Source organism: Pieris brassicae, chromosome 1 (genome assembly GCF_905147105.1).
Source record: "Pieris brassicae chromosome 1, ilPieBrab1.1, whole genome shotgun sequence".
Classification (NCBI taxonomy): domain Eukaryota; kingdom Metazoa; phylum Arthropoda; class Insecta; order Lepidoptera; family Pieridae; genus Pieris; species Pieris brassicae.
This window is the reverse complement of record NC_059665.1, coordinates 13,858,040-14,002,218: the sequence shown is the minus strand read 5'-3', so window position 1 is coordinate 14,002,218 and position 144,179 is coordinate 13,858,040. Positions and strand designations below refer to the sequence as shown.

General features: G+C 34.2%; 10 protein-coding genes and 1 non-coding gene across 14 annotated transcripts in view; 6 read left to right on the top strand and 5 right to left on the bottom strand.

The window, feature by feature from the left end:
* LOC123711249 (alpha-N-acetylgalactosaminidase) overlaps positions 1–8,889 on the bottom strand; it is a 44,553-nt gene extending 35,664 nt beyond the window's left edge. Inside the window, exon 1 of the mRNA XM_045663746.1 lies at positions 8,770–8,889. The gene's annotated coding sequence lies outside the window, so the exon portion shown is untranslated. The remainder of the gene's footprint in view (positions 1–8,769) is intronic.
* A 3,086-nt stretch (positions 8,890–11,975) lies between these two features.
* Positions 11,976–12,049, bottom strand: Trnan-guu. Its single transcript has one exon. It is a non-coding gene; the product is annotated as a tRNA-Asn (tRNA).
* A 15,465-nt stretch (positions 12,050–27,514) lies between these two features.
* Positions 27,515–58,662, top strand: LOC123711843. Its single transcript, XM_045664680.1, has 8 exons — positions 27,515–27,679; positions 31,036–31,166; positions 47,046–47,246; positions 48,592–48,695; positions 49,521–49,724; positions 49,890–49,972; positions 50,047–52,043; positions 52,234–58,662. Exons 3-8 carry the CDS (start codon positions 47,063–47,065, stop codon positions 54,102–54,104), a joined length of 4,443 nt encoding a protein of 1,480 aa, XP_045520636.1. The 5' UTR covers positions 27,515–27,679; positions 31,036–31,166; positions 47,046–47,062; the 3' UTR covers positions 54,105–58,662.
* Positions 58,663–60,888: 2,226 nt separating this feature from the next.
* On the bottom strand, positions 60,889–71,907 carry LOC123711072 (DNA topoisomerase 3-beta-1). Of its 2 annotated transcripts, XM_045663487.1 has the most exons (16): positions 71,801–71,907; positions 71,615–71,723; positions 71,256–71,545; positions 70,756–70,975; positions 69,973–70,219; positions 69,515–69,632; positions 69,328–69,410; positions 68,851–68,987; positions 67,361–67,548; positions 66,994–67,110; positions 66,257–66,412; positions 64,472–64,726; positions 64,198–64,385; positions 63,430–63,579; positions 62,026–62,206; positions 60,889–61,643 (listed from the first exon to the last, which is right to left on the bottom strand). In XM_045663487.1, the coding sequence occupies exons 2-16, from the start codon at positions 71,703–71,705 to the stop codon at positions 61,515–61,517; spliced, it is 2,550 nt and encodes an 849-aa protein (XP_045519443.1). In that variant the 5' UTR covers positions 71,706–71,723; positions 71,801–71,907; the 3' UTR covers positions 60,889–61,514. The 2 variants fall into 2 exon arrangements, with proteins under 2 accessions (XP_045519443.1, XP_045519435.1); XM_045663479.1 differs by having other exon boundaries at positions 71,615–71,907.
* Positions 71,908–72,053: 146 nt separating this feature from the next.
* LOC123710136 (NEDD4 family-interacting protein 1) lies at positions 72,054–78,569 on the top strand. Its single transcript, XM_045661865.1, has 6 exons — positions 72,054–72,249; positions 72,348–72,450; positions 72,989–73,125; positions 73,420–73,543; positions 74,777–74,962; positions 75,647–78,569. Exons 1-6 carry the CDS (start codon positions 72,247–72,249, stop codon positions 75,748–75,750), a joined length of 657 nt encoding a protein of 218 aa, XP_045517821.1. The 5' UTR covers positions 72,054–72,246; the 3' UTR covers positions 75,751–78,569.
* A 2,941-nt stretch (positions 78,570–81,510) lies between these two features.
* On the top strand, positions 81,511–115,189 carry LOC123710191 (multidrug resistance protein homolog 49-like). 3 transcript variants are annotated; one of them, XM_045661966.1, is made up of 24 exons: positions 81,511–81,699; positions 91,594–91,773; positions 93,592–93,637; positions 94,389–94,582; positions 95,661–95,805; positions 97,264–97,364; positions 97,933–98,104; positions 99,150–99,274; positions 99,857–100,046; positions 100,748–100,969; positions 101,973–102,214; positions 102,755–102,842; positions 103,362–103,570; positions 103,853–104,022; positions 104,395–104,657; positions 105,167–105,318; positions 106,035–106,149; positions 106,522–106,771; positions 108,260–108,455; positions 109,594–109,756; positions 110,500–110,694; positions 111,521–111,730; positions 112,519–112,665; positions 113,703–115,189. In XM_045661966.1, exons 2-24 carry the CDS (start codon positions 91,610–91,612, stop codon positions 113,934–113,936), a joined length of 3,993 nt encoding a protein of 1,330 aa, XP_045517922.1. In that variant the 5' UTR covers positions 81,511–81,699; positions 91,594–91,609; the 3' UTR covers positions 113,937–115,189. The 3 variants fall into 3 exon arrangements, with proteins under 3 accessions (XP_045517922.1, XP_045517913.1, XP_045517906.1); XM_045661957.1 differs by having other exon boundaries at positions 104,374–104,657; XM_045661950.1 differs by having other exon boundaries at positions 104,371–104,657.
* A 1,982-nt stretch (positions 115,190–117,171) lies between these two features.
* Positions 117,172–123,548, bottom strand: LOC123711223 (probable pyruvate dehydrogenase E1 component subunit alpha, mitochondrial). Its single transcript, XM_045663712.1, has 8 exons — positions 123,329–123,548; positions 123,162–123,236; positions 122,683–122,851; positions 121,841–122,064; positions 121,365–121,536; positions 120,302–120,451; positions 119,507–119,682; positions 117,172–118,271 (listed from the first exon to the last, which is right to left on the bottom strand). Exons 1-8 carry the CDS (start codon positions 123,380–123,382, stop codon positions 118,092–118,094), a joined length of 1,200 nt encoding a protein of 399 aa, XP_045519668.1. The 5' UTR covers positions 123,383–123,548; the 3' UTR covers positions 117,172–118,091.
* Positions 123,549–123,851: 303 nt separating this feature from the next.
* Positions 123,852–126,793, top strand: LOC123710560 (AN1-type zinc finger protein 2A-like). Its single transcript, XM_045662540.1, has 6 exons — positions 123,852–124,097; positions 124,217–124,259; positions 124,733–124,919; positions 125,150–125,304; positions 125,773–125,872; positions 126,107–126,793. Exons 1-6 carry the CDS (start codon positions 124,043–124,045, stop codon positions 126,224–126,226), a joined length of 660 nt encoding a protein of 219 aa, XP_045518496.1. The 5' UTR covers positions 123,852–124,042; the 3' UTR covers positions 126,227–126,793.
* Positions 126,794–126,887: 94 nt separating this feature from the next.
* On the bottom strand, positions 126,888–131,837 carry LOC123710554 (malate synthase-like). Its single transcript, XM_045662528.1, has 7 exons — positions 131,365–131,837; positions 130,951–131,209; positions 130,406–130,733; positions 129,660–129,834; positions 129,042–129,150; positions 128,483–128,737; positions 126,888–127,769 (listed from the first exon to the last, which is right to left on the bottom strand). The coding sequence occupies exons 1-7, from the start codon at positions 131,613–131,615 to the stop codon at positions 127,518–127,520; spliced, it is 1,629 nt and encodes a 542-aa protein (XP_045518484.1). The 5' UTR covers positions 131,616–131,837; the 3' UTR covers positions 126,888–127,517.
* A 473-nt stretch (positions 131,838–132,310) lies between these two features.
* On the top strand, positions 132,311–142,128 carry LOC123720761. The gene is made up of 3 exons (XM_045677519.1): positions 132,311–132,962; positions 141,345–141,788; positions 142,121–142,128. Exons 1-3 carry the CDS (start codon positions 132,404–132,406, stop codon positions 142,126–142,128), a joined length of 1,011 nt encoding a protein of 336 aa, XP_045533475.1. The 5' UTR covers positions 132,311–132,403.
* Positions 142,086–143,711, top strand: LOC123707502 (telomere length and silencing protein 1 homolog). Its single transcript, XM_045657598.1, has 2 exons — positions 142,086–142,618; positions 142,851–143,711. Exons 1-2 carry the CDS (start codon positions 142,198–142,200, stop codon positions 143,342–143,344), a joined length of 915 nt encoding a protein of 304 aa, XP_045513554.1. The 5' UTR covers positions 142,086–142,197; the 3' UTR covers positions 143,345–143,711.
* Positions 143,712–144,179: the final 468 nt, after the last annotated feature.

Sequence of the window (144,179 nt, the reverse complement as noted above, 5' to 3'; positions counted from 1 at the left end):
AGTTCTTCACAGCAATTTGTGGGTCATTAAAAAACAAAACAAAGGCCAAAATACGTTCGAGCCAGCGTCCGATAGAAAGAAGTATTTTCGGATTTCAATTACGCGACGAACATAAAAGTGAATGTATCCGCAGAAAAACTAAAATAATTGCTGGTGAGCAATATACAACTTAGATGTAGGGTAGGGCACGTAGCTCGTTATACAGATGACAGATGATCTAAAGCAGTACCCGAATGGACAGGAAGGAAGATCAATAGAGCAATGGGCTGGACGGGTCAAAAATTGGATGACAATAAAATAGGATGGGAGGAGATTGATGATGATTAGAGGAGGCCTTCTCCGGGACCGGGTTGAATTATAGTAGATTTTTTTATTCATAGCTTTGTTAAATGTATGTCAATAAGATGTGAATGAATGATTATTATTGTTATTATTATTTTATTGCCCTAATATAACGGGAGTCAATGACATTCCGAATGCAGAATCAATAATTTTAGAATTCGGTTAAAAAGCGAGACAATAAAAATCAACGCCTTTTCCCAGACAGTTTTATTCAATTCAAGTTCGAAAGGTCACCTAAGAATTTTCCGCGTTAAGTAGAGAAAGTTATTTTAGTAAGAAAGTCATTTCGTTTAAAAACTAGTTTTTTCTCTCGAGTATATAGAATGTTATTTATTCGATTATGGTATCGGAAGTGCAATTCTTCAAGAGTTATTAATGAATGTACCGCATTACGGCCTTTGCCTTTCATGGCCTTTTCGTATGCTGTTTTTTCCCTAATCTCCCCTACATATAAAAAACACTTGCTGGATTTATATCTTATTCGTGATCATTTGTTTTTTTAATAGGTAAATAAGTGATCGGCTTTGACACACGCCTCTGAATTTTTTAATTCTAAGGGCGCCTACAAATTTGCCGCAACTCACTATTGTCGTTAAGTTTGAGAATTGCATTGTAGTACATATTTCCACGATATACTCTGACGAAGAAACACTGTTCTTAGTGTTACTATTAACACGAAAAATTATTCATTTTGTTGGCCCAAAAGGAGAATTGTGATGGCAAGTAATGAAAATATAAAATAATTGTGTTAAAATATACTTATTTTCTTCACTTGCGGCTTTGTTCGTGAAATTCTGAATAAGTTTATTGCATATTTCTTCCCATGCATTTTCTTTTCAATTTTATTACTATTCTTGTCGGACCTCAAATCCCATATCGCTGGACTATAAATTCTTCAACCTGATTTTCGTTCATGTTCATGTTAGAAGTCTCTTGTACAAAATAATACATGCGCGCAGCACTAGTACAGCGCGGGTATAGCGCTGCAACCGCGTTGCATATTTACGTAAATTTACAAATTTTTGCCGCCGCACGGCACGTGGCAAGTTTGAAGACGCCCTAAGGCATGCTGATTTTCTTCACCGTACGAGCAAGTTTTAAATGCCTTAACCTAAAACCTCAAGAATGAAAGCCGCATGCTAAAGCCATTAGGACAATACTGCTCAAGATCTATAATAATAAATATCTTGACTTAGTTTCATAACTTATAATGAATGACTCAGAAATCCTCTCGTTAAGTTCACACAGATGGCTGAGCGTAGGTGATGGTATGGGCGTTATAAATGTAATTATAGCAATAATAATTAACACTTTGAACTATGATAAAGCTTCTAACGAATCGTTGTTGTAAGATAAAAGAATTCATCAATTGTGGTACAAACGAATTGTAATACGATTTGCAATTTTGATTCTTATTGGTTTGTGTTTTGGATTAATTTTGCTTGACTTTCATTGTTTGTATATGCCCCATAAAAGTAATGTGCAAGGTCGCACATTAATCAAATTGGTAATAACATTTTGTTCAATTTTGATATGCGTTATGGTGATGGCTAGTTTTTAACTTCGGAAGCAAAAGATGCAAAGAGCGGTACGGAAATATTTTATGAATTATAATAATTTTCACGTGAAATAATTTGTACACGTTTTTTTATCAGGACCTTATACGAGTATATTGTTGTCATAAAATACCACGCCCTTGTACTGAATTGTAATAATTACGAAATAGATTATCTGATATACAATGGACTGAGATAACATTAATATGCATAAACATGCCTCAGTAATTATTAAGAAATTTTTATTTTCCATTACTTATCATTTTTTTGACAAAATGCTTGTTTATTTAATACGAGACTGGTAAATATATTTATTCATTATTATTTTATGAATAATACTAAGAAAGTTTTGCCCTGGTGGAATTTGTGTATTTTGGGGAGTTTTTTGTGTTTTAATTTCTCTTCAATAATTATATTATAGTAAATTTTCATAACTCGTAGCATACTATTGATGTTGTAACCGTGTAATAATCGTTACGATCGTTTGAAACCTTAAAGTTTATCGAGTTAATATAGCACGGCCGGTGGACCTCATTGTATTAAAAGCAGTTTTAGCATAATGACGCGCGCGTCTTATTCCAGATTTTTTATTTCAAATTCACGCACGATGTAGTAAAACGTGAGGAAATTGGCATGTCTTAATCCCTAAAAACGAAGGCATGTGTCGTGTCAGGCAAAGCAGGTAGATCAACTACTTGTCCATGACGAAATAAGTGCAGAAAAGGGTAGCGCCACTTTATCACTATCTAAAAAAAAATAAAAAAGTTTACGTGTACAAGTGTATACACATAAGAAGTGTAACTTCTTTATGACCTTATTTTTCGAAAAATCTACTGTATGCAACTTTATTGAAATTGGTTAAATAAAGTTAAATTAGATAAAGTTTAACAAATTTTATTATCACAGACATGAATACAAATAATACAATTATTTCATTTTACCTTATTACTACTAAGATTATTACAGAATTTCGTTAATTGTAATATAATTATTACCGTTATTATTCATTGTTAACGTTATTATATATTTTTGTTATTAATGGTTTTGAATCTGTTCGAATAAACCGTGGTAGGGACAAGAAAACGTGAAACGGAAAAATGTGACCCGTAACCGAAAAATGTGACAGTAAATTTTTTTCAACGCCGATATATTTATCGGTTCACTTCAAAAATATACAAAGAAAAATAATAATAATAGCAATACAAAATATTTGTTATCTAGTGATAAGCAGTAATACACACTGTAACGGGATACCTAATACATAATCAATATGTTATAAGAAAAATCGTTAACAGAAACAAATTACTCATCCATTAAACCAATCAATTTTCTCCAGTTAATACAAATAACATTGTAGTCGGTATTCTGCGTCAATGACTTCAATTAGTTTTTATTGATATAAGTTACAATTGTATTTTTAAATTAGCTTTTTTACATAGTTAGCTAGTTAGGTATAAATTAATTCTAAGTTTCTGTTTAGACCAAAACAGTTACGGGTTAATTCAAATGTTACGTTACGGTTTAAAAGCTACCAATCTCAATCATTAGAAGAACTAACTTCCTGGTAAGTGATGTTTGAACCGTACCAGGAGTAGCAGGAAAAGTTCAGTTGTAATATTAATACCATCGACTTGACTGTCCAAAACTTGCGCTCACACTTCTCTCACTCGCAGTGTGTATAAAGATGGCCGATTAGCCGATTAGAATGTTTAAAAAAATAAATCAATGGCTCTACAACCTTTTTAGATCTGGGCCTCAGATTTCTGTATTTGTTTCATGATCATTTGTAAATTGAATATTCTGTGCCTGACGCACGCCGTCGACTTTTTGGAGTTTCTTTCTATGTCCGCATTTAACAATCACTCGAACGGTGAAGGAAAACATCGTGGGGAAACCAGCTTGGCCAGGACATTGACGACGTGTGTTGGGCACAAGAGGCTTATCGCTTTCTTGACATTATATTGACAGAAATCTTAGGCCAAGACTTAAAAATCTTTAAACTGTTTTTTTTATATATTGAAAGAAGTTACCATTTCAAAGAACTACAAATATGAAACTATAACAGCCTTTATGTCACAAGTACGGTATACTTTTGTATCATTAATGAGAACTCGTTCGTACTAGGTCAAAAACATTATGTAATCAGTTACATAGATACTATATATTGCTACATATCTAATAACTCTGAGTGTAAAGCTTTTTAATAATTTTCAGATTTCTTGTAAATTTAACACAAATTATTCCGTTGTTTGGTGATGTTACCTATTATTGTGGTTACGCTGAGGTTCATAATATTTGACACTCAAAACTAAAACTCAAACTCAAAAATAATTTTATGAATATACTACGTTAAGACAACTATATGGAAAGGACCAAGTAGAAGAAGGAGAAGAGGGCGCCTCAAAAAAAGGTGGACAGAAGAAATAGAAGCGGTAACAGGAAGCGAACGGAGAAAGAAAGACATGTACAGAGTCAGTTGGAAAAAGATGGAGGAGGCCTTTACCTGCGAAGGGGTTCAGATCGACGGTACTGAATTTAGCTAAGATATAGGATATATAGGTTTCCTAGATAAATTAAATAATGTGTATAATGTAAAAAATCTAAGCTATCTTTTTGTCACGATTGGAAATTAAACGGGCTTTATATACTAAATAAACAAGTACACTTATGAACGTCAACAGAAAAGACGTTAAATTGATTGATTCTAAATTTACTACCACCAGTTCGCAAGTCAAGGGCGTTGAGCGGGCAAGAAACTCTCCGCCACTCTTTTTAATCGCCAAGTTTTTAGTCATAAGAATTGTTTGAACTGGAGCAAATCAATCTCAAGGATTAGAATTAAATATTCGTCAAATTTATAAACAGATTGATTTATTTATTCAGTGGTAGTTCTCTCAATAAACTATACATATGACCTTCACCGACTACTCTTAGGCGCTTCATATTACACTTCATATTAAGCGCTTGTAGGGCTTGTTTTTTTTAAATTATTAACAATTAATCTTTAAAGTATCTTACAGTCATAGATTGTTTGGATATATATATATAATACAGAAACGTATACCAAAATCATAAAATATGAACATTTTGAAATAACATAAATTATTGAATGAAACGATATGAAAGAAGACCTCTACAAGGAAAACGTTAAAAAACGAGCTCGCTTTGTATGCAGGGCGTGTTCCATTTTTGAATATTTACTTGTTACCTTCGCCTTGGTTTCAATGTTTTTAAAGAAAGTTGTCATGTTTGGGTTGCTTTATGCGAATGTAAAACCGGTTATAGTAAGGTAATACACAAATATCACAATACACCAACAGGGTCTTAAGCTAATCTGATTCTGTGATAAGCTATGCTGTAACTATTAAGCTTCGTAGATCCCAAATTAGGGCTATAACTGTTTTGTTTTTCCATATGTGATATATGACAGTTGACAATCGGCCTGAGCGATCGTATGTCTGCATTGAATCAAATAAACAAGACATATCCACGGAATAGTTAGTAATATATATAAAAAAGATATAATACTTCCTATATGTAGTTTAGTTTTCATTGATTTTAATTTATTATCAATTTAATATAAAATGTTTAAAATGGACGAATTAAGGTAATTTCCTTATTTTTATTATCGAAATATATTAATTTAATAGGTGTTATTGAATTTTAGGTCGTACTTGCTACGTTAAAATATATTAATTCATATCAATTTCTTCAAAATTGTTTATTATTTGTGTGTTAATAAATATATATATATACTATTGTCTCTCGACGATCTATACAGCTTCGAGTGCGTGTTCTTATTCGCATCGTGGTTACTATTAACTTTGAAGACGAAGTTATGTAAAATAACACTTAGGTCTTACTGTGATTTGGAGCTTGAGACTGGCATGGTATCCCGGGATGGGCTATCCGATGTGTTCGAGCACAGAACGCAGCTGGAAAAATTCTGTCATAGAACTGTCAAATATGAAAAGTACAAGAGGTAACGCGGGTGCGGCCGGTCAACGAGCTCCAAATCGCCCATAAAAATCATGAAGATATTTCCGGAGTAGTTCCCGCCCTGGCCCGTTAAGCCAACCAGACCTAACTAAGTTTAAGCGAAAAAAGTCCCTCTTTAAGAAAGGGGAGATTTCACACTCCCCTGCAGCCTAATTTCTCGGCTACAGATCTGCCTGACAGGCTAATACGTAGGCGTCCTATGTATTAAACAAAAACACAACCTTAAATACTTTTTGCTGTAAGAAAAACACTCGAAAATAAACACAAATCAATTGGGGGCTAATTATATTTAACATTACGCTAACAATATTATTTTTATTATAAAAGCTAAATATAAAGTTTCTTCATTTTTAATTGCCTTAACATACATATACTTAAAGTAAGATTATATACCTGTATCCTACACAATAACCACACATTTCCGCTTGTCCAGTTCCGCAACATGCGAGAAAGTTGAAAAATATTACGAAAACAAATAGCGTTGCACACATTCCTTGTTTTCAATCAATCGACTGTTTGACCGTATCACGAAAACCGCAATGTATGCATACGTACCAGTTGTAATTTTGCCATTACTCAATCAGTTTCGCAAAGATACTAATTTCACGTGTTTATTAGCAGGTTTTCTAAAATGTTTCTTTTGATATTATAGCGATTTATGTTTAATTAATTTCAGATATTAATTTCAATATCATTCCATATGTATGTCACGAATTGTGACTTACATATGGACTTATGAGTTCATTTTGTAAATAGTATGGCTTCTGCCCGTTTTTTTCTCCCCTCCTTCGCCAGAAGCATCATTTAACAACGGACGAGCCATTGTCCGTTGTTATATGATACCGCATGGACACTCTTTTTATCATTTTATAGAACAGCGGGCAAACGGGCAGTAGTCTACCTAATTGTAAATGATATATTTACATTCACAGATGGCTCGCAATTTGCTGATATGTTAAGAATCGGTACGCTCTTTTATTCAAGGATCCTCAGTCAAATTTGATCAATATCTTTAATCATTCAATGAAGTCAAAAAAACACGGGACATTCATTTGTTTTATAATTAAATTCATTATCCGTTTGCTCTGCGGAAAATGAAAAACGGCTCAAATATTATTTCCAATAAAGATTTTGTTCCCTTTGGAGACTCTTGGGATTTGTAGTTCTATAGGCGATAATTAAAGATTTAAGTTGACCGAGACAGTACCGGTGTCCCCAAAGCTGAAGCTTTCCTCGCTCATAAGTTAGCAATACATCGAGGAATTACTGTTAGCGTTAAAGATTAAACTTTTAAAATTTGTTTTAAATTTTTAATTATAAATAATTATTTAGATTAAGAGTATTGTAAATACTGAATGATAAACTAATAAAAACATAAATACCTTTGGAATATTTTGTAAATAAATTGTGATTGCGGGCTGGGAATATAAATATGATAGTAATTTACATATAGAGCAGTATTGCGTTATGTAACCTTGATATAAATACGCAAAGTATGTAGATAATTTAGTAACAAGCTGCAAATATTTGTACATAACATGTTCAATTATGTAAATGTAATTCTATTTTTGAACCACAAACATAGGAACAAGTTTTTAAATAAGTATTCAAAAATAGTAACAAAAATAACCGAAAACATTGCAAAAACACAAATAATAATTAAATTATTTGAATTAAAAATCTATTTATCTCTTTTTGCCTCCATTACTGAAGGCCTGTCTTGAAAAGCCCTAACAGTCCGACTTGTTGCCATTGTCTCAATTTTTAGACCCAAAAGGCGATCGACTTCGACTTCTCCTGCCATCACTAGCTTGTCGAGACTATACGGTAATAAGGCCGAAGCTAAGCCTTACTATGTAACTGAATCAATTTCAAAAATATTGTGGAATATATACGCGTTTAGAAACTGCAAGTTTTCTTACGTTGCGTACGTAAAAGTTTAAAAATAATTTAATTGTTTCATGGTTTAAAATATGTGTAGTAAAGGAATTCTAAATTTAAATTTTAAATAAAGGGATTTATAAGGAAACTCCAACTGGAGTAATTTAGAAAACTATTTAACTGTTAGAATACTTTACCCTGAGTAACACAATTTCCAATAAATTTAAAAAAATCATAAAGTCGTGGGGCATGCTGCAAGAACTATATACTATTTGATCTAAACATCCAATATACTGCCTGTATGCCAGATTAATACATTATTTAACTAAATAAACTAATATTATTCAACTACTTTTGAGTTTATAAGTAAAACTGTTGTTATCACAAATCGATGTCATTTTAAGAATCTTATTGCTCCATAAGGAATTAAACATTGAAAAATTTCATTATGTATAAATGTTTTAATTACACGCACACACGTTTGACAATGAAACTCCTAAACGACTGGACCTTTTGATAAAATTTTTGTCTGTGGATTCGAGCATGGTTCAATTTTTTTTAATTTTGAAACTTTTGTATTTAAAACCTGTGTATACGTCTATTTAACGATGTTGAGCCAGTAGAAACACTAGTAATTTTCATAATATATCTACATGCAATATATATATATATATAAATAACCCATATATATCATTTAATATTCATTGGGTTAGTAAAACGCATTTCACCATTTAAAAATGTAAACGAAGTATTACGATTAGGTAACATGCGCGCGCGTTGTCGTTGAAATCTTTCCTAGCGATGTAAAAATCACATAATCACCGGGTTTTTTACTTCATATGTATGTAATTAATTTTTAAAATTTACTTCTAGGACTTTTTTATAGTAATTTTAATTATAAATTCGGTGTGTAATCTACTTTAAATATAATTATTTGCAATTACTTTATACGCTATGGAAAGTTTTTTTGTTTTATTTTTTTTAAACTTACCGTAAGGGTGACGATTATGAAAATCCTTTCTAACACCGCTCACTCACTTTGAAAATGGAACTTAATATTTTAAATATGGTGGGCGCGTTGGTCGCGGGCAGTCGCGTTCCCTCCGAAACGTCGACTGACAGTCCGTGGTAACTGCTTGCAAGAGTGGTCATTCTTCGCGCATCGCTCAATATTACCAAGAATTTTCCACGTCGAAATCATATACTTGTTCCTTTTCATTGCTTGTTTAATATTTAACAAAGATTTTTCGAATTGATTAAACACGCAATGTATAAAAGATTTTATTGAACACGTTAATCCTGTTATATATTAACAATGTAAATACAAAAGGTTTTATATTAACGATAGGATCATATTTTATAGTTTAAATACATTTTTCATTAAATTTGCATTTTATCGCATTTATCTATAGAGGAAATACACAAACAAAAAGGGTCTTCAGAAAAACAAGTTGTCTTTAAAAGCAACGTTTTGCATATAATTACGTATGCTTATAACGTAAATTTTATGACCATCGTTAAGTTTCCTGATTGTCAAATCTCCAATTAGAAGTAGACTTTTTACTGGTTTTTAAATAATTCCTTTAGAAGCAATTTTGTTATAAGGTCCATGTTTAAAATTTTTTTTTAAAGATAAATATTATTTGTAGACAATTTGCAAACTTAACAAAATAATCAGCCGAGTCGTTCCAGTAATAATTTGTATTATAAAAACATTTATTTCAGTGTTATTTTTTAAAAATATAATTTATACATACAAAAATGAATCGCAAAATTTATTGTTAAGGAAAACTCGAAGACGGCTGGACCAATTTAAGTAACTTTATTCATTCCTTGAACTCTGAGTAAGGTTAAAAGTATTAAGAATTTTTTTTATAATAAGTTAGGTTTTTATTCCCAAAAAGCGGATCTCTATGTGCCATATGTTGGTCGGTTGGTTTGCCATTGTAATTAATAATGCAAGCAAAAAAATATGTTTTATAAGATGATAGTTGATGGTAAAATTATTTATTGGACGTATCAAGAAATAACAGAAAATAAACAATGTCAGTCTGCCATTTTAAAATTGTGACGGTAGTACCAATGTCAGACGCCGGCTAAGAAAAGTATGTGGCACGTACCTTTTGTTGCTAAGGTTTTAATGTAATGTAATTTATCTTTTTTCACCACAGCGTAAAAATAATGACAGAAAGCTAACTAACTGCACTTTAGTTTAAGATATTTTTTTTTAACAGATAAAAACAGTACTTTTATATTATCTTTGGCTTCAATAACCAGGGACACGATGAGTGTTTTATATTTTTATCAATTTTTTTAAAGATTATTATTTTAATTTCTAAAAGATCTTCACTAGATCGCATATGGCAACTTTTATAAATAAAAATTATACGTCGCATTGTAAACCTTTAAAATTTAACTCTAACCATTTAAGTAAAAGATTTTACGTACTCAGTGACGCTACAACTTTGATTAGCCTTAGATGTCGTATATGTTTCGTCATCATTCTTCTCTAATAGACAAGTAGATGATCAGCAGTCTGTGGCACAAGTTATCGACTTTTTTCGTCATAATCTGGCTTTAAATCATAGATTATTAATATAAAGAAAATTATGTTTTCATGCAAACAGAATAATTCGTAAATATCGTATTCATTGTTCCGGTCAATACTCTTCCTATTGAAGACAAATATGGTTTTATATAATTATGTACGTTTTTGAAGAGTTCCTGCTTGGTGATGTACAAGGACCAATGTCATTGACCTTTCACTTTGAGTTGTGTGTTGACTCAATATTGTAAAACTAAAAAATAATATTTAAGGCAGGTACACCATTTCTGACTTACGTTTTTTATTGCTCAAGATTGAACTTAACGGGCGTTAAGGACTATACACATACTATTAGATTGACAAAATAACGCTTAGGTCAGGAATAGATATACCTAATCTAAAATTGCAATAAAAGACGCATTTTAGACGGCGTGTAAAAATGCGTGCTTAGGAACGTAAGACTATCTATAATCATTTACGTCGATGTAACTATTTATTGTGGGAGATTGTTGATTTTAACATTTTTTTATAGAAAAGGGGGCAAACGGGCAGGAGGCTCACCTGGTGTGAAGTGATACCGCCCAAGGACACTCTCAATGCCAGAGGGCTCGCGAGTGCGTTGCCGGCCTTTTAACTAACTTGAAAGAGAAACGTGGAAATGCCCACCAGGTAAGAAAGAGGCTGCCTTATTGCACGGTGGGTTGACGAGCTTGATTAACTTGGTGGGGAAGATTGGCACATTTTCCTGGATGGAGCCGAGCCCTGAAAAAAATATAATATAAAAAAATAACAGATAAATAATAAAAATAGGATCTTTTGTAAATAGTATTGTTAAGAAATAAATATGGCTTAATTATTTTAATAATAAATAAAAGTTGAAACAAGAAAACACCTTTTAACCGGATTGAAGCTATGTATTATTATTATAAACTTATAATTATTTACATATTTTTAAACTTTTTTTCCGACGTTTCGAACGCTGTAAAGCACGGTTAAAGGGTGTTTTCTTTCAATGTGTAAAAGCTATGTTAACAAAAGACAAGTTGAAACAAATTTAATGATGCAGAGTTTCCCGGGTACTATCTACCAGGCGCCAACTTAAATCTTTAATTAGCGCCTGTACACTTGAACCCCAAGGCCCAAGACCATTATTAGTTGCAAAATAATGAAATGTTTATAAATAATTTTAGAAAAGTAAACTTATTTGATAAATTTTTAAATAAATATTTTTTCCATTTTAGTCTAGTCAAGAAGGTTATTGTCCGTTTCTCAGAAACCCGATCAATAAATCTGTGGATGTAATTAATGAACGCCGCGATAAATAACATATTAATGTGATAATAAAATCCGTTATCTCGACTAATAATAGATGTTGTCATGATAACGGTATTTGAATTATCATTTTGTTAAGTTATCGACCCCTATAGACTTGTTTAAATGATAAATATTTAGAAAAGTTTACTAGCAAGTTTTGTAATGGCATTTTAATATTCCTTACTAAAAAGTGTGATGAACACGTGAAAAGTTATTTTTTTTGTTTAAATGTCTCGATGTCATAAAAAATTTAATGAAATCTTTTAATATTTATTATAAAATATCTAAATTTTATTTGGATTAAATAGAAAACTAGATAAAAAAGAATAAAAAGATATCGCCCCCGGGTGGGCTCGAACCACCAACCTTTCGGTTAACAGCCGAACGCGCTAGCCAATTGCGCCACGGAGGCAGATGAGCAACTAATGAAAATTTTACTCCATATTGTATTATGGTTATATTAAATTCTTAATTATAATATTTGTTAATTAAGTTATACCAAAAAATTATTTAAGTAAATAAGTATAAACTTAAAAATATGTGTTTTAACAGTGCCACTCTTAAACCCGTAAACTGTAGTATATATAAATTGATAGATTTTAATATAGATAGGTAAAGAACGATTCCGATAGTCGTTTAACGAAATACTCATAGAAGTATTTCCAAACCAATTCGCCTTAGGGTCCTTCAAGAAAAGAGCTTATCAGTTCTTAAAAGGCCGGCAACGCACTCGCGAGCCCTCTGACATTGGGTCCATGGCCTGTGTATCACTTACATGAGATGAGCCTCCTACCCGTTTGCCCTCTGTACTATAAAAGGTGGGTTTTTGTATAATTAAATAAATGTGTTATTATGTAAACACCTTTAGAACAAAACAGCTGTTAAATGCGCTTTTGTTTTTAACTCCCTTATAAATAGAAACACCTGTCTTAATACAATATATTATTTATTCATCTTTATGCACTTAGCCTGGCCATAAATATTAGGTTCTTATATATGAAATTGGCGTATTTCGTACTGGCCACTTTAATCACGATGTTCTCCTCTTTGGTAAGGAATTCCAAATTCAAATTTGTACAGCTATAATTTACTCATGTATTTGTGCTTCGATGACCGTCATTCCTTGTTTTTTTCTGTTTGCGTCACTCATTTTACAAAATGGAAAACTTAAAGTATCGCATTATTTACGAGTACGAGTTCCGCCGTGGCACTAGTGCTGCGGAAACGACTCGAAGGGTGAATGATGTGTATGGCGGTCATGTTGCAAAAGAAAACACAGTTCGTTTTTGGTTCCAACGTTTTCGTTCTGGAAATTTCGACCGGCAGAACAAGCCCCGTGGACGGCCTGAGACCCAAGTTGATAATGAAGTATTGAAGGATATTGTGGAAGCGGATCCATCGCAAACCACGTCCAAGTTAGCTGCAGGCTGCGGTGTTAGTGATAAAACTGTTTTAATTCACTTGAAGCAAATTGGGAAGATTAAAAAGCTTGAAAGGTGAAACTGAAGCAAACCGGCAAACGCGCGTCGGCTGCTGCGTTACATTACTGAACCGGCACAATAATGAAGGTATTTTAAACCGAATCATTACCTGTGATGAAAAATGGATTCTTTACGATAATCGGAAGCGCTCAGCGCAATGGTTGGGTCCTGGCCAGCCAGCCAAATCCTGCCCCAAGCGAAAATTAACCCCAAAAAAGTTACTTCTAAGCGTTTGGTGGACTAGCGCCGGTATTGTTCATTGCAGTTATCTCAAATCTGGCCAGACTATTACAGCTGATGTCTATTGTTAGCAATTGCAAACCATGATGGAAAAGCTAGCGGCTAAACAACCTAGGCTGGTCAATCGCTCCACGCCAACGCTAGACCACACACTGCACAACAGACGGCTACCAAATTAGAAGAGCTTCAATTGGAATGTCTAAGACATCCTCCGTACTCCCCGGACCTTGCTCCAACAGATTACCATTTTTTTTCGAAATTTGGACAACTTCTTGCAAGGGAAAAATTTAATTCTGATGGGGCAGTCCAAATCGCCTTCACAGATTTTATTGATTCCCGTCCGACTGGTTTTTTTTAGTAAAGGGATCAATGAACTACCTATGAGATGGCAAAAGTGCATAGAAAACAATGGTTCATACTTTGATTAATTAAATATATTATATTTAAAAATATTCGACTTTTTGTTCCTCCCATACAAAACGCCAATTTCATATGTAAGGACCTAATATATATACATACTGTTACAATTGAAAATTTACAAAATATAACATTTGAATTTAGAGTCTGTCATTTTATATCATTGTTCATTGGATTTTCTCATTTTGGCGCCAATACATTGTACAATATTCTGCGACATTCAATTGGAGAGTGGTGATAAACAGAACCGAATCGCTGCGATTTCATTACACAAAGTAGGTATGGAGCCAAATGCAATTTTTAAAACTCTCCATACGCATGGTATTAGTAAAATGATCGTGTTCCGGGCAATTAATAGGTACAACGAGACCTCCTCTGTTTGTGACAGAAAAAGATTTGACCTTCCACGGAGTGTTCGTACGAAAAAGGTTGTCAAAGCAGTTAAGGAAAAAATTCGAAGAAATCCTGTCCGAAGGCAAAAGATTTTATCTCGGGAGATGTAGATAAAACCTAACACCATGTCGCGTATTTTAAAAGATGACTTAGGACTTGTAACCATTAAGAGACGTAGTAGTCTTTTATTTATTGGTAATTTAAAAAAGGGAGGTCACAGAAAAGTTTTGTTTACAGATCAGATTTTTTTTACTATTGCGCACCATTAACATTAATAAAATGACCGTATTTATGCACGAAGTTCTAAGAAAGCTATCCAATTAGTCGGCACTATGCGACGTCAGAGATGGTTTGGTGGGGTGCTATGAAGCAGTGACTAAGCCATACTTTTGTGAAAAAGGTATCAAAACATCGGCACAAACCTATCAAGATAACATTCTTGAGGTAGTGAAGCCCCTTAACAACTCCATTTTCAAAAACAAAAAATGGTCCTTCCAGCAAGACTCGGCACTAAGTCATAAAGCTCGGTTTGCGGAGTCTTGGTTGGAAACGCATGTTTCGGACTTCATCAGAGCTGAAGACTAGCCGACGTCTAGTCCCAATCTTAATTCGCTCGATTATGATTTATGGTCACTTTTAAAGAGTATGGCTTGCTCTAAACGACATGAAAATTTGGAGTCACTAAAACAGTCCGTATGATTGGCAATGAAGGGTTTTTCCATGGAAAGAGTGCGTGCTTCTATTGATAACTGGCCTCAACATTTAAAGGACTGTATTGCAGCCAATAGAGACCACTTAGAATAAACTATTATTTTTATGTATTCAACTAACACAATGTAAAAGTAACAAATGTTATTTATACTTTGTTTCAGTATTTATGACTAGACTAGGTATAATTCTACTGAACGTGTGTATGTCACTGATCTTAAACAGCTGGACTATGAAAATGGCGACGTTAATCAAAGTCCCTTGAATTAAAAGCTGTAAACACAAATTCGTAAAATAATTTGGGGCCAGAAGGCCTCCACTCTTTTGTTATCCCGAGGCCTCCTGACCTCTCCATCCGGCCAAATTACAAACACAAAGTAGAAGATATTTACGAGCTGACCTGGCGAACTTCGTATCCCTTAACAGTGAATGAAAGTGTTTAATGCTGAACTTAATACAATAAATGCAAAATAAATGTTAATTTCACTACTTTATTATGATAATATAAAAAGAAATCGTTGTACATTTAAGAAGCTTGATATATTTTCCTTAGTTTACACAAAATTTTTGAACTCACGCGTAGATATTTAACAACCAATGTCAATTCTATTTCATTACTGACATTTATAAAATTTAAAATACATCATTACCCGAGTATTGCGGATATATCCTGTCGACTTAATTTTTTTTTAAATGCGTTCTTTTATTTGAGGGGAGAGATTACCGTATCTGTAAATAACGCGATATTTAATGTTCTCCCTTGTATAAATAGAGAGCCGCAGACGTAATAAAACTGGAAAATTAAATGAATTATGGTTTTCGAAATGCATGTGTAGTTGAAGAATTGAATTTGGAATTTAATAGCTAGTACGACATAGCGTGAATTTCATATGTAAAGACCAAATATTAATAATAAGAAAAATAAAAAATCAATGGCGCTACAACCTTTCTAGGTCTGGGTCTCAGATTTCTGTATCTGTTTCATGATCGTTTGTAAATTAAATAGGCAAATAGGTGATCAGCCTTCTGTGCACGCCGTCGACTTTTTGGGTCTAAGGCAAGTCGGTTTTTCTCACAATGTTTTCCTTGCGCACATAGAAAGAAAATCCATTGGTGCACAGCCGGGGCTCGAACCTATGACATCTATGTCGTCACAAATATTCAGTTCAAGAAAAATATATGATATACATTTTCCTATAACAAAAATATACCTGTTGTTAACAATTTCCAAATAAGCAAAAACAAATTTATGAGACACGCCCTAAATGTTCTAACCTTTCAACGTGTCCTTCACCTTTAATCAAAAGTGGGTCACGATTTGCACAATCACTTCCTTTTGAACTATGGAAATTTAATTATTAATCCATGGCTATACTTGTCCGGCCCTACGATTGCAACGTAAAAACAGCCTTAAGGCTTTCCATTTAGGACTATTCAAAATAAGAAAATTTTCAATTCAAGGTTTGAATTCAAGGTTTCTTTCTGAAATTAACGAGAATTAATAAGATTTTGATATAGACTTCCAAGTCGAGACTTTAATAATAAAAATATATAATAACGATAACAATGATAGTAATAATTCTATTACAATTAATGAAATTCTATAATAGATAAGGACCCTAAGTGGAATTGGTTCGGAAATACTTCAGTGGGTAGCTGTTTCCACATAGTGGTGGTGCACGGCTGAAAGTGAAAAATGCTTTTATGGAATTTTACAAGTCACACTCTAAATCGGTCGGTAGCTCATGTCTGAGCGTCATGGTCTCCAAGGAAACTTTTGGAGCGGACAATCTGTTTTCACCAGTGTGTATCCAGCGCCTTTATAACAGTGTATAGTTTTGAGGACGATAAATCTTTCAGTTGATCGGTCCATCTGGTTGGTGTACGGCTACGTGATTTCCCTTCTGTGTTACCAACCACGATCAGTTTCTCCAAGAGCAAGAGAATATACAAAATATACCTTAATGAACCTTATTCATTAAAAGATTTTGAGTCAGATATATTAGTTGACGATGGGAACATTGCTTTTGAATACCGACTATTGTTATATATCATTTCGTAATATTGTTGATTGATACTGATTCTTTTGTGATGATTTGGGACTGACCTACATTGTAAAATATGCAAGAAAAAATTGCCACAAATAGGGATGCAAATGTACAAATACTATGAAATAAACTTAATGCGCATTGCTCTAAAGACCTATATAGATATATACATATATGCGAGGGAATCAGATAATTTTAAGATCGAGTCAGTGACCGTTGATTTTTATTTTTGTTTTGGTTAATCATTGAGATTCCTTCTATTACTTTATTTTAATAAATTAAGAATCTTAATTTGTTTTGCATCGATATTTTTTGTTGAATTAATTGTTTCATAGATTGGACTCATTAGGTTTTAAACTTTTATGAATGAGACATGAGGTCTTTTCGAGTGGCTGTGTGGGAGTGGGTATCCGGAAGCTATATCCAGGATGCTCCCTTCCCTCGGTGAAATAATATGCGCTGGTTTGGCTATCGCGTGTAAGTATAATAAAAAAAGGAATCCAATAATCGATAAGACTAAAACTAGCACTTACTATCAACTGTGGCGTATCTCACTCCAAACACTGGATCCTTCAATGACGAATCAAAAAATATATTTAATGCGCACGCGACAGCGGTTAAAATTTAACTCCATTGCGCCATTACGCCGGGAGACCACCTCCCATCTCCGGTTCGTGTGTAAAAGTCAAATCGACAATTGTCATCCTTCTTTGATTGACACCGATTTAGCGCGAACAATGATGTAATATTAAAGTGACCTATTTACTTGGTTTTATAAAATGAAATAAGCCTTTACTTAGTCTATTCTTTTATATTTACTATTATTACTTAGCTTGTATCTTGACAATGTCATTTTCCAAATGTCACCATGTGGATCTGTCTTACCACACAATACACGCACACATTTTTTTAATCCGGTTTTGGAGGGCAATTTTTGTTTTCAAAATTTATTTTCTATTTAAAGATCTATACGATTTTCAAAGCTGGATATTTACTAGAGATACGTATATATGCCCCTATATATAAAACGAAAAATGAAAAGCGTAAATAAATATTATAACGAACAATCAGAAATCATTATACAACTGATCCAATTAACGATATAATTTAATCACTCGATCAAACAAATTGCTTTATGGGAATTCTTTATAAGGTACAAAACAATTTCCTATTGTTATACGAATTGAAAAAAACTATTGTTCCTAGTAAAACTAAATTGGAGTTACCTACTCTTATAACTCCCTGGTACCTTAGGACGTGCGGAACTAGAGCTGTCAGATCAAATCTTTTACTGGCCAAAATTTTGTTTTCCCAGCGTGGGTGTCTTATTAATATGGAATAATGAGTTTATCCACGATAAATAGGTATCCACGGCTGGATACCTATTTTAGTAAATATGTAATAGATATGTAGGAACCGCTTCCTCCTTATTTGACCTTTTGCAGTTTGCAACTCATGCTCTACGGAATTTAGCCTTTGGGACCTTTACCTAAAGTACAAAAAACAAGACAAAGTATATCTATACTGATATATATATTTTTGATATATGGAAATGTATACGAACATTCTCAATATACATATAAATGTGTGTATAGTCCTATTGTACGTGTGTATGTCACTAAACTCTTCTTAAACGGCTGAAGCAATTTGAATGAATTTTGTGGTATGCGTTTGGGTGGCGCCTTGGATGGTTTAGATGGTCACAAATCAGTCCAGCAGATGGCGCTGTAGCAAGCTATATATATATCTTGCTACAGCGCCATACATATATATAATATTATATAAATCTTCTGTGCAAGAGTTCGTAATTAAACCAATAAATGGCTAGACATATTGTGATGTAATTATTTTGTGTGTTCAAGTGATGTCGAGAATGATTTACATTATTAGATGTTTTTGTATGAAGGACGTGTGGAAGGATCGGTTAGTTAATATTAGGTCCTTGCATATGAAATTGGCGTTTTGTATGGGAGGAACAAAAAGTCGAATATTTTTAAATATAATATATTTAATTAATCACAGTATGAACCATTTTTTTCTATGCACTTTTGCCATCTCATAGGTAGTTCATTGATCCCTTTACTAAAATAAAAAGTCGGACGGCAATCAATAAAATCTGTGAAGGCGATTTGGACTGCCCGCCCCATCAGAGTTGAATTTTTTCCCTTGCAAAAAGTTGCCCAAATTTCGAAAAAAAAATGGTAATCTGTTGGAGCAAGGTCCGGGGAGTACGGAGGATGTCTTAGACATTCCAATTGAAGCTCTTCTAATTTGGTAGCCGTCTGTTGTGCAGTGTGTGGTCTAGCGTTGTCGTGAAGTAGCAGTGTCGTGGAGCGATTGACCAGCCTAGGTTGTTTAGCCGCTAGCTTTTCCATCATGGTTTGCAATTGCTGACAATAGACATCAGCCGTAATAGTCTGGCTAGATTTGAGAAAACTGCAATGAACAATACCGGCACTAGTCCACGAAACGCTTACAAGTAACTTTTTTGGGATTAATTTTCGCTTGGGGCAGGATTTGGCTGGCTGGCCAGGATCCAACCATTGCGCTAAGCGCTTCCAATTATCGTAAAGAATCCTTTTTTCATCACAGGTAATGATTAGGTTTAAAATACCTTCATTATTGTGCCGGTTCAGTAATGTAACGCAGCAGTCGACGCGCATTTGCCGGTTTGCTTCAGTTTCACCTTTCAAGCTTTTTAATATTCCCAATTTGGTTCAAGTGAATTAAAACAGTTTTATCACTAACACCGCAGCCTGCAGCTAACTTGGACGTGGTTTGCGATGGATCCGCTTCCACAATAGCCTTCAATACTTCATTATCAGCTTGGGTCTCAGGCCGTCCACGGGGCTTGTTCTGTAGGTCGAAATTACCAGAACGAAAACGTTGGAACCAAAAACGAACTGTGTTTTCTTTTGCAACATGACCGCCATACACATCATTCCTCCTTCGAGTCGTTTCCGCAGCACTAGTGCCACGGCGGACCTTGTACTCATAAATAATGCGATACTTTAAGTTTTCCATTTTGTAAAATGAGTGACGCAAACAGAAAAAAACAAATGAATGACGATCATCGAAGCACAAATACATGAGTAAATAGCTGTACAAATTTGAATTTGAAATTCCTTACCAAAGCGGAGGTATTTGAGCTCAAAGTGGCCTGTACGACAAAACGCCAATTTCATATGTAAGGACCTAACATTATAAAGAGATTTGTTGAACGTTAAAAATAAATAAACTATTTACTGAGATCATATTTAATTCCAAAATATTTCAGAAATAAAACCGTTTAGGATTTAATAATAGGTATGAAGCTAGAAGTTATATCTCACCGCCCACAACCTACCTTAAACCTCTGGTAATAAAATCTATGTAAAAACATTACGGTATTAATATATTTGGTATTATAATGAGAATTAATTTTTTTTAAATTATAAAGAAATGTTATAAAATATAGTAATCATTAGGCTGTGAATTCTAGAAATTTGGGGTCAAACACCTCTCAAATATCCTGAGAAAAGGATGAAATTAAACTAGTTTCGTAAATGTTTTGAGAAGGCGCAATTAAGTTCTATGACCTCATAAATATTTTAAATGTCAAGAAACAAGGATGTTCATCATATAATTATTAGGTTCTATTTGTTACATGTTGGCAGATTGTTTTTCTATAAGAATACAATATTTTCTCAATATAAACCTTTCTCTAGAATCAACCTTAACAACACGGAAAACAAAAAGAAATCTAAAATCATTATTGCGTATAAAGGATGCGGCCCAGTTGGAACTCCGCAACACTTGGCCTCTTCCCCGTGTAATAAATAAAAAAATTGTGAGTGTACTAGTGTACATACGTAAGAAGTGAAACTTCTTTATGACCTTATTTTTCGAAATATTATCTACTATACTATATAACTTTACGGAAATTGGTTAAATAAAGTTTAACAAAAGGCTTTTATTATCATAGACATGAATACAAATAATACAATTATTTCATTTTCCCTTATTACTACTGAGTTATAACAGAATTTCATTAATTGTAATAGAATTAGTACTTTCACTGTTGACGTTATTATACATTTTTATTATTACTGGCTTCGAATCTGTTCGAATCAACCGTGGTAGGGAGAAGAAAAAGATGGCACGTACCGGAAAAATTTGACGGAAATTTATCCCAACGCCAATAAAAAAGTTCCACTTCAATAAAATTAAAATAAAAAAGCCATTTTATTTCTTACAAAAGAACAAAATAATCTTAAACCTTTTTTTTAAAGTTAATTACAATACATAAACACTAATTTACAATATTTTAAACACTTTTGCTAATGTATAGTCATACTTTTTGCAGAACAGCATCTGTTTAATGAGGTTTAAGTTTCTGTTTAGTTTTAGTTATAGTTATTGGTGTTTTTTTTATATTTTGTGGATTTTCATTTGGTAGCTTTGTATGTTCAAATATATTTGATGTGCAGTGTATGTGTGGTTGTTTTTTCTGCTATAATTTTATGCATAGACGTTTAAGAATAAATAGAAAAAACCCTATAAATTAATCAATAGAATCTAGAGTAACCTGGGCTATCTGACATGCTGCTCGAGTGCAGTTGGTGCAAACCATGGGTGCCCATGGTTTTAGTAGGTTGCCGGACTATGAGGGAGGTGTACACTATCTTTTTTTTAAATATCAGAGGGATTCAATCGGGAGACCACAGTTCGCTAGTTCGCAAAATAAATTGCCTAGTGATGCAGACCGAGCGATTACAGCCATGGTGATGCGGAGGAAATTTGGAGCTAATACGTCATGTACGGTCTGGAATAGAATTGTCATATATGTTACTAAGATGAGCACAAGTGGTGACGCCGGGGCACGCCGTTCAGTTCTAGTTGCCCATAAATAATATTTGTATATTTCCTAGTCAAAGCTAGGAGACTAGACAGTCTCTCGTAGTTAAAGTTCTTGGCCACGGATTCCGACCGCACGGATGGAAGTTTAATAGTTCTTAATTTAAAAAAAAACTATTCCTTCCGTATGTCAAAACATTGGATTTGACATAGTCACTTCGCGCTAAGTCTTGATTCGGAATCTTACCCTAATAATGCGTTCAAACTCCTGTTCTATATTATGCGCAATAAGCTCCTGCATATTTTCATATATATAAGACCAATCACGTGCTTATTAAAAATAATGGTTAGCCATTGGAAAAAAATTCAGACCTTTACAGCACATACAGAACATTTGCAAATGAAGTTTTATTTGTGTGAGTAATATACCTTTTAAAGGAGCGCGAACTAAAATGTAAGGACACATAAACTTAAATTTCGGATAGTTTAGTTAAATATTTGATCATTTATTTGTTTAGATTTAGACACTAAAGAGAATAGAACTAAATATTTTGGGGCAGCAAGCTTCCTTTTTGACGCCATTAATCTTCTTGATATTGAAATTTCCGTGTTTTAAATGATATAGAAAGATTACAAAGGAAATAGATATAAATCATAATACTTTATTATCAAATAGTTTATAATGCAGTTATTTTAGAAAGCGCCATCTAGCGAAAAGTAGAAAACCTATATACAAGTTTAATTTTTAACACTTATTTGTTATCACGCTATCTAACGTCAACAAATTTGTTACATCGAAAACTCTGTCTATTTGTATTAAAATAACCTTGTAGTAATAGATGGCGCTGTTTTTAAAAATGTTAATGAACTTACTATATACAATAATAGTAGAGACAAAATTAATACGTAGAAAACTGTTTGTAAAGTATATTTTTGTAAGCGTTTATCAAATAACAATATATTAATTATGTAACCTATATTGTCTTTAACATTAATAATTTATTCCAAATATTTATTTGACTTTTAAAATTCTATCAATTATTTATTTGTTATCTATTATTGTCATTGTATAACTAAACATGTTATATTCACTTAAGTCATATACAAATTACATATACATTTTTGAAATTTAACTTTAGACTTCAAATTGTAACTTCATATAGTAAAAGATAACACGTAGGAACTAAATTTATGGCTTTTCTCTGAGCTCATTAAAAACAAACATTTGCTTTTCAAAAATAGAACATCCTTAATACCCTGACGTAACAATATAAGAACCGATACTTTCCATCTAAGCTTTCCTTTACTGTTTCCCAGTAATTTCGACTACGCGCCTTTTCCTCATCTCCTGATTGGCGGAAGTTACGTGACGTCATCGCGCCCACGCGGTGTCTATGACGCAACCCGATCGATATTATATCCGTCTCTTTCATACGTATGAAGAAGGCAATAGGTCTCGCTCTCGTAACAGCATTTCCAAATTCAAAAATCGTAGGCGTCCTCGTGCGTAGAGACGAAACGTTTGTCAATGTTGAATGTAGTCTGGCCCAGGATTTTATGTTTGTTTACAAACTATTCCTTACCTTTAAGGGATTTAAACAATACAATAATTACTTGATCACATTACAAAACACGTATGTTGCTATTAAAATTATCAGTATTATTTTTTATCTCTTGTTTTTTGTGTATAGGACCACCTCTGTCGTAAGCTCTAGCGACATCTCCGGCCCACCTCCATTCTGTGTATGAAAATTCAAATACCTAAGTGATAAGGGTGACACGAGCAGTGTTGGCCTAGTGGCTTCAGCATGCGACTCTCGTCCCTGAGGTCGTAGGTTCGATCCCCGGCTGTTCACCAATAGACTTTCTTTCTATGTGCACATTTTAACATTGGCTCAAACGGTGAAGGAAAACATCGTGAGGAAACTGGCTTGCCTTAGATCCAAAAAGTCGACGGCGTGCGTCAGGCACAGAAAGCCGATCACCTACTTGCCTATTAGTTTAACAAATGATCATGGAACTGAGACAGAAAACTGAGGCCCAGACCTCAAAAGGTTGTAGCAGCATTGATTTATTATTAAGTGAGAAGTGTTTAAAGAGATTTAACATATATTTTTTAATATCATCCATAAATTTTTACCTATTTACCAAAAAGCGTTATTAGCACTATAACAAAGATTGTTATAGTGCTACTTACAAGGTAGTAAATATAATATGTATGTAAATTATCGTTCTGGGACAGTTCTGTGAAATTCAGACAGCCCTAGTCGTCACAACACCCACTTATTTTCAAATGACTAAGCAATAAATGTGATTCTGACAATTTAGTTCGTAAAGCTTTTTTCTAGAAATAATATTAAACTTCTGAGTAGAACAGAGACGAAAATATTTACAAAGCAAGTACAAAATTAAAGTATTTTTGTAACTCTCTCCACCGTCCGTGTTTTGATGTTTAAGAAAAATAGATAGTAGCGAAGATGAGAGACAAATGGAAAAATTCTGAAACCTTCACTTTGGTTTGGTTTCGGTTAGTAAAAATAGGCTTTTATTATTATTATAAAGTATGGAAATGTGACCTTCAGCAGCAGTATTGAATCTATACTTGGCAATAAAAACTTTTGGCTCCTGTATTTACTCAAAGGAACATAACTTATATAATATCACTTCAGGGTTATCATATTTATTGCTATATTACTAACATTTAGTTGTATATTCTTGTCATGTATTCATCTGTCTCGTTTCATCACAGCACATACACTAATTAACAGAAAAGCTTTTGTGAAAGCTATATCAACAACCTGATCCACTCCCAAAAGTTAATTATTCCCTAAGGTATTTTTGCTGTGTCTTTACCGTACTCTCCATGTAACCGAGAGGTTAAACTATACAAATGGCGCTACAACCTTTGGGGTCTAGGGCTCTGCCTGATTTCTGCATCTCTTTCATAAGTAGGTGATCAAACTTCTGTGCCTAACACACCATTGACATCTAATACCGGTTTCCTTACGATGATTTCCTATGCCATACGAGCGAGTGTAAAATACGCACAGACCCCGAAACAGCATTGGTGCACAGACGACCCTAGGAATGAGGTACGATGAAACCACTTGGCTAACACTGCTCCTTAAGAGGTTCGACTACCAGCTTTATGCCAAATTCCATAGGAGCCGTTCAAGTATTACGTAAGCACTATATAACAAAGCAGAACCAGTAATATGAGTTCTCAGACACAATACAGCTTTATATATGTCTCTCATATCCTTCTACAACATCCCAAGAACAAAATAGTTTTATTAAATTTCCTTTAAACCAATTAATTCATAAATTATACGTACAGCTAAATCGATTTTTAACATAAATCTTAATAATTCCTCGCCTGATCATTTATTTATTGTAAGAAATACCTCGCAAGAATTACCTTATATCGAGCGATTTCTTCCAGGAACGCAATGTTAGGATTTATTTTAATTAAATAAGGTGAGCACGAGAAAGAAAGAACGTACCATTTGTTAAAAGACTGGCAACGCACTTGCCTTGTTCCAGGGTCTATGGACAGCGCTATCACTTAACATCAGCTGAGTCCGCTGCCCGTTTGTTACATAAAAAAACAAGATATTCAATTAGACTTAAACATAAAGATTGGACAGAACAAACAAATTATAACATATTTTGACAACTGCCAAAAAAGGTCACATGAAAAAGGTTATATCAATGAAATTGGTTTTCTAAATTCGTGATATGCCCTGAGCACTGCGTCTGATCTAAGTCTAGCCAGGTCGGCGCCAGCGCGTCCATTCTGGGCTTTTCGGTGACATTGCAAGTATTGACCAAATATATCAAGGGTAATTCATGAATAGAATAGTGGGACATTGGGCAGACATTTTAGTCTCTGGTTTATCAATTCCAAATAGGTAAAAGTTATTTTCAATCCCTTTTTGCTGCTGGGTCTGAACGGTTTGTTTGACAAAGCTGTTTAAGCTTCAACCCTAAGTTTCGAATCTTAAAGTGTATATTAGATTTTTCTGTGTCGCAAAAGCTCGCGGAGTGAAGGGAAAATTTCTCGTGTTCGCTCAAAAATAATCGCCGTAACAAAAGTCTAAACATCAACTGGTTTATAATGATGATAAAACATACTCCTGCGGCCTATTATATTTTCATAGATATCTAGTTTCACTGTAACTGTTATAGAGAGAAGACAACCACAGTCTATCTATAATATAAAAGATAAAGGTTTATAATTTAAATTATTAGCTAAACTAAAAAAATCTAAAGTTTATAAGATCATAATAGAACATTTATCATTGATTTCACGAATTATATTTTTACTACAAGTACAACATGGCAGGCAAAATGGTTTGTTTATTATTTTTATCCCACGAGATTGTTGAATAAAAAATACGGTGCAATATGGTCTAAAGACTCTGGCTTCGCCGCAATAATAATTTACACCATTGACAATTAACACATCACCGTTGCCATGGTAAAAAAATAATGGCGAATGTATGTAAATAGATTCCTTTCGTAATCGATATCGATTTGACCAATAAAAATTTAAAGATTATCTATAAAACACGTGGGAACTAAGCCTGCTTTATCGTCATTCCTCGTAAACAACTATTTCGAGCGCCATTGATAAATTGCGTCACTTGTTTTCTTATTTGTTTTATAAATATAGCAAAGGTTATCTTATACGGGCGTCAGCGTATTTTTTTAAAATAAAAACCTTTAAATGTTATAAACATTACCATTATAACATATGTTTAATTCTTTTAGAGACAATAACGAGAGTCCTACGGAAGCTTAAAGAATGTATTGTTGAATGATGTTAACAAAAAATATTTTAAATTACTACAGTAATGTTAATGGGATTTGGCTTTCGATTTTTTATAATTTCTATAGATGAGTACAATCACAAATTTCATCACTGGGCATCGAGGCAGATTACGATTTTCCACCTATATCAAAAGACCAGCAACAGACCTGCGAGTCTTCCGGCAGTGTCCATGAGCAGCATTATCAATTAACAGCCTCCAGCCAGTTTACCCATTATACTAATTTTAGCAGAATTTTCCTGAATCTTTTCACCGTACGAGCAAGTGTTACTTAAGCACATACTAAGAAAATTCTTTTAGAGTCCAAAAACATGGTCTTAACGGTAATAAATATTTAAACATTGAGTGTCAAATTCTTCGAACACAACGTCGTCTTTCAGGGACTACATCAGTCGTATACATTGATTTGAACAAACTACTTCTTCCCAAAACATATACAAACTTTGTACTTATGTTTATTCATATTTTGTTCCAAATTCAAAGATTAGCATAAAAATAGAAAAATAAATGTCTATGTTGTAAACAAACACATCGCAATAACAACACACAATTTTGACAACACATCGCAATAATGATGCTTTGATTGCTCTATTATAATTAGCGGAGGTCTAATCCGCAGTCGTAGCCCGCAGCACGCTACGTAGCAGTTAAAAATAGACAGTTGATGTCATCCTTATACGAAGCCTTTGCGTTAATTTTAGAAATACCTCGTAGTTTACAGCTTTCTACCTCTCCGACTCACTATCTCTATAGCGTTAGGTACAGTATTTGAAAGAAAACGTATGGAAGTTTTAAAGGAAGCCTACTTGACGGTACATACATGCGCGTAGGTGTTTTGGCGGGTAGTCAGTTCGCATGCGCGGTCTAAGCCGTCCGCAGTCCTGCCACCATTCTTTAGTTGCACACTAACAATTGCCGCGGGAAGACGTGTCGAATTCTAACGAGTTCCACTAATAGTTCTACCAGATAATTGTGATTTTAACATTGAATTTGGAGTTATTAAGAGTGTTAACAGCTTAAGAAGGCGGTAAAGTAGTTGTACATGCTGAAATTTGTTGGGGAAAGTGACCAGGAGAGGCTTGAAACGGTAAACAAATAGGAAATGTGCTGTAGCGATTTTTGTGAATGAATTTAAGATGGTGGACGATGCGCGATTGTGGAGGCAGCGTCATGCTCTTGTTTTATGGCCTTATGTTGAATATAGTTTTGATTACAAGGAGGTTTAGTATCAAAACAGAACACCTGATTACTGATATTTAAAAATTAACCGTGATTAAATGGTGTCTAGTCTATTCTAGTCCGACACTACTTCAATTGATAAAATTCTATTCATATAACGTTGCAGTTACAGCTTATCTTATCATAATTTTACCGTCCAAATATTCAGCCTATATAAAGCTGCTTGCATTATTAAACAAATTGTATAGGTGGGTAGTGATTTGATATACAATTTCTATCGCCTGTGGCGTGCTTTGTCAAGCATCATATTTTTATAATTTGTATCTAAATTATTATAAAATCTTTACAGTTTAAAAATGAAACTATGATGATAAATGTTTAGGCTAGATTCGTCAATATTACGCCAGATATGAAGGTTTACATTGGAAGAATTTGGGTATGTGTTCGTTCGTGATACGTACGCGTGTGTGCGTGCGATCGAAATGAATGAATGGAAATGACGTGGTTTGCGGCTGTTTGATAACTGTATGAACTTTATCTTATACCTGTGTACTTAAGAATCTCTAAGAAGCATTTTAAGAGAATTAGATTTTGTAACAGTACTATTTTAATTTTATTTTTATATGATATAGTATGCAACATATAAATAAATCCGTGGCGCTACATACTTTTTCGGCCTGGGCCTCAGATTTCTGTAGGTATATGTTTCATCATCATGTGGCATTCTACTAGGCAAGTAGATAATCAGCCTCTTGTGTCTGACACACGCCGTCGACTTCTAAGGTAGACCATTTTCTTTACGATGTTTTCTTCTCCGTTTGAGCGAATGTTAATTGCGCACATAAAATAATGTTCATTGGTGCACGGCCGGGTATCGAACCTACGACCTTATGAATGAGAGCTGCACGCTGTAGCCACTAGGCCAATACTGCTCACATTACTGCATAATTTAGTGTGATATATAAGTTTATTTTCATTGAAAAAGTAAAGTTTTTTATTCTTAGTTTTGCATTAACCAAAATCATCAGACAGAACAGGCAAGGAAGAAGATAATTTAGCCAGTAATACAGTTGATAAAACAGGTAGTTACCTGTTTTTTTTAGTATACTTGGTACACGAAGTTCAACACACACCTTTACGAGTATATAAGAAAAGCTTTTACTATTTTAACTAAAAGTTTCTTTCGTCTCTTTCTTTTAAAATGACACGAGACACGTTTCCTTAAGGAAAATCTGTGCAATTGTTTTTTTTAACAATTGACTGGATTATGTAGTTACATAAATAAAAAAATCAATCAGCCTTCTGTACTTGACGCACGCCGTCGACTTTTTGAGTCTGAGGCGAGCCGGTTTCCTCGTGATGTTTTCCTTCATCGTTCGAGCTTACGTTAAGTGCGCACAGGAAGAAAATCCATTGATGCACAGGGGAACGAACCTACGACCTCAGGGATAAGCATCGCACACTGGAGCCACTAAACCAACCCTGCTCTACTACACAAACTGTTCATTTAACACAATTTCTCGGTTATTATGTGTGTAAATAAACAATAATACAAATTTTAAGTTTCAAAGAAGGAAATATGTTTATACTTAGAACCAAATGCCTAACACGACGTATTTCATGGTTTTCCAGCCTCGGGCAAGTACAGAGATGATAAAATAATATTATACCGATAATTCAACTAATCTCAATTAAATTTAATTGAGGTTTTAGTAGTGTGTAGTGTTGAGTAATTTAAGTCATTTTTTTCCTTTTGTACTATTTTGTTTTAACTTAACGTGCCCACGTGTAAGTGTGGTCGTAGTGTGGACTAAATTTCCGCACTTTGACGGCCATTTGGTCCGTTGTGCGTAAAGTCCTTGCTAATTCAGCCAGCCTAGCTCCTTCCAGAAGCTCATAGGTTTCTGCGTATTTCGTAGGCTTCACGGAGGGACCTCACTGCTCTGAGGATGTCTAGTCGTTGGAAAGCCAACGCATTCTAGCAGTACGTAAGTTACTGTCTGTCGTGCCTATGAAAAACAGATGTTTATTAAGGAAACAGTGCTCTGTAATTGTCCCATCCATTATTTTTAGATTAGTTCTGTTAAGGCTGAGAATTCGCTAGGTCACTAGCGGATTGACTGCTGTCAGTTCCATTTTGGACTCATTTTGAGAAGGGCAAGGGATGAAGCGGGTATGGACCAGCCGAATCATTGCCGAGAGGTTCACCGTATCCATTTATGCCTGTTTGACAGAGTTATTGCCTCCTATGCGTCGTCTTTTTGTTTTATAACTCTATCAGCACTTTAAATATAAATGTTCTAATTAAAAATGTCATGTTGCAATATGCTTTGGATTAGATGGTTCGCCGTTGCAAATCTTTATCCATTTAATCTACATTCTTTATGAAGCCCTTAAATCTCATTTGTACAATGTATGTATGTAATGATGTTTACTCTATACATGTAACGTTAGGATGTTTGAAAGTTTACGTTGAGTTTTAGATTAAAATAACACGAGAAGGAACTGCTACAACTGTTTGAATGTTCATTTAACTATATTTTATATTATGTTCTATCGTAAAGGTAGCGTTAGGTAATTCAGATATATAACTTAGTATGACATTCTCATGTTATGTTATTGGATTTGATAATCGTGATACCTTGACTTTGCTGACCTTTTTTATAGAAAAGTGAACCAAATCTAACTCTCTCATCGCAAACGCGTTACCGTTTTTTTTTATTTAATTGGTACACTCTTCTCTTAAACGACTCTAAGTTGAATTGGTTTAAAAGTATTATGTATAAACACTTTCTCTTTATCCTACCGACGTGTATTGACAGTGAACTGGTATGGATGTTAAGCGAAGTGACTGCAGCCCATGGATACACATTTCTAAAAGGCTCGCAAGTGCATTGCCAGGCTTTTAAGAATGGAACAGAGAAAGCTGATACGCTCTTCTCTTGAAAGACCCTAAGTTGAATTTGTTCGGAAATACTTCAGTAGGCAGCTGGTTCCAACAAAACCAAGAAAGCTTCCTTCTCAGAATCTCGAAACCTTCATCGCCGTGTCAGCCGGTTGACCTCCACTGCTGGATATCTATATGATGCAGCTCCCCATAAATTTCCACTACGGCAATACGAATCCTTAAATATCCAAAATTGGACTGAAGTAGGTTGCGATAGCAAAATAAAGAAGAGAACCAGAAGATACTGATAAGATAACTAACGATGCTTACTTCCTCTAACACAAGCACTAACTAAAGTTAAACTTTTTTCTTTACAGAGCCGAGTGTTATGCCTCAAGTGTCGTAAATCAGCGATCTAAGCCAATGCAAGCCAGTAGCCGTCATTGCACGCGTCATACACTATGACTGGATCGATACAACATCGAAACGACCTCAGAATATGATAAAGGTATGTTAGAATTTTTAACAAGGCACAATTGAGCTCGGGCCAGTAAGAGAAGTTGTGAGAAAGAGAGGTGGAAAATTCGCGTGACCAGCGAGATTCACTCAGTATTCTGAGCGGGCTATAAGGGACTTCCTTGTTTGATTATTTTTCTTTTTTTTTATTATTATATTATTTTGTTGTAAGTAATCTCATTGCTACACTTATCTATATTATAAAAGAGAACAACAGAGACAATATAAAAAGCATACAGTTTAGAAAAAAAGAAAACTGAAATTAAACATAAAAATTCATATTTTAAAGAGAAAACTAAATTGTTACTATTGCAAAATAAAGTCAGTGTCCCGCGTCTTAAAATATATCCACACACCCTCTTTGGTAAGGTGGAAAACTAAGTTTTTTATTTATTTACTAGCGGACCGGACAAACTTTGTCCTGTCTTAACTATGAATATTGATTTCGAATTAGTATAATTAACTAAAAATGCTTTTTGATATACAACATTCTTTGTTTGTTTTACTGACGCGTATATCAATAGTTTTGGTTGTATTCTGACATGGGAACAGGCGACATTTAAGATTATTTTATTTGTATTTTATCAATATAATAACTCCTATTGAAGCATTTCTTTTAAACGATATTCATTTCTCATGATAACCACCATAATGGTGGTTAAGAATTCTTAAATTTTCCAATTTAACCACGCTTTTTTCTTAATTTTTTCAAAAAGAATTAGGGAAATCGGTCCAGCCATTGACGCGTGGTGGCGTGACCAAGGGAAATAGGGATTAATTTATACATAAATATATATGGATAGCCGCAACACATAATAAAATAAAATAAATATACAAATTAGGAGCAATATGATGATAGGCGTGGACGGCATACATAATGCTTATTTACAAGTTTACAAAGATAAACATGACAAAATGACCTTAAATTATAAAATATAGCAAAATAAAAATCCTTATTTAACCTTATTCAAAACAAATATTGTTTCGCCCTAATTTCAGCCCAGAATCTGTTTGTCAACACTGTGTTGTACGAAGACACTAACGACAAATTTATGTCTTCGTGAGCTTGTAACATCTTGAACCGTAATAATAATATAGCCATAGCCAGTTATTCCATTCTATAAAAAAAACAAATCAAATGGGTATTAGTTTTGTTATTTTACAATACATTAGTGGTTGTTATATCCCCTTTTGCTTGCTTAATTTATTTCTCTATTAGGAATTCTTTAATCACAGTTAACTGGATGATTTCAAAATAAAATCTAATGAACATCACAGTCCTATAAACATATATTGTTCAACAATATTACAAATGTCAATGAAAAATTATTGTAATAATCCTAACATCGACAATGTCAGACAAAATTTCAATAATAAACTTGACAATTGACATAAGTGACAGATGGTTTTCATAAACAAAAAGTCCATAAACGCTGTGTCTTTATTACTAATGATTTGTAATGTTTATTTGTAAAATTATTCATTTTAATTCTCTTATATTGGAAGATTCTAGAAAAAAGACTTAATGTTGCACAAACTATGTATAATATTTAATCGCAATTGGGTCGTGGAGATCCGGGCGCGAAGCCAATTCTGTCAACGGCACGCCCGCCAAATTTGTTTCTTACCACTTGTAACTTTACCAAATCGCCAAACTCCGACCGCTTGAATTATTATTTTTTGTTGAACATGTTCCAATTTCGAATTTTATTGTTACTTCGAGATTTGGAATTAGGCTAGGATAACTACATTTCTTAGTAGTTGTATATACAAAACTTCATTCGTACTGATGACTTTGTTATGAAATGATGGAATTGAAATAATTATAACACTCGTTATACCACAAAATCATAGAGAATATATTTTAGAAATAAAAACACACACACCACACACACCAATAGTAAGAGTGAATATAGTACTGCTAGATCTCAGTAGGTATAAAGGTAAAAAAGGTTGTTAAATCAAAAATTCTGAATGTATTGCTTATTTCTGAAACTAGACCAGAAATTTTTTCTTGTTTCATTTTTATATTAGGCCAATTAAAAATGTATGCATGAATGGTACAAGTTTTAATGCCGAAACATTAACACTTGTACAACCCGCTGCTGGTTCTGGGTGTAAAAGCAATTGCGAATTTATGCTGACTTATCGCTTTCGAGCGATCTCTTACAGACAACCAATGAGATAAAAAAATTAGATAAGGTAAGCAAGAAGTACAAAAAAAAACATAAGACATATTTTTGTATTATATTTAGACAAAACTAATGGAATTAAACAAAGCAATTAAAACAGATGTAATCAGTGCTGAGGATATTATTAAATATTATTTTGTATTCGTGACATCATTAGTTAATGAAATCATAAGTCACTATATAAAAAATGTCAGTGAAAATTATTTGTAATAATCTTAAACTCTACTTATTATTGTCTATCGCTTACATAAAATGGTTTTTTAATTATTAAACAATGACAGTATTGAAGAATTTTATCTTTTTTAATTTAATTTACAGAATAATATAATGTAATCATGACATAATTCACGTGAAAACTTCAGTGGTTTTTATTAATATAACAATAATATGTCTTGTTGGTAGCGCGACAAATGCGTATAAAAATTTGTTTCATGAACACTAACTATGCAAAAAACACAGTTTTGTATCGCGCAGCCTTTGAGTTTTTTTTAAGAGTATTAAGAATATCCATAGCGCAAAATTACCTGCATCATGAGCATACCCTTTATATATAATAAACCTTCACGTCAAATTAGGTATTACTTAGTTACATGTATTGAATAATTTTATTGTTTTTTTCCCTTTTGTAAATGTTATTATTATGTATTCCATCTTTGGATATATTTTTAGTGAAATTATTTGTTTTTATAGATACATTTTGTTAGCGTTACGAAATAAATAAATAAAATATATCTTCAACTTATAAATGTTTACTGTACGATTAAGCCGCTAACAGCTAATTAAATAGACAGTGTATATTACACTAACTGGGTTCTGTAAATACCGGAATGTCATGAAAATGTAGTGAATTTCGGTTATTTTAGATACAAATATCGCTTGGAACTGCCTATTTATTGACCGCTATTTTACGTGCACAGCTGCGGCCAATATACATAATTATTTTATGTTACACCTATTATACAGATACTAGATTTTGCCCGCAGTTTCGCTTGCGTTTTCCTGTGTTTTGGCAAAAAAAAATTCGACAACTTCAAAAATATTCAATCTATTGATAAAACCATAATAAATTATACTTTATTATTTCTCTTCGGTAGTTTTTGGGTTTGTCGCGTTCTTACAGATAGGCATATGCGTTTAGAAAACTTCATGTAATAAATGTATCGCGCGAGCTTTACGAGGACTTCTGAAATTTTAAAGGTTAAATTTTTCATTTAAATTCCTAATGAAAGTGTTCCAACATATAATACCTACAAATACAAAATTCCTACATAATATCCAAAACGGAATATATATTTAAACACATATATAAAACATAATAAACAATTATATTAAATGCTTCAAAGAAAACACAAAATAAAAGTAATTTTAGATAACCTGATCTAAAATTACTTTTACAATAATCACAATTACTTGTATTGACGAAAGGAATAAGACAGGGACAAAGATCAGCACCTGCGCATCGCGACAGTGAAAAAATATGAGAAATGGCGCAAAATTGAAAAAAAATATTTTAAATAATCTACGAATCGATCATATGATATGTGATGAAAATATGTAAAAAAAATTATAAGGCCGTGATCCTATAAATTTACCCATTTGTCCTTTGTATAAGATGTTTATTATTGGACTATAATACACCAGTGTTGGTAATATAACAAAAATGGTGATTCAGCAATATGAAACCACATGACGGCTCGCGTCCCGCACAGGCTCTAGCAACATTTTTGGTTTGAGCCATCTCGTGTTAATATTTGCATTAACAATAATGCTTATTAATTAAATATAAATTACTCAATTAAATTACGGTTAAATATAAAAGTTTAGATTCTAGTAGGATGTTTCCTAAGGTATTAATAACCACCTCGTTGTAGTAGGTAATGTTAAAAAAAATTGGTAATAGAGTTTTAAAATCTGTGGAAAGTTCAAGGTCTCAGTAATATACAAGCTTTGTAACAGTGACATGCACACAGAGCATCTAAAAAGTAATTTGGTCTAGTCTGAAATTTCGCGAATCACTTTTCCCAAGACATTCAAAGACTTTGCGCGCCGTTTATTTTTAGCCAAAACAACGACATAAACACAAGATTAAAGCAGTTAAAAATCACCTTATAGGTTTAGAAAATTATACATATGGAGAAGGAACAAAGGCCACGTGCTACTTAGTATAATTGACGGTGTATACTTTCATTGCAAAATTTCTATTCTAAACAATTGAAGGCGTTAAACGTACAATAAAGTCCTTGGTATCTATTGGACAATCAGTTTACTCCCATTTGACTTTGAGTTTGACAGTTTCGAATTTATATAAAGAACTCACGTCATAACTCTGCCCGTTTGGGGTTACCGGACTTTACTATGAAACATAATCTTATATGACGTCACGGCCCACCTTCATTGATAAGGTGACCGATGGGTTTACATCGATAAAGAACGTGAATGGACTCATGTGGGCTATATCCCAAAGAGTGATGTAATTCTTTCAATCTTTTCTGAGCTCCAAGCGCTTTTTCTTAATCCGCTTTAAGTATTCCAATTTCGATATTACATAAAATGTTTACGATTTTTTTGACATTATAAAACAAAATATAGTACACATTGATCGACTTAAAATGGCGAAATCTTATCTATATATATATAAATGAATCCCTATCTCTCTTGGTCACGGCATCAGGCGTGAACGGCTGGACCGATTTCGCTAATACTTTTTTTGTTGTGTTTGTTAGTTGTCAAGAGAAGGTTCTTATAAAATAAAAACATAAGAAAATTGCAATTTATAAGCTTTAAGAATACTTTTGTTTCGTTTTTTTTTAGTGCACTTTGCAATTTAAACTTTTTTTCATGTAACCTTATGGCGTTTGACATAACATTGACAGAATGCGTGCTGCAAATATCGCCAAAGGATTTAAGATAAATGAATAACGTTTAAAAAAAATGCTTCGATCGGACTTATATAAAAACATAAAATAATTACAGTCGCTAATTGTTTGTGGCATTAATCTTGAAAATCCATGTATTTCACATGGCCAGTTATATGTCGCCTGTTTCCATGTGGGAATACCAACAAAACTATTTTTATACGCGCCAGAAAAAGCAAATAAAGAATGTATCTTTAAGCTTAATACTATATAAACACTTCGTTTCTGAAATAATTCTTAGTGACTATACCAATTCGAAATTAATATTCATAGTTAAGACAGGACAACGTCTGTTGGATTCGCTATTATATTATAAAACAACTATCTATAGGTCACCTTTATTTTGGTTTGAAAATCAATAGAGTCGGCGTCTAAGCGTTTAAAACTCAAGACGTCCAGTTCATACATGGAAATTAACTATGGCTATAATTAAGGTAGTTTTTGCCACATACCACATACATTATGACTGAGGAACCAGCTGCCCACTGAATTATTTCCGACCAATTGAATTTTGGGTCCTACAAGAAAAGAGCGTACCAAATTTAAAAGGCCGGCAATGCATTTGCGAGCCCTCTGAAAATGTGAGTCTCCATATCACTTAACGTGAGATGAGCCTCCTACCCGTTTGCCCCGTTATATACATAAAAAAACTAAGCGTATCTTCAAAATCTGATTTTTAATATTTTTCTTCCATCTCAGCTAAAATATCCTGTTTTATGTAATTATTCCGATTCATCGATCATAAGCCAACTTCTGTAAAAATAGTCCATTGTATCCTTAACCGCAATAAGTTAAAATTAAACTTACGAAACTTCATAAATAACAATAAGTAAGAAATAATTCGTTATGACCTAAATATGTTGAACGATCTACAAAGTTTGTACAGATTTCTGGAAGGTTTCCAAACATCAAACTAATCTACATAGTGTGCTATATCTTGTGAAGTATATATACCTTAAATGTATGATGGATAGCTATTTTCCAGCTAACATAGCTGGAAAAGCGGAAATATTATTTTCATGTATGTTTGTTGGTGAACTCTTCATAGAACTTTAAGAAACCCGGGCAAACTTTATTCCATATCAGTCATAATTGGTTTCAAATAAATAAAAAGAAAATTAAAACAGAATGCCACCCAGCCCTAGGACAGTCTTTCGCTTAACAATACATGTACAATCGTACATGCAATCTTTAAACTAAAATTATGTTTCGTCTCATTCTATCAAATTATGTTGAAGTTAGGGTGAAAAGGGACAGATGACAAAATAATCTTCAATTATAACTTAATTAATAACTAAAATGAGCAGTGTTAGCCTAATGGTTTCAGCGTGCGACTCTCATCCCTGAGGTCGTAGGTTTGATCCCCGGCTGTGCACCAATGGATTTTCTTTCTATGTGTATATTAGGTAATTCAAAAATATATCACAAATATGAAACTATGAATATATAAAGTATTTTTAGAAAAACTTACTTTGGTTCTTACTGATTTGACAGAATAAAAAATATCAAAACATAAGCTACTTTTTGACTCATCGGGAGAAAGAAGTATAGCAGTGTAAGTACTAAAACCAATCTAACTAAATCCAAGGCTAGTAACATTTAATTTTTAAAAATGTGTGCGTATACTACTTACTGTACACGCGTAAGAAGTGAAACTTCTTTATGACCTTATTTTTCAAAAAAAGATCTACTATATGCATCTTTACAGAAATTGGTTAAATAAAGTTCAATTAGATAAAGTTTAACAAAAGGCTTTTATTATCATAGACATGAATACAAATAATACAATTATTTCATTTTACCTTATTACTACTAAGATTATTACAGAATTTTATTAATTGTAATATAATTATTACTATCATTGTGAAACGACATACTATCCCTACTCCGCTGGAGAAAGTTGTCTTCGAATCAACCGTGGTAGGGACAAGGAAAAGATGGCGCGTAACGGCAAAATGTGACGCGTAACCGAAAAATGTGACCGTATTTTTTTTCAACGCCGATAAAGAACTTTCACTTCCAAAACCGTCTCACATTAGTACTCACTTGACACTTAACACAGTGTATACTTGAATAATTTATATTTTATGGATATTATTGGATATAGTATTTATTTGTTATGAGTATAATGAATAAAATACATAGGAAGTCAATAAAATTCCCAAGAAGTGAATGTGGATCAGTGGGAGAGAGGTCACCGCAATGCGCGTGCGGGAACCGCCGTTCGTTCACCCGCGGGCCATCTGCAGCAGTGTACTGCATCCTACTATAGCCCTAATGCCCGGCAATTGTCATTTATAATAACCTACACATTAAAAGTCAAACAAATTACACGCAACGTCTTTATTAGGACAAATATATAAATGTGCGACCACAAATGTATTGGAAGGACGGCCTTTTCAAAATTGCTGGCATATATTGGCTCCTGGTGGCTCGTGTAAGAGACGGCTTCTTCATAACGTCCTTTGTCATGTATTCTTTGTCAACTTGTAACTGATATTTATTTCAATAAATATGTAATAGACATATAGAACTTTTTTGTAGGTCTTCTATAAAGCTGTAGTACATCACTTTGCTTTACTGTCAACTAGTTTCCAGAATGTATGCTACATAGAGATTTTCATTGGTAATTTTTTTACACCTTATCGAAGTTTTCATTTGGCTTCCTAATTTTTTTGTTTGTAAGAAACATTTACGTATATTACAATCTTAAATAATATAGCGTTCTATTGGTAAAATAATTTTAAAAATCGGTTTAGAAGACCCAGAGATTACCTACAACCTCAATATCTACACCTGTCTATAATATTATTATAGATTAACTATCTCTGATTATAGATCTCTGCTTATTAAAAAGAAAAATAATTTCTGCAAATAACTAATTAGACCTAGCAATAAATTTTAATTGTCTTCCAAGAAATATTGATGGCCATAGATAACCGGGTCGCTGGTTCGATGACTTCCCGATCTAATCATTTTCCTCGTTTAGCTCAGTATAAAGCTATTGGGAGCAGTTTATTAAATTTTCTTCGTTACGGAAATTATATTTTAAAATAGAACCAATAAAAGAAATAGTAGAAAACAAAAGTATTTTTCTTATGCACTATTAAATAGTTTATTTTTTTTTATTCAAACCCAATATAACATTGACAGTACTTTAAAAAAAACTATATAACAGGGGGCAAATGGAGAGAGATCTTACCTGTTGTTACCGATTTATGCTCACATTAGCAGAAGGCTCGCAAGTGCGTTGCTGGGCTTTAAAGAATTGGTATGTCCTTTTATTGAAGGACCCTAAGTCGAATTGTTTCGGAAATACTTCAAGGGGTAGCTGGTTTCCACAATGTGGAAGTGAGCAGCAAAAACAGCCTCCGAACGACTCCTTTGAACTCTCACCATGGTACTGAGTCTTGAAATTACATTCAATTTAAAAAAATAGTTAGGTATCGTAGATACGACAGTTCGGTACCAGTGTATGGTATCATTGTAAAACGTAAGGATATGTTATGTGGTGTTAATTCAACTTCAAAGTGAAAGTTGAGGGAAGAAATTTTTTTTAAAAGTTTCGTACGTTTTTTGTATGCATAGTAGTAAATTGAAACATATATAATGGAGAATACGTGCTGCTATCAAACGACTTTTAAAAGCGTTGTTGAAAGTATTCTGTATTTTGTGTTTGTGTCATTTCAGCGTTACATTAGTTTTGTTTTCTTTTAAATTTTTAGTTATGTTACTCATAATTCAATAAAACAAAATCATATCTGGTAAACAATACATACACTTGTATATATTTTTAATGCCTCTATTTCGGTATAGTAATATTCATTAGAATATTTTTTCAATAAAAATATTACATTTCTTAGTAAATTTTTTTGAAATATACGTTTTACATAACTAGGTAAGTGGTAAGAAACTAATGCGATTTTAAGTCTACGTAAGGATAGTAACTTAAATAAGATTACTGTTATTTTCACACTAACAAACGTATATTGTTCTGTAATAATTAGATTTTCTTTAAGATGTTTCGAATAGAAAACATCTACAATGTTTGTAGACACCTGCGTAGCATCGTAGGCCGTAGCTATCGTAGCATTGACGATATTATAATAGCCTCCGTTTACGTAAGGCTATTTATTTTTAGCTTGTATCGATTGTTGTAGATTATTTGGATTATATATGGTCTAATCCCTAAGTTCAGTCATACATAATATGTAATAGTAGGTGCAAGTGAATCATGGAGACACTTATATAATTGTAAAGTCATTGGATTAAACTTGTGATGACGTGTACTGATTATTACCAGGTAAATCTTATATTTTGCTTAGATTCCTATTAAATACATTAACAAATAAAATAAATACATCAATGGCACTACAACCTTTTTAGGTCTGGGCCTCAGATTTCTGTATCTGTTTCGTGATCACTTGTTATTCTAATAGGCAAGTAGGTGATCAGCCTTCTATGCCTGACACACGCCGTCGCCTTTTTTTGGGTCTAAGGCAAGCCGATTTCCTTCACCGTGTGATCTGTGATAAAAGCGCACATGGAAAGAAAATCCATTGGAGCAGAGCCGGGGATCGAACCTACAACCTCAGGGATGAGAGTCACACGCTGAAGCCACTGGGCCAACACTGCTCTTTATACACATTACTCTTAAATAAAACCTTAAAGTCTTATCATTCTGTAGTAATAATAGTTAAAAATCCACGGGCTTTAAAAAGATACGTTTTATAAGATTGGTCCTTCTGTGCGTGTCTCTGAAATACAAAAAATCGAATGAAGTTTCATGATTGTGAACAAATTCAGGGTATTTCCGGTCATGTTTTTTTCAAGTCGATCCAAATGACTATAGCATAGTATAAAAGCATTGCAGTTATCAAATGAAAGTTACGACCGAAAGTTGAAATGATTTCGTGTCAATGCCATATGCATTGGGAATTCGGAAAAACAATGCAAAAACTGCGTGTTTTGTCACGACAAGCCATCAAAACGAAGTTTATTTTTATCGCAAATGCAACCAAGTGATATTTAAATGAATGAGTGATCGATTTGACTTTTTCAACTGGTTTTGGAATCGAGAAATGATTGCGTTCCCTTCTTTTTGAGACAATTGATTAATTGACTATTGGTTTTTTAATACACTGATGTTTGTCTTTTCATAATTTAATTTGTATTTTGCATCTCCTTTTTATTATATATTTCTTAAAGAAATAGCTAAAAGGTTTAGCCTACTTCACAGGAGACCTGGAAGCTACCTTGGACAAATGATTAGTCTAGCTATTCAAAGGGGGAACGCTGCCAGTACCTTCGGAACCTTGCCTAAAGGGACTCCTTTTAATTATAATATTATATTATATTTTTTAATTTATATAAAGATATGGTCAGCCGTAGATTACAGTGTTAATGTCGGCTTTATCACGTTGTATTCTTACACTGTGTGAGTTAATTTAATTGCACCTAAAAGTTAATTTAATTATTCAGCCGCGGTTGAAACTTTAAGGATAATTATCGCACGCTTGTGTTATAACACTGCATTATCCTTTGAACAAAATCGATATGAAAATCACAAGTACTAAGACTAATTTCAATATTTTCTTCCTTCTCTAATTTAATTTTTATTTAAAATATTATTAAAAGATGCTCTACGATCTTTAAAAAATACTTCAATCATTAAATTAACTTTCTTTTTTGATTTTATAATCAATATTATAATAAATGGTTTCATCAGAATCTTAATTTAGTAATCCATAATTTCGAACTCCTAAATCGATTGTGTCATTTTATAGTGTGTATCTACGGTGCTAATCTAAGCGTTATCAGTGCATAGATCGTTAAGTACGCCAGTAAAGAGGCGAAGGTTTCGACCTGTATTCGTCCTAGTTGCTTTGAGACACTCCCAACGGCAACACGTATCATTAAACTAAGGTGGTTTTAAAACAATTAATAGCATTGTACTTGTCAATGCTACTTGTAGCTTTTATATAAAAATGACAATATGAGCTTTTTTATTATATTGTTCTAAATACAATAATAGTATACAATAAAGTATTTTTATTTAAGTTATTTCTTTTATTATTTCCATATACATAACTAAAAGGTAAGTTTTGAGTCAATAGTCAATGGAGTTGGAGTAGTCAAGAAGGGTTTATACTATTTATTTCTCTAAGAATGATGTATGTGCACTGTATTGGACTACCCATTCGTCTTCCACAATTATTTTTTTACTCCCTCAGATTATAACCTGGTTAAACATTGTTTTATATAATTCTTTATTTAAAGATAACAATTCTAGTTTATGTATTCTACATTTTATATAATTAACTACTTAAAAGACCTATAAACTTGTTTGTCATACTTTAAATGAAAAATAAAAAACACAACACCGAAATACTGCAGAAATCCATCACAATGAATGAATCAAAATCACGTCCTATTTAAACCGTTGAATACGAAAATAATGGTATTTTCAGAAATCATTCATTGCTTACATCTTTTGTATTTCAACAATATGCTAGCGTTTTATAAAAATGCTGACTCTCAGGATATGTGCCAGATGTTGTGGCCCTTTTTTATGTAGCTATTAAAAATATACTGACATTGTAGTAAGAAATAATAATAGTATATTGTTAAATACACAATACAAGCAATGGTGAGACATAGACAAAACGTAAAGGGAGACAGACTAAGAAATGTTTTTCTGAAGAGATGCAGTTTTAATATATGTATATAGATGAGAGCTCTTGATTTTTATCTTGGACTCATTTATCTTGCAAGTCGAAATCCAGCTTTCACCTACAGCAATTTCTTTTCTATTCTCACAGTTCTTAATACATAAAAAAATATAAAAAAATTAAACTAATAACATCGTCGATTTCATGTATAATCTAAACCTTTTAATAACAAATTATGAGATTTTAACTTTTTATTTAAACAACATTTATTTTATTTATTTATTGTATAGTGTTCTTAATATAAAGGAAGTTGATGTGGTGGAAACACAAACTATACACAGTTTTTCTATCCACCAGGACGTCGAACATAATTAAATCATTAACACACATATATATACTAAGGCCAGTGACATATAAACTGTAAATTTATAACAATCAAACCATTCAAACGATTTAAAATTGCACGTAAAACGTCATATACAAATCTAAACACTGACGCGCCATAGATAGCCGATGCAAGAAACCTGTTCTTGTCGAGAATTCTCATTCACTTACAGGATGAGTTCCAATATTCGAATATATTTTAATGACGTATATAGCATAATTTTTGTTATGCATAATTTATAATTGTTTGACTTATGTAGTATTTTTTTAAATTTAAATTTAATATTGTTTCTTGTTTTATTAGTAAGAAGTGTAGCTGGTATCGAGTTTATTAAATTTGGAATGAATCTAATGTTTTTTTCCATATAAATTAATGTATTTGGGTAATAGAAATTTGTTTTTTAATTTTAATTTAATTAATGACATATATCGCTAATTCCAACAGTATAATTTTTGTTCAAAATAGATAACAATTAGTCAGTAGTACAAGGTACATCTTTAAAACAGTTTTTTTGAAAAAAGTAGGTTTATTAGTACAACTAATAAACACGAGTTTTATAAGACATTATGTATGTGTGAATTCGTGAGTGTGTGAATGGGTGTGTGTGTGCAGGTATTTAAGAGTGTAGCTAAGAGTTATTATAAGTCATTATATTATATACATCTTGTTGTATTTATTATTTTATAAAAACCTTACCTAAGTTAATTATAATACAAAATAATTTTTAAATCAAAATGCCAATTAGAAGGTGTACTGATTTAAGAATAATGTGAGAGAGAATGTGTGTAAGGTGTGGGAGTGTATTTGTGTAAGTGAAGCCTTTGTTTTAAAATCGGCTAGATTTTGTAATATTAAACGTCTGATAGTGTGTTAAGGATCCTTGCAAAACTATTTGACACCTCGTTCATCCAGATAGGTCTATGCTTGATGTAAAATTTTACAAGTAGAATTACCCTCTAGTTTGTTGATTAAAAAGAATGTGCGCAGCCTATGGACACCCATTTTAATGGATCGTTGCCTTTGAGGGAGGAGTATACTCTTTAAACAGTTGGAGGTCGTATCTCCCAGGGAATACCCCCACCAGGGGTTCGAGTCAACAATTCGCTAATTCGCAAAAGAAAGTATCTTAGTTATTGTCTTTGGTTAACATAGCTTTTACAGATTGAAAGAAAACAATTTATTAACCGGATTAAAGTGGTCACCGTGACCACGCACGCTGTAAAGCACACGAAACGTCGGAAAAAATTAAAATATAAATTATGTACTTAAATAATTTTAAGTTTATAATAATACAAATAGCTTTAATCCGGTTAAAAAATGGATTTCTTTCAAGTAAGTATCTTGTGTACCGGACCGTGGAAGACTTCCAGCTATGAAGGTGATACGGATGAAATTTTGAATTAATATGGTTCGACGCGGTGTTTATGAATTTGCCTGAACTACTATAAATGAATAATTATAAGGGAAAAATCGAAAAGATATTGAAAGTATTAAAACGGTATAAAGTTACCCTTTCACTTAGATAACGATTTTCCAATGGATTGGTAAGTGATTTTAAGAACAATTCCTCAGAGTTCCCGGGATGAAACTTTAGGTCAGAGCCACCCGTAAATCGGGTCACCGACATTAACTGCGAATAGTGCGAGAGCTAGGGTTGCCAGCTCTTTAAAATATACGTTTACTTTTAAGGTATTTTCCTAAATTCTTACTTCATATTTATAGCTATATTATTAAAACTATTATATTATGATTTTTATTATTCTAACGGGCTTGTGAAAAGCACTTAACACAACTTAACACGCCTTCGACTTTTTGGGACGGCTTCCTCACGATGTTTTCCTTCATCGTACGAGCGAAAATGCCTACTTAGGAATAATACATTGGTGCATAGCTCGGGTATCCATAATACATCTAGCTATATATATATATATATCTACCTAGGATTAGCTATCCTTTCGAGTTGAAGTGAATATGAATAAAACAACTCCGTAATTAATTATTTATCTTTTTAAAATTCCGTAAATTCGCAGAAAAACGAACAAAACAATAGCATTAATCTTACTGTAGGATGTATTTCCACCCGAATCACCTCGACGTCCGTCGTTTCACAACTGAGCGTTTTTTAACTAATTCCACTTAGGGTCCTTTAAAAAAGAGCGTACCAATTCTTAAAAGGCTGGCAACGCACTCGCGAGCCCTTTGGCATTGAGTGTCTATGGACGGCGGTATCAATTAACATCAGGTGAGCCCCTGTTCTATATGAAAAAGTCCCAGATTTGACTAAATATGCTGTCAGAAACAAAATGAACACGTCATCGTTTCGTCTATTGTATAACGTACCCTAGTCTTTTTGCTGCGAAATGTTTGCATTTAATTCGATGATGCATCAAAATATAAAAACCAGTAGGCAACCCTATTTACATGGAACGTCGTAAATCTCGCGCACGACGTGACTACTGTTTCCTCGCAAAATTGAACTTTTTCCTCTAAATGCAGCGATTTCTCGAGTGTTTCAAATGTAACCTGCATTTTTGCAATCAGATTTCGATATTACCTAACCTAGGTAGAAAGTCGGATGTCATCTGCAGTTTCCCGGTTTTGCAATACATTTACAAATATTATATACCATTCTAGCGGATCCGATAGACGTTGTACTGAGCACACGTCTTACAAACAAATAATACCTAATAATGTAAATCATTCTCGACTCCACTCGAACAGACAAAAAATTTCATCAAACTCTGCCGTGACGAAGTTTAAATACATACACATGTACAGAAGATATATACTAGCTTTTTATTTGCTATATAGTTAAATTACTAGATACCGCAGCGCCGTCTGCCGGGCTGATTTGATTACACGTTGAGTAGAATTATATATTTGAAGATAAGTATATATTAGACGAACGTCCCCCAGTTGTTGTAGTATAAAAAAAATCTTAGCTATTTTTTTATATAACAGGGCAAAAGGGTAGAAGGCTCACCTGATGTTGCTCTGAATTAAGGTTACATTGGTTTACAAAATCAATGTATTTCCTGTCCTACCTATGTTGAATGATATATGAGAATCTGGAAATAGACTGTCGTCATGAATTGAAATAATTTTACTGCGGCGTTTCAAATTCTAAAATGTACCTCGGTTTCTGAACACCGAGTTTATAGGTTAGGGTTACATTGTATTGTCTGATAATTTTCATTTTATACCGAACATTTTATATTTTTTGCTTCAACGTTGACGTAACTTCTATAAGTTTTAATATTTTCTAGATTGAACAATTGCAAGAATATATATATAATGTTTCTACTTTGAGTATTCCTTAATTTATTTTTTACTTTCGTGATTCAGGGGTACATTCGTGATGTAGAGTTTATGAATAATTACTTTACATTTACACAATAATTTTTATATGTAACGAGGCAATGTGTACGAGGCTCGCCTGATATAACTCATGCGCCGCAAATAGACACTTACATTGTCAGAGGGCTTGCAAGTGCTTTCCCAGTCTTTTAGGAGTTCGTAGCTTTTTTCTCGAAGGACCCTAAGTTGAATTCGGTTCCGAAATATTATAGATCATTGGGCACGTGGTTCCACATAGTGGTGATACGCGCCAAAAACTGCCTAAAAACACTCGGTAGTTTTTCTATTATACAACAGTGCTAATATTAATAAATATAATGTGATTACAACTATTCGTTTTAATAATTCCAGCTGAGAATAATGCGGTGATGGCGGATGGCGCGGGCGCGGAAGCGAGCGCGGGCGAGAGTGCAGCGCGCGGTGCAGCGCTCGAGCGTGCCTACGTGCACGACGTGTACGACCAGGCGGGCGAAGATGAGCCCAGCGAACGCGCGCCCGCCGTCACTACATTCCTCAAGGAACTGGAACCGGGTGCCCTCGTTTGCGATGTCGGTAAGGGCTCATAAAATGTTTTTATAACGGCAATTTTAAGGATGACTGGAGACTGGAGAGTGTCCATGGGCGGCGGTATATCTTTACATCAGATAAGCCCGCTGCCCGTTTGCAGTTCTATAAAAAAATACTTCTTGATATATTTAGTTAATATTTAAAACGCTGATGTCGTAATCTCGAAATTATGTACGAACAATGTTGAAATCTGAATGTATTGGACGTGACGTTACCTTACATTTTGTAGTGTGTTTTTGTTTGTATTAATTTGAATTGATAAGATTAGGCAAGTATAACTCACAAAAGTAAAAGGCCTTAATTTTTAACATCCTACCTCTGATGTAAATAGATTTTAATACGTTGTTTGCAGAGTACAAATACTAGTACATTATCATTTCCATTTGATAAAATATACTCAAAGAAATACTTCGCAGGCTAATAATATATAGTACAATTCCCAATTAACTGTTTCCTAAATATCTCTTTATACACCTACGCGGCTTTGTATATAATGTAAACGTATAATTAGCATGCAGTTTTCAACGAAATGAGGTAAGTGTCACAACGTGGGAGGTTACAAAGATCGCTACTTGGTAATGTGATACACCCTAGAGCTACATTATTATCATTTTTAGGTAAAATAATAGAAAAAGGCCACTTTTAAACTGTTTCGAGAAATTTGCTCGACTCATATAAAAATGAAGAAATATTTTAAACATCACAAAATAAATGTCTTCTAGTCGAGACTGCTATCTATGGTTACATTTATACAAACCACAGTTTCCTGTCTAGCATTGTCTGCGTTCTAATTTTAAAAACTATTATTGGATGTGTAACCACAGTTTATAATACGGCACGGGACTTGGGAAAACGTGTACTTTATAACTGATTAAAAATGAAAAATTACGGTCGGCTTGGTCTTATATATTTATAACCTCATCATGCATGCATATCTGTAGTATATATTACACATCTATATCAGTATATAGTATACATTCTGCAAGTTATCTTTTCTAAAATTATGCTAATCATAAATATTAATTAAATAAAATACATAAATAAAAATATTACATTTCCAATTTTAAATTTTAAAAACAAAAATCACTCTATTTTTTTAAACATTGCATTTGGTAATAGATAGGCACTTAACGATGCTTTTTTTTTAAATTGTTCGCCCCACTACAAATCAATCCATCTCTGGACAAGTAGGGTATTCTGTTATATGCGCAAAAAATTCGAATGAGAGGTGCCTGAACTCCTAGGTTGATTTTTGCAGACGGAATTTGGAGCTTAGTTTAAAAGCTGGTCAAAATATTACATTCAATTGTATTGTATTGTATGATTTCAGGTTGTGGAAATGGAAAATACCTGAGTGTGAACCCCTCTGTCTTCGCAGTGGGTGGAGACAGATGTACCAGACTATCGACGCAAGCGCACCAACCTAACAATGAGGTAGGTTAAAAGTTAAACTCACTATTAACCACTAAGTTCACTTAGATTAATTTTTAATTTTAATTAATAACAGAACAATAAATCCTTAATTTTTATACCTAGTACCTTACCTACCTTATAGCCATAAGTTCTGTTAGAAATAAATAAATAAATATTTTATTCGAAATAGCCACTTTTGGCATTAGACTAGACTACTTATGTATGTCGCAGTAAAGTGGTAAAATCAGAGAGTTAATTGAATCCCTAGACAGTTAATTAAATGTCGATATTCTTATATATATATTCTTCTCTAATCAAGTCGCTAAAGTTCCGTCAGGCAAGTGAGTGAACGAAATGTGTTTCCTAAACGTTCCTTGGCAACAAGACTAACCTAACCTATACATTTGTCTATTTATTATATTTTTCTAAAAAAACATCCATATGCGTAAGGTTAGAAGTTCCATCCAGAAGTTCTGATTTCATCTGCTTGTGGTGTGGCATATGGTTATTTTTCTTTTTCTTACCGTTTTGTCCGGAAAATATTAACATCTGATCATAGAGAGCTAAAAGCGAATATTAGTAGAAAACCAATTAATTAAATAATACATTAATAACTAATTAGGAAGGGGCAAATATATTGGTAAGTACGAAATAGTTCTGATCTTGACGTGGAACACAGAATACAGCGAACGTGGAATAAATATTGTTGCCAACAAGAAATATTCGAAAGCGGTATGCCACTCATGCTTAAAATCTTGGTTATGAATACCCTACGTTACCCACGCTTGTCAAATGAGTATTTACCCTAAAAGAAGTATATAAAGTAGCAGTATCTTTCTTTGACAGGTTGTTGTATGCGACAACCTCAGTCTACCGTTCCGTGATGAGTCATTCGATGCGGTGCTCTCTATTGCCGTGGTCCACCATTTTGCAACAGTGGAAAGGAGAGCCATGGCACTACGAGAGCTTGCCAGAATCACCAGGATCGGTGGTCGACTGCTTCTAACTGTGTGGGCTATGGAGCATGAGGGAAGGAACTTCCATTCACAGGTGCGTAGCGTGCGTGTAGATTTGTTGCTCATGTTAGGTTTTAACTATAATTATTATGTTGTCCTATTTCATTGTATTATTTTTCATTAAATTTTATTGTATTACTTTGGAAGTTGACATATAGAATATATTAATCGACAAAGTCTAATAATATTTATTTTTTAGGATGTTCTGATACCTTGGCATAGACCTGTTACGTTATGTCCTCCACCACCAGCACCACGGTTCCTTTCCGTAGAACATGATCAGTAAGTATTACTAGGTGAAATATTTGTTTAATATGCGTATTTCAACGTTTACATTTATGAATAAATATTTTCAGAAGTACAGAGCCGTGGAAAAGTCACGATGGCTCGCCTGGATCATCATCTTTGTCATCTCCAAATGAAACTTGTTATTCATTTGTAAGAAGAGCGTTACAAAGGATAGCAGGTCGACGATCCTTTCTTCCATCTTGGAATCTTGGATCGAGGGTAAACCTAAGAGCTTGTCCTCGTGGTCAACTGGAACCACCGGCAGCTGATCTACCTATTGAATTACGAAGATTAGATGAAGTTCTACCTCCAAGATTGATAGCACAACGTTCAGAGACATCTACACTAAAGTCTAGAAGTCTCACCGATATCGCAGATGTAGAACGACATGCCATGGTTAGATCAAGGTCGAGTCTCCCAAGTCTCGGTGGAGAAGGGCACGAACTACCAACAATACAACTACCTCCGACTGACGTACCAGAACAACGAAAAAAGCCGAAGTTAGTCAAACAAAAAAAATCAATTAATGAAGATGACGCAGAAGAAGATTTAGATAAACCAACGGACATGAAAAGCCTTGTCGAAGAGATGCCTAATTTCAAAGTTCATACGTATAAAGCGCAATCGAGAAAACCAGGCGTTTTCAAGCAAACATCCCTAAACGAAGAACTTATGTCAGTGGAAAGGTTACGGGAGAAAGAACGCTTAAGAAAAAATATACAGAAGCAAGCTTCACTGAATGAAGAATATTTATTTCGAAGGCCTGGAACATTTAACTCTATTCGTGATTCAATATTTTCGACATCAGCCACTACTGCAAAGAAGTTTCAATCACTTAAAAATGGTCTTACAAGTAAATTTAAAACTTCTACAACGAATATAGATAAAGTAACTGTTTTTGTCAGAATGTTGCAAGGTTGGAAAAATCATGGCCCTGCTCCTGAGGTCCCTACAACACCAAGCGATACCAATTCAAATAGTGAGAAAACTTGCCCTGAAAGGAGACATTCCAGAGAAGATGGTTCAGATTCATCAAAAGACAGCAGCTTACAAAGTGATACAAGTGTCGATTCCGAAGACAGTTTTGCTTCAGTTATTTATGTACCAAAGGCTGATGGTAGCAGCGATCCTTTATCACCAACCCCTTTATCTCCAGGTCCAACATCACCAAGATTAAAAGTATCTTCAGTACCTACTTCGCCTAGGATGAAGAATTCCCCTGGCTTACCTTCACCGAGAATTAAACAGTCATTTCCTTTAATAAGACCACCATCTTCACCTAATGCTGTACAAGCAGCTGCTAATTTTAATAAAATACTGGTGGCTCAATACAGCCTAAAAAATTATTCTACCACCAATAATGCCCCTGTTATTTGTATAAAGCCCCAATCAAAGAGCCAACCCAATTCTCCACCAAAACCTGAGGACGAAACCAAAATTATAAGTACTGCAATTGAAACTTTGCCCTTACTTAATAAAACTATACCAATTTCAGTCCCAGAAATATATGAAGAAATTGATCCAATACCTCCTATCAAAGAAGAAGAAGAATGTATTGAAACTCCTTCTGAAGTGACCAAGGAACTTATAGCAGAAATAAATAAAGACATTGAAGAGATCCAAAAGCTGACATTAGAAACAAATGATCTCAAGCCTCGCATACTTCAAGATACAAAGCCATATCCCAAAATAACTCTTCAAACTGTTGCTGAATTACCAGAGATACCGCAGTACAAACCTAAAGATAAATCACCTATATCTGATGTATTAGACTCAAGACACGCAGATAAAAAGCGAAAAGAGAGAATAAGGCAAATAAAAGAAATGTTAAATAAAGGGATTCCTTCAATAAGTATAAGTCGACGGCCACCGTTTCCAATTGTACGAACGACAGGAAAATCGGAACCAATTGCCAAGAGTCATCCAAAACTTATGTCCTTAGAACTATTTAATCCTGCCGTTGATGACATGGACAGCGATTCCAGTGGAGTGTCTTCTCCAGATTCAGTTGATAGCGTAATCAGTGTAATACCCGAAGAATTGCGCAAAATGGCGATGGAAAAAGGTAAGTTCTACGAAGTAGTTTTAATTAAATTAGTTCATTAAGGTTTTTGCGGGGTTGTTTTGCTACTATATCAATGAATCTACGCAGTATTATCTTTTTAGATCATATTGTGGACAAGGGCATTAGAACTCCTTTCAAACAATAATTTTTACAACAATTAAACAACAATTTTTGAAAATTTTATTTTTAGATTTGTCTACTTCCGAATTAGAAGTAAAGAAAGGTGAGCCAGCTTCCGATAAAATTACGGCCAACATAAGTAGTTCACCAAATCTTTTAGATGCTGTAGCTGAAGTGGCACAATCATTGGATGAAACATGTGGAACGGTTATTCAATCAAGTCCTAGAACTAAACGGAAAAATTTTGAAAAAGTAGAGAGTTCTGATACAATGGCCATAGTTCAAGGAGCTTCAAGTAGTAGCAGCAGTAGTAATTGGAGTTTAAATAAACTTTCGCCAGGAGATTTGAGGCTATTAGAAGATAAATCTCGATCACAGTCACATACAAGTTCAAGTGGAAGTTCTTCTAGCTTAGAACGACTTTCGCCAGGTAGACGGTCAAAAGACCGATCCCCAAAGCTAGGAAGTACAAGTAATTCAACGTGGAGCTTAAACAGGCTATCGCCAAACAGACCAGAAGGCCGTTCACTTGACGAGAATTACACAAAGAATCATCGCAGTCCAACACGTTTACCTTACGATTCAATATCAATATCCAGCACAGACTCAGAGAAGTCAATTTCCAAATCCGATAGTTTCAACAGAATTCAAGCTAACGAACCTTTAGTCACTTGTAAATCTGACATGATAGCTAAGGATGAAGATTGGGTAGATCAAGACCGGAGTCAACACTTAACTGAATTTGCTGAAAAACTAAGTGAAAAACTTTTACAGGAAATTGATCAATATTCAAAACGCATTAGCGAAGAAGACTTTGATCTTCCGAGCAGTAGCAGTAGCGAAAAAAGTATATCCTTAAGACTGAAACGGGAAGAGGAAGACAGAAACACTCAAAAGATATTAGATGAGCTGTCGGATAGTCTACAGCATCTTGAAGATCCTTGCCTAACCAAGAGTGAAAAAGGGAATGAAAGCCATAGTATAGGAAAAATATGTGAAAAAACTAAATATGTTACTTGTTTACAAGACACACAAGAAGTTGATATTAATAAATTATTTCCTAAATGTTCAACAAAAACTAAAAGCAAGAAGAGATCCAAAGACGTAGACCCAATCATAAACAAATACAGAGAACTCAAGAAAACTATGAAAGTGACAAGTGAAGAGGATATATTTTTAAATAATTGTGCCAATATTCAATACAACGTAAAACCCATAACAGACGAGAAACTCCCGGATACGATAGAATTCAAAAATCCTGACGATGACAGTGCAATCTCCTCCAGCAATGGTAATCCTGAGATAACAATTGACTCTGGGGCTTATGATACAAGTCAATCACTGGAAACTGGATATTCACTGGAGTCAGAAATCAGCGTGGACTCCCTCTGTACTAGTACTGATAAAAGGTCTTCGTTGAAAGTGGGACAGTCAACAGACTCTAGCGACTTGGACAAAATGGAAATAAGTCCTGAATCCATAACTTCTCGTTCAAGCACAAGCACCGCGCCCTTAAAATCTGGCTTCTCCATCGAATCAAGTGATACTTCCGCTGGATGTGACTGGAGTCGTAGAGACAAGACGGGAAGTACTGCTTCATTGGGTTGTGCTAGTTTGGCTTCCCTGCCTTCCTGTAGTGAATGCTCTAAGGAGAGAAAGTTTTTGGAAATGCGGTCGTCATCAGAAGACACCGCAACAATGCCAGTGGTACCTCCACGTTTGCCGCATGCCCCACTCTTGCCCTCACTGAGCGACGGCTCTGACAGCCTCCCGTCAGAAGGGGGAGCCGTAACCTATCATCGATATTATCATGTCTTTAAAAAAGGAGAGCTTGATCAATTAATTGAAAAGTACGTAGAAAGTCTTCACGTAGTATCTTCATATTATGATCAGGCGAGCTGGTGCGTTATTGCTGAAAAAGTACAAGTGTGGACTATTTAAGTGTAATCGTTGTACAAAATATTAATGGATATTATATCCAATTGTGTATAACTTAGTAAGTTCTCTCAAACTGTACAGTGAAGAATAAATCCAAGTGACCTTACGGACTCTAATGAGCGTATAATTTTGGATAATCGGAGCTTTGAAGTGTACACTTACAAATGCCAAAAGCGAGGCTTTTGATTTAAATATATAATAGACATTAATCTATATAAATAACTGTTATTACTAATGTAATCGTATTTACTCGCCCTCTTCAGAGGCTACCAAACTCTTAAGGGCCTTTAGGACTCGCATAAAATGAAAACTAAGAGCTTTAAATAGTGAAAAAAATAATTATAATATATTATATACTTCAGAGGCTCAAATAATGTAAGCTGCTTATAGCTTATCTATCGTTCTATCGATCAAGTTCACCTGCAGTGTAGTCGTTTATATCGTTCTTCAAGACGTTATTGTTCGATTGTGCTAAATTATTCTATGACAATAAATCAATTTATTTAAATATAACATATCCATACGAATTACTATCGAAACATAGTTTTTTTTAGTTTTGAACAATGGTATAAATATTTGAATCTAAAAATCGTATTTTCAGTATTGTAATCAGAGCTGGCCTCGCTGTTAAATTTGTACTTATTCTGCGTAATGACTTACTTCCAAACCTAATCAATATTAAATTGTTACTTGTACGTTAATTAAAAGTCATAGTTAAGTCGTCATGTAAACATCATTTGTTTCCACAACCGTTTTTGTTTTCACACTACATATGATTGTCAATATACGAGATAAAAGCTACGTTCGTCACAAGATATATATAACGAAGAATAAAAAAGCACTCTAATAACGAAATATTTTCGACTACTTTTGCAAATACTTGAAAGTACAAATACTCATAAGTGTACTTGGGATTGGATTTGTGTAAACCGTTCATTTTGATATACATTTTTATGTAGATTCATTTCAAGAGTATTGATAAGTACGAATTGTATATTATTTTTAATAGATTATTTGTATGCGAATCTACTAGACAAAATGTTCATTGCTATGCTCATAATAACACCGGGGCTGAAGGTCTAAAGAAGAGATCCGAAGTTGTTTAAAAATAACAATATTAAAGAAAATTTTCAATATGCTTTTTCTATTTTAAGTTGCAACAGTGAGATACGCTGTCAAAACTTAGCACGAACATCAACTTCCGGGAGCTCTGAATACATTTAGGCCCAGTAATAGCCAAGAGTAATGAAGATCAGACGTAACTCTGAACAGTCTGTCTAGTAGAAATGTTATCTCAGCCAAACTGGCATTGCTTATGCGTTTAGTACAGCATGTTAATTAATTTCATTGTAAATATCGCTCTAAGGAATGTATTACAGTAATTATGTTATCAGAATCAGTGAGATTAAACTTAATTTAATTAGACAAATAAGGCTGTATATTTAATAATTACATACTTGCAAATACCATTACATCACAGGCAATGATGGACATATCGCGATTTAGTTTGATTATTAGGATAAAAAGGAAGCAATGTGGCATGAATCTCACGTAATCATTGAATGTACAGCTACTTAGAGAAATACTTTTAGTAAATAAGTAGTGATAAGAAAGGATGAAAGCACAAGATAATAAAGTCCAAAGATTATTTTAAATTGTCACAGTTTTCTGAATGCCACGACATTTTTTATACTGATACGTTTGTCTTGTGAATGGGTTTGGGAAGTCTAAGTCATGTAGGTTACGTTTGATTCTCGTATATATTCACGATATTGGAAATATAAAAATTCTTTATACTAATATGGTATTTTTTATGTAAAGAATGTTTGGGATACATTAAAGGATCTGCCGTCTTAAGAAAAACTCCCGTGCTAATAAGCCAGTTCCGACCCATACACATTGTCAAACATCATATGTACTGAAGTTTATCTACTGTAATGTTAAATTTTGCTATAAGAAAAATAAAAATAGCTCTTTATATGATAGTAAAGCCTTTATTTGTTTTTTATGACCGTCGATTTAAATATGAAGCCGATACACGAAAATATGCTGTATTATCATGAATATTGGTATAGAAGTAGATGAGAATACACTAACTGGCTCTTACTTTTACTAACGGAGAACATAAAAATAACTAGTAAAATACGAGAATCAAGTCGGAAGCCTGGTATTAAAAACATACCCATCTTTTGTTAATGGACACAGATTGACATACATCTGCCGCTTGTGTATTTTACATTATGTTGCGCTTGGGCATTAGGTATTATTGTTTTATTTTTAAATTCATAAGACTTATATTTTTTATAATAGCTTGAATTGTACCTTGATTACGTTTTTACTGTGTGACTTAAAGGAAGGTATTATTTTAAATATGCTATCAGTCAAATCATTAAAAATAATTCATAATACGCAACTTTTCTGTCGTACGTTTGAACTTTGATTCTAGGATGACATTCTTCCTTGATATACCGAAGTCATATGCTGCATTATGTTTAAACTAAGTTGTGTCTCTGAACACGACACTGACACTTAAAGACATTTCAGGTAGTGGGAACATAAAACGAAATAGGAAACGAAGGTGCGTTTTTTGTGATTGGTTAACAATATCTCAATACGTGTTGTGATTGGCAAGTTTGATTATTCACAATGGAAAAGTTTCGTCTTTCGTCTCACGCTTTACTCGCACTTAGGCCAGCCTTTACCTTCCTTTAGGTATTTATATTTAACGCATATCAATGGCTATCTCATATAAATATCACTAATTATTTTTGTAACATTTCATACAGGGTGAACTTTCATAGCTAATTGCACGTAGATCATAATAAAATAATCCTTTTCTCCATGTGACCAAACCGCTGTTCTTCTTATCAACGTACGATACTCTTTACCATCTCGAAAACATAATCCAAAAATTCAATTTTTAAAGTGATAAGGATAATAAAATTATAAGTAGCTGATTGAGGCGTATATTTTACTATACATACATTGATTGGCGCTGGAATGTTTCAAGCTACGCGTATATAAATGATAATGATTACTCAACCTATTTTGTTTAATTTGAAGCCTCGACATGAAACTCAACTTTTTATTAAAGGATTATATTTATATATATTTTTGACAATTATTCTAATAATTGTCATTAATATACTAGTTGGTTACATACTTGTAATATGTTGGATGATATAGCGTCTAAATATTTAACATTTAATTGTTGTTGTAAAATGAGTTCGCTGTGTTTTTATATTTTATGATGTACGATTATATTACATTTGATTGTACCAATAAAGCTGACTTTAATTAGTGCCAGCAACCAATGTGGTTCATAGTTTAAGCATTCCAGCGTCGGCACTCTATCACTTCCGTTGTAGTCAGAATAACTATTGGGATTGAAAGAGTGCCGCAGTAATTGACGGTACTTCAATTAAGCAGAGTATTTAAATTCAAAGTCTTTACTAGACCAATATCAGCCTTACTTAAGAATAGATCTTATTCCTATTAGTAATAACACGTTGAGACGGGGCAACAGTATCAATGTTATTTTTTCTCTAAATCCCGTATAAATACAGGTTTCGGAATTCTGGTGTCATCGAGGTTTTTTTTTAATTGTTTTAAAAAAACTTTTTATCATCGTTTAAAATTATATGAAATAAGCGATATGTTACATTGCAATGATACTTCGTAGATTCTCTATTGAAACTGGGACACCTATTATGCATTATACAGAATATGACGAATGACCCTAGAATGACGCTTCCTCGTTTATGACCAAGCCTTACAGTCAGTCTAAGTTTTATTTCTGATTTTAATGAATTAATGATAATGTGATCTGGATGGACTAGGACAATTTGAAGTTCTCTTCTTGATCATTTCATATTGGCTTGTCTGTGATATGAATAATGTTAATACTGGCACGATTATCTCAAATATTATTTCATCAAATATAGATAAAATACCGTATATTTAAGAAGAGCATTAGGCAATTTGTAATATATTCAATGAGTATTGGCCCGAGTCTGCCACAACTACTTTCAAGATAGTTCCTTTTGATTTTAAAAGAGCGCACGTTGCGCAAAATTTAGTTTTAATTTTCATAAAATCCACATGTAATATAAGACAATGCTAGAAAATGTTATTAATGTGTGCTTTTTTTGGTACCATTAATACCACAAAACAGAACCAATATTGGTTGGAATGTCAAAGCTGATGTTTCCATTGGTCTTATTAATCTTAAAATTACGCGCGGGTTTCATAACATCGTAATAATCGTCAGTGCTACGAGTCGTAGACATTGCTACGAGCCGTAGGCAATGCGACGAAACGTAGTTGTTGCTGAGTCGTAGACACAGCTACGTGCGTCAAATGATTTTAGAGCTGGGAGGTCTTTTATATTTCAGAACTATCTCTTCTTAAGTAACGAAATGCATCAATAGATAGATAATTTAGTTATAGCTCACATCCTTTCATAGAATTACATTATTATCGAAAATATTGTGATATTTTAATTTAAATCCATGTATATGCACAGTTTGAATTTTAAATAAAAATTTTCTCACAATGTAATGCTATCTCTCATATACAATAGAATAGTTCGATTTAAAACGAACTTTCGTTTGAGAATATACAGTAATAAATTGTAAGCTTATTATACTATATCTGTATAATATTAGGTGACAAAATTCACAATAAAATGAAGGTTTAAATAAATTTTGAAGTTTTATTACCATTTCATATTGGCTGCTAGACTAGGTTACAATGCCTTTGATTAGTGGCAGCTACTCTAAGAACAGTGTTTCGCAACCTCTTTTGTGTTTAGCCAACCTAAAGTTCTTAAGCAACTATGTAACATACATTATATATATATTAAACAAATTAATTGTTGCTTCCTTGCGCTTGATGCTTGCTGCAGAGATTTTATATTAGGTTCCAATTTGGTTACATTCAGTTTCAGTCTCCATGGTGTGTTATATCCAGCTGATTTCGATTACCCCCTTAACAATCAAATTGCCCCACGTTGGGACACACTGCCCTAGACGCTTTGCGACTGTCAACCCAGAGGGTGTATAAAATTACAGACAAGAGGTTTGTTATAATTATTTTATGAAAACAGTTTTAACTAAAGTGCCTCGCTCACTCGAAATGTCGAGTCATGTATCTAAATCTATCGCGTTATATATTATTTTGAAGGCAATGAAAGTTTGCAGAGTAATTAATATAATAGTTCAACTTTTTAATCTATTAAGATAAAATATTTGCAATCTTATCCATTAATAAAAACATGCTATTCTTAAGCAAATAATGTTTACATTCGTTCAATGAGAGTTAGATGTGTTCGCCTGACTTAAGCGACAACTGTGTTGTTACAGTCTCACCATGCATGGATTTTTCAATGTGTTCGAAATTATCACTTGCCTCTACGGTGACGGCGAATCGTGAGGTACCAGCATATAGACCCAAAAATCGATATGATTAGCGACTACAGTTGATAGTGAGAATTATTACTATAACAATTGTGTGCGGTGTTACCTATCAAACGTAATTAAGATGTAACAAGATGTTTTTAGCGAGAAAGATGATGTTTCTAAAATTGTGTCTACCGAGCAAATTTCCTAGAATATAGCGGTTTAATTAACCAGTTTTGCAAAATAATTTATTTTACGAATATGTATCGCAGTACCGCGAGGAAATGCTGCAACGTTAAAGGTATAACTGCCACAGCGAGCAAACTTATATAATTTGTTTTAAATTTTTTTGATTAACTTTTAATTCTTTTATTATTACTATGTAGGTTATGAAAATTGAAAATACTGTATATTTTATTTTTATTATTTTAGACTGTATCTTGTTAGCAAACACTTATGTTACTTATATACAAACACTTTATAGCTATCACTACCCCTAGGCACTAAAATATACACCTATTATCACTAATTAATGTATTCTTCGCACATAACAACTTTATTACGTACACAACGTACTTAGGATTAATATTCGCATACATAACCAATATCGGGCGACAAATCGACTGAGGTCAAAAGGTGAGTAGGGGGTGATGTTATTTCCTCTTTCCCTACAAAAGCCTAACACAAAACAGCAACGCCTGTAAAAATTGTCATTGGGAACCATTGTATTTTCACTACATACAACTTGTTATTCGTAGTGAAAATTTATGAAATTATTAAGATATATGGAAGAAATCGCTTGTTAGCGATAAGGCCGCCCGTTGCCTAATAACTTATGTAACCTGTTTTTTTTGTTTTTGAAGTGAAACTTCGTTGGAAAAAAAATACCGTCACATTTTTCCGTTACGCGCTATATCTATCCTGTCCCTACCACGGTTGATTCGAAGCCATTAATAACAAAACTATATAATAATACACAACGATAGCAATGATTCTATTACAATTCATAAAATTCTGTAATAATCTTAGTAGGAATAAGATAATTGAAATAATTGTATTATTTGTATTCATGTTTATGATAATAAAAGCCTTTTGTTAAACTTTTTCTAATTTAAATTTATTTAACCAATTTCTGTAAAGTTGCATATAGTAGATCATTTTTCGAAAAATAAGGTCATAAAGAAGTTTCACTTCTTTCGTGTGTACACTAGTACACGCACACATTTTTTTAAAGTTTGTATATTATGGTAACGAAGTGTCAATAAATAAATAAAATGACCAAACAGAACAGATTTAATTCAAATTTTCCACATCGTTTAATATCGAATATTTATCAAGGAAACGGGATTACTTATGATACAAATTGTATATTAAAACAAATATTATATAAACACATTTATTAAGTAAATGAATATAAATAACCTTATACATATGTTAAGATACTGTTAAGAAGTTCATTAATTTCACAGATCATAAAGTACAACATATATATTTATATTGGTTATATTGAACAAAATCAAAGGTTCCGGCTGAATTCCATGTATTAGGTACTTAATAACAACGTCATCGGTTTCGATGTCTTTATAACAGAATTTGATTGTATACAGGATGTTCAAAGAAAATTCAACCACCAAAATCAGGTTAGTGGCTCGCCCATAAAATTGAAAAAATTAAGTATAAAATACAACTTTGGAATTCGGACTAAATTACCAAAAACTCTCTGGGATTAACCACTACCATCACAAAACTTTAGCTTGCCGTGGACATTTATTGGACATATACAGGATATGATAGTTAACAACATACAGATAAAGTTCCACGGATATAGCAACGGCTTGTATCTATATTGGCTAATATAGATTAATAAGTCAATCTACTTGGACTCAAAACTAAACTACTCTTCCGTCTCGTTCTATCAAATCTGCTTTCGATGTGATGGAAAGAGACTAAAGAGAGTAATTAACAGATTTTTAAGGGTTATAGTTTATAAAGGGTGGTAGCTTGAGCTTACAATTCAAACGAAGTAAGCGGCGAGTTGCGCCATCTTGTCCTTGGGCTGTTTGTTCCGATGTTTATTGTTACGTTGTCGGCCACGCCCACGTGCCCCGCCCCCTCGCTGTGTCACTGCGCGATGCTTTTCCACCTGAATTTTTTTCATCGTGCATTATGATTTATTGTTATTAATCGACTTCAAACCTTTTTTGGTTATCAGTTTGACGAGATATATTTGAATATGATGATTTATTGACGTTTTTAGGCACGTGTGGTCTATTTGTAGAGAATTTACAGGTTATATTGAGATCTTGATTTGAATCACGTATAGTTCAACTTAAAACAGTCCAAATTTGACCAAAACCGCATTACTTTTTAAAGTATTTTCATTCATGGAGGGGATATGTGTAACTGACTTGGTACTTAGGTAAATAATTACTAGAATTTAAAGTCAGTTTAATTAACCGACTTAAAAACTGAGAGAAGAGGTTTATAAACTAAATTTTCGTCCTAAATAATAAATGAATCCTTACCAATGCAGTGAAAGTGGGTTCGCAGTAAAGGCAGGCCGTCATCTCGGTGAGAGCTGCTGGCAGTTTTGTCCTCTCGGGCCGATATTCCACCGTGACCTGTTGAGCCCCACAATCCGGGCATTGCTGGTCGCTCACGGTCACGCGCGACGCGTCGTCGAACACGTTTATTATTACGTCGCATCTGTTAATATTTATTTACAATTAAACAATAAATTACGATTCATATTTCCAAAAATGTTAATTAGAAATCAAACATATATGACAAAATCTATACAAGAGTATAGGCTATATATATTATCATGAAGTACAGGCAATTAATAACAAAACCGGTTCTCACATACAAACAAATGAAATACAATTTGTTGATAACATTACAAATTCATTCGTTCGTTCGACTCGTTCGTGATTAAAAGGATATCAGTACAATCGGGACATACATTATGTCTAAGTTCATTTGAATGAAAACACACACATTCAAAATAATAGGTTACGATTGTATTGTCTTTTACACATAGCTTTTACACATTGAAAGAAAACACTTTTTAAACGGATTGAAGCTATGTATTATTATTAATTTATAATTATTTTACATAACATTTTTTTTGGACATTTCGCGTGCTTTACAGCACGAATGTCAAAAGTATCACAGCTGTAGAGAAAGTTGTGTTATCTGTATTTATTTCCCCGGAGTTGATATCGACTAAAAGATGACGGGTTGTGAATAGTTTAATAAATCCCGGCCATTACCATTGTATGACTGTTACAGCATCGGATACCAATGGAGCGTCGATGTTTGAATAGTAAATATAATTTGTTATCTATATATATATATAAAATTCTCGTGTCACAATGTTCGTTTCCATACTCCTCCGTAACGGCTCGACCGATTCTTATGAAATTTTTTATGCATATTCAGTAAATTTGAAATCTTTAAACCCCTAAAATAATGGGTGTCGACCCTAATAAATAGATTTTAGAACATAATAAAAATATTTTATAGTCAAAATTTGTTGTTTTTATTTTTTTATGATACAACATACAAAAATACATAAGTACAACCCTTAATTTTGACCCCGCTACGATCAAGGCCTAATTGTTAGTATAGTAGATAGTTATTTTTATTGAACCAAAAAAAGAATTTTCCTATAAATAATTAGACATGACAAAATGACGTTTGCCGAGTCAGCTAGTAATGATATATATAATATATATCATTGGAACCCGAATAACACCCATGTATGTCCAACGATGTTTTCTCCTCTCTCGTCTTACATTATGAAGAGAAAATAAACAAAACATATAGTAAATCCGGGATGAAATTACAAATTTCATCGCATACGTTATCGTTAAGTTCCAACATATTTGTCGATAACATAGCGAAATCGTTGTTGATATAATACTCACCGGTTACAAGTGAGCTTCCATCTCGGCGAAGACGGGTCCAGGACAAGAACTCCATCACAATCGATACATCCGGACACGCCCGTGGAGTTGACGCCGTACGAGCACGTTGGGTGCGTACACGAGTTGCAGCCAAAGCCTTTCTTCATGTCCCTAATTTTCATACATTTAATACAATAAGAAAATTATCAATCATTAGGAATAATTATTAACTAAACGGACAAATGTAACTATTATTAAGAATATTAAAAAAATACTGAAATTATTGGCCTTTTGCGTCGTCTGTTTTTGTGTCTCAGAATTTCCGCACACATCTTGGTAAATATGGACGTTGTAATATAAACATTACAACGTCCGTAAATACATCCTGTTTTACTCGTTAACCAATAACTCTTTATATGTTTATTCTATACGCCAATTTACACTGGCTTTCTAGAATAAAATCTTATTCAAATTTACAGATCTTTACAGATTAGTGAATACCTACAAGTAGTAATAATTAGGGAGCGTTCAAGTATTACGTCACGCTATTTTTGGAGACTCTTGAAACGTTTCGTCTCCAAAGCCAGTAACTCTGTATACCTAACACGTATGTGGTGGAAAGTACAAGAGGACGAACATCTCCCTCCCACAGCTTTGTGACACGTTGTTAATATCATTATTTTTTAACGAATTACACATAACAATTTGTTTAGGTTCTGTCAATAACAAATAAACTGAAATTGTTAAATATTAGACTATTCGATTTTTTATGAATTTTATTTAACTCACCTAAATGGCGGATGGTTATAGCAGTAGGGGCAAAGCGGGAAGCTCTTGCCCTTCGAGCCCGAAGACCACGAGAGCAACTCGAACTCATCCAAGGGACATTTGAGCTCGCGGTAAATACGTACACTGCCCGTTTGAGGCAACGTATACGTGTCGTCGCAGTGCGAACAATGAAGACGGATTGGTTTGGCCTGAAAATTCAAAATAATTCAATTGGTTCACTGAAATCAATTGCCTCTTGTCACACGTATATCATACGTACACCTAAAAGCTTTACCTGAATATATCTCATATAACGGCGACATTTGCCGCATCTCGACAGCGCCTTTCCACTAGTTTTCAACGAGGAGAAGCTGACTTCGAACAGCTGGTCCATAGATTCCATACTTCTCACGAAATACTGGAATTTCCTTCTAAATATCTCAGTCGTATGGGAAAGTACGGCGTGGAAATCCGCTCGTCCGACGGCAATGAGGTTTAGCTGTTCTTCGACCGCGGAACGCATAGTTGGTAGAACGAGTTGTGGGTCAATCTGAAATATTTATTGAAAAACTGTTATTTCTGATCTTTTGTGCCCTTCGAGAAGTCGTGAAAAATGTGAAAACGAGCATGATAATTGATGGAGCTATTCAATACTTGTGTATCACCTGAACTTATATGAATCTCAACTTGGGCGGGCCACTAAAACGCAGCATACAAAGCTACAGATGTGTCAAAGATTTATGCAACGATGTATGGTAGGGAAGAAAAGAATGTCGTTAATTTCTCTTAAAATCCCTCCTCCTAATGCGACAAGATACATAAAATTGTTCCATGCCTCGTATGAAATCGAATTATCAGCATTCGCCAATGTTTCGGGTTTTATCTAACTATGACACCAACTATGAGGATATTGATATTTTCCACCTCACCAAAGAAGATGTGAGGAAGTTTTTGATGAGGCGGGAAGACTCTGATTTTGTTTAAGCAGTAATTTGAAATATTATTTGTTGTTTCAAATGTCATCATATTTAATTTAATTTTTTTTTAAATATAGTTTGTCCATTAATGTAGTTACTTGTTTTACATATATATTGTTAAACTTTGTAATCTGTTTTGGCTTTCTGTATTGTCTAAGTGTTTTGTTTTGTAATAAGTAAGATATTAATAATAAAATAAATAATACATCATTAAGAAGAATAACTAAGGTGGCAGATGTCACGATAAAAATAATAAGTGGAAATGGGCGGGGCACATGGCAACTTACTTTACTTACTTAACATAAAAGCAAGAATTATACAGGTGCCCAAGGTACTACGCAAAAGGTATAAACGCCAAAGAGGAAGACATTTTATAAGGTAAGGATAGACCAGATTACGGAAAGCAAGTGGTACACGGCAGAGACTGGCATAGTTCAGACAGGAAAAAAGGACACACACACACCTTAAATGAATTAGATGATAGAAATATAAACATTATAATTAATTTTAATTTGATATCGTGATAATATTTTTTAATATGATTTTATCACTACAAATAATATAAGAATTGACTAATTTATATGAGTCATAATGTTAACTGCTGTGTAAAATTGCTTTTCAGACAAATTTGCAAGCCATTGTGTCTGGCAGAATATACGAAAATTCGATTGTACCAACATAACAGTTTTGTACCATATTCTTCCAAACAAATTAGTATTATTATTATGTGATTAAGAGTAAAAGTAACTCAAAATAAAAGGCTTTTATTGTTATTATTTCTGATCTATGGCGGACGGATTCAAATAATTTTGACCAACTACCGCCTCACTGTTCATTTAAGACCAGATCAAGAAGAAGCACAGAAGTTCACCTAATGTTAAGTGATACCGCTGCCGAATGTGGACGCGAGTGTGTTGCCGGTCTTTTAAGAATTGGTACGCTCTTCTTGAAGTTGAATTTGGTTTTGTGCCTTTGTGATATTTTCTATTTGAATAATATTACGAAGGTTTAGTCACTAAATATACCATATATAAAGTTATCTAAGTATAAGTAAGTAAGTATAATATAAGTTAGTAAGTTATATATATATAAAGTTACGTTACCTTCTGATAGCCATGCACCAAAACCACGCCCAAACTAGTTGGGACCAATCGCCGTCCACTGCCCACATTGACGTAATTCCTTTGGCAAATATTATTTATATGTACCGGGATTGATGCGTCCGTTCCAATACCGTGTTTTTCCATTAATGTGATTAACTGGAAAGTTTTTTAAAATATTTTTATTTCAGAAATTAATTTGGAATCTTAACCGACATAAAAAGAAACCAATATATATATATAAGTATTTTAAAAGCTCAACAAGATCGAAGCAAATGGCCGTTTTAGTTTTTTCAAACATGGCAATAATTCTAAACTATCAATACGACTGGTTATACGTTTGACAATTAACAATATGTTATATGCTAACGTAAAAAACATAATCTATAAAATCTACAAAAACAAAATCCTCCAGTAAACGAATACAGAGGACTGAGACGAAATCACGTGATCCACTAACGCCAAAAAAGTTTAAATGAAAATGGTCACGTGACAGAACTTGAGCAAATGTCATTCCAATACAAATTAACATTAGTCACACATGTCAAAAAGTGATTTTATCTCAAGACCCAGACTATTGACTATTGATTGAAAAGGTACACCTTTACCACTTAGTCAATAATTCCACACAATAATAATTTCATACAAAAAATGAACTGAACAATAAAAAAATATTATAATTTATTTTCATGTCAAAAATGTACTAAAAAAGTTTTTTTTTAAGTATAATATATAAATACCTCAGCTTCAGTCAGATAGTCCGGCGGTGAAGTCTGGCATTCGACCAATCTGTGTTCGTGGGCACGTAACTCATCTCCCACATTGAGGGTAGGCACGAATTCATCTTTACCGAACGCCTATTTAGGATTATATAAGAATAAAAGTAAAAACAAACAATCACCTTCTTATATCTTCTGAAGCATCAATTAAACTAACCAACTAAACTACCCTCGGTTCGTAAAGTGGATATTAAAGGCAATAAACTCAGTTGGACCTGTCTAAAAATAGAAGATTCATACAAAATCCCAACTTTGTTTCCCGGCGTGATACTAAATTATATGTTTTTAAATGTTATATAAAAATATAAATTGCTCAATAAAAAATTACCTGCCAATGCATAATCTCCGTGTATCCCGGATCGACCAAAGTGTTGCCCGTGTACGAAAATGTCTCCGTTCCCACTTCGAAGGTGATAACCGTGGACAAGAAACGACAGTCGCGCGATAAAGTCGCTATAAAGTGTCGCGTCACGTAGTCGTATATACGCCACATATCGCCGTCTAACTCCGAGTCAGCTGGAAATATAGTATATATCACTATAAATGACGTCATCGATTTTTGGGTTTGAGACATGCTGATGTCCTCACGATGTTTCTGTTCACTGAAGGAGGATGTGCTTATTATAGATGGAAAGAAAATTCCATTAATGAAACCCATGATACTAAATCACGACCTTAGGAATGCTGCTCCTTACGATTTTATGATGGATGTTACTCAATATAGTTAACGCAATATAAATAATTAACGCATTTTAAATGTATGTAATGACGGGTCGACTGCAATGTTTCTAGATTTTTCCACTACTTAGAGAGTATTTCAGCAGGCTGAAATATGATTTCTGACCGTTTCAGGTGAGGGTCAATCACATATTAGACAATTTAATTTGCATAATGTTACCCTAGTTTTCAGGAAACTGAAACACTTTTTCAGGTAGTTTTAGAACATGTCTAGTCGAGTGATGCAGTTATCAGGCGTTTTCAGGCCTAGTTATACCCCTATGATGAAGGAACATTCTAAACCGAATTTTCTAGGTATGGGACAAGGACGATATGATACGCGAGAGAGAGGGAAGATCGGAACCTTCTCGAAGCTAGACTGAGCACTATAGAATAGAGTTCTCGAATATTGTACAAGATTATTCCGAGGGATATATAAGCGAGACGAAACGCGACCAGTTACTTTAGTTTCGAATGCGATATCAAGAGATAAACAGCGAAGCGATAAAGTGCGAATAAAGTGAAGTGATAAAGTACTTTGTGATGTGTGCATAATTAAAGTGTAATTAGTGCATTTCTGCGAATGAATTGTGCTCATAAATTCCTCATTGATTTATCAAGAAATAAACCATTGAAGAAATCTACGGCTTTTCTATCCGATCCCCTAGCTCGTAACAATATATTATATTAATTAAGAGCATTTTAAACAAAAACTAGACAGCTAAGAAGTCCTTTTGATAGAACACAATATCCTTAAATAAATCAGTGGCGCTACAACCTTTTTAGATTTCAGATTTCTGTATCTGTGTCATGATCATTTATTAATCAAATCGGCAAGTAGGTGATCGGCCTCCTGTGCCTGACACTCACCGTCGACTTTTTGGGTCTAAGACAAGCCTGTTTCCTCACGATGTTTTCATTCACCATTCGAATGTTAAATGCGCACATATAAAGCCACCAATGGACTTTCCATTGGTGCACTGCCGGGGATCAAACCTACGATGGAAGTAGCACGCCGAAGCCAGGAACACACCTCACACAGTATCTTAGAGATAAAATTAAATTGTTATACATAATATATCAAATTTTAGAATTACATACAAGCCAGTTTCATTGGTGTGATCGGAGGATGGTCTCCAACATCTTTCCCTTTCTTGGGTTTGTTGATACCATTCGCTATCAACGCTCGTACGTCCGCCCCCCACTTGTTTGAATTCTGTTGCAGGCGGAGAGCACCCCTGAATATGAAAAAAATAAACACTGATAACATAATTATTTTCTTCTTTTTATATGTAACAAACAGGCAGGAGGGTCCGCTAAAGTTGAGTGAAACCACCTCCCAAGGACACAGTCAATGCCAGATGCCTCGGGGGAAGAGAATCGGTATGCTCTTTTCTGAATGGCAGTCAAGAATATAGATATTTTAAGTTATCAAAAGATCTTTTAAGAAATATTTTTTTAAGCATTATATATATAAAAAGAAGATGCCAATTACAGAGAAATAACTATAGAATTAGGCAATTAAAGCGTTAGAATATTAAGGTTTAAGTCAAACTTAATTAATTTAATAGAACTTACATTAAATCAAAGTTTTCCGGATAGCTTGTCGTCTCAGTACGGGGATATGAGATATAACCTTGTGTGTAAAGACGCTCTGCCACCTAGAACAATTTGATTTGAATGTCAATCCGACACCACAGAATATAAAAAACAGCATAAAATTCTTAAGTAGCACAGTTTGTTTGACAGTGGTACATGAAATCACCTGCATAGCATTATGTGGTCCAATACCCAATCCGGCACTGGCCACTCTCATCAGCTCCACAGTGTTTAGAGCCACTGGCCGAGCTTTTATTTTCTCTTTTGCTTGGATATTCACAACTCTGAAAAATAATACATAATATTAGCCTATCAATGCAATACAATATTAAAAATTAGGACAGTCCAATTGCACTGTTTAATCAAACTTTTGTGACAATGTCAAAATAGTACTTTAATCAAAAGATTGTGGTTAGACTCCAATATGTCAGGCAGGTCCATATCCTACGACATTCATGTAGTATTTAATACTATTCAGTTGCCATTTACAGATATTTTTGTTGCATGTGTGATACTTTGAATGTTCAGATATATACATGATTTAAGATGTTTGTTGTAACTAAGATCTTTTATTACCACCAGAAAAACTCCTACATGAATATTAATTAACTTAAAAAAACTTACAAAGCTTCTTTTATCTCTTTAATGCTTGCCAGGAACATATTAGCAATATCCTTTTCAAAAACACGTACTCTCTTCCACTCTAATGGGAGTTCTCGACCCTCAGTTGTAGAAGCTGTCACTCGTAAAACCCAGTATGACTCTGGTTTAAAGGTCTGAATATCATCGTGACGCTGAACACAGAATCCAAGGGTTGGTGTCTGACATGGACCATAGGAAATAAGGGACGAATCCAAATCACCATAACGGCCTGAAAATTCATAGTAGTACATAAGGATACTATTCTCCTTAAATAAACATAATGCCACAACAGCATGTAAACAAATTTGTCCATCTTAATAGGTTAATAGCAACAGTCACATTACTCAGTAGACACTACAGCAGAAAAGGCCATTAGGCAGACCCAGTAAAGATTGGATCTCTTATTAATTATTGTGGAATAAGAATGTGGGAAAGTTTACAAACTGTAGTGTCTGTGGGCCAATATCTACCTTCAAAAAAGGTATTATATTAGAGAAGTCCAGCCCAAAGGGCTGCGGTGTGACTGGATATATGTATGCTTTACTAGACTGATAGTCCATAGAATCACCAACACTCAGATTAATGTGACTTTTTTATCTGGCTACATAATAACTTACACCCAATAATTAAAAAAAAAAACACTTATACAAGATAGAATTCAATTAGAAAAAGGTTATTTATAAGCTCTGTAGACATTACAAATTAAATATCTTTATCTATTATATGCTTAGAGCTACATATTATTAAACATAAAAGATTAGACACCTTGGAAATATTTAGTTTGAAACCTTGTAAAGGCGCAGCCAATTCTCAAATCCAATTCCTGTCTAGCATCAACACTTCTTGATTCATTTTCATTTGGTCTAACAAGATTTAACATTGCTGCTTTTATGTCTTTATCAGTAATAGCAGAGAATTTTGCACGATATGTCACTAGAGGTGAATAAACATCACCTTTCATATAGGGAGCAACACAAGTCATCACCTGAAAAATAGTTTTTATCAAGACTTAGAAAGTGTTATTGTTTTTACAGTTTAAGGGCTGAGACTGAAAATAAAAAATCTAATTTATTAGAAGGTATTTGATTTAAAGAAATCACATATCTGTTTTTTTACTTATTAAATCAAAAATTAAGGAAAATCTGAAAATTATTTACTTTGGAAGACATACATAAAATGCTCACAGGACTATAGCAAGGAGTCTGACCCAAATATTTATTTTTAACTTGATAATAGCTTTATAATTTTTATCTAAATGGTAATACCTCAAAACATATGTTTTCTCCTTCTTTGTCACAATCCAACCACAGTATAAGATAATCACATCCCCTGCCTTCCTGCGCTAGAAAGGCAGGCATGCGGAGTCTTGGCATTGCCTCCTTCTTTTCAGTAGGGCAGTTAAACAGCTCAATGGGGTCGACTTTGTCCCAATTATTAAATTTCCCAGTAAAATCTAAACTCATTACATGCCCACACACAGATGTCATCTTGAATTTTACCGATTCATTTTTAAATAAACCGCTCCATTCATGAACAGAACAAGCTGTATTGGAACCTAAAATATATGCATTATTACAAATTATTGTTGTTAAAACACCGATCAAGTAACAAGTCCCAAAAATACCTTTATTGGTGATGCATTTTCCATTGCTAAGTATATTGGCCAAACTCTGAGCTAAAGATGGCTTTTCTGCCACCATTAAGGCGGTCTTCATCCTTAGTTATTTATTATACTATAATACAAGAATAATTATCGTTTATTTCCAAGCAACAAAGTTTTAAGAGTGATATTTATCCTTTTTATAAATACCGTATTCCTATCACACTAGACAGTAGACTTAGACTAGCATAAGCATATTTGCGATATGAATTAGATTTTAAATTAATTAAATGACAAACCTGACAGTCGAAAGCCGGTGTCCGCGCATTAATAGATAGACACAAATATCTGTAAATGACATTATTGACATTGATCGTTTTCAACGTCAATGAATGTCAATGCATATAATCTTACTGAAATAACCGACATTGACATAATTGATATTCACTTTTTGATAATCTGCATTATGGTTTTCGCGTACTAACATTCGCGACTAAATTAAAATTGTACCTCGGATCAATAAAGATTTCGCAAAAAAATATTAATTCGAATGGTTTAGTTTTGAATACAAAATATTGGATTTAAATAATGTGCAGTGTTTTCTCTGAAATAATTCAGTAAGATAAAAGGAGTGGTTCTAATAAATATTATTCAAAATGGTACGTAGTTAGGTGGTGTTTTACGTAAACGTTTATTTATTTAGTGCGGTAGTGTACAGGCCTTCGACTAATTCTCTTTTATTGTTATTTTATTGTAGAGCCAAACGCGCATTGAAAATATGTGCCCTGCAACGCATCTTCGTGTAATTTTGCCGTCTGCTATGGAAGCCAATAATATGCCACCAACTTACATTGATATCAGTAAGAAACCTTATCGACATGTGTCATTATATTTATATACTAGGAAATGATAAAGTTATTCACATAATAATGTGAATGTTTACATAGAATATGTTATCGTGGATGTGGTTGCTAGACATTCACAATCGAGTTATTGAAGAAACATATATTTTTTATAAATCCTTCCAAGTACAATTTATTGAATATATCACAATATGTGTCAATCAATCCTTTACTTCCTTTAATGTAGTAATATCATCTTTATTTATAAAATAAACAATAGGTGCTAATTTATAAATAAATAAACTATTGTAAAATTTATCTATTTTAGTGCCAAAATCTATCATGATTCTGTATTTAGTAGATTTAATGATTTCATGCAACAAAATAGATAAAAATAATCTTTAATTACATTGTATCCTTGATTTCACTGGATTTCAAGTCAATCATTAATCAAAACCAATGCATACATACCATGCAGAACAATATAATATAGAAAAGTGTGATTGCCATTACCATATTATGTAGATTAAACATAAATTTTATTCTGTCTGTTAAGGTGGTCACAACATGGACATTCCTCCTCCTCAGCCAGACTTCTCAGCTCCACCACCATACGATGTTGCAGCAAATTCTAAGCTCCCAACATATGAAGAAGTACAGCGTGAAAAGCAAATGGAAGGGGAGGGACCACAAGTGAGTTTGTATTTTAACTAGATAGGAATCTTATGACTATGGCCAAATTAATTTTGATAAGGTAAGTAATTAACTTACAAACTACTCACTACTAAACATAACTTGATTGAGTATCTCTTATTATTATTGAAGCTTTACATTCACCCAATATGTCCTAAGTGAATTTTAAAATTGGGAACTTTTCCAGCACAACCATTTAGATACAACATAGATTTTTTCCATCATGCTTCTAAATCTGTGTCTCCTTTGTGCTATCCTATTGGGAATTTAACAATTATTATTTTTATTAACTAGCTACCAACTCACCCCACAATAGCTGCGTTTGTGACTATGGAACCCAGGGAACCAACTGCAGAACAACTCGACCCAGAGAACAATTTGCTCGGTACTGATATCATGTTTCTGACTTCCTTCTTTGGTGAGTAATTTGTACTAAATTTAATTCAATAGTATTCAATTCAATTTCATTATATAGTATTGTTAAAAAACTCTTTTTGTGTATGTAAATAAATGTGTTTATACCAAAATTATTAATTGATGACCTAAATTATTTTTTTCTTTCTTTTGTATAAAATACATATATTGAGATACCTATGCAAAAAAATTAATGTACATTTTCTCAGTACTTTAAACTAGCAATTGTATGAATATAATATCCGTTACTAAAGTAATTGAACATTTAAGATGAAGGTCATAGAGATCTTAGCCACACTTATTCTCCTGATATGCAAAAAGGATATATATGAACATAGTACGACGGCCTACGCGTTAACCTTTAACCTCTGTAAAGTTCGATCGATGTAAGCTTGCATTTTCATTAGAAATACGTTCAGAGTGACCTTTTCTACGTCTTATCGCTAACCAGGCGGAAATTGGCGAGGCTACCACGCAAAGTAATAAATAGCCTTAGTGTAATAAGGCTAGATAGGGTTTATTATGGCTAGGGAGGATTAACTTAAATCTGTTTAATGGTGAAAAATAGTAAATTTGGTCGTTGGTGGACAATTATTATTAAATTAGTTTAAGATTCATAATTTTACTTTAGTGCTGGAAAATAATATTATATTGAAATCAATTAAAAAATACATCACTGTCGTGAGTCGTTTACATTCGCATAGAAAAAAAAATATAGTACGAAAAAACAATAATAAATCTCAAAGGCTGAAGTCAACAGGCAGTCTTGTCGCTTATTAGCGATCTCGTCTAGGTTCTCGCCCGTGCTAGGAAATAAATGAGAAGAGAAGTACAAAATAAGAAGGAACAAAAGTGGCTCAATAGAGATATCACTGATCCTCGGAATTAATGACCTCTTGACAAAGCTCGGTCATGTGAAGTAATTTGAGATGTAATAATTGGATTAGTACTCCTTTTAACAATCCTATAAAAACAAAAATCGTACAAATGTGCTGCAACCTTTTAAGTCTAGACCTCAGATTTCTGTATCCATTTCGTGATTATTTATTATATTTCAAATATGCAACTAGGTGATCAACCTTGTGAGACACGCGTTTGACTTTTTTGGGTCTAACGCATACCGGTTTCATCACAATGTTTTCCATTTCCTTCACCGTACGAGTCTTATTGCCAGGGTCACACGCTGAAGCCACTTGGACAACACTTCTCAACATATAATGATATTTAAATATTTCAGTGGCATTTCTATTCAACTGGATCGGGTTCCTCTTGCTGATGTGTTTCTGTCACACGGTGGCAAGTCGCTACGGAGCGTTGGCTGGCTTCGGTCTCTCACTCGCCAAGTGGACACTCATTGTTAAGCACTCCACTGAACTCGCATCTCACGAAAATTCCTGGCTTTGGTGGCTCATTATGGCTTTTGGTAAGATTTTTCAGTATTGACTATTGTTTTTTTTTATGTCACTAATTTATATTACGGTGAATTGTATGCACATTACTTTGACGGTCATAACCCTGGAATGTTTATCGTCGCTTGATAAGTTGTGTTCGTGCGTGAAGTATTTTTCTAAGGTCCTTCAATACCTGAGTACGTAATAAGTACTAATATTTTATATATATTAGTACTAAACTAAAATAAAGTTAAAGTTTATAATGTCTTGAACAGTAGTTTAAATAAGCGTTTTCGAAACGGTTCCACTGCTATTTCCGTATCTCAGGAGGCAGGCTGTTGTAAAGACTCCGAAATATATTATATTAAATTTTGCGACCATATTCTGTTCGGATTTTAAGTAAGTTAGATGTATATAATTAATGACGGCTTAAATTTAGTAGGTTATGTATTTATTTTTATGTAAAGTTACTTAATGTTTATTAATTTTGTGTATAAGTATAGTTTGTTACTGGAAATAGGAGTAGTAAAAAAATCTCTTAAAACAATAACACATTCTTAACAAAAAAAAGTATTAACATCGCATCGTTCATCTTATAAGTAATGCAGATTCATTTTAAAATGCATATTTGATTTATTTGGTAAAAAACAAGACTAAAATCTTGATGTTATTTAGTCAAAACAATAAAATAGTATTTATTAATCATTTTATTACAGGTATCCTAATCTGTGTTCGTGCCATCATTCAGTACCTAAACATAAAGCGTGGATGGCGTCTGCTGTCTGGCACGGCTCAAGAGCGACTGCTCTTTTTCTATTAAATTAAATATATCTATCTCGCTCGCACTCACTTCTATTTTGTATAAGGGTGAATGTGTGAAAAAGATAACCGATAATTAAAAGTTTTCGGGCGAATATGTAGCTTATAAATGATTTCCATAAAGTTTATTAAAATTAAAATTTAATTAGTGTATGTAATATATTGTTATTTATTTAATTCTATAGTATTGGTGTTATTTTTATTGAAATTACATTAAAATACTAAGATTGTCTAAATTTATGAATTGTATTTTGAGTTAATTGAAAGGAATCTTGTCAAAACGTCCAAATATACAAATTTTGTCGGCAAGAACCATTTTCTGAGCTGGAGGTAATTAAAAACTAAATTTAAAAGTTCATTCTGTAATATTTAAGGCTTACTTTGACTTAATTCAAAATAAAGCTTTTTGTTTTGTGTATCTATACATAAATTAAGAAAATATCTAGACGGTTCCACATCACCTAAAACTTATATATTTCGTATTGTGTGACCACTACTTATATAATATAATGTCAACGCAGCCCATCTTATAAGTCGAACGGAATTCAGTATAATTTTTACATTAAAATATTTGGATTCAATAAAACATCCATTTGTTCTTTAATAACTTATTAAAATAAAAAAATCAATTCAACCTTAGGCAAGGAAGAAAAAATTTACAAGTGACATTTCAACATGGCGGCTATAGTTATGTCATTTCACAAGTGAGGCTGTACTAGTTACAAATTTTGACATTTAAATATGATTTAGTATTTCTTATACACACGCTTCGTATCGTAAAGCGAAATATTTATTTTGATACCATATGTGTGTGAAAAATGTCTTATAAATGATTTCTATGTAAATATATTATTTGTATATACTTAATTGTACTCTAGTTAAATATTGGTTAGTTTATATCTTGTTTATATTAATGTATAGTTTTGGATATGGTCTTATTAAATGTATTGCTTCAATTAATATAATGCTTTCACGTGAATCAAGATATATATTTATATATTTGAGTGTCGTATAAGATTTCGTTTATGGTTGGGTTTTTGGAATTTTTAATATTCACGCGTGCATACATAACCTAACGTTAACGAGCGAACGTTTAATTGCGAGAATAATAATATAATAATGTTATGGTAGGCTGGATACTGATGTTTAAAAGTGACTTCCACATGTCGTATTGTTGGATTTGGGACTTACAGACATAATAATAAATACTTTAAAGGCCCTATTTTGATATGATCTACAATTTTTTCTTGCTCATAAGAATTCTGTTCTGAGGTTTTTCAAACATATATTTCAAACGAAAAAACTCAACTATAAACTATTAATACGTAATGGCAAAATAAAAAGGCATGGAAATTCATAAACAAAGTAAGAATACCTCAACTGCTAAAGGTGTTATCAATCATACTCCCTAGATTTTTTATACGACATGCAAGCCGACACTGATTCTAGCGAAGCAAAAATATAATCTATTACTATAAATTTTAAGACACTATGCACCAAATATTTGTCTAGTTACATCCAAATATTTTGAATTTAAGTGCAATAAAATATATAGCTTATAATAATTCTATTTTGTAATCAAGTCAATAAATTATATATTTCGAAAAGGAAACATTGAAAGTGTCAATTGTACAATTTTAGCGCGTAAATGAATGATGGTTTAAACATGGCGCATTTCATTTGACTGTTATTTGTCAACAGAAAGTCTGGCATGTTACAATGCCCAATTAATATATGACATATTTTGACAGCTCCTGATCGTAACGGTTAATCTATTATTTATTTTTAAATATTGTTTTTATTGAAGTTCCAGTTGCAGATTTTTTTTTGCAGTTACAATAGAAAGTAATAATTGGTTAAACTGTACTAAACATGAAAACTGATGTTCTAAAGAGTGACCTTAACGCCGTTACAATGTTGTGTCAGTGTGAAATGTGATCTATTAAATTGTATCTCGCGCCTTATACCTTTGCGCCTTTACTAACAGTTTCAAAGTCGAGATTTAGTGCGAATTATGAATACCAATTTGTTTAGATTAATACCGCAGCTGAGTTTCAGCATCAGATCACCTCTTAGTCGATTAAAACATTGCCGCGCACCACCACTATGTAGAAGAAGCCGTGCTCTAGTGTTTCCAAACCAAATCGACTTAGAGTACTTCAGAATAGAGCGTACCAATTCTTAAAATGTAAATGGGCGGTATCACTTAAGGTAGCCCACCCACTAACCCCTGTTGTATAGAAATCAAATACATTTTTGCCATATATATAAAGTCACACTTCTTCTGACTCGGCTCAGAAATTCATCCTTAGTGAGACTCCAGTGCTTTTTTTCTCTGATTACGAAGAACTATAGACCAAAAAAAAAAGATTTTCTATCTTTTGATTCTAAGTACTTTAGCTTAAAGTTGGAGTAAAAATGTTGTTAGGTAAGTGTAGGATTAGCACAAATCTGTGTATGTCAAGTTATTTCGTTGTTTTAAATTAGTATAAATATTGCATTGCCTGAGATATATGTTAGTAATTTTAAAAATTACGTCATTCTTAATTTGTGTCTTACATAGATACAGTTTGAATTAAAGCTTTTGATTAAAACCTGACGATTTATGTAGTATTTTTTTGGTTTTATCGGCCTGTTTGTTTATAAAAAATGGTTTCTATAATAATCGTATTGTAATAGATTTTGCGCAATGTAACGAATTATACTCGTACACCACACTAATATGTTCACTGTGGATTTGCAAATTGAATATATTTTGCTGTCTGTATTTATTTTATATAAATGCAGGTTGTACTTGCCAGGAAATAAAGTTTAATTATAATTAAATATGTGTTTTTATTTATAATATATTTTATCCTTCAGAAACAAAGTCAAAGTCAAGTCCTTCGCCGCGTCTCGATAAACTGCAAGGATCATGCCGTTTCATTAGATAGTTATATGTAAGGAAGGATTAGGTATATTGTCAAGGTTTACATATACGTGCCATAGTTAAAAATGTTTATTATTTGAAGCTTATTATTATATACACAAAATAATTGATAGATATTCCGAATGTATAACATTTATTTAGGTATTAATTAGACTTTATCATCCTTTTCACTGTTAACACGTGATAATGGTGACACACTCTGTCAGAACGGCAGAACCATGATAAATTAAAAAAAATACCGTCTCCAAATTCCACTAAAATCAAATACAGTTCTTATTGATTTGATTGGTCTTTGTCATCGAGTGAATTAAATGTCTTAAATGATAATTAATTTATATACGAGGATGACCCTATATAATGGGGTCCGGTCTAAAAAATGCCGAATGTGGACATGAGTTAGCCATACGCTCCGGAGGGATCCAACTCACATTGCTAAACAATCCTTCGATTGGAATCCTCAAGGAAAATGGAACCTGGCAACGAAGCATAATTGCGGCGAAGGGAGCTGGAATGTCGTGGAGTAATCTTAAGAGAGCTGCACAGGACCGATCAGGCTCGTTTTCTACGCTGGGGCCTACCCACTTGGGAAACGAAGGACTTAAAGTCAATAAAGTCAAGATCCTGTTAGTCTTAAGTCTATCCTGGAATTATTTCCTTTCTATGTGACTTTCTTATGTTGAGCAAATCCGAATCTTTTGATACATCTTCAGATCGGTCCACGGATGAAACCATACAAAAAAATAACACATCGAATTTTTGAAGTTGGTAATAAGTCATGGTTGAAATTCTTTTTTGGGAAAATGATACGCTTCTTTAATAAAATCTCAGGGGCTCTTTTATCTCTGCCTTTTAAGAAATTCAAGAAATGTAAAAAGGCTTTCTACAAAGTTAACGATTATCTAGTTGATAAAAGGGCTTGGGACTAGTGCTAGACAGGCTACTTCTAATTAATTTGCGATATTTGTTTTGAAATAAGTGTTGTTTGATGTTTTTTTTTATTTTAAAACAGTACTGACAGTTTTTTACGCCGGCTTTTTTTCTCGGCATACATCCTCTGACTTCTTTACCGATGAGTGGGGATGAGGTCTACCTATTCAAATTTAATGACGAGGAATAAGTGATACTTGTATCTTATGTTCCATAATAAACATATTATTATTTAAACAAAACCTAGTAATATTTTGCATTCAGCAGGCGCTTCGGTAATTATAATTCAACATTAAAATATTTTAAAAAAGACCTTTTATTCCTAAAGACATCGCTATTGTAAATGATAAACTCCAAACAGAAAATTGTATTTGCCTAGATTACATACTCGTATAGTGAATGAATGATGAGCATTGCGCCGACTCTAAGAAAATGGGGCAAGGCCAGAGTTTATTATGGACCCCGTAAGGAAGCGATCTGTATACCGCAAAAAAAGCTTTAGCTGAAGTTATCTGAAGCTTGGATGTCATATGTAATATATCAATATTAAAGTACAATTGTACCTCCTTAAAAATGTTCTTCTCTTTTCATCATGGAGTAAATATTATTTGAACGAAAGAGGCGAAATAGTTATAAGAAATTGGAAATTGGCTATTTATCAAACAGGGGATTATATACACGCTTTCCTTAAAGTCCAATAGGAAAAGTGTGTATCTGATAAGACAATTAAAAGTTCTTAGCGAATAATATTAATTGCAGGTAAAATAATTATAATGGCAATTGTTCACCTACTAATTGAAGCAATACATTCGTTACGTGGAGATAACATTCAATAGTTTGATTTTTTAATTATTCGAATTATTTCATTTCCCGCTTTTATAAAGCTTTTTCAAAGACACAACTACATTATCTATGCAGGCTTATCGTGGGATAAAATATTTGTTTTTAATATATTTGAATTAAATATTAATAAAAACAGACGTAAATATTAGTAACTACGTAGACGTAAGTACCAGTATGATTCCAATTATATTATGTACTCACTTTGACTTTTAAACTTATGGCAAAAATTATAATTAGTTTTACTGATTCAGTTAAACTCAATGTGTCTTTTCTCATTTCAACTAAATGAGAAAAGACAAAAAAAAAATCAAAAAATACGAAAAGGGACAAAAGTGTTATTTCGTTAAAAGAGCAATGAGACTAGTTAATTAATAATAAATGTTAATGTTGTTGGTTAGACGTAATTGTTGTTTATCAAATTGTTATAGTTATAAATATGAAAATTGGCTTCTATTCATAGATCAGTTTGTGTTAATCTTTGGCTCTGGTTGCGAAATATGCGTTTTATTTAACTTGTTATTTCTGGTTTGAACCAGTTTTAATTCAAGCCTATATATAGCTTGGTTAATCCAAGGACTCAAGAGATAGGTTCTATAATATATTAAAACCTTTTTCAGTATTGCAGTTTTCACAATTTTATCTATGTTCACTTGTAGTACAAAGTTGCGTGTTTATTAAATTTGGTCGAAGTAGTAGTATACTATTTTGTACGTTCAGAATGGAGGTGCGTATAAAATATGTTAGTAAATAAAAAATCCAATTTCCATATAAAACTGAAAAATCAATATCGTTTCTCCAACTTTTAAAGCTTCCGAAATTACGCAACTTAATCAAGAATTGAAGTAGGACGACTTTCAACACCGGGATCAATGAATTATTCAAGCTGTCATTTATAATAAAGTAGGTTAAACATATAATATATATAGATTAAGGCCACGTTGCAATCATTTTTCATTTCTTGCAGGCCAGACATCTCAACTATAACCATATATTCACGCAAGCACATACCGCATTGCTATATCTATAGTCTATTGCCAAAAACTACCCAGTAAGCTGCCAACATTCGCGCAGGGTTGACGTCCCCTAAACGTCCGCCATCTTGGTGAAATTTCCCGCGTAACAGTAAAAAAATTTCGCGCGCAAAACGTCCGGAATATAGCAGCGTCCTTATGAAGGAAGTAATTACGTATATCTGTTTTCAGTTTACAACAAATCTATTTTGTCGGGATAATAATTTCTACAGCATACTAGGTGAGTGAATTTTTTTATTAAACTGCAACACTGCTTTTATATTGCCAACATTAATGAGTTTTTATTGAATGTTGTTAAATTGATGCTCGCTATTTTACTTACCGAGAGGTTGGCACGGCGCCAAAAAGGCATTGTTCCGGGCAGCCCTTACAAGTGATCGATTGCACTGGGTTCAAATAATTATGATCTTGAATTTTTCTCTGAATGAAATGCTACGGCGTGAAGGCCATTAGTTTAATCTAAAAAACTTATAACACAAACTATGTAAAGAAGAAGTTTAAAAAATCGTATTTATTAATCCGTCCTGCATGCTTAAAAACACGAGAAAATCTAATTACATATTTTACACACATTATACGAGAACATAGAAATTATTATTTTTAATTGGAGACAAAGCAAATTGCATAATATATTAAAAATAAAGACAAAACAGCAAAATCAAAATATCAATCATTCATGTCGGTAACTTACGACTTAATGTACACTTACGAACGTCAGTAAAAAAATGCTTCTAAATTTACACTTACTGCCAGTTCTCGCATCCCTCTGAGACGTAGAACGGACAAAAAGAACTGGCAGTAAACTCTCCATCACCCCAAGGGCACCCCAAAAAGGGTGCATAGAAGAAATAGAAACCGTAGCTGGAACCGAACGGAGAAGGTGAGCCATAGGCAGAGTCAGTTGGAATAAGCTGGTGGAGGCCTTTTCCCTTAATGGAGTTCGGATCGACCGTACTGAAGGTAGCAAGGATATATAGGATAGCAAGATAAAAATAATAAATAAAATTTAAAAAATCTAAACTGTATGTTATTAATATTTTTGTCACGACTGGGTTTGTTGAAATAAAGACAAATTTATAAGCTTAACTAACAATTAATTCAAAACATTAATTAATGGATGGAAGATAAACAAGAAGAGAACTTTCACAGATACGGTTACTACTGACTTCGTTTTCAGACGAAACGAAACATCTTCTTTCGTCCGGAAACGAAGTCAGCGTCTCCTAAAAATCTGCCTTACGACTATGGAAGCTGGCATGTCTCAAAAACACGTGTCTAACGCAGAAGGCTGATCTTGAATGATCCGTTTGTCTATAAAAAATATATCGAGAAACGAATGCAATCTGAGGCCAAGACCAATGTCGGATTGAAGCGCCAGTGGATTGTTATTATTACTAGTTGCCGTGAACTTCGTGTCACCTTAATATGATTTTTTTAGTAAGCCTTTATTCCAAAATATTTATATTTGAAAAAAAAGTAGCTTCCAACCACCAACTGTAGATTAAATCAATTATATTTTAACTTTCAACTATCTATCAATCTATTCAAATCGGTTCAACAGTTTTTTAAGATATGTATCACATATATAGTAGAATCCTACTTCCTGAGCTATGTAAAATAGACTCTAGGAAAATAATGTTTCTATTTGTACTTGAAGTCTGCTTTCGAACTTTAAAGATATTTCATTTACCGAAAATGTAATTAAATTCCATTACGGAAGAAAACGCTTGAAAGATATCAAAAGATAATATCTTTTCAAGTATGTGCCTAGATTCTAAACAATGTCTGAAGTATACTTGAAGTACTTTGATTTATGAACCCAACAACCGAAAGAAAAGAGCGTACAAATTCTTAAAAGTCCAGCAACGCACTCGCGAGCCCTCTGGCATTGAGAGTGTGAATGCCTCCTGCCCGTTTGTCCCCTATTTTATTAAAAAAAGACAAACCTTTCTGATTTTCTAAATATTCATAATATAATACTGTAAATGTAATACTTACATGTAATGTAAAAAGGTAAATTATTAATATTACGTTATCAATAATATCATTATAGTTCATTAAAAAAATATATAAAATATAATCGATATATAATAAGATTTACAGTTGCATAACAATCAAATATACAGTATTTACATTTTTTTAACCTACATAAGTATTAATAATAAAAATATTATTTTTTTGTTAATAAGTTTTGTCCCAGTGGCACTGTTACCTTTAACGCTGGCAGCATTTCCTCGCTGTATTGCGATACTAATTCGTTGAGCGGGAAATCACCAGCTCTAGTCACCGGTACTATCTACCAGGCGCTAACTTAAATCTATAATTAGCGCCTGTGTACTTGAACCCCACGGCCCAAAAGTCTCTACACTAAAGGGATAAAAAATTAAGTTAGAGGAAAGACTTGAATATATGTGCAGTTTATTATTATCCACCTGAAAAGATGTGGCCAGCGCTGGCATAATACAGGTTATGTTTTACGAAGGTAGTTAATTTTAAACCAATGAATAAATTAGGGGAGATTAAACTTTTAAAGTAAGTTTAGGCATAAACTGTAATCGATTGTATTCCACAGTAGCGGACTAATAATTCGAAAGCTAACCTGAAAAAATAGCTTAAGAATGGCAAGTCTAAGAATGATCCAGCCGCCATAAGACGAAGCCCAAAACCAATTGTATCCCTTTTTATAAATGACATGTAAAGAAATGTCAGCCATGTTGAACTGAAGCTCACTTTTGTTACATTTTAAATTTGGTTAAAAACAGTTGAAACTCGCCTGAACGTTTCTTGGTTTCTTTCCTTGTTTCCTAAAACCAGGGCGCGTTATTATTCATTCATAGTTGTTAAGAGACGATGGCAAACAGTTATCTACATAATATTACAAAAAGTATTTAATGTACGAAAACTATTTTTGTTCCTTCTTAATCTTTCAGCTAACATAAATTATTAAAAACGATTACACTAAACATATAGCCAAAGATGTAATATGTCATATATACAAAAAGGTTCAAACATTTACGAAAGGATTTTTTTTAAATACATTTAATTAATTCCTAATTCCTTGTATGTGATGGTGTGTGAGGGTATGTACGTGAGGGAGTGTGTGAGGTGTGCTCATGATGCATGATTTAGCGCTATGGATATTCTTAATTCTTCCTTTAAACATATTCCGCGATAACTTAAACAAGTCAAGGCTTAAATAGTGGATAGTTAGTAATATATTGACTATACGACAAAGAGTGATGTTTCCCAATCAAACCTATAAAATTAACTAAGTAAAACAATATAAAAACGATTGTACTTTGAGGCAGCAACATAGGAGTTCCTCGTAGCGGCGACACTAAGACGGGCGCCGCTGCCATATTTACGATCGAAATATGGCGTTATTCAATATTACTTTAGGCAAGAGATGAAACTTGGACTGAGTTTTATTTCATTGATTCTGATACAGTTACTGGTTATCTATACAGAATATACAGCCCCCGAAATAAGTTTTTAAAAGCTACTTCGTGTTCAGCCTTCTATGGCTACTAAACAATTTTACAAATTCAAAAGTCAAAATCATTTATTCATATAGGTAACACAATGTACACGTATGAACACCTCCCTTAAATACTAAGTATTCCTTGAGTTTATGTCTGCGTGGGCAAATGCCAGTTTAGACAGAACAAAACAGACGAAAGTCTGCCCACAAAATAACTTTATTCATTTAGGTAGAAAAATACACTTATGAACGTCAACAGAAAAGATGTAAAATTGATTCTAAATTTACCTCTAGTTCGCAAGTAAGCTGCGTAGAGCAGGCAAGAAGAACTGGCAAGAAACTCTCCGCCACTCTTTTTAATCGTTAAGTTTTGAGGCATACAAATTGTTTGGACTGGAGCAAAACAATCCCAAGGATTAGGATCATTTAAATAATCGTCTAATTTATAAAAGATTTTTATTTCGCTTGGGAGTTTGTTGTAAAAACGAATACAATTTCCATATAAGGAGTGGTTTATCTTCTGGAGCCTGGTTGGTCTTACGCTTAGATTAACTAATCTATCTAATATATGTCTGTATGTTTAATCTATAATCCATTTGTTTCAAAATTGCTTATATTTTTTTGTACATACAACGAAGCTTCAAGAATATATTGACCAGATAGTGTCATAATATTTAATTCCTTAAACTTATTCCGTACCGACTCACTTGGGGATACAAAACAAATACCCCAAACAGCCCACTTATCCAGTACAGATATGGATTGACGTTGGTCATGTTCAAGGGCTAAAAGATAAAAAAATCATTTTTATTAAAAATCTTCGTCACAACAAATAGGGTTGGTATTATCCCATTCTGGATTTCAATGATAACTAGGGCAAGTTTGAAGTTTTGAACTGTTCATACATCTAAATATATATTGCTTCTATCTATAAGGTTTAAGTTCTATACGGTGTTCAGACTTAGTTTCACATATTTCGACTCGGCATATTTTAGTTGATGATACATACACCCTGTCAAAACTCCTTGTGATTTGGAGTCACTGTAACTCGGCAAGGAATGTTTGAGTAGACGTTAAACGAATTTAACTTAGTCGAGTTTACGACCTACCCCAGATATTAAAAATGGGTGAATCTGCAAAACATTGGCAACTTCGATAACGATTTGCGGACCGTTCATTTACAGCAATTTTGGCATATTCAAATATTTAGGTTCATGGGTAAAATATTCTTAAGTTCGTTCGCTTAAAATCTTTATTGTCAGTAAAACATTCCAAATTAAAAATGCATCGATCCGTGCAATAGAATGAGGTCATTATGAATGAACGTAAAATGTACGGGGTTGGAAATGGCCCAAACAACAGGTTCCATTTTTGAATAGACAGGGGTACCAGCACTTCCTGTCTCGTCTTTGACGTCACACTGAACTGTTATATAACGATGACGTCAGCGGACATTGCACAATGCACACCTGTCCGATATCATAACAACTGTTCAACCACCCTTTTGTAATAGAGAACATTATTGTACGGCAAATTAATTATAATAATAGTCTGGCATGCACTTGGCTTGTGACGATGTCTTAAATCGAGACAGTCAATTTTGGCAGGCCCTTGAGCTAATTTAAAGAAGTCTAGTCTTGTTCTGAACAAGCATCCATAGCTGACTTTTATTGTTCGTCTCAGATTCAGGTCTACTTCGCTTACTTGAAACCAGCTTAGTGTATGTTTGTAGTAAATGTAGCCAAAACTTTGTTAATATTTCATTTATAGCGTAAATGCTGTGAATTCTTATCAACTACTAACATTATTAAATTATCTTAAATCATACATAACTATATTCTCGATGCTTTGCGGAATGGTGCAAAGTTTACAACTGGAAATGCTACGCGTCAAGAATGCAACTAAAAATAGTGATACGTTAGAGTCTCAGGTTAGGATTAAGTTTTATATTGAGTGTATGCAAAGTTATGTATATGTAAAGTAGAGGCAGATGTGACTGTAAAAAAGTATCAAAATTTACTACATGTTGCACCTCGATGTACTTAAAAAGTTACATGGCTATCATTAATTGATCAAATTATTAAAGGCAAGGTGCCTTTAATATTATAATAGTATTTAGACTATAAGTTGACAACAATTATAAATAACTTAACTGTTCTTATGAATGATAATTTATATGACAATTGCACGCCTGCAATATCAGTCATATATACATACATCTTAATGTACCACTTTCTTTGAAAATAAATTATAAATTATTATTTTAATGCTACCGTTTACTATGTGCTAAAGTAATGCTATACTTGTAGGTAACAGACGGTTTATATATATCGTGATTCTGGAGATCTCGTCAATATTTATTGATGTGTAAACGCGGCAGTAATAAATATTGAAGTCAATCTATTAAAATTGTAGCACGACTAAATGATTCAATATATATTGAGACAGGTATCGCGATATTGGATCGCGATGTTTATTGACCGTATGACCTCTGCCGTATACGCATTTCATAATGTTAAGGATTTTAGAACAAATTTTATTTGGACTAAAACATCACTTCTAGAGTATGTCGAGAGACTCGGTGCATACTGACATCCTGGCTAAGGCTGGAAGTCGTTCATTCAAGGTCCGGATGCTGAGGATCGGTCGGTGCCATGGAAAGACTTAATGCGGCTTATTAAGCGCAACCGTACCTATACCTTATAGTCCAAAGTACCTATGTTTGGATATGTAAGTTAAGGATTTCTATCTGACCTATTTCAAATCAATAAACATTGCCTTATTCATCATATTTCGGCGCTACAATGTACATAGGTGTTGAGAACTTGGAGAAATTGATTGTTGGTATATAAGGCAAAAGATCACGCGGCCGTTGATCAACCAGGTGAAAGGACTCCACTGAAAGACTTATCGTCCTTAAAACTGTACTGTTATGAGAGCGGACAGAAACCGCTGGAAACAGATTGTCCGCTCCAGATGTTTCCTTACTAAACTCAAAGTTCAGACCTCATGTCTACCGACTGAAGGGAGAGAGAGAATTAAAGGACGGTAGTTTTCAATTTTCAATCCAATTTTCCCGTATCACCTCGAAGACTACGTTGCCACTACTAAGCGCTTCGTATGCTTTATTCCGATCATCACCGCTTTGTAGAACCAGCTGCTCGTAGAGATATTCCCAAAGAATACGACGAGGATCTCTTCTTCAGAGATTGCAAGTGGCCATGGGCATGTCTTAACTTCATATCAGCCTACCCTTTTGCCTTATTAAAAAAATGCTGTAAAAGTTTAATTGTATTAGAAATATAGATTCTAGTTATAGTATATATTAGATTATGGTTCTAGTTGATGATATGATGCAGAAAACAATGTTTTTCCCAGCACTAGACTAAAATAGATTAACGATGGCTCTCGAAAACTATTTTCTAGTTTTACTTGACCGATAACGATGGAGAAGTGTCAACCGCATGTTTCCATTATTTACTTTAAGATTAACTTATGATATCTAGGGTAAGGGGAAAGTAGGCTAATATATAAATGGTAGGAAATACACTGCACCCAGAGTCGTTTATTAAAAGTTAACGGTTACTTAAGCTATTCTGAAGTCAAGTAACTATAATAACTTAATCCATGTGGACTACTCACCTTAAAGGCACTTTTTTATCAAATATATATATTAGGTCCTTTCCTTAGATATGAAATTGGCGTTTTATATGGGCGTTTTTTAAATATAATATATTTAATTAATCAAAGTATGAACCATTGTTTTCTATGCACTTTTGCCATCTCATAGGTAGTTCATTGATCCCTTTACTAAAAAAACCAGTCGGACGGAAATCAATAAAATCTGTGAAGGCGATTTGGACTGCCCCATCAGAGTTAAATTTTTTCCCTTGCAAGAAGTTGTCCAAATTTCGAGCAAGGTCCGGGGAGTACGGAGGATGTCTTAGACATTCCAATTGAAGCTCTTCTAATTTGGTAGCCGTCTGTTGTGCAGTGTGTGGTCTAGCGTTGTCGTGAAGTAGCAGTGGCGTGGAGCGATTGACCAGCCTACTTTGTTTAGCCGCTAGCTTTTCCATCATGGTTTGCAATTGCTGACAATAGATATCAGCCGTAATAGTCTGGCCAGATTTGAGAAAACTGCAATGAACAATACCGGCACTAGTCCACCAAACGCTTACAAGTAACTTTTTTGGGGTTAATTTTTGCTTGGGGCAGGATTTGGCTGGCTGGCTAGAATCCATCCATTGCGCTGAGCGCTTCCGATTATCGTAAAGAATCCATTTTTCATCACAGGTAATAATTCGGTTTAAACTACCTTCATTATTGTGCCGGTTCAGTAATGTAACGCAGCAGTCGACGCGCGTTTGCCGGTTTGCTTCAGTCAATTCGTGAGGTGGGTACACCTTTCAAGCTTTTTAATCTTCCCAATTTGCTTCAAGTGAATTAAAACAGTTTTATCACTAACACCGCAGCCTGCAGCTAACTCGGACGTGGTTTGCGATGGATCCGCTTCCACAATAGCCTTCAATACTTCATTATCAACTTGGGTCTCAGGCCGTCCACGGGACTGGTTCTGCAGGTCACAATTTCCAGAACGAAAACGTTGGAACCAAAAACGAACTGTGTTTTCTTTTGAAACATGACCGCCATACACATCATTCACCCTTTGAGTCGTTTCCGCAGCACTAGTGCCACGGCGGAACTCATACTCGTAAATAATGCGATACTTTAAGTTTTCCATTTTGCAAAATGAGTGACGCAAACAGAAAAAAACAAATGAATGACGGTCATCGAAGCACAAATACATGAGTAAATAGCTGTACAAATTTGAATTTGGAATTCCTTACCAAAGCGGAGAACATCGTGATTAAAGTGTCCAGTACGAAATACGCCAATTTCATATGTAAGGACCTAATATTAGTTACTAACTATTTTGTTAGTGTACAAGTTAATTCGTCATAGTAATCATTCTCGATTATTAAAATAAGTCAATAAGATCAAAAATATCTTGTTAAGGACAATTATGACCAAATAACCTTTACGGTCTATAACCATACATGCATAAAATTCATAAAAACAATGCCGTTTCGGAGACCACAGAAACCATGTTTGCTATGTATTGGTACATATTAATCGCTATGTACAATTAAATTGCAGCACAGGCACTTAAAAACAAAAGGCTTTCAAAGGTTATATAATGTCCAAATCGTAAACACCAAAGGTTTTCCACACCCAAACTAATAACATCGAAGTTGATAAAATAAAGCGCTCGGTACCGCATTGCAGGTACGCGTCAATTCGAGCCTCGAATCGATGGAAAAATGCAATATGCTAAATGCTACTAATTACTTGAACAATTGTCTTATTCTGAGACCAGGATCAAACAATTAACAGAAAGTTTCTTGTATTACCCTGAAATATAATTACAAACAGTCATTTCTTTTGTTCAAGACCTGAATATCATTGAATGAAATTTAAAGCAACGTAAAAAGTTTTCATTCGCTGTAACCGTAATACACCTTTGTCACTGGTCAAAATTTGGGGAGAGAATGTTGTAGAATTTAAAAAATCAAAGGTGTAATTGAAATTTAAAAATATTGTTATTTAACTATTAAGTTCGATATAGAAGAGCTGGAAACACCCAAGTATTTTTTTACTTAAGAGTTCTCAAATCTTAAACATTGTAATGTATAGTGATTGAGTTTAAATACATAATAAAAATGTGTGTATTCATTGTAAGTACACAAGTGCATTACAATGTGTAGGATATGGGATCCCTTTTAAGTAAAAAAATATCTGTGTCAGGGTTCCCAGGGTTTCGTTCCTTCTATTATATTAATATATAATTTAATTACATCTTTTATTTTATTTATTTTTGTTTTTGGTTTTTCAACTGTTATCAACACGCCTGAGTGCATGAGTGAGTGTTTGGGTGCAAATGTTGAGTGAGTGAGTGAGTCAGTGAGTGAATTAATAAAGTGTATAACTACATACTAGGTCTCGGAAGCAGCTCTAATACTGCGTAGGGTGTGTTAGAGCTGCCAGTCGTATTTTAATTTTTAGATTGTAAACACATTTTTATTTTATTTTAAATAGCTTATAATATGAAATTTTCAAGGAAATTATTTAAATTTATAAATATGGGTTTATTAATTCAACGCCGTCTCATTTGTTTTTTTCGTTTTATACGTGGTTCATTTGGTATTGAAATTCCCGGAGAAATGCTTACGGCCTGTCCTTACATCCTTCTACGTACGTAAAAGGGTGATAAATTGTTCCCTAAATTACTACTAGTTAAATTATATATTAAGTGTAGACTATAAATACCTTTACATAAAAATAACACTAATCTCTGTCATTTTTATGTCATAACATTTTGTGAATTGACATGATAGTGTATGATGGATGCTGTTACAGAGATATATTAGAAAATTTACGTATTAAACATAATGAAGCCCAGTATTTATTTAATATGCGAAGCAACGGTATATAACTTTATTTTTATGTACTAAAAAGATTTACAAAACAAAACTACACCGAGCGAGAGTAAGCACATTACGATCAAAAGCACTTTTTTGAAGTTACTTTGAATGAAGTTTAACTTTAGATGTTTTAAAACACTTCTTTTTACAGAGTTGCTGAGTCGAGAATGAGACGCGATGAATCTATAAAGAGCATATCAAGGTATTCTTCGCGCCGGCTGAGCGAGCAACGCCCGGCACTCACATTAGGCTTGCGGCAGAATTCTCTCACTATCAGCACACTTGCTCAGCAGGCCGCGTTCTTGGCTGAAAAGGCGAGGCAAACCGAAGTGTAAGTATATTATAATTAGAGAGGATGTGCACTTCGGATTTCCTATATATGTAAACGGTTTTTGAAAACAATATATTTTTTTTCGAGTCCGGATACGATATAGCACGGTGTTATAGAATTAGTATTGACTGTGCTGATACACTTATACCGAAATCTACAATACAGAAGGTACATGTATTTCTATCTACTTTACTAGTTTCAATAACTTTCAAATGCATTTACTAGGTACAGAGCTGTTAACTAAGACTCAGCTGGTGTATGTGTTTTCTATTACTGTAGTCGTAATTTTTTTTTTGGACTTTAACAGACCTAGGCTGGTATTTATTTATATTGCCTTAAATTGTTCTCAAAAACATAAATATTTTAAAGTCAACGGGAACAGACATCTGTCGAAGTAGATATGGGGAGAAATTGGCTGTGGCATAAATTTATCTGGAATTGTATATGAATATCACTTTTTGTATGGCAATCGAGATCTCTGATAATTTATCAAAAACATAAAAAGAGTTTTTAAAAATCGACTTAATGAATATATATATTAGTTTTGTAATAAATGTATTATTGTAATTAATATTAATTTGGTAACGTAATAATATTATTAATAATGTGATATTTTATCACTACAAATAATATAAAAATTGACTATCATGATATGACTCATAATGTATGTAACTTCTATGTAAAATTATTTTTAAGACAAATTTGCACACCATCATGTGTGGCAGAATATGCAAACTTTAGATTGTACCACCATATCATTTTTGTTTTAATTCTTGCAAATAAATTAATATTATTAGACTTATAAGATAATACTAATTAGATTATTAACAATCTTAACCAACTTAATATGAAACATAGATAGATAGAAACCTAAAAAAAATTTGGTCCCCGACCACAGGTTGGTTATATTTTTTCTGTGTTAAGTAATCCGATGTTTGTTTAGCTGCACAAGGACGTTGAAAAGCTATGGAAAAGGCTTACAGAATACGGTATGCACGAAGCTCCGCTTAGCTTGCATCTTAGATAATCATGTATAAAACTTAATTGGCGATTGATAAATCTTGTTTAGGTGGACTGGCTGCAATTTTAGCTTTTAGATTTTTCTGTTTATCGCTTCGATTTAACTTTTTTTTTAAATTTGCTTTGAAGTAGAAGAAATAACTTAGACAAGAGGAAATTTAGATATATCCTAAACTTGTTTCAATTCTAGGCGACCTTGGTAAATTTTCTCATCATTAATATATCTTCAATGCAATTCTTCGTCCTCTATAATTTTTGGCCCTGGCCGTTGTGTCTTCAATTTAAAATTATTTTTTTTAACAACTGCTTTGACGTAGAAGAAATAGCTTACACAAGAGGATATAGAAACTTTCTACACCTGTTACAATTCTAGGCGATTTTGGAAATATTCTCATCATTAATATATCTTCAATGCAATTCTTCGTCCTCTATAATTTTAGGCCCCGGCCGTTGTGTCTTCAATTTAAAATTAATTTTTTTTAACAACTGCTTTGACGTAGAAGATGAGGTAATATATATCGTATACTTTTTACAATCCTAGGCGACCTTGGTAAATTTCATCATTAACAAATCTTCAATGCAATTATTCGTCCTCTATAATTTTTGGCCGATGTCGTCGTGTCCATTTAGATTTCTCGGAATACTAAAATATATATTATTGAACTTAGAAATTAATTATGGAAAGAGGTAAAACAGCTATGTATTTTATTCATATAAAGTCAGTCCATCAAAAACAGGGTTTAGTGTTTAAGACCGGGGTCTTTTATTCATTACTTTTAATTTGATATTCATTTTCAGTGGGGATCCTAATCAACAAGCGCCACCAAGTTCTTGGTTTAACCTAGTAAGTAAATCCTATTATTAACCTTAATTTAACTTAACCAACCTTAATTTAGTTTTAAACTTTCAAGTTTACATTTAGTTATAATTAAAAAAAATCAATGGCGCTATAATCTTTTTGTCTGGGCCTCAGCTATCTCTATTTATTTCATGATCATTGTTCAATCTAATAGGCAAGTACGTGATTAGTCTCCTATGCTTGACATGTCTATGGCAAGCCGGTTTTCTCACCGTTCGAGTCGACGGACAAACAGATCCTGGGCGATCTCAAGGATGAGTTGCTCTACACTGAACACTCTCATTTATTTAAATATATTATCAATACAGGAGCAAGAAGGACGTAGGTTCGATTTCAGGCTGTGTAGCAATTGAATGTTATATGTACGAATCTAACATCTCGCTGGTACGTTCAAGGAAAACATCGTGAGGACACCCGAATGTCTTAAATCCAAAAATCTTCATGTATCAGACGGAAGGCTGATATACTAGTCTATTAAATATAAATGACCAAAGAACCAAAATTTCAATTTTGGCTGAGTCAATAAGGAATTAATAAAAAATATTTTTATGACTGTGACAAAACAAATGAGAGGTTTGACAACATTCTTATTTTTTTGTGTATCTTGGCCCTTAGACAAAGTTTTATAAGATCTTTAGTTAGACAGAAACGAAAAATTTTAATTTTATTTTGTTACTCACGTGTCAGCATTCAAATTAATTGTGTTAGTAGATTTCTTTTCAATTGTTCCCTTCAGTTTAGATTCGCGAAACCATGGGAGCTTCTCGTACTCCTACTGGGACTTATTTTGGCCACTTTCAATGGGCTGATGGTGCCAGTAGGGGTCATAGTGTATGGCGAATTTACGTCACTACTAATCGACCGGACTGTTATGACTGGGACGTCCACCCCGGTTCTTTGCATCGCGTGGTTCGGTGGGGGACGGTCACTGTAAGTAATTTTTGACACATTTGCATTAATTTTCTTAACAGACTGTATCGGATTTACAAAAGAACTCCAGAGATACCTTTCGCCAAATCGTTTTAGAACCCTGCTGTGTTACTTATTTGTTATTATTATTATTTACATTGTATATTCGCGGATGCTTGGCGGATCCTTGCGAAGTCTTCAATACAATAATGTGCTGCAATATTGCTACTCCATTGTGAGGAAGTTGCATGGATCTGATTAGCGCTGTGCCTTCTTAAGTTCTCGTTATTTTTACAAATGTATATACTTTCTATAACATATTTTTCAAAGTAAGTATCTGATTGTCCTCATTCTAACATGTGTGTTTGAAAGAAAAAATAAAATACAATTAAAAATTTATGGAATATATTTTTTATTTATTATATTGCTCTACCATTTGAACTAGTGAATTAGTGTTAGTGCACGTTAGTATTAGGTGCTAAACAGTGTATGAAAAAATATAACACAAGAGTTATCCGTTTAATAGATACTGTAAGTAGTGTTATCGGACACTTTTTATGTGAAATCCTTATTAGTAAATTAGGTTAGACTTCAATTACTTATAAGTCTTGTCTTAGTAAATACACATGTATAAAAAGAAAAATATGCTCTACGAATTGTATTTACCCACGGTGCACGATGTTACAAATATTTAACGTAGACTAGTGTAATGCTTTGTTACATCTATACTTACTACAAAAAAGAGCGTATATTTCTTAAAAGGCTGACAATGCACTCGCGATCTTCTGATGAGTGTCCATGGGCGGCGGCAACACTTATAATTAGGTGAACCTCCCGTTTGCCCTCATTACAAAAAAGGCTAATTAATGCATGTTGAAAATAAACTATGTCCGTGTTATAATAGGTATCTCAAATTTTAATCTCCATTTGAGCACTGACAAATATGTAAGACCAGAAAAATTGTCTTCTAACACACTTAATTCTCTAATATAGGTATTAGGCCAGCGACAATAAAAGATAACATAACCTAAAAGAGACTATCTTGCAAGCGCTAATGAAAACATTGCTTAACTTATTATACGTATTCCAATGATTCCAGGACGAATGCGACAGCGGAAGAGAATCGCCTAGCGTTGATTGAGGATTCCGCAGCGTTTGGCCTCGGTTGCTTTGTCTTCTCAGTTATACAGTTTATCGTTGGTGCTGTTAGCGTCGACCTGTTCAATTATACCGCTCTTAAACAGGTACATTAATAATACATATGTATTTAAATTGTTTAAGAGACAAAATCACTCTGACAGTCCTTTTTTTTAAATCCAGTGATTCCACTGGTAAAAAGTATGTACTAGCTATTCAGCAGTACATACTTTGCGGCCACAGATGGGGTTAATTCTAAATTATTTTAATAGAATCATAATATTATTCTTACATATGTATTTCCCAGGGCTGAATTTAGAGGTGTGAAAGCCTCAGGGCAACAAAGGAAGGGAGGCCAGGCCCAAAATTATTTTTCAAATATTTTTTTTTCAGTCGAGTTTTTCAATCAATAATTTATTGCGAAACCAAGTTGATTCTTTTAGTATTTAACAAACATAAAAATATGTATAAATAAAAGTTTAGTTAAGTCTACTTTACTAGTCGGAATTTAAATCATTTTTTCCCGAAGTCTCTCTTGTGGAGGTCTTGGGGCTGTACCCCTAATCCTGGGAGGGCTCCCCTAAATTCGGCCCTTATCTTTCCTGTCAACTTGATGTGGTAATCTATTGTTCACCACGATTGCTGTAGAAGCGTCGACTTTTAAAAATAATATTTTTTTTTCGAAATCGATTTTATAATCGTTAAGTGCCATTTAAAGGTAAATTAATAAACAGCTGTAATCAGAATCGTTTATAAAGTGTTAATTGTTAGTTGAGAAATTAAAAACACGGTACTTCTTGCTATATGTTCAAATCAGTAGTTAACTAATCCAGTATTTACATAACTGAGTTACACCGTTCCTTAAATCCGTAAATATGATTTTTAATCTGTCTAAGAGCGAGCACCAAAATCACATTGTAGATGTGATTTTATCTATGTATGTAATGCTTGAATTTAAAACAATAAATATAAATTATTCCTTCAAAATAATTTTAATAGTTGACTCTAATTAAAAACACAATATAGTATTGTTCCATGTTGTTAGAAATTCCGAATTCGATACAAAATCATTAAGTCACCTCTAACTTTTATCTAAATCATAGGGAGTATTATATTGCCAAAAAATAATTGAATCTTAGCACATTCAAATTCAAAACCATTTATTCATTTAGGCAACAAAATGTACACTAATGAACGTCAATAAAGAATATATATTAAATGCTAAATGCTTCTAATTTTACATTTACTGGCAATTCTTAAATCAAGGGCGTAGAACGGACGAGAAAAATTGGCAATAATAAAATATTGTTAAATTTCCGAGTTATTTAAATAAAAGCATTTGGCTTTTTGTTCCGCTAAATCACTGCAAAGCACGCACTGTATCGTGCATCTCATCTTAAACGAAGAAGTTCGTTTAAGAACGGCATAGGTGTGTTTGTTTTACAAGTCAGTAGGCGTATTGTGACGCGTGAAATCATGAATTTTGCTGGCTTAACTTTTTACCTATTTTGCAAAAGCATATTAGTGTTAGCTGTAATGTTTTAACATAAATATAATATTCACAGATCAATAGGCTAAAAGAATGCTTCTTGAAAGCGATAATCCGTCAAGACATCACCTGGTACGACTTGAACCAGACTATGAACTTTGCGACGAAAGTATCCGAGTAAGTTCTATTTGTATTAAATCTATATAGATATATTTAGACTATTAGTTAATAATTATTTTTTATAAGTAAACGATACGATAGGGTCCTTCCAGAAGAGCGTACCTATTCTTAAAAGGCAACGCACTTGCGAACCTTCTTGCAATGTCCATGGCCGGCAGCATCATATAACACCTGGTGAGCCTCCAGCTTTGCCTTCTGTTACATTAAAAAAGTGCCCAAGAACTCGACAAATTTACATAGTATAACTAAAAGTCCGCTTAGCAACGGAGTTCTTCTCCTGCTTCTTAATAGTTAGAAACAAGGCATTTGTTTCATTTCTGTTATTTTTTTTTCAATTATTCATTTGGAATCACACCCTGATTATACCAACTTAGTCAAGGAAGTTGTACTGCTCCTTGATATTCCATATTTACAAACTTTATAGTAAATTTAGTAGTTTTATACCATGTGACCATACGTTAATTCGAGCGCTATATGTACTCGAGTAAAGTGTTCGGCATATAATTTTACTTACAATAGAGCGTAGCTGTAAAATAAACTAATCTTAACTGTGTTAAATATTCAGTGACGTGGAGAAATATAGGGAGGGTATTAGCGAGAAAGTTCCAATGCTGGTGTACCTAATAATGTCATTTGTCACCGCTGTCCTCATATCCTTCGCGTACGGCTGGGAGTTGACACTTGTTATCCTGTCATGTGCTCCTGTCATTATTGCTACTACAGCTGTGGTTGCGAAGGTAAGAACAAAATTTAATGACCCCTTTGTTAATCAATAAATCAGTGACCAGCCTAAAACAAAAATAACAGTGACGCTACAAGCTTCTAGTTTTAGACTTCAGATTCTGGGTTTCGTGATCAATTCTTTTCTTAAGCAAGAAGGTGATCAGCCTTCTGTGCCCGACACACGCCGTCGACTTCTTTTTAGTCTTTTGCCAATTTCCTCACAATATGTTTCTCCTTTATTGTACGAGCGAGTGTTAAATGCGAACATAGAAAGTCCATCGGTGCATCGCCGGTATGCCAACCCTAAGGTTGAGAATGAGGAACGCAACACTGCTCAAAGTCTCTTTTAATCAAAGCATAAACATCACTTAGAGATCTATAATGAAAAGTATTGTTCGTATTGTCACAAAATTAACACACGAGACAAAAAACAAACAAGAAATTAAATAGCAAAAATAAGCTTAAGGATTACATTTGAAATAATTAATTAATTACTATAGGCACAAACAAATACATAATAAAACTTTTGTCAGTTCACTCAACGGACAATAAAAAAATATATTTAATTCATTGATTAATCTAATACAGCGAATCATGTGCCTTTGTCAGAAGTTAAGTGGCTTGGCATTTTTATCGGCGTAAATATAACTTTTCTCGATCTCTTTCAAAGGGAAAAGCAGCCTTCTCGTTTATAGTAGAGTCTGTGCGGAAGGAGATATTTTTGATGTTGTGTATGTTGTCATTAAAGTTCGGCAGTGATCTTGATAAAAATAAATCAATGGCGCTACAACCTTTTAGGTCTAGACCTCACATTTTTGTATCTGTTTCATGATCATTTGTGAATCGAATAGGCAAGTAGGGGTTCAGCCTTCTGTGCCTGACACACACCGTCGACTTTTTGGGTCTAAGGCAAGCCGGTTTCCTCACGAGGTTTTACTTCACCGTTCGAGCTAATGTTAAATGCTTTTCCATTCCATTCCAACGCCATTTTCTTTCTATGTGCGAAAGAAAATGGCGTCTTTTCGCATAGATTCTATCCTTGACGATTATATTTTTTAGATACAATCGTCGTTGACCACGCAAGAGCTTAAAGCTTATAGTATAGCCGGTGTTATAGCAGAAGAGGTACTTTCCTCTATACGTACGGTCATCGCGTTTGGGGGAGAGGAGAAGGAAATTAGCAGGTTAGAATAACTTCATGGCTTAGTGCTAAGCGTATATGCCAAGACGCCTTGGGTCTTCTGGCATAAAAACTGTTATGCCGGGCTTCTAGACTGGCAACATCACCAACGTGGCGTTAGAGGTTTTCATGGCGTCAGTAAACACTTTTTTCTCCCTAGAACTGAATTAAACGATATAAAATTAAAACTAATCTTCAGTAGTCTACGGCATAGGGCTCACCTAGACCAACCCATTTCATACTATCTCTGGCCAACTTCATCTATCCTGTGCCCCATCTCTGTGCTAATGTATTTCTCCTACTCTTTGGTCCTTTATTTTCTATTTTTGCGCATCTCAAATTTTAACTTTGAAAAAGGAAATTCATCCGGGCTTAAGAGTATTATTATAGGTTTAGCTTAAACTTAATTTTAAACAACATTATTCTGATCAATATCATAATAATCAGCCTTAGATTGGGTATTTAGGTCCTTTTGGTGATTAAATACGCTATATATCGCTGGATTTGTATTATATATAATAATAATTTATAAGATAGAGCACAAGTAGACTGATCATCGCAGTTTTTTTAAACAAACTAATTTCAGGTATTCACAACGATTAGAACCCGCGAAGAAAATGGGGGTACGAAAAGGTATATTCTCTGGCATCGGGAGCGGTGTGATGTGGTTCATTATATATGCAACGTATGCACTCTCCTTTTGGTACGGAGTCGGTTTGATATTGGAGAGTAGACATGAAGAAAATCCAGTTTATACACCCGCAGTGTTAATGATTGTAAGTAACTCCTAAATTTGTTAGGTTCTTGATTGGATTGCTTTCTTAATCGAAAAACCACTTTCATAAAAATCCTGCCTTTTATCACTTACTAGATTACCTGTTCAACTTCGTTATACATAGGTTTGTCTTAAAATAAAATTATTTTTAATCAGACCAAAGATATCGGACATACTACAGATGTGAAATACAAATTTCTGAAAGCTTCATCATAAATATATAACAACCAAGTGCCATTTTTTATTTCTAAAAGGACTATCTATCTATTTATGTTTTCCACCGTTTAAACCTTCCCTGAAGTACGACAAATAATTCAAGATAAAATATAGTAAAATCGGTCCAGCCAATGTCGAGTTTATAGCAACAGCAATTCATTATATGTGATTACTATCGCGTTATGCTACATTGCATCTATGTACGGATACGTCCGGCTAAGCCCTTTTATTATAAGACGCTTTCGTTTCGTTTTCGACGCTACTTTATTTAAATCAAAATACTAGCGACTTGATTGAATATCGGTATTTAATGAACTGTCTAGAGATTCAATTAACTCTCTGATTTAACTACTTTACTGCGACATCTCCACAGCGTTGTTAGTTAAATATTTTAAACATTAATTACTTTAATAATTTATTCTAAAGCTTAACAACGAACGTTTAAATACTGTTTTTTGGGAATCAAAGACATTTTTTTATTTACAGATATTCTTCAGCGTGCTCCAAGGTGCTCAGAATGTTGGGCTGACAGCCCCACATTTAGAAGCAATGACGAATGCTCGAGCATCTGCGGGGTCCATTTTCGCTGTCCTCGACCGGAAGCCCGCGATTGACAGCTTGTCAACCGAAGGCAGCCGACCGGAACTGAACGGTGATCTGGAACTAAATAACGTGTATTTCAAATATCCGGCTCGGGCTGATGTACAGGTATTTTTCTACAGCATCCAAATTTAAATAATAATCAAAAAAATCATATTAGTTACTTATTTATTAATACTTAATTGCTCAACATAAAAATGATTTGCAAAACAAGGCAACAGGCAGCCAAACACTATAGGTTTTGACAGCAATAAGTAAAAGTAAAACCTACAATTAACTTAACTGTTTACTATGATAATTAAGACATAGACGACACACACAATCAGTAGTCTGTGAACACACACTAGATAGGCCTAATCACTACATACGCTTTGACCAACCGAAAGAACTTGCGAAAGAAAAAAGATTATTCCCAAGATTGGTACGCGAAGCCATTGAAATAAAAAAAACACCCAAATTTCAATAAAGAAGATGTCCTAAAATTAATAAACACCTGGGATTCAATAATATCCAAATTAAAACCCTGAGACAAACAATCCGCGAAAATAGAGGACACCGTGAGTAATTTCTACAAAAACCCGTCATCTTTTAGTCGATATCAACTCCGGGGAAATAAATACAGATAACACAACTTTCGCTACAGCTGTGATACTTTTGACATTCAACACCTTTTGTCTTCAGTCACCGTGACCACGCACGCTGTAAAGCACGCGAAACGTCGGGAAAATTTATTTTAAAATTATGTAAATAATTATAAGTTTATAATAATACAAATAGCTTTAATCCGGTTAAAAAATTGTTTTCTTTCAATGATAATTAATTTTACATTCGTGTGTATATTTTTATATGGCTGATTGTGCGGTATTTTTTATAATGAATCGTTCTAAATGTACCACTTTTTTTGCATTTTAACTATTTATTATGATTATTATCATTATTAATCCATCTCTTTCAGGCAATCGTACAAAATAATGATTATTTAGTGATAATAATTCAATTCACTTCAATCAGTTTTCATCAATGTTTTCTTATGACGTTATCCCGTAAAATTATCGTCCGTAAACCGTATTTACAGACAATCGAATTTTACGTCATAATTCCTCTTCCATAGGTGTTAAACGGTTTAAATCTTAAAATCAACCGCAACGAAACAGTAGCGCTTGTGGGCTCTAGTGGTAGCGGTAAATCCACAGTTCTTCAGCTCCTACAGCGAATGTATGACCCGGAATCGGGTTCGGTAACCGCGTCAGGGCACGATCTGAGGAATATCAACGTAAGACATTACCGCGACCACATCGCCGTGGTGGGGCAGGAGCCTGTGTTGTTTGCTGGCTCGATAAAAGAGAATATACGGTGAGTGGATCAAACTTATCGTCAGACGCATCGTCAAATACAACTTTCAGGGATCCTCCCTGAAATCTTTTACTGCATTTAACATGGAGAGAGAGTACACTCAGAGTTGTTCGGATTAATACTTGCAGCTGGGTTTCATCGGATGTCGAGACATTCCACCCGTATCACCTTGATGTCCGTCATTCCACAACTGACCGTTTTTAAGGCAGTGTTTGTCGTTCACCACCTCTATGTAGAACCACCCAACGATGTATTTCGGAATCACCTCCATGTAGGGTTCTTCAAGAAAAGAGCGTTCTAATTCTTAGAAGGCCGGCATCGCACTCGGCTGGAGTCCTTTGGGAGTGTCCATGTGAGTTCACTTAACATTCAGGTGGCCTCCTGCCAGTTGGCCCCGTTTTATAATTTTATTCAAGTATCGCTCAGAAGATGATTTTATAATTATTTGAATATTTGAATATATTATTTAGAAATGTATGCCTCTATAGTTTCTTCTATCCTTAGTTTTAAGTATATTTTTTTTAAATAATGTTTTTTTAGGATGAGTAATCCATCGTGTACAGATCAAGAAATTATTATAGCCGCAAAGCAAGCTTACTGTCATAGTTTCATTAAGAATTTACCTGAAGTAAGTATATATATATATCGCAAATTTGCTGCTTGTCAGTTAATGTTTATAATTTTGTATTAAAAGTTATATTACATATATAGTAAATGATACCTAGTGTCTTCAGCGTGCGACTCACATCCCTGAGGTAGGTTCGATTACGGGCTGTGCACCAATTACCTTTCTTTCTATGTGCACATTTAACATTCGCTCGAACGGTGAAGGAAAACATCGTAGGGAAATCGACTTGCCTTAGACGCAAAAAGTCGTCGGCGTGCATCAGGTACAGACGGCTCATGTACTTGCCTATTAGATTAATAACTGATCATGAAACCGCTACAAATATCTGAGACACACATCTCAAAAGTTTGTAGCGCCATTGACTGTTTCACAAAATTTCAATGAATATTTGAAATCACCACAGTTTATTTTTAGCTTTACTTTATAGTTTTGTCGATTTCTTAATCGTTGGTTATTTTACTAGAATATAGTTACAGGCTATGAGAATAACTAATTATATTTAATGTATTCTTACTTTAGGGGTATGATACCATGATAGGTGAGCGTGGTGCCCAACTATCGGGTGGTCAAAAGCAACGTATAGCAATTGCAAGGGCATTAGTACGAAGACCCAAAATATTGATTTTGGATGAGGCAACTTCGGCATTAGATTCTCACAGTGAGGCCAAAGTACAGAGAGCTTTGGACTCTGCTGCCCATGGAAGGACCACCATCATGGTGAGCCACAGGTATATTTACAACAAACAGATATTAGTAGGAAATTCAGAAATAAAACAATATGTATAATTATCACGTTTATGGCCTTCTTTGTTTTCCTTCTCTACATGTTCAATTTTTTGTGTACCTGGATAGTCGAGTTTTAAAACCTAACGTCTTTTGATTTCTCTTATTTTTCCCACTATAAACTAGTCAATATTTTTACATAAGTGAATTACTATGTAAACATAGACCCATATATTAGTTTTATTGTTATAAATTGCAAAAGACACTTAAAACATTGCTCTGTTCAGGTTAGCAACTGTATTAAACGCAAATCGTATAGTTTTCATCGAAAAGGGCGAGGTGATTGAAGAGGGTACACACGAGGAACTTCTAGAATTAAAAGGACGGTACTATCAACTGGTTCTACAAAATGAACCGAGTATCGCTCCCAGTGGTAATGAGGGTGGTTCGCAGAAACGTAAGTGAAATTTAAGAAAATTGCCATCATCCTTACTAATTATGCACCGATCCTTAGATCCCTTGAAATCCTTAGGTTTGAAGTACCCTTAAATATACAGCTCACGCGTAAAGAATTGAAACAAAATTGAGACATAAAAGCTATTTTCAGAATATTTAGAGTTTGCTGTAGATTTTTTAGAAAATTATTCACGCTCGCTGGTAACGTGTGACAATATAAACCTAAGGAATAGGACCGAATCTTCCTCGCACCGCTATCCTATTCCCGAAAGGAACAGTTGACCTTCCTTCGATGGCACACATGTCTTTCTCCAGGTTTTCGTAGGACTAACATAGCCCTAATTTGCAGCAGCTAACTTTGATCCCACCGCAGATACAAAGTTTCGCAGAGCGAAACTCCAGAAGTTGGAATCAGTGGATTCCATCAAAAGTTCATCGGCAGAAGAGGATGATACAATCTCTGAGGATAGCGTAGTTGTAGAAGATGCAAAAATGGGGGAATTCGAACCTACCACCTGGCAGATACTAAAACTGTGTGAACCGGAAAAATGGTGGATGATGATGGGTATTGGGGCAGCGGTGGCTGTTGGTTCCTCTTTTCCCTGCTTCGCTGTGCTCTTTGGTGAAACATATGGAGTGAGTATATTCAATGTTTGTTTGTGACAAATTTTTTAGCTTGATTGAATTCTTATTAGATTATATTCGTAAGACCCGGAGGTACCCAGCATTCCTCCCGACTAGGGTTTATTGCGCTTATATCAAAATAATCTATAGAATTGGGTTTCAAACGCCTGATCTCAAATTTTGAGAACGTACGCTCACACAGCTTTACGTAACCATATAGGAATCTTCCATAATAAAACCTAGAACAAGCAAACAAGATTCAATCCATAGATTGAATATGCCATGGAATTTTTATAGTAACATTAATAGTCTTTTAACCATATACTGTTACATTTAAACACGGTTATATTTTAATCCTTTGTTAGGTATCTGTGTGCCCTTTTTTGCAAAGGCCTCCTCCGAATCCCGCCATTCCTTTCTCCATTGCCACTCACTGCCATGTACCACTACTGTTTCTTTTATTAGTACTATTTAATCGTATATAAATACTCATATTTATGAGATATTCTTTGAAATTCTAGTTACTGGAGAGCAAAGATGAGGACTATGTTCGCTCAGGGACAAATTTGATAGCCGTATTGTTCCTAGTGGTTGGCGTGTACACGGGCATCGGTATATTCTTCCAAATATTCATATTCAATTTAACTGGTGTTAGACTCACAGAGAGGCTCAGGTAACTTTTTTCATTTTTTTTTCTTTTCATATTCATGTATTCGCATTTTATTTTGGGGGATGTCGAATGATAATATTTTGTTAGGTACATATTTTCAGTCAGCGATATATTTCTAATTTCTTAGTATACAGTACACACAAGAAATTTTCTGTTTTTTTAGAAGATATGGTAAATGGTTTAAAGTTCTTGCTAAAATAAATTAAATTAGTTGTGCTTTGGCCGTTGTTTTTTTAATTATATACTTAAATAAAAAACACCCTAATTCGTCACCCGTATATCTTGTTCATAGAGTATTTTATTAACCTGTATTTATATCTGTGAACGAGAGTCTACGAAATTATTTATATTCGTTAGTTATATAATACACGTTGTAACATCAATGCGACCTGCACTTTTGCAAATAATATTGTACATATTGTTAGAAACTAGTACTTTTATTTTATGTTGCTTATTTTCAAATAATTTTATAACACATGTACATAACTAACCTATTCTAGATTTTCTCTCTAAGTGAATGTTATTCTTTGAGAAATAAAGTCTTTAAGCCGAATCTGTCGCTTGTCCCTTTTCGTCGCAGTGTGAATACAATTCGAGAGAAAGAGACGACTGGTACTTTAGTTTAATTGAGAATAATAGGGAATAATTTTTTTTTAAATAAGGAGACCTTCATCCTAGATTATTTACTGGTGCTGAGTAAAACCCTTATGTGTGTACAGAATCGGTGCGTTTAGAGCGATGTTAAAACAAGAGATGGGTTGGTTTGATAATCCGTTAAACGGGATTGGAGCACTCTGCGGACGTCTTGCTGCTGATGCTGCTGCTGTTCAAGGGGTATGTATTCATTGCACAACTTTTTTATTTATTAATTTTATGCTGGTTAACAAAATGAATCATCATCACTATTTGTACATATCTTTTATCACATCATCACAAGCAGATGCTCAGTCTTCTTTGTCCACCATCCCTAGAGGTTATTTTGGGGTAATCTTACCCAGGACCCTTCAGTAAGAACGCCAAATCTCACCCACCATCACGGTGTTAACAGCTAATAATGTGAATTGCCCCAGTCCATTGTAGTGAATTCATTAAAATGCACGCTATTTATATTAAAAAATGTTTAATAATAAACAGTACATACTAAACATTTCCTTATACATTTTACATTATAATATTTATATATGATTTCGTTATATAAAATTTCAGGCAACAGGTACCCGTATTGGCGCTTTAATGCAAGCCTCTGCGACGATTTTCATCGGAATCAGTCTCTCCATGTACTACACATGGCAGATGACCCTGGTATCTCTGATCTCCGTGCCAATGGTCATCATAGCTGTTGTCTTGGAGAGTAGAGTCCTTGCTGAGGGCATAGCGACAGTACGAGAGGCTTCTAACAAAGCGAACACCATCGCTACTGAGGCAATAACGAACATACGAACAGTGTCTGCCTTTTGTGAGTTTTGACACACACATAGACACACATGACACACAGGTCATATTAGATTATATTAGGTCGTAATGCTGAGAGCAATTGCCTTAAACAAATGCCAAAAATTATGAACTAAGAATCAATATATTGAGGATCAACGTCATGGGTGATCAGTCCATAGAACGCCTTGCTGTCCAAGGGAAGGTGGAAGGTACTAGACCGTGAAGGTCACCTACGCGTTGGACTGACCAGATTAAGTCTACCGTAGGAGGTTCCTACTGCACTCATTGAGTGCAGCAGGATGACCTCTAATAGGCAACGGTGGCGAAACATCGCCTTTATGGCGTCAGAGTTTTGAGATTTTTTTGCATAATTCACCACTTAAGTCCAACTTAAGTATAATGGTGTTTAATTAGCGCCTGTGTACTTGAACCTCACGGTCCAAGAGGCTCTGCTCCAAAGGGAACAAAATTGAAGTTGGAAGAAAAACTCTTACATTTGAATCGTTTATTATTTTCCTGCTATTGCCACCCCAGGTTTTTTGCTTGTCCGAGGGAAGTGAGACGGGCAAACGTGTCCACACAAGTAGCATCCCATACTAAAGTCCGCTCCATCTTCCAAGGTATCAACGACATCCCCTCCGGCCGCTTGCCATCGTCTCTAGCGATGCCTGTTGGCTCCAAAATGGCTGGAACATTGACTGTGGTAGGAGAGTCCATCGATGAAGTCGTTGATCCCTTGGGATGGGACGAGCTAACATAAAATTGCGAGTTAATATTAGGTCCGCACATATGAAATTGGCGTTTTGTATGGGAGGAACAAAAAGTCGAATATTTTTAAACATAATATATTTAATTAATCAAAGTATGAACCATTGTTTTCTATGCACTTTTGCCATCTCATAGGTACTTCATTGATCCCTTTATTAAAAAAACAGTCGGACGGGAATCAATAAAATCTGTGAAGGCGATTTGGACTGCCCCATCAGGGTTAAATTTTTTCCCTTGCAAGAAGTTGTCCAAATTTCGAAAAAAATGGTAGGTAATCTGTTGGAGCAAGGTCCGGGGAGTACGGAGGATGTCTTAGACATTCCAATTGAAGCTCTTCTAATTTGGTAGCCGTCTGTTGTGCAGTGTGTGGTCGAACTGTGTTTTCTGTGCCACGGCGGAACTCGTACTCGTACATAATGCGATACTTTAAGTTTTCCATTTTGTAAAATGAGTGACGCAAACAGAAAAAAACAAATGAATGCCGATCATACAAGCACAAATACATGAGTAAATAGCTGTACAAATTTGAATTTGGAATTCCTTACCAAAGAGGAGAACATCGTGATTAAAGTGGCCAGTACGAAATACGCCAATTTCATATGTAAGGACTAAATATAATAATAACCTCGTACAACGGACCAATTATGAGTCTAAGTGCGAGAACTGAGTCCACCAACCTATAACATTAACCTGACTCTGAAACAATACGTATTAACAAAAACGTATACGTAATACGATACAGGCGGTGAAGAAGGCATCTTAAACCGCTACAAAGAGGCTGGAGCAAGCGCACATCAAGCGGCACGAAGCAGTATGCGTTGGCGGGGTATGGTCTTCTCGTTCGGGCAGACGGCGCCCGTAGCTGGATATGCCCTGTCCCTGTGGTATGGTGGGGTTCTGGTTGCCAACAAGGAGGTGCCGTATAAAGATGTTATCAAGTGAGTTTTGTTTATATGGGTGTCTACGACTATATTGCCGACATCGTTTTCTTTTTTTTGTTTGTGTCCCAAATAAATGTACATTATAATTTACAAATATAACCATAAAGGGATCGAAACAAAACTATTAATATTACTTAGGCACATAATTATCAGGTTTATTATGCCAAGAGGCATAAAATACATATATATAGCATACATATGTATTTTATTAGAAAATTTGATACACTCGAATAAGATTTAGATAATTTGACACACGATAAATTGATTATTTCCGCTCCCTTGAAAAAAAAATTTAGTCGATAAATGAAGATTTGTGTATTTAATTGTTAATACAATAATATAAAAAGAATAAATCAAGAATTTTGATCACTGCTATTTTGCTGCTTGAGTTCCCTTCCTCATCATGGTTAACGCTTGTAATTATGAACTCTGGGTAATTTGAAATTTATCTCTGGTCTCTTGACTTTCAAATTATAAATTATAATAAATTTTGACATTTAACTGATGAATCTTCATAGAATTCGCTTTCCGAATAAAGCGCTGGAGTTTTAAATATTTATATAGAACATTCCTTTGTCAATTTTTCATCTCAAGGCATTTATTATAGGGAAACCAGACAATATAATATCCGTTCATAATTAAAAGTATTATTTGGTTAATGCCTTAATCTATGCGTAGAGCGTGTCTCTCTGTAAAAAATACTTTAGTAAATACAAGGCATTGACGTCATACTACTGTTCACATAATTAAGGACATTGATCTGTTATTTATTCCTTTATCGGGTTTCCTAGTAAAATAAAGCTTTAGCGTCTTTTTATGTCTGGAGCTCAGATTTCCGTTTCTGTTTCATGATCATTTGTCAGTGTAATAAACAAGTAGGCGATCCGCTAGTACCTGACATATGTCGTCGACTTTTTGGGTCTCAGACAAACCGATGTTTTCCTGCACCGTACAAGCGAATGTTAATTGCGCACATTGAAAGAAAGTCCATTGGTGCAGAGCCGGTGATCAAACGTACGATTTCAGGGATGAGAGTCGCACGATGAAGCCACTAGGCCAACACTGCTTTTTTTAATTCAATAAATTCTTAGTAAACAATCGAAGATATTTTTCATTATTTATCTTTTGTCTTAAGAGTATCAGAAGCATTAGTATTTGGGGCTTGGATGATGGGCCAAGCCCTGGCGTTTGCGCCGAATTTCGGTGCGGCCGTGTGCGCAGCTGGCAGAGTTATGACACTTATCGAGAGACGGCCTATTGTTGAAAGCACGCATGCGCCCTCTGTGCCTGAGAATTACGTGAGTTTTTCTTATTTGGGTATACATATAGTCTTGGGGGCGGTGAGCAGCCCAAGTGTTCTCCAAGAACTAGGTTTAGGTACCTAGGGGATCTGTGAAGCGAAGGCCCATGTTACCAAGGGCCGGAACCAGTCTGTTGCACACATCCCCTTTAACAAAGACGTTGCGCCTACTGAATGCTGTCTCGACATATATATGTTCACAGAAGCGATATTGTATGCATACGTATTTAATATATTTCTTTTTTATTTTTATTTTATCGTATTAGTTTAGTACTGTTAGGAAAGTGTAGGTATTTATTTGAATAATAACAACTGTATCATATAATTTTAGTTGTTAGCGGATTAAGTCAAGTCTAATGTATATCATGGGGAATATATTTTCAAATTTATATCCTTAATAATTTTCCGTTATTGGCTCCCTACTTGAACGACAATTTGCCAGTAAGCCATGTTACTAATATTATAAATTATTTCTGTAATAAAATATTGTTAACGAATTTTTTCATACTGCTTTTTTATTACTCAATCTTCTATCAATCTAATCTTTTATTCTCTTGTAATCTTCCACGCTTAAACGTCAATCGTTGAAATCCTTAGAAGTTTGAATTATAAAAATGTAGCCGGCGCTTTAACAGTTAGCCAATTTATGAATAATTTTAAAAACCTATCAAATTTTGTTTATTTTAAAAATATAGGTACACCGGTTTTCATATACACAGAAAATTTTATTTGCCCAAACAGGTAGCAAAGGGTAAAATCCAGTACAAGAACATAAAGTTCCGTTATCCCACTCGTCGTGAAGTTGAAGTATTACGCGGTCTCTCATTAGTAATTCCAAGCGGGAAAAGGGTGGCCTTGGTGGGGCCTAGTGGCTGTGGGAAATCAACCCTTATGCAATTGCTTCAACGGCTATATGACCCGGATGACGGCACTGTCGTGAGTAAAGCCTGCGTGAAAATGTTTTTTTTTTTTGCTTTTTCAGTATATCGGCAGATACAAAGATAGCCAGTTTTTTTTCATATTCGGGGATATTAAAAAAATCACAGGTTCTTCAATCTCACCTAGTTTGGAACCCAATACCTTATCAACTGTAATCCTATTTATTGTTGTAAATGTTATATGTGAAAAAAATTAAGTCCAGAGTCGACACTGCGTATGAGCTTCCGTATATAAAAAAATTATTGGATTCTGATATACGGGTGTCATATATATACTATAGCGTATGGTGGTTAGAAAATATTTATGAATAGCAAAGGTTTTCAGTTAATATATAAAAATAATTTATTTGTATAACACTTTTATAATATTTTAAGTTGAAATTTGGCCATGTATAAACTGCAAATAAATAAATAAATATTTACTCTCGACTCTGATGATGACGACTATACTTTACCCGCGGATCTAATTTTGATTGAGTACACTATAAAAAGCTGAAATTGCTCAGCGGGCAGGAACGTCATCTGATGTTAAGTGATACCGCCGCCCATAGACACTCACATTGCCATTGCCATTGAGGGCTCGTTGCCGGCCTTTTAAGAATTGGTATCTTTTCTTGAACATTGTGTTGGTGCGCGGGAAAAACTGCCTTAAAAAACGCTCAGTTGAACGACGGACGTCGAGATGATACAGAATTTCATTTTCCGTCGCGAGTATTAAAAATGCAAATTGATCTAAATTTATTAAATAATTAATGAAGTTTTAGCTAAGGGAAGGTTCATAGTCGAGTAAAACATGAACTATGACGTCGTCATTTGTTTTCCAGTTTCTAGACGACTACAGTATCGTAAGTGACATGCGACTTTCAACCTTACGCGGTAACTTGGGCATAGTGTCGCAAGAGCCAGTATTATTTGACCGAACTATTGCTGAAAATATCGCGTATGGAGACAACACGAGGACAGTGCCCATAGAAGAAATTGTTACTGCGGCTAAATCTGCCAATGTTCATACATTTATTGCTGCATTGCCTAGTGTAAGTACTTATTTCGTACTCTTCTTATCCATATAAATAAATCAGTGGCATTACAACCTAAAAGTCTGTGTCTCAGATTTCTGTATCTGTTCATAAATTACATACATATTATATATACTAGCTTCTATGTAAAGATTATTACAGTGCTAATAACACTTTTTGGAAAATGGTTAACGGATGATATAATCTGAGGTCCAGACCTAAAAAAGTTGTAGCGCCACTGATTTGTTTTATTATTGAAGTGAAACTTCTTTATCGGCTTTGTAAAAAAAATACCGTCGCAGATTTCCGTTATGCTTCACATTATTCCGTTACGAGTCATATTTTTCTTGTCGGTTCATTCGAAGCCATTAATAACAAAAATATATAATAACGATAACAATTATAATAATAATTATATTACAATTAATAAAATTCTGTAATAATCTTAGTAGTAATAAGGTAAAATGAAATAAATGTAGTATTTGTATTCATGTCTATCATAATAAAAGCCTTTTGTTAAACTTTATCTAATTTAACTTTATTTACCCAATTTCTGTAAAGTTGGATATAGTAGATCAATTTTTCTAAAAATAAGGTCATAAAGAAATTTCACTTCTGTCATGTGCACAGACACATATTTTTATTTTTTAGATGTAAACTTTATCAATAAACAAATAAATCAATATAGTCCTCTTTCAACTAAAGTTCTTCCCTAACTTTTAATCAAACTGTAAACACTGTTTGACAGAAAGAGGCAAAAGGTTTTAGTTATATGCAATTGTATTAATAAAGGGGATATTTTTCAGGGATACGAAACCCGTATCGGCGCCCGCGCATCCCAATTGTCTGGTGGACAGAAACAGCGCATTGCCATCGCACGCGCGTTGATCAGAAACCCACGTGTTCTACTATTGGACGAAGCTACTTCGGCTCTCGACACTCATAGTGAAAAGGTAGTTTCGCCTTGTGTGTGTATAAATTAGTGTAAAAAACGCTGTTTGGGCTGTGCTCAGGGCACATCCAGAACCACATCCACAAAATATCGAGGGAATTTTTGTTTACTAGGCGGAATAAAAAAAACTAATTCCGAAGTCTATTGTCGAACCCCTTTTGCAAAGGACTCGGGGGTCTCTATTCCGCGATATAAACATTTTTGTTATGTATTTAGAGTAAATAGTTAATATACAATTAACAGTTATTCATCTAATAGACTACTAGATAGACTGAGTTTTTGTTTAAACATAATTACAGACAACAAATTACGACGACACACGGCGAATTTTAGGACGTAAAACCACTCTTAATTAATTTTAAAACTGTCGCATTTAGATTTACAGTGATTGGGTAGAATTTAAATCTAAACCAAAATTATCTTTACGGTTGTTGGTTATTTCAGGGGAGGAAATATTGGTAAACGAGTACTGATGTATTACTTACATTGTACACAAAATCATTTTCGTAGAATAAAGACATATGCGGGTTTTTTATAGTAATCAAATCAATGCCGCTACAACCTTTTTAGATCTGGGCCTCAGATTTCTGTATCTGTTTCGTGATCATTTATAAATCGAATAGCGAAGTAGGTGATCAGCCTTCTGTGCCTGACACACGCCGTCGACTTTTTTGGGTCTAAGGCAAGCCGGTTTCCTCACGATGTTTTCCTTCACCGTTCGAGCGAATGTTAAATGCGCACATAGAAAGAAAATCCATTGGTGCACAGCCGGGGATCGAACTTACGATCTCAGAGATGAGAGTCGCACGCTGTAGCCACTAGGCTAACATTGCTCCTTTTTGTTTAGTGTAATATTTTGCAAAAAATCTGAATTATAGTTATAATTGAAACATTCGCGATAGTGCTTTAAGTCTTTATTCCCCGGGGCAAGCGAGTTATATTTACTACATCAAAATGTATCAATATTTTATAGCGATTATTGCTAATAAAATTCATAATTTAAGCACAATACATATGAATTATTTTATTATCTTCTAGGTGGTCCAAGAAGCTTTAGACAGAGCCAGCGAAGGCCGAACGTGCCTGATCATAGCCCATAGACTAGCGACAATACAAAACGCAGATATGATTTGCGTCATCGACCGAGGGGTTGTCTCTGAAATGGGAACCCATCAAGAACTTATAGCATTAAAACGAATTTATGCAAGATTATATGAACTCCAATGCGGCTTTGTTGAGGAGAGCGAGGAAAATCTGGACCAATCTGCTTAAGTCTTCTTTTTCTTACTTTTTAGCAATTTTACTTATTCTATGCCCTGTAAACTTTTTCAAATTACAGTAAAATCCGTTTAATAAGATTTCTATATATGCCATGGTTTTTATAAGACTCATTTCGATAGGGGTGACCTATTAACGCAAAACGATTTACGACAGTCAGAGATTTTGTCCCGAGCTCTGGTCCCCGAATATTATTGTAATATACATGAAACGTTTTGCTTCGTACTATTAAATGATATGTTCACCTTAAGCTGTTTATAGTAAAATAACCTAAGAATGAACTTAACGTCCTTTGAAATGACAAAAACACGAACTGTCCTATTACGTGTTTGTTAGCGTTACGCATTACACGTATATAAATGTCTAGTGTGTCATTGTAAGCTCTTAGGCGATTCTACAAAACCTCCACCGGCAATGCTTGTACGCGCAGTGTTGCACATTTGTTCACTGAGAAGATTTTCTGCCGACAGTTGCTAAGATGGACCGGCAGGAAAACGATGAGCTTTGTAATATAGTCTTATTAAAAAAAATTACTTGGGATAGAACGCACACAATTAAAGCGACGCGGAAGCGAAAGCAAAACTGTGCAGTTGTGTGCGCGCACGTTACTAGTTGTGGACTCGTGTCGACGCGCACACACTCGTTCGCGAACATTGCTGAAATATTCGCGCACAATCTGTTATTTCGCTTGAGTGAGTCGACCAAACAAACATTTGTGTCGTACCTTTGCAGCTTTAAAAATTCTGAGCGTAAAATAGGATTAAAATCGCCAAAAATATTATTGATTAGATTTTTCCAATGATTTTTATGTTTAATATTCAATTTGTGATAGGCCCTACTGTTTTATATTTACCTGAAGAGGACTATGCTTCGGTGAATATGTTAAGGAATTGATGAAATGGGATAATATCCTCAAATATACTATAATAAAGCAAAACTCTTCATATAAAATGATAATACGTAGTAATAGGTCCGATATGGCATCGGTTCTTAGTGAGATTTCAAAGTACTTATGTAAGAGGATCAAAAGTGAATTGTATGACAATATACGTAAGCTATAGTTTACTGTTATAGCTATAAATTGTAAATATATAACATGAATATTGAAAAATAATTCTTTAAAGATAGAAGATGCGAATTCATCCTATCAGTTCATTTCATAGATTATACTAGTGTTTACTGGCAAATCAAGTAATAATTCATTTTTGTATATGGGTATATCGTTCAAGTATTACGTAACGAATTTAGGGGGGGGGGGGTAATTACGCGTTATTTTTAATATTATTTTCCACTTTCCAGCACTTTTCACCACATAATGGTAAGTTTTTGGTATAAATCACTATTATTGGATACAGAAACGTTACGGCGCGTTTCGTTGAGGGGGGGTCTAGAATCGCCGAAAATTGCGTGACGTAATATTTGAACGCTCCCTATGGCTCTTGGCCTAAAATGTATAAAGATATTTAAAATTGAAACTTCAATTATCCAAGTCTGACAACTTGTCAAATTATTCGTATTAACTTAGTGATAATTTATGATTTTCACTAATAAATACTATCTGTATTGTTCAGGTTATATTTAGGTATGTAAATTATAGATATATATTTAACAAAGACAATTCCTGGTACAAAGATTTTTATTATTTATGTTTAGGTCAAATAATTTATTTATTTCGCTCACAATATTTGCCAGACGTTTTTCGTTATTTTGGCAGTATAAAATAAGTCATACGCACATCTTGTATAAAATGTATTCTTTGTGTTTAATGTAATAATGTTGACTTTGAAAAGCTGTTGTTTTATAAAAAAAATATGTGTATGTACTTATGTACACGAGTTAGAAGTTACACTTCTTTGGCGTAACGAGACAAAAATCTTTTAAATTTTTTTCTTTCGCCTTATTCTACGTTTGTAGAAAAAACGACACTAACAATAGAAAGAAGGTATTTAATACATTGAAAGTTTTATTATTACGCATTATCTAGTTAAATAAAGTTTATTTAAATATCACAATAAAAATGTTTTCTACATAATTCAAGAACTGGACATTTTTATTTTAAAATGTTGACTATGCTAACTTCAGGAATTTTGGGACGGTGCGCGCGCATCGTAAAAAATATTCTCATAATTTTTCCCTAACTTCCAAAGGAGTATAACTTCAAAAACAATATTTTAAAATAATGCTTCTATTATGTGCCTTGCATTCATCGTGTGTCTTTGCGTACAATAAATTAATAATTAATTAAAATAATGCTAAGAAGTAAGATTATAATATAGACCTAACTCGAAATATAATTCTTATTTTCGCATGCTTCAATTTTTAAATTTCGCTTCAAATGGATTTAATTAGCATTTCTAGTTTTAGGTTTTGTTTCATATCGTGCTCAAAACAGTATTTGTAATGAATAGAACGTAATATTTTTATATTATAACAACCCGTTTGTGATTAGTGTAATATAGATTAATTTGTAGTTAAATATATTGTGACTTAAGTTGTTGTTTTTATTTTCCCTGATACAATTAATTAAATTAAACTATAAATATAAATTTAGTGACTATTTTGACAGATTTTCACAAGAGTATGCCATGACGCCACACATAACCTAAGAGCTGTCACTGAATAAATTGAAATCCATTTCTTACATTAAAGGAATCTAAATTAGAATTAAATCCATATTTTAAATATATCACTTTGGTTTCACATTCGCGTTTAATAGCTATTCTGTAAATTCTCACTGTACCCTCATGTTTCATTTCCTCAAGTACGATAATTCGATTATTGTATTATCAGAAAAAAATCCATATGGTACATCATGCTTCGTGCCCGTAAACCACGTGGAATCGTTGTCAGTGTTATGGAATAGATAGAGAATGCTATTGTGTCTCTGATATATGGCTCAATATCATCTCTTGTACACACACTATATATACATCTAACATATTGTTTACTACATCCTTTCTCAGCCATTTTTATGTCGCGACAGTCTTACAACCCCGTTACTGTAAAATTGCGACCCCCTTTTATATATGGGATATATTCTAATATATCCTTGGACATCTGATATATAGATTTTTACTATACTTAGGGTTGTTTAGTTTTCAAATTTGTTTCGAATATTGAATCAGCCCTGGTCCAGTGCAGATATATGACAAATGTTGGTGGTGGTTCGAATCTTCCTGTCAACTTTAGCCGTTACTTTTATGTTTCGGGTGTGGAAAATCAAAATACATTAATTTCAATATATTTATTTCTAATAATAATAAATAATCCCTTACATAAAAACGAAAATGTGCGAAATAATACAATATGATCCCCATATACGAATTGGCAGTTAAGCTTACTAAAAAATACACAAATACAAAATAAAGATAAAATAATCTCAAATAAAATGTATATTCGGGAGTGTAAAAGTAATTAATATTTCAACAATGGTAACACCAAGGCATAATAGATATGCCTCATAAAGCTCTATCTACATTATAATCCCGCACAGATGAAAAATAAGTACAATAATAAAAACAATATATGTAATAAAGAAGCGATTTAAAGAAATTAATACGATATTCTTACTCCATCTAGCAACGCTGGCCACACTAAAATCGGATAGCGGGAAACGTAATAACCAAAGCGGATAAAATCTAATTTTAATTCGTCTATTACGAGTCGTTCTGGAAAAAATTATTTACACTAATCACTTAAATCGTCGTGACGATTAACATTACTTTTACTTTAATTTCGAAAATTATATAAATTTCGGTGTTCGGCCTTCAAAAAGTTTTTCGTTTATATCTAGGACGTCGTACGTCCAAGTTTAACATACATAGTAGATTTATTTAGTAGATTTTTCTATAGAAACTATTCACTTGGATGTTAACATTGATTACTTATAAAAATCGGATACAAATCCTATTGGTATTGGCCATATTTTGATCAAAGGCACACAGACTCAAAAACTTATTATGACAATTAAACTATTAAAATCGATTTTATTGACAGTTGCAAAGCCGCCTCTCCTTTGTTTTTGATAAATTAAAATAATTCACCAATTAAATATCTTTTAAAATAGTATTTCTAAACACACGGAGACACGGCGTCAAGATATTTAGGTAATTATTGCATTTTGGACTGTGTATATTTTTCTATACTTTCCTAATTCCTGGGAACTACTTCCACGTGCTGGAGGGGCGCGGCCGGATGAATACCGCGAATGACATTCTCCAAATTGTTATAATAGATGTCGCCGGCCAATTCCTCGGGGCCGACTTCGGCTTCAGCCTTGGCTTGTTTGGTCGCTTCGTCTACTTCTTTACGGACTTTTGTATCGATTTCCTACAAAATCAACGTATTAATATTTCGTGTAGTATTCAGGCATTAACTTGGGCTATATATAAATTCAAGAAAGCTAAGAACGTGCCGTGCTGAATAACGTCGTAGTTCTTTGGACAAATCAATCTTCCAAAGATTAATGAACAGATATTAAAAAAATAACATAATTTTATTAAATTATATAAATAATTTAACATTTCTTTGTATTCAAAATTATAGGAAACTAGCTGCCCCCGCGAACTTCGTTTCTTCATTTCTTCTTTGTGGTTTTAGTTAGCCTTAATACCGTGACACGAAAGAATAATTTCACTGTGATGTGTTAATCAAATTCAAATTATCGTCACTATAATTTGAATTTGATTAACACTTCGGTCTAAGTAACACGTGGTTGGCTATGCTAACACTAAAAATTAAAAAGTAGAAATAATTGAATTTCACGGTATTTCGCTTACTACAAAATAAATTTAATTTATACTTTAGCCTCAATAACACGTGGTAATCATAATATTGAATTGTAGCTTATTTGACACGTTTGTCGGTTTACCATAGCAGTGCCATCTATTGATTACTTACTCAATCCAGTCGAAAAGTATCGACATCTGTTAGAATCTTTTGGAGTTAACAGATAATTGTGACTCTCAATTAATTATAGACAAATAATTAGCAATAAAATAAAATTGTGACTATAATTAAAGATCTAAGCTATCCTATCTCTTAAGCTGGACCAGACTGCTCACGGTGTGCCAATTTAATTTAAAATCGGTTAAGTAGTTTAGGAGTCCATCGCGGACAAACATCGTGACAGGAGATTTATATAATATATTAAGATTATATCGCAAAAATAGTAACCTTGCGAGATGAGAAATCGAGTCGACCTATGTCAAATGCCAGGAAGCCTTTGTATCCGGCTACTAAATAAATAAATAAAAAAAAAAAGAGGGGCGAGTAAGAATGGAAGAGTTTGGAGAAGGCATTTCGCCAAACAGACTTGTTGTTGAATTTGTTTAAAATTGATTGTGTGTGTGGCTATACGATAGCGAACCCGTATGTCAAAATCTAACACATTTTTGCCGTACAAAAGTCAGACTAAGCGTTGTCTCACTGCTTAATCTCATATTCGGAGTCGAGACTATGCGCTAAATACGACTCTCTGAAGTTAAAAAAGTATTCCATTTTGACATACGGCATCGTTCGCTCACTGTCGATCCTGATTGGTTCGTAAGCTTCTCATATCTTACCTTGAGCTGGTCAGGTGTAACAAGTTCGCTGGCGATAATTTTCTCCTTGAAGGAAGTAATCGGGTCTCGGGTCTGTCGTACCTCCTGCACTTCATCGCGTGTGCGGTATGATGTTCCCGGGTCAGACATGGAGTGGCCGGAATAACGGTATGTCTCCATTTCCATTACTAGGGGCCCTGTAAATTCAAATAAAATATATTAATTGATAAGGAGCATTAAAGAAGCCTTTTTAAATGCCTATGTGATATCTAATCCGCTATTTACTAGATTTTTTTAGTTAAACACAAGGAAATCAAGGCTTTGTGTGACCAAAGTACGAAATTATGCGTTGTCGTCGTAGGGATCAATGAACTCTATTCTGAACCTCCTTCAAAAGAATAAATCCTTTGTCTTCGTGTTAAAATTCAAATTAAACATTGATAATAACGCTTTACGTCATTTAAATTTCACATATATCCATTATATTTCTATCAAAAACAGTCTCCAGCGAAATAAAACTCCATAGTATCAGGAGTAAACATACGAAGATATTATATACAAGAATAACTTGTTTATCGTCGATTCGACACACACAATCTATATTTTTAATAATGGATTTTTTTTATAAGTTAAGGATTTTACCCGACGCCGCTTTTAAACTATATTAAAAGTATACAGGTTACACTTAATAACACTTTATTATTTATACTGTTATTTAGCCATACGTGAAACAATTTTCTTCGTCGAAAATCGAAGCCAATGCTTCAGGACCTATGTGATAACAACTAAGCCACGGATGCTAGTAAAAACACTCACCCTTTCCACTAGAGCAGTAATCGATAGCGTAGCGAGTTGCTTCACGAGTCGCAATAACATCCATGCCGTCCACCCAGATACCAGGAACATAGTCACCACGAGAGAAGTATTCGGTACTGGCCGATGATCGATCGACACTTGTGCCCATACCTGAAAATTATGGATATAAAACATTTAAAAAAATCCTTTGACTGAGCTACCACGAGGCATTAACACAAATCTTAGTTTCGCCAAGTATACTGACCCCTGACCTAAGTTTGAAAGTATAGAGTTATGTACATTTTCTCCAGTATTTTATTCGAACGAAGCCGCTCATACGCATTTGCTTACGTTCACGGATCGAAATTCTTTATATTATCTATGGTATTGTATCTATATAATTTATTACTTTTCTATTTTGATCGATTTTACGTAATGATGATATAAGCTCATTCGGTAGATTTATTATGAGAAACGACTCGGCTAAAGTACATAGTAAACATTTAGTAGGCGTAAAAAAAATGTTTTTTCATGTGCTAAAAAAGTTTTTATAAATTCTTAAAACATCTACAAAATTTAGCGTTATATAATAAATATATATAAATTATTACATATAGAATATTCCATAGCTAATAAAGTACAGTGCACTATAGATAACACTTATAATATAGACCTCAATGTAGGTTTAATAGCTGGATTATCTATGGAGGAGATATACAGATTACGAATAAAATTTAAAACACGAATTATTTTATCCATATAAATTTGTATTATAATTGGTAATTTGGCCGCTTGTAAGTCACCTCATAGAGTAGATACTTAATATAGTATCTCAATGACTTTTAATAAAAATCTTTAACAACATAAAATATCGTGAGAAAACTGTCTTAATAACACTAAGTACTGTAAGTACATCAAACCTAAGATGGTTTGTCATACGAGAGTCTGAGAGACTCTTAAGGATTAAGTGAGTTAATCACTTGAAATTTAATAAATTAATCACAGAGGATCACCTCTTGCCAATAAAAAAATATGCAAAAACTGGGAATTTTAAATATAAATATTCAATTAAAATTTTTCTTACCATAACCATTGTTCTCGCACACAAACACACAGGGTAAGTCCCAAAGTTTAGCCATGTTGTATGCCTCAAACAATTGCCCTTGGTTAGCAGCTCCGTCTCCATACAAAGCAAATGCTACTCCACCATCTCCACGATATTTGTGGGCGAATGCTAGACCCGCACCCAAAGGAACCTATTAAATATACAAGGATGAGTGAGACATCTGTAGACATATAATCTAAGCAAGTTATACAATATTAACAATTCAATTTTTTTTTGATCCACAGAAATTATTTTTAAATACCCTTGCTGATTAAAATGACATTTTCATAAAGACTTACTTACAATAATATAAAAATGTATATTATTTAGTGATAGGGAACAACACATATAACGATAACTATGTAAGTGGGCTAAGCTGGTCAATCTACAAAGTTGTGAATGCGCTTTTTTAATGTTTAAACAAAAACACTACAGAAAAAAAACTGCAGTCTGACCTGAGCACCAACAATTCCATTCCCACCATAAAAGTTCCTTCCATACAAATGCATAGAGCCACCCTTGCCTCTGGAACAACCAGTTCTCCTTCCTGTCAATTCTGAGAGTACTCCAAGAACGCTGACTCCCATCAAATGAGTCCAGCCATGGCAACGGTAGGCAGTGATGACCGAGTCAACATCTCGTAACGCTGCACGCATACCCACAGCTACCGCTTCTTGGCCTGTAAAGCAATGGCTTTTGTGATGAACTTATGAGCATGACACAGTCACAAGCATGTATATGTTAAGGTTCGGAAAAATCTTGAATTAAAAATATCAGTAGCAATTTGCACTGTTTTCAGTACTGATTAAGTGGGTGACAAATAATTGTCATTCATTAGAGTAATATTTTTCAGTATATAATATGATAGTTCCATTCTATATAACTATGTATCTTTTTACTGATTTCTATAATGAATTATTTTTATATTAGATTTAAAAATCAGCTGGCTATACAATAAATTCTTCTTACTTGTAATTTAAATAATATTATAAATATGCATCTATTTGCTGTCATCATCAAATTAAACAAATTTAATTTAAGGTAGTAGAGAAAGATAAATTGTTTAAGCAAACACTGTAAAAAAAAAATTTGATATACAACTATCAAATAATAAATTAATTTAATTTATGAAACAATACACATTTATGAAAATCATACAAATTTATTACTTTTAATTAAGTGCCAAAATAAATAACAAAAAATGTAATTTAGCACTGCTGCAACCTTAAATCCCATGACAATTCTCTTTTCTCAGAAACTAACTTGAACTTTTAAAGATTCACTAAGTAAAAAGTACCTGAATATAAGTGGCAGAATCCACGAATGATTTTCTCCTTGTACAAGTTACCAGAGGCAGTTTCAATTCTGCGTAGGACAGCAAGCTTTTCATATAATTGCAATGCATCTTCTGATGTTAGAGTAGCCGATGTAGCCGGGCCTTTATCCAATTTGTGGAGTTTGTAAGGCTAAAAAAATTAGTACATGAATGATATTCATACCTACATTATAAATAAATGTATAAATTTTTAGTGGAGATATTCTTGGTAAGAAAGTTACCTATCTATATTTGGTAAACCTAGTTCAAGGATAATTTTATCACTATCTTGGTGAACAGTAGGTAGGAAAACAGCTTTGATCTTGACATTTTGAAGGTTAGGTTACATAATTTATAAAACCTGCAATAATCCTAATAGCTGTTTTAGTGCAAAAATAATATTATATAGGAAACATGTATAACAAAATAATGATGATCTATATGAATTTACGAAGACTTACCTTGATTTCAAAAGTTGATTCAGATTTAGTGCTATAATTTGTTTTTGAAGCAACTACAGCTGGGGCGGCTGCTTTCTAAAATAAAGGAAAGGAAACCATATGATAAATATACGCTGTAGATGAAACCATATGGAATTAAAGAAGTTCTATAGAATAATGCAACACACCGACACTGTTGCTCCGCTTAAAAGCTTTGCGGCTGATGGTATTAATTTACTCATCGCTTTTAGAACGGTCTCTATAAAGCCCAGATTTATTGAGTGATCCGCTTTCCGGATCACTTTCGGAAATAAGTTTCGGAAATAAGATTGATCTATTAAACTTTACAATTAAAGCCCCATGAATAAGTATTTGATTGAAATAGTAAAAATAACACGAACGTGACTTTGACAGTAGTATGCGTTGACATTAAAGTGATTGTGATGTCAATTAGAGGTCACTTTGATACGTTCAAGAACTTGATATTGTATTTTTTGGTACTTCAACCCTTTCAATTCCTTTTAAACCTTCTACTAATATCATAACAATTTTGAAACTATTCAACTTCAACATTCATGCTTATTTTTCTAAAATGTTAAATATTTTTTATGGAAATACAAAAAGTACAAGCTTTTTACCGATTTCATTATATGTCAAATCACAGTTAATGAACTTGTTGATGACATTTTAATTTTCTTCGTGATTTGTGCATGACATTTGAATTTGATCAATTTACTAAGAAATAAAAATGATGATTCAGTAGAAAATAATGTTATTTCATGTTGTGAAACACGAACCCGATGTCTTGTAACTTGATAAAACGAAACTATAAAGTATTTCGTCATTTTAAGTCTTCGGTGTTCTTTACCTAAAAGTGTAGCTAATAACTGTTTTTAACAACAATGGAATTCCCTCATATCGGAAAGAACTGCTGCTATAAATCCTGTAACAAACTCGGTAAGGACGAATTTACTATAGTTTTACATATTACTATATTATATAGTTAATACAAAATACTTACTTTAATACTTCATTTTACTAAGTACAAATATAAAATACGACATTATAATTTTCAGATTTCCTACCTATGAAATGTGATGCTTGTAAAGAAGTGTACTGGTAAGAACTAAATATTTTCATTTTTTAATATATTATCTAATATAGTTGAAAAAAGTAAAGTTAGTTCTTTTAAAGCAGTGGGTATTACCCAGTATAAACCTTAAACTAGAACACAAATTATTGTGCTTAAGCTAATTCATGTTTATAGACTTTAACAAAGTATTGGAGTGAAACAGTCTGTAACCTTAATTATATGTGTTGAAGAGTATTTTTTATTTGATTCAATTTATATGAATGCCATACATTGTTGGTATTTTAGTGCCATACAAGTTTTACCAATATATTGGTAAAAATGCTAGTGAATTTTTATAGACAATTCATATGAACAAGAGAAATATTCACAATTCCCGTTAAAATACATAAATATTTAAAAAAAATGCAACTTTCTTTTCAGGAGATTTTATAATATGATAAGAAAAAAAAACACAGAAAAGGGTTAATAATTCTATATAAGTGTATTTCTATTATTTCAGTTCTGATCACTTTGCATACATAAAACATGAATGCCCTGCACCAAATAGTCGTGATGTGCAAGTACCACAATGCCCACTTTGTGGAGCTCTAGTACCTGGAAAAAGAGGAGAGCCACCAGATGTTGCTGTGGGGGCTCATATTGATAATCAGTGCACATCGGACCCAGCAAAAGAAAGGAGAAATAAGGTAGCTATTACTTCATAATAATAAGAAGTCACAACCAATGACGCCCTGTGTAAATCATCAGTAAAGCTTAAAAATGTGTCTTCGTTTAAGTATTATAATTACATTAAAAACATTGATTTACATCTTTTCTCGAGGTAAATCAAATTTATGGGATTACTAAAAGAATTGTTGGGTGTATAAAACCTAAATGGATCTTTGTAATAATTTGGTACATAAATGTGTAATTTCAGGTATTTACAAACAGATGCTCTTACAAAGGATGCAAAACGAAAGAGATGGTGCCTCTTGTGTGTGTGGAATGTTCGCTTAATTATTGTTTAAGACATAGACATACTGCTGATCATGCATGTGAAGGAAAACTAGCTGCGAAACGAAGAAGAGCTGCGTAAGTACTTTCAGCAGATTAGTAACTGGCTTTAATACAAAGAGGATATATAGTGTTTTTGTATGTATGTTTGTAATGTTTTCACACATAAAATATTGGACCAATTTCAAAATTCCACCATTAGAGAGCTGCATCTTCACTGAATGACATAGGCATTTTAAAAAAAACAACAATGCAATAATATCAAAAGTGAAAAAATTATCCTAGAATGAATCAATATCTACAAAAAGAATGTTTTACCCATAGGCAATTGTATCCTGAGTCAGAATTTCAAAACATGAATTTATTTTGCTGCCACAAAACAAAACTATACTGTTCTGAATCCATCTAATATAACTTACCTTTAAACTTTTAAATGAGCCTTTAGAGCTGATAAAGATGCCTACTTATATTCTTACAAATCAGAATATTCTAACTAAGTTTTAATATTGTAGTAACTTAGTATCTTAACTATAATTATCTTTATAGTGAGGCAGCATTGGCGCGCATGAAAGCAAATGACCACAAAATAGCAAATGTCCGACAAATACCATCAGGAGTCACCACTTCTAATATACAGGGAAATATGGTATGTATACTGTTATGTAGGTACTCCTTATATTTTATTCAATCTAAATATTTTGTGAATTATGATTACCTACTATGGTATATTGGTGCCACTTAGGTTGCTGCTAGGGGCACCAATTAATGCTTAGATTTGCACTTGGAGTATATACTCTCAACTATAATCGTAATATATATATTATAATTTAAGTTCATCCTTGAGAAACTTGCATATAAAACATGTTTATTAATTTTTCAGACTGAAGATGAAGCTCTAGCACATGCATTGGCTTTGTCATTGCAAGATGATCAACAAAGCATGGGAAATATTCGGACCCGAGTGGGCGGTGAGCCTAACTCTAGATGTACTGTTTCGTAATTAATTATAATCAAATACCTTATTGATTTTTATGTCGCATTTTAAATATAATTGGTGTGTATTCGCTCAATTTATTAAATCTATTTGATATTAAGTTTCATGTTAGTCAATTACATGCTTATTTTAAATATATTGTGCTAAAGAAAAATTATTCAATAATATGTTATATTCTATATTGGTGTATCTCCAAAATTTATAATTTAAGATTTGTAGGTAATTCTTTAAAATGTACAACATATTCATGTAAAAAATAAAATTAATAAGATAAAATATGGGTAATTTAGGTTATTACTTATTAGTTAATTTTACCTCATATGCTGACAATAGCTTCAATGCACAAAAATGAAGATGTTTCATTATAAATGTTACTGTATTTATTAAATTTTATTCATGTTTAGCATGATTGTTGTAATACTTTTGATGTTTGGGTACAAGTAAAAATAAATAACCTAAATCAATTTTGATCCTTAAATTTAATATGCTTGAGTTATTTTATTGGCTTTTTAAAAAAAATTGATGATTTCAATATTGTGATTTTTATTATTAAAGAATATCTTAAGACATAACATTTCCACTAGAATATGAATGAAAATTTCACAAGAAAATGTATTTTGTATCTATCACTAAGCTTCTGCTGTGTTCACATTTATAACACATTAATATTTTTGAGATAAATATATAGAGTTGAAACATGTTATTTTATTTTCTTTATTTTTCAAAATAATTAATAAAATATATTTACGATATAAATCCTTGGTAAAACTATAAAAAATTAAATGAATGTTGCTATGGTATAAATTATAAATATGAATAGTAAATTTATTGTATAACATTCAGGGTCTAACATTTATCCCAATATAAAAGCATTTTATACACCAGCCCAGGTGCAAAAAAAATAGCTTCTTATGGATGGGGCTTGAAACAAAATCACTTTTCCACAGGCTTGACACACTAACTCCAAACAAATTTGTATTGGAATAACATTAGCTCACGCTTTGCCACGTGACCATTTTGACCATTACAGTTGATCACGCTTGTCGAAAAGTGGTTTTTTCTCAGGCCCTTGGACATGACTTTCAAACAATTTGGCATGTTCTAGATAACATTTCAAAATGAATAATATACTTACAAACTACATTAACACAATTTAACAATTTTTACGCCTCTTAGTAACTTTTATTTGGAAAATACGCGATACGTACGCTATCAATAAAACCAGGTTTTAAAGACCCAGGAAACAAAAACGTTTGTCGAAAGCATATATGTTTGTCATGGGAAGGTTTCAAGTAACCTACAAATTACTCGACAAACTCTTGTTATGTAGAGTTCTAAACTTGTGATTATCATTCAAGTAACTGGTGATAAATTCTGGTGGATTCCTGGAGAGGAATATTTCCATACTCATATATCTAGCGGCCGTAAGCCGTTTGCGCTCAGCGTTCGAACGACAAAGGTTCTTATGCGCGTGAGTAGCGAAATTAGCTGCAGTTTTTTCAACTAATTTTGCCGTCACTTGACGTGCTGGGTCGTCTTCTAATGGTACCTGAAATTAAATTTTTAAATTGTGTAGAAAAAAAATCGTGAGGAAATGCGTGACTAAAATCGAAGATGGTTCACGCGCAGGAGGTTACGCCTTTTTGCCTATTGCCTTCGGAACAAACGATAAAGAAACAGATGAAGAAATTAGGCCATGACCTAGAAGCTGTTATTTTCAATATTTTTGCTATTTTCCATAAATCTTGAAAGATATCTTGGAGGGCATTAATAAAGAGTAATACAAAAAAACATCTTATATTAACACGTGAGCCACACAGAAAATTTCATACAAATTAGAAAATATAAATCTCCAAGTCTCAAGTGTTACTTTTATCAAATTTATGTGGAGAGATATGGGATTATAATTTGATTTTGGATTATTTTTCGCTATTTGCCCTACATTAACATTCTCGATGTGTTTTTTTTTTACTTTCAGACATAATAACAACACTATATTATAGTATCAAAACATAAATCAATAATTAAGATTTTATCTCCTATCTTTCGTAACATGCAAATATCCCTTTTAATTAACCCTTTATTTCATAGAATAACCATTATAGGTTTATTATTTATTTATTACATATAAAAATCTCTTCCGTAATCTATTGTTCTAAAATATACATGAATTACGGTAGACGGTATCTCATTGTAAAATCTCGTAGCAATCTAGATTGAAATATTCCATTTAAACCAGCATCTAACCATATTTCTACTTACCCCAAACCTTATCCACTGCCAAATCTGGAATCTAGAAATCTCAGCTGTTGCTGAATCTTCCACATTTCCACTATAAAAGAAATGTCCAACACCAGCCAGCCATTGGTATATGAAGAGAATAGACACGGCCACGTTGTGCTTGAGACCTTGCAAAGTCACTCCACCAGCGGGTATTGCCAGTAAATCGTCAGGTGTGACGGTAACGTCGAAAATACGGTGAATTTGATTAGGTGTTGTGCTGCTCTTCTTCCAAAGCTGGAATGTTATTAGTTGATTTTATGAATAAAATGAAAGTCGTTCAAGTTGGTTAATATTTTATCGGCTTATGTGCGATCGAACCGAAGTGATTCAGGTTAACCACTAAGACACGGAGACGGATGAAGAGAATTCTATAAGATTTTTATAACTGATGTTAGATTTCTAAATATATATAACAAAAGTATATTTGGAAAGTTTTTTTAAGTTTTCTACGAAAACTTTGGCGAAAATTACACAAAAAAATGTAATAATAATTTTATTCTGACAGGTTTAACACATTGTAATATTTGCATAATATTACCTCATTAACATGCGGTACTACACGCGAATCATACACCATGAATCCATCAACACCCATTTCTATTTCCTTCAATTTTGCTCCCAATACATTGTTTATTATTGATTTTGATCTAAAACAAATGCGTTTCATTGTTCAAATAAACAATGGTAAGTAGGTCAATGGTCATATTGTATGTACACAGATAATGTACACTTGCTTCTAAATATACGATTACTGTTAATTCTCAAAACAAGGCCGTAGAAGGGACGAGAGGAACTGGCAATAAACTCTGTGTCACTCTTTTTATAATTTTTTTATATAAAATCTTTGTAACCATTACAATAATAAATATGACCAGTTTCAGAGAGCAAGCCTGGCGGCTTATATGTAGGACTCCCGACCTCAGAGGTCGTGCATTCGAATCATAGCCGTGCACTAATGGATTTTAGTTTCTATGTACTCAATTATACTAGCTAACGCAGTAAAGGCAAACATCGTCACGAAACCAGTACAGTGGTGGTTTAATGGTAATATTCATTCTCAAGCAAAATAAACTGTTGCAATATAAGGCCAAGTATATACGTATATATTAAGAAAACTCTAAAAAACATACTGCATAACGATTTCAAAGAAACTTACGAATTATCAGTACCGATCGATCCTGGTTTAAGCATGGCAGCAGCCATTCCTCCAGTAGCTGGTGCCCCACGTAAGTGACAAGTGTTTACTACCAGCTGCATATAACTCTTGAGAAACCGTCTATCCATATTCACATATTTATTTCTATCTGGCAGTAGAAATTGTGTTTTTGTACCTGCAAATTAAAACAAATAATAAACAAGAAACAGAGAATATATTTTCTATATTAATAGAAAAATCTGTAGTATTAGCAAGATATAATTTACCCATTTAGTATGAAAAAGATTTTTTTTTTATCCCGTTATGAAAACAATTTGAATTTGAAATCAGAAAAAAGAAATAGTTTGAAATGCAAAAAAGCCTACTCACATATATATTATTAGTAGAAACTGTTTAGATATATAATAATGATGTGGAATAAATAAAAATAAATTCTTAATTAATCTTTAAAATATTTCAATTTTATTTAACGATAAGTAACTAAAACCAATCAGAATCGTAATTTTCAGTTACACAACAAGGCCAACTAATTTACTCATCAAGCCAGAAAATTGCTAATTTAAAGTTTGAACATTATCTGTACTTGTTTAATTTTTATTTAAGTAGTTTTTACCTGTGCTTTAATTTAAATGCCTTAAAAATGATTATAGCTAAATAATAGAATTTTAGAATATTATTTTAGTACAGATAAATTTACTAAAATCCTACTAAATTAAACAGTGACTGAGATGAAAACTGTATCTTACCAAATTTAGCAATGATGGATGCACAGTAATCCCATATGCCACAATTAAGTCCCAGAGAATGTTCTCGTAAAGCAAACAGGATCTCATCCATCTCAAATGTAGATACAATGTTTTCAATCAAAACACATGCTTTTATGGTCCCCAGTGGTATATGCAGCTCATTCTGTGCCCATATGAATATATCATTCCATAATTTAGCTTCTGATGCACCTTCTACTTTAGACAAATAAAAGTATGGCCCACTATTAGCTTCATATAGTTTTTTAGCAGTGTGATAGATAAGGATTCCAAAATCTACAAGAGGTCCACTTGCTTCCTTTCCATCTATCTAAAAGTTTTCAGGAACATTTGTTATAAAACAACAATTTATTATTTGATGGTTTCAATACATTACAAAATACTAGAAATTTTTAATTTTGTTGAAAATTTGTATTTATTTATAACTAAATAGAACATCACAACATAAACCTTATTTAAGAACGACTTTGCATATTAAACGAAACTATCAATACTCAAACAGTTACATAATCCCTAAAGTATCTTACCAAAATATCATGGTCTATCATATTCCAAGCTCGAGGTCTCAACATAAGAATGGGGCATGTTGTTATACTAATTGGTGCTCCAGGCAATTTCCCACTGACCGCTGATAATATGTTGTGATAAGCCATGAGCTGGTTTTTCCATGTTGGGCAATGACCGTCATCAAAATCCACTTGAATCCCTTGAACATCAGCATTCAAAGCACTAACAAAATGAGCAGTATTTGAAGCAGATACATCTCCTAAATCCAAATGGCGATTCCTTAAAACATAACATTTTTAAATTGCACTTACATATATATTCTAAAAAGCTAATTAATATTGAAATCTGCACAAACAAGCTAGAAGATATGAAAATGGAAAACGATGATGATACCATTGTGAGAAGCATATCCCCATTCAGCATACTATACATACTGCAGCCTCGAAGGTAAAGACGCAATTTTCCACGATCTATCTATCCTCTCAGGAGAAGCTTTGAAAGTTAAAACTTTTTTCGCATTTAATTCAACCATTCGCTGTAACCTTGTTCTAAAGAGTTCATCTACTTCTTTATCAAACTGCCTATGAAGTTTACCTAAAAATGCTTTTGCGCCTTCGTCAAAAATTTTCTTTTGAACATCTTCTAATTTTGGTGGAGGCGATTGCAACAGTAAGACATTTGCCATTTTTTTAACTAAACTGTACTTTGGTTCCTTCTGATGCTCTTTTTGTAATTGCGTGCTCTTTTATACCCTATTGCAACACAGCGCTTGCCTTTAACAACACAGTATCTAGGAAGCACTGTTATCTGTTCTTATCAGTTGTTGCTTCTAAGCAAAGCCGAAGTTCGTAAACAGCAAACAATTAGAAAGTTTAAACGAAACAGTATCTTGATAGTTTACGAAGTAATCAACGCTTAAATCAATGTCATGTTGTCACAGTTTGTCAGTGTCAGACACAAATTCACGATTACATTTGTAAATTGTACATATGTATGGTATAAAATTTACAAATAAGAAAGTTGTCGGATGGTTGATGGTTGACGCACGTGTCAGTGAGATTTTAGTTTTTTTTCCGGTGTTTCTGTGATTTTCCAAAGGTAAAATAGTTGTTATTGTTCTATCTTCACAAAACTAACCCTATTGGTGCTGGTAAAGTATAAAATTTAAACTTATATAGTCGCTGCAGTTCCAGTAAAATGGATCCTGACCCCGAACCTCCCGACCCGGGAACCTTTTCTACGTCTCGCAAACGACAAGGAGAGGAGCGAAATATGCCTTCCTTTAAAAAAACAATTACGGATCCCACTCAGGCGAACCCGTCTGTTCAACACCTATATGTCCACCCCTCCTTTTCTGATGGCCCTCGATCGTACTCTAATGATGATAAAGGTCCATTCATTGTCCAAGTTTCCCGGGAAGTAGAGGACCCATCTTCTGGAGCCTCGTTACGTGCTATTACATTCGGTCAGTTTATGCATAAGCACAAAATTAGTTCTACCATACACGGTGGTGTAAAAAATGTAGGCCGTAATAAAATTACCGTTGAGTTCTCTTCTGCTGAAGCTGCCAACAACTTTCTGGTTAACCCGATTCTCGCTATGTGCAAGTTTAAAACTATTATCCCTTCTTATAACATAACCAGAATGGGGTTGGTCAAAGGTGTACCGGTAGACTGGTTAATGGACGAACTCGTTGATTCATTAGAGCTTCCTCCTGGATGTGGTGAGCTATTAAAGTCAAGGCGACTGAACCGAAAATCAGTTACTGAGGGTGTCACCACCTGGGTGCCTACCCAATCTGTTGTCCTTACCTTCAGGGGACAAATGCTCCCTTCTAAGATTTACTCTTACCACACTTCCCTCCCTGTCGAAACCTACAAACTTCCAACCATACAATGCCTGAACTGCTGCCGTTTTGGTCATATCAAATCGGTCTGCCGATCTAAGCCCAGATGTTACAGGTGTGCTCAGCCCCATACAGGTGATACGTGCGAAGTCACCTTAGAAACATCCACATGTCTACATTGCTCAGGTAAACATTTTGCTTCTGACAAGGGCTGTCCAGAATTTACTCGACAGCAATCCATAAAAATGGTGATGTCCCAGAACAATATCTCATACATTGAAGCAGCAATTCAGTTACCACCTGTCCGACGTTCATATGCTGAGATAACAAAAGAAATGTTTACCCCTCATGTCTATTCTCTAAGATCTCCTCAAAAAGCCCAAACTCCTACCAAAACTTCCTATCGCCAAACAATGTATCGCTCCTCTCGTCCCCAAGCTTCTCTAGCAAAGGGGTACGATAGAACAGCTCACTAGACTATTGTTGGTGAGTGCTCCTCATCTCTCCCAAATGGTTGTGCTCTCAACAATAATGTTGACACCCTTCCCTCTCAGGGCAAAATGTTAGAATTTATTTCTGAATTCCTTCTCAGTATTGTCGCCCCATGTAGCGAAATTCCCCTACCACCCAACGTTGCCAAAAATCTATCCCAACTCTTTAAATTATTACAAAACGGACCCAATAACCCTAATTCAATGGAATAGTAAAAGCTTACGTTCAAGAAAACACGAATTGATATCCCTCATAAACCTCCATAAACCCACAATTGTTGCCATCTCGGAGACATGGCTGAGACCTGGTTACCGATTTCGGGTGCCTGAGGGATGACAGGAATGATGGGTATGCGGGCAGTGCTGTCTTTGTACGGCATTCCCTCCCTTTATCCCAAATTCCTCTTCCTACCCATAGCGAACAGATTAATGCTGTTGCTGTTCGTACCTTAGATATTTCTAATGTATCTTTGTATATTCCTCACCCTTCTCCTTCTGTTCTTCCCGAGATACAATCAATTTTATCATCCCTTCCCAGCCCTATCATAGCCATGGGTGACTTTAATACCCATCACACTATGTGGGGGTGCCACGCTAATGATAGGTTTGCTCCACTGCTGATTGACTTACTCGACGTTGTCAATCTCTGTATCCTCAATGATGGCTCCCCAACTCGCAGGGTATACCCTAATCAGAATCCCAAATCTGCAGTGGATCTCACCCTCTGCTCCCCTAAACTAGCCTCGCAACTAACTTGGAACGCCCTTGAGTCCACCTATGGCAGTGATCATTTTCCCATACTTATTACATTAAACAACAAATCCTTACCCCTCCCTTACCACAACCCCCTTTTGAAATATAAACTCAAAAAAGCAAACTGGAAAGAGTATGCCCAATCCGTTGATTGTTTAGGGTAGTTTTGGTTTAGGTTGGTTAGTCCTTATTTGGTTAAAATAAAACTTCCTAATAATTCGTTGAGAAGAGGTGAAGATGGAATGTGGAATGTGTTTAATTTTTAAAAACTGTAGATTTATATACAAAAATTATCCTACCTGGCCACTAGTGGTAACATGTGGTACCAAGATGCGAAGGGTGCGTAGACAATAAAATCGAGGCGCGGCAAAAAGTTGTCCTAACGGTAACGCAATTAACTGTTCTTTTCAGAACGAATTATTGTTTCATGACGACACGTACTAATCACCTACAGGATTCCCCCTCTAGCGAAGCGTACCGGCAGGCGTATAACGCGGCCTCGGCGAGTTGTTCTTGTAGGTATTGAGGTGTTCCCAGTGTCTTGTTGTTTCAGGTTGTTGTCATTTTGATGTTTCAGGCTATTTGATGGTTCATGTAGTTCGCTCGCACTTGATGTGTTTTGCTTGTTGCAGGTACTCGTTGTTGTATCAGTAGGCACATCTTGCTCGGTGATAGTGTAGGCAGGTTTGAGTCTGTCGATAGAGATATTCATTTCACGGTTAGGTAACTGCAGCGTGAATATCTTACTGTCTCGTTTCAGCACGCGATAGGGTCCGTCGTAAGGTGCTTGTAATGGCTTCTTTACGGCGTCTATGCGTACGAATACGTATTCACATGATTGCAGGTCGCGGTGAACGAATATGGGTTTTGTGTTGCTGTGTGGTTGACTCGGCATTGGTTGCAGGTTACGTATTGCGTCACGCAGCTGATCGATGTAGCCAGAGTCCATGATGACATCATTGCGGGTCGTTGATAAGAAATCACCGGGTAAGCGTATGTTGCATCCGTAGGTAAGTTGGGCGGCGCTTACGCCGGTGTCACTTCGCATAGCGGCGCGTAATCCGAGTAGGACGGTTGGGAGCTCGTTGTTCCAGCTTCTTGCGGTCTGTAGTCTTGCTTTTAATGCGGCTTTAAGGACACGGTGCCATCGTTCGATGATACCGTTACACTGTGCGTGGTATGAAGTTGTACGCGTTTTTTCGATTCCTAGTAAGCGAGAAAGAGATGCAAATACTCTGCTTTCAAATTGGCGTCCTTGGTCCGTTGTTATTGTTACAAGACAACCGAAACGGGAAATCCAACCTTCGTATACCGCTTTGGCGACGTCTTCAGCTGATATTTCGCATAATGGGTATGCTTCGGGCCATCTTGTTGCTCTGTCGATCATTGTCACGAGGTATCGATGACCGCTGGCCGCGGTAGGTAGCGGACCAACGATATCGATGTGAACGTGTTCGAATCGTTCGGTTGGTGAAAAAATTGATAATTGACTTGATGTGTGGCGTTGTATTTTGGCGCGCTGACACTGTAGGCATACTTTTGCCCACTTGCCGACGTCTGCGTTCATTGAGGGCCAAAAGTAACGTTGCGTAATTAATTTTCTCGTAGTCTTGATTCCAGGGTGGCTAACGTTATGTACTGCGTTGAATGCGGTACGTCGGTATTCTTCTGGTAGGTACGGACGTAACTGTGAGGTTGAAGTTTCGCAGTGTAATTTGATATTTGAGACGGGCAGGTTGACTTTCTTGAAACATAAGTTGCTCTGTAGACTGAGTGCTTTAATGGTATCGCTATCGCGTTCTTGAGCTTCTGCAAGTAGATTGTAGTCAATCGGCGATGGACAGGTGATTGCTTCGACACGTGATAATGCATCTGCGGCTGCATTTTGAGATCCACTGACGTGTCGTATATCAGTGGTAAATTCGCTGATATAAAGTAGCTGTCGGGTGCGTCTCGGTGATTCGCTGTTTGTATTTGTTTTTGTGTAAGCGAAAGTTAGCGGCTTGTGGTCGGTAAATATAATTATTTCTCGTCCCTCGAACATTTTGCGGAAATGTTTGACAGCCATGTAGATGGCGAGTAGCTCTCGATCGTAGGTACTGTAGCGAGTCTGTGTGTCGGTGAATTTCTTCGAGAAATAGCCGAGTGGTTGCCATGAGTTGTTGATAAATTGATTGAGTGCGGCACCAGCTGTTTTGTCGCTAGCGTCGCTGAATATAGCAAGTGTCGCCTGGTGAGACGGATGAGCAAGTAAAGCGGCGTTTTTTATGCTCTCTTTACATGCTTCATAAGCTTGCGTTGATTCAGTGGTCCAGTCGATCTTAGTTTTGTCACGCTTCTTGACGTTGTGCAGGTAGGTATTTAACGGCGCTTGTATGGTGGCGGCATCTTTGATATTTTCACGGTAAAAGTTTATCATACCGAGAAAACGTCGTAGTTCTTCTACGGTTTGTGGTTTTGGAAAGTCTGTAATAGCTTGTACCTTCTCTTGGGGTGGCTGTATTCCTTCCGCCGTGACTTGGTGACCGAGGAATTTCACAGTTGGCTGGCCGAAAACACATTTTGATGGGTTGATGGTGATGCCGTATTCTTCTAGTCGCTGTAATACGATGCGTAGATGTTTTTGGTGCTCCTCCTCGTCGATTGATGCTATGAGTAGATCATCAACGAAAGGAAATACGAAGTCGAGTTCGCGCAGTACTTCGTGAATAAAGCGTTGGAAAGTCTGTCCGGCGTTCTTTAGACCAGGACACATGCGCAGAAACTCGAAAAGACCAAAAGGTGTGATGATGGCGGTTTTCTCCACATCTTGCTCGCTGACTGGCAGTTGTTGGTACGCGCGATTGAGGTCGAGTGTGGAGAAAATTTTCTTCCCTGCGAGTTGGTATGTGAAGTCACGTATGCGTGGTATGGGATACCGATCGGGCTTGGTTATGGCGTTGAGCCTTCGGTAATCGCCACACACGCGTAGGTCTCCATTCTTCTTTGGCACGACGTGAAGAGGTGATGCCCAAGGGCTTTTGCTTGGTCTGCATAACCCTTGATCGATCATGTTTTGGAATTCCTTCCTGACCATTTCGTAACGATGCGGTGCAATGGGGCGTGGCTTGCAGTGAAGGGGCGGTCCATTTGTTTCAATGAAGTGTTCAACGGAATGTTTGGGACTAAGCTTCATTGAAGTGATTCTGGTTGTGCCTGGGAAATCTTCTAGTATGCTGTGGTAATTTTGCTCAATGTCAATACTACGAACTGTAGGTATGTCTGCAGTACTGAGTTGAGCGTTTGTTACCAGTTTTGTTTTCCCGTCGATCAATCTTCTGTTTTTTACGTCGACAATGAGGTGGTGGTGCTGCAAGAAATCTGCTCCCAGGATTGCCTTAGACACATCTGCTACGACGAATTTCCATGTATATGGTCTTCGGAGGTTAAGATCGAGTTGGAGTGACTTCTCTCCGTATGTTGGAATGACCGTGTTGTTGGCGGCGTAGAGTTGAAATGGCAGTGGTTTTTCACGTGAGCCTTTTGTCTTTGGTAGCACGGAGATATTGGCTCCTGTGTCGACCAAAAAGGTAAGTTTCGTTACTCTGTCGGTAACGAAAAGGCGGTGTGATGATTCGGTAACGCCGGTTCCCGCCGCGGCCAGCGTTACTTTTAGTTTTCCGACTGATTTATGGGCTTGAAACTGCATGGTGGTGTGCATTTCTTCGCGTCCATACCGTAGCGATGATGGTAATAGCAGTACGACATTGGAGATTTTTTCCGGCTTCGATCTTCCATCTGTGACTCTCGTCGGTTTTCGTTGCGCTTTGTTGATGCATTCCGCGAGCGTGATTGTGAATGGTAGCGAGAACGACTGTTGCGGTAGTTGTCGCGAGGTTGTGCTCGTAGCTCGGCAACTTCCAAAGACAACCTTCTTATTTCACCGATGAGGGTGTCTATGGTTGATTGTTCTGGAATTGGTGGCGATGCTACAGGTGTGAAAGGCGTTGCGACGGCAGCGATGTGTTGCGACGGCGTGTGGACTTCCATCATCTTGTCCGCGAGCAAGGTCAGGTCGTCAAGCGTCGTTTTGATTTTAAACGCTTCGCTGACGGCTAGCACGGAACGAATGTGTGGCGGCAGATGCTCGAGCCACATCATTTTGATGGTGCTCTCGGGAAATTTGTCCTTGTTAAGCTGCTTCATTTGCCTCATCAGCTGGCTGGGTTTCTGGTCTCCAAGCTCAACTTGCGACAGTAGCTTCTTCGTTTGTGCGCTGTTAGATTCTTCGTATAGCGATATTAAACGGTCTTTAATGGCGTTGTAGTAATCTGCTTCCGGCGGCGAGCAAATGAGATCAGCGATGTTTTGGATATCTTGCTTTTCAAGCTGTGCGATGACTATCTGGGCGAGCTGGGCCTGGCTTCGTTTCAGATCGGCGGTTGCTGCTTCGAAACTGCAGAACCAGAGGAGCGGCTGGTCGCGCCAGAATGGTGGCACACGGAGCGACAGTGAGATACCGGAGACTTCTTGGCTCGACGGTTGTGATGAAACTTGACGCTCTGCATCGGAATTTTCTGTGTTCGTCATCTTCAATTTTCTTGGTGTTCTTCTCGGGGTCACCACTTTAGGGTATTTTTGGTTTAGGTTGGTTAGTCCTTATTTGGTTAAAATAAAACTTCCTAATAATTCGTTGAGAAGAGGTGAAGATGGAATGTGGAATGTGTTTAATTTTTAAAAACTGTAGATTTATATACAAAAATTATCCTACCTGGCCACTAGTGGTAACATGTGGTACCAAGATGCGAAGGGTGCGTAGACAATAAAATCGAGGCGCGGCAAAAAGTTGTCCTAACGGTAACGCAATTAACTGTTCTTTTCAGAACGAATTATTGTTTCATGACGACACGTACTAATCACCTACAATTGTATGGTAGACACTCTGCCGGATTTGGAACGTGAAGAAAATGTCTTGTTTTGCTATGATCTATTTTTAAATTCTCTCATATCTTCGGCCGATTATCAGATCCCCAAAAAGCACTCTCCTAAAAATCTGCTGCTTTCCTTTCCCTGGTGGGATGATGAATGCAGCGATTTGTTTGGTAACAGAACGGCTGCCGAGAAATCTTACTCAGCCTGTATGTCTCTGGAGAACTTTAATAATTATCAGAGGCTTGATGCTAAAATTAAAAGGTTAGTATCGAAAAAGAAATGATCTAGTTGGATACAATTTTGTGAATCCCTTAGCCCTCGCTCTCCATCCACTATTGTGTGGTCAAATGTGAGGAGATTCCGTCGTTCCCTGAACCATGTTGATGCTTCTTCAAATAACCCTTCTGACTGGATTAACAACTTTGCAGACAAATTGGCTCCACCTTTCGTTCCCTACGTGGACTCATTTCTGAGTTCTATGCCAGCTCCAGCTTCCGATGAAATGGTTGCTCCCTTTTCTTTCTCTGAGCTTCAAATCGCTCTTAATGGTCTCAAAGATTCAACTCCAGGGGAAGATGGCGTTCCATATTCCTTCCTGGCTAGACTAAATGACAAAGCTAAACTTTACTACCTTAAAATAATAAACAAATGTTTTGAAACTGGTATTATACCGGCATCTTGGACATCTCAAATAGTCATTCCCATTCTCAAACCTGGAAAAATCCCTTCAGATTCAAATTCATATCGACCCATAGCTTTGTCATCTACTTTAGCAAAGTAACAGAACACCTTCTTAAAAACCGACTGGAATGGTTAATGGAAAGTAGAAATATTCTCCCCTCCTCCCAATTTGGGTTTCGGAGGGGTTTGAGTACCACAGACAGCGTCAGTATACTGACAACAGACATTCGCCTAGCCTTTACAAAAGGAGAGTACCTTGTGGGTGTGTTTCTTGATATTGCTTCTGCATATGACAGTGTCCTACTTCCGGCGCTCAGGCAGAAAATGCTTAAGCTGAGTGTACCTTTGAGGATGGTTCATCTCATATGTAATCTGCTATTTTGCAGATCTATTCTGATAAAGCATCAGGATACCTCTCTTCCCCCCAGACTAGTCTGGAAAGGTCTCCCTCAAGGCTCAGTTCTCAGCCCTCTGCCCTATAGCATTTATACCCACGACCTCGAACTGTCTGTCACCAGTTTTTGTAACATCTTACAATATGCTGATGATATTGTCCTCTATCACAGCTCAGGCAGTATAGGGGAAGTATCCTGTCGTATCAATTCTGCTTTGTATTATCTAGGCCAGTGGTTGTCTGACCACGGCTTGTCCCTGTCAGCTGGCAAATCTCAGGCAGTGGTGTTTACAAGGAAGAGATACATTCCTACTCTACTCATTTCATTTGAAAATCAAGCAATCAACCTGACAGATAAAGTAAAAATTTTAGGTATTTATTTAGACAATCGGCTGAACGGAATTGCCCACTCTGAACACATAATAAAAAAAATGTGAAAAAGGTATTAACGTATTAAGAGCAGTAGCGGGGGTTTGGTGGGGTGCTCACCCCTATTCTTTAAAGTTATTGTATAATGCCTTAGTACGTAGTCATATGGATTACTGTATGTTTGTTCTGGATCCCTTTAACAAATCAGCTGCTGGAAAATTAAACAAAATTCAGTATAGGTGCCTAAGAATAATTCTAGGTGCAATGAAATCCTCCCCTACTAATGCTTTGCAGGTTGAGTGTGTTGATCCTCCTCTACACATTCGCCGGCAGTATTTATGTGACCGCTTTGTTAGCAAGATGTTACAGATATCATCCCACCCTCTTTGGCATCGATTAACCCGACTATCACATACTCCTCTTCCTATCTGCTCGATAGTTATGTAAAGTACACCAGCCTCCCTAACCCCATGATATCTTTTCCAACAAATCCGCTATATTCTACTCCTTATAAAGCCCTAATATACAACCCTCCCATCATCACAGACCTTGGTCTGATCAAAGGAGCCCCAGATACCAACATCAAATTACAAAGCTATATTAATCAAAATTGGTCAAATCATCTTCTTATTTACACTGACGCATCAAAGCTGTCTCCAGATGGCTGTGTTGGTGCTGCCTGTTGGGTTCCTCGGTATAGAATTATCCTGAAATTTAAATGTATTCCCGAGTCTTCAGTGTTCACAGGAGAGGCCACAGCTCTATTGGAAGCAATCCTATTTGCACACTCCCATAACATACAACAGACAGCTATTTTGACAGACTCTTTAAGTTGTTTAATGTCCATTAAAGAGAACCCATTTCGTAGCAAATCACGTTTTCCTATTATACTAAAAATCAGGGAGACTCTGCTCTCTTGTAATCAAAAAGGATCGTCTATCATACTAGTTTGGATTCCTAGCCACTCAGGTATCCCAGGAAACGAGACTGCTGATTCATGTGCCAAAGCAGCTGTTGAGTCAGGTTCTCTAGATCATTTTAAAAATTCAGCTCAGGATCTTTGTTCTCTTGCAAAGATATATCTGGACAGAACCTGGAAGACATTTTGGAATGACTCCAAATCGGTTAAGGGTAAGTTTTATGCTTCCATCCAACCAAACATACCAAGACAACACTGGTTTTGTTATTATCGAAATGCAAATCGCTGGATTACATCCACAATCTCGCGTCTGCGTCTTGGACATGCTTGCACCCCTGTTCATCTAGCCAAGCTCCGGATAAGGGATCACTCTATCTGTGAGTGTGGCTTGGATGAAGGCACTGTATCTCACATACTATTTAATTGTCCCAAACTAACTTATCCTCTTTATGACATTCTTCCCCCTAAAGTGCCACGTCCTTTAAGTGTTAAATGTTTGTTAATGTTTGTGTTTAGTCCATATTGTAGATTTTTATGTAAATATATAGAAAGCAATAGAATTAAAGTGTAATATATATAAATTATTCATAAATAGTAAACAGTACTTAATAATGCTTTTACTCATATTTGTGTTGTCTGTGCTGTCTCAAAACTAACAATCCAATTTCAACTATTTTTTTTGTGTATATTCAAAATTAACTTAATTATTATTTTTACCGATCAATGTCCTTCGTGTCTTCTCCATCTACACGACACTGGCGAGGTACCTTGTGCCCAGTTGGCATAAATAAAAGCCATAAACAAGAAGAAAAAAAAAAGTTGTCAGCAAAATAGTTTGAAATTTAATTTTAATTATTTATTATTAAACTAATAATTGTTGAGTATATTATTTCATGATTCGTCATGGATCAAAACGAAGAAACAGATGTTGTTGAAGTTAAATTTAAACCAAAAAAGAGAAAGAATTTACGACAAAGAGTAAAACTGGAAGACGAAGAAGAGGAAGATGAGGTTCAAATATTGGCGAAATTACAAGAGGCCAAAGAACTACAGAAACTTCGACAGAGACCCAATGGTGTTAGTATAATTGCTTTGGCGACAGGACAAAAAACTACTTTAGAGGATGAAGTGACATGTAAAGATCCATATAAAGTGAAATCTGGTGGATTGATAAATATGCAAGCATTAAAAGGTGGTAAAATTAAGCAAGTAGATGATGCATATGATACGGGTATAGGGACACAATTCTCTGCTGAAACAAATAAACGGGATGAAGATGAAGAAATGATGAAATACATTGAAGAGCAACTATCAAAACGAAAAGGTATGGTGGTATTAACTATATTTTTGATTTCCTATCTGCTTATGAATTTGCACACCAGGCTTTGAAATGCTTTTACTAGCTACTGATTTTTTTTACCTTTCTATTGTGTCAATTAAATTCTATTATATGTACATAATTGTGTTTATAGTTTTCACAATAATTTCAATCTAAAGAATATGATAAAAGGTATGTAAATAAAAGTACATATTTTACAAAATTTTATTATTTTCAGAGGGGCATGATCAGAAAAACATGGAAAGAGATGAAAATGATACACTTAAATACTTGTCGCCAGAAGAAGCAGCATTGCTTTCTCTTCCTGAACACTTAAGAGTATCCTCCACACATAGATCAGAAGAGATGCTTTCTAATCAAATGCTAAGTGGAATTCCAGAAGTGGACCTTGGTATTGAAGCAAAGATTAAAAATATTGAAGCCACTGAAGAAGCAAAAATGAAACTTCTTTGGGAACGGCAAAACAAAAAAGATGGCCCATCCCAATTTGTGCCAACAAATATGGCAGTAAATTTTGTCCAGCATAATAGATTTAACTTAGAAAATGCTAACAATAAGAAAAAAAAAGTTGAAAAAGAAAAACCAAAGGAGGTTAGAGTTGTGACTTCAATAGATGAAAGTGTGGATAAAATAGTGAAAAAAGCAAAAGGAGAACGGGCAACTGATGATTATCACTATGAAAAGTTTAGGAAACAATTTAGAAAGTATTGAATATTGTTTAATATAAATCTACCAGACAGTGATAAGACTAAAGTTGTTAACACTGAACATATTATATATACACTAACAGTAATTTTTAAGACATTTATTTTCAAGTATGTTTTGGGTATAATAGATGGAATATTTATTTATTTCATAGATTCAGACACACTAAGTTCTGAGAGTTAAGAAGTCTCTTATTTTCATACTTAATGGAAATTACAAATTTGTATTTCAGCTCCCTAATATTATAGGGTTAAAATTTTAAATAAATGTTTTTTTTTAATAATGTAACATTATTTAATAAATTTTGGCCCTGATTTTTAGATCTACTGAGAATTTATAAGATCTAGCAATTAATTTAAAAAAATAAAGCAAGTAGTTAACAAACATTATTTCTATATATAGATATTAAAATAATTTAATTGATTGTTAAAAGAAACACATTGATGTTAAATGGACATTTTATTTTGCAACTTAAAACAAATAACGGACGGAGACTGTATAATTATAACCTAAAAAGGTACATAAAATGAATATTTTAATACAAATAATTCACATTTAATGAAAGATGGTTGTAATACAAACATAATAAATTCCGAAAATTTACCCATACCGACATTTAGTGGCGATACCTATTTCCGATCTAAATTTTTGACGCAAGGCGTACATTTGCTATGCAATTACAGAGAAAATAACGTTCATATAAATTCTGATTACACTTAACATAAGACTTAACTAAGACCAGAAAGTGGACGGATAAAACTATAAACTTAAGTAGAATAGCAAGAGCACTTGCTGGGAAAAGGCACAATTTAGATAATGTAGTTTATCAAATAATAATATG

Excerpts from the sequence above, each read along its gene's own strand:
- LOC123711223 (XM_045663712.1), bottom strand. The coding sequence starts at position 123,382 with ATGAGTAAATTAATACCATCAGCCGCAAAGCTTTTAAGCGGAGCAACA. Across the intron at positions 122,852-123,161 it reads AATCAACTTTTGAAATCAAG|CCTTACAAACTCCACAAATT; the intron begins GTAAGTCTTCGT and ends TAATTTTTTTAG. Across the intron at positions 121,537-121,840 it reads ATGGAATTGTTGGTGCTCAG|GTTCCTTTGGGTGCGGGTCT; the intron begins GTCAGACTGCAG and ends TATATTTAATAG.
- LOC123710191 (XM_045661950.1), top strand. The coding sequence starts at position 91,610 with ATGAGACGCGATGAATCTATAAAGAGCATATCAAGGTATTCTTCGCGC. Across the intron at positions 99,275-99,856 it reads GAGGAGAAGGAAATTAGCAG|GTATTCACAACGATTAGAAC; the intron begins GTTAGAATAACT and ends AACTAATTTCAG. Across the intron at positions 100,970-101,972 it reads CGGCTCGGGCTGATGTACAG|GTGTTAAACGGTTTAAATCT; the intron begins GTATTTTTCTAC and ends CCTCTTCCATAG.
- LOC123710554 (XM_045662528.1), bottom strand. The coding sequence starts at position 131,615 with ATGGCAAATGTCTTACTGTTGCAATCGCCTCCACCAAAATTAGAAGAT. Across the intron at positions 131,210-131,364 it reads TCTTTACCTTCGAGGCTGCA|GAATCGCCATTTGGATTTAG; the intron begins GTATGTATAGTA and ends TTATGTTTTAAG. Across the intron at positions 128,738-129,041 it reads TAGTACCGCATGTTAATGAG|CTTTGGAAGAAGAGCAGCAC; the intron begins GTAATATTATGC and ends ATAACATTCCAG.
- LOC123710560 (XM_045662540.1), top strand. The coding sequence starts at position 124,043 with ATGGAATTCCCTCATATCGGAAAGAACTGCTGCTATAAATCCTGTAAC. Across the intron at positions 124,098-124,216 it reads TAAATCCTGTAACAAACTCG|ATTTCCTACCTATGAAATGT; the intron begins GTAAGGACGAAT and ends TATAATTTTCAG. Across the intron at positions 124,260-124,732 it reads GCTTGTAAAGAAGTGTACTG|TTCTGATCACTTTGCATACA; the intron begins GTAAGAACTAAA and ends CTATTATTTCAG.
- LOC123710136 (XM_045661865.1), top strand. Across the intron at positions 73,126-73,419 it reads TGGAAGGGGAGGGACCACAA|CTACCAACTCACCCCACAAT; the intron begins GTGAGTTTGTAT and ends TTTATTAACTAG. Across the intron at positions 73,544-74,776 it reads GTTTCTGACTTCCTTCTTTG|TGGCATTTCTATTCAACTGG; the intron begins GTGAGTAATTTG and ends TAAATATTTCAG.
- LOC123711072 (XM_045663479.1), bottom strand. The coding sequence starts at position 71,705 with ATGAAGACCGCCTTAATGGTGGCAGAAAAGCCATCTTTAGCTCAGAGT. Across the intron at positions 69,411-69,514 it reads GACCACATAATGCTATGCAG|GTGGCAGAGCGTCTTTACAC; the intron begins GTGATTTCATGT and ends AAATTGTTCTAG. Across the intron at positions 64,727-66,256 it reads TGGTGCATGGCTATCAGAAG|ATTGACCCACAACTCGTTCT; the intron begins GTAACGTAACTT and ends TAAATATTTCAG.
- LOC123711843 (XM_045664680.1), top strand. The coding sequence starts at position 47,063 with ATGGCGGATGGCGCGGGCGCGGAAGCGAGCGCGGGCGAGAGTGCAGCG. Across the intron at positions 48,696-49,520 it reads CGCACCAACCTAACAATGAG|GTTGTTGTATGCGACAACCT; the intron begins GTAGGTTAAAAG and ends TTTCTTTGACAG. Across the intron at positions 49,973-50,046 it reads CTTTCCGTAGAACATGATCA|AAGTACAGAGCCGTGGAAAA; the intron begins GTAAGTATTACT and ends AAATATTTTCAG.
- LOC123707502 (XM_045657598.1), top strand. The coding sequence starts at position 142,198 with ATGGATCAAAACGAAGAAACAGATGTTGTTGAAGTTAAATTTAAACCA. Across the intron at positions 142,619-142,850 it reads GCAACTATCAAAACGAAAAG|AGGGGCATGATCAGAAAAAC; the intron begins GTATGGTGGTAT and ends TATTATTTTCAG.
- LOC123720761 (XM_045677519.1), top strand. The coding sequence starts at position 132,404 with ATGCATAAGCACAAAATTAGTTCTACCATACACGGTGGTGTAAAAAAT. Across the intron at positions 132,963-141,344 it reads CACATGTCTACATTGCTCAG|GTATCCCAGGAAACGAGACT; the intron begins GTAAACATTTTG and ends CTAGCCACTCAG.